The sequence below is a fragment of the Glandiceps talaboti genome, chromosome 20, assembly GCF_964340395.1.
Source record: "Glandiceps talaboti chromosome 20, keGlaTala1.1, whole genome shotgun sequence".
Taxonomy (NCBI): domain Eukaryota; kingdom Metazoa; phylum Hemichordata; class Enteropneusta; family Spengelidae; genus Glandiceps; species Glandiceps talaboti.
The window spans coordinates 9,590,091-9,734,269 of NC_135568.1; the positions used below are offsets into that span (position 1 = coordinate 9,590,091).

The 144,179-nt window shown below is 35.1% G+C and overlaps 4 protein-coding genes across 6 annotated transcripts in view; 2 read left to right on the forward strand and 2 right to left on the reverse strand.

Annotated features, from left to right (window-relative positions):
• Positions 1-4,610: 4,610 nt before the first annotated feature.
• Positions 4,611-67,478, reverse strand: LOC144450793 (uncharacterized). 3 transcript variants are annotated; one of them, XM_078141517.1, is made up of 5 exons: positions 67,363-67,478; positions 66,785-66,875; positions 10,030-10,281; positions 7,643-7,731; positions 4,611-6,232 (listed from the first exon to the last, which is right to left on the reverse strand). In XM_078141517.1, exons 3-5 carry the CDS (start codon positions 10,272-10,274, stop codon positions 6,183-6,185), a joined length of 384 nt encoding a protein of 127 aa, XP_077997643.1. In that variant the 5' UTR covers positions 10,275-10,281; positions 66,785-66,875; positions 67,363-67,478; the 3' UTR covers positions 4,611-6,182. The 3 variants fall into 3 exon arrangements, with proteins under 3 accessions (XP_077997643.1, XP_077997642.1, XP_077997641.1); XM_078141516.1 differs by lacking the exon at positions 67,363-67,478 and having other exon boundaries at positions 66,785-66,988; XM_078141515.1 differs by lacking the exons at positions 66,785-66,875; positions 67,363-67,478 and adding an exon at positions 26,404-26,475.
• A 38,349-nt stretch (positions 67,479-105,827) lies between these two features.
• LOC144450534 (KIF-binding protein-like) lies at positions 105,828-117,742 on the forward strand. The gene is made up of 16 exons (XM_078141179.1): positions 105,828-105,902; positions 107,003-107,120; positions 107,674-107,903; positions 108,027-108,091; positions 108,690-108,813; positions 109,467-109,608; positions 110,180-110,330; positions 111,307-111,619; positions 112,095-112,193; positions 112,972-113,144; positions 113,582-113,662; positions 114,282-114,319; positions 115,135-115,228; positions 116,087-116,143; positions 116,725-116,791; positions 117,668-117,742. Exons 1-16 carry the CDS (start codon positions 105,828-105,830, stop codon positions 117,740-117,742), a joined length of 1,902 nt encoding a protein of 633 aa, XP_077997305.1.
• A 4,917-nt stretch (positions 117,743-122,659) lies between these two features.
• Positions 122,660-134,867, reverse strand: LOC144450817 (lon protease homolog 2, peroxisomal-like). The gene is made up of 18 exons (XM_078141552.1): positions 134,761-134,867; positions 133,450-133,537; positions 132,537-132,735; positions 131,761-131,870; positions 131,001-131,084; positions 130,317-130,552; positions 129,770-129,943; positions 129,238-129,423; positions 128,819-128,966; positions 127,732-127,811; positions 126,924-127,156; positions 126,439-126,701; positions 125,873-125,930; positions 125,125-125,279; positions 124,700-124,836; positions 123,644-123,710; positions 123,170-123,280; positions 122,660-122,836 (listed from the first exon to the last, which is right to left on the reverse strand). The coding sequence occupies exons 1-18, from the start codon at positions 134,865-134,867 to the stop codon at positions 122,723-122,725; spliced, it is 2,550 nt and encodes an 849-aa protein (XP_077997678.1). The 3' UTR covers positions 122,660-122,722.
• Positions 134,868-139,566: 4,699 nt separating this feature from the next.
• LOC144450535 (transmembrane protein 26-like) overlaps positions 139,567-144,179 on the forward strand; it is an 8,682-nt gene continuing 4,069 nt past the window's right edge. The window contains exons 1-2 of the mRNA XM_078141180.1: positions 139,567-139,757; positions 143,884-144,094. Coding sequence (XP_077997306.1) covers positions 139,567-139,757; positions 143,884-144,094 — 402 coding nt within the window. The remainder of the gene's footprint in view (positions 139,758-143,883; positions 144,095-144,179) is intronic.

A 144,179-nucleotide genomic window follows, 5' to 3' on the forward strand; every position in this document is an offset into this window, starting at 1 on the left:
CTGATAGGGCGCACCCACATAAAATGGTAACATTTATCTTGTTATGAACACACATATAAACAGTTTTGTTTCTTTATTTATCTACATTGTTTCATCCGACAGTAGGTTTGATTTGCGCTGACCTTGTTATAAAATAATAAATGTATCATTAATATACTTGCGTGCTAGCTATGTGTATTCTGTTTATGTAGTTGTTAACAAAAGGCGTTGTGTGAGATGTAAAATACGTCGTGCCGACGAACTGAAAATCTAGCGTCTCTCTAGTTTTCTAGTACTTCCATAGCAAGCGCTAAATATTGCCAACTTTATACTTTCAAAAAAAAAACATATGTTCACACGCTACTGAAGGGGTGAATGTCGTAAATACGGAGTGACAAACCCAGTCTTGCTAAAGGAGTTTTGAATCGTTAGCACTGATAGTTCCTTTACCGCTATAAATGGAAAACAATTTATCGAGGTTGCCCCTTTGTAAAATATTTACGTCTTGTTTAATGGATCGTTCTTAATGGACAGGTGCAATTCAAGTAAATACCTACATTAGATATTTAAATGATGTCGACTTTGAAGAGTTTCCGGAATACCAACGGATATGTAACTACAAACGACACTTTATTTAATATTATAACTCTTCGTATGAGTTTTTTTTTTGGATATCAAATAAAAGGCCATACGTTAACTAGAAATGACAAGACCGTGTATGTGTTTTGTATTTTTTTTTTTTGAAAGAGGGAAAATATTGATGAATAATACGTAATTATAACATAGTTAATTGGTATACAAAAGACCGCAGTCTCTCTGACCACATCTCGTTGTGCATACGCAACGACTACTATCAAGATGTGAAGATGCCAGTTAGTCTTAATTATTTTAGTATGCTTTGTATATACTTTGATTTGTTCCATCCAGTATATGTTTTAGTAGTTACAGGCTGCAAACCACAGTATGTGTCGAATTCTGAAACATATTGAAACAGATAATATTGTATTTTCAAGAGTTACATACATCCCTACTAAAAGATTGACTACAACTTAACAGTATTGGCGAGGTCAATAAATAGTTCTTTTTATCAACCGCTGCTGTTAACGTTAATACCCACGGTTGAGTAATAGTAAAGTTCATTCACACCCATCCAACTGCACATGCAATGGGATAGCTTCCCCAGCAGACTGTATTGTCGACGTGGCAAGTGCTCACTGCCTAGAGCCTAGAACCTGCGAACTTGGTACTGACAATTCTGTAATTTTGGCCACGTCTCATTATATGCATGGGAAGTTAATCCATGACGACAAATCAGCACAAGATAAGTTTATCATGTGTTGATAGTCGAGGTTACTTGTACAAAGCGCACGTTTTCGTATACAGCCAACTAGGTCATACCTCACAGTCGACAAATATCAGTGTCGTGTGACTTAGTCGTATGGATTAGGCAACGTGTACAACCAATGAACCTCTAACGATGAGTTTCTATAGCTGAGTTAGCAGGCTGTGTGGGCAGAACGTAATACTTGTCAGGTCGATCCCCTCCTCCCCATTATTTATAGATGATAGTATATTTAGTCATTTTGCTATACATATTAAATCTTCACCAAAACTTGCCACTAGGGTTGTTGAGAAGTGTCTACGTGTTTGAGAGGATTCTTTTTACAGTCATGTATGCCAACGAAGAGAGAAATAGTCTTATAACCAGTCTTCACTTTATAGAGAAGGGTGTTATTTTCGCTTATATATGAGTGATTAACATGACGGTTGTTATCGACACTGTCCTTCTTTTATCTTTTTTTTTTTATAAAAAGCCGCAATGACTCCCTTTAACTTAGAAAATGGACATTTCCCTGTTAAAGATATGAACTCGATTTCCAAGCAAGGGTGTTATCATATCCTCATGCAACTCGATGAAAGATATATATATATATATATATATATATATATATATATATATATATATATATATATATATATATATATATATATATATATATATATATATATATATATATATAACTCGGTGAGTATCAATCTGCTAAGACAGTGCTCTATACCGCAGTGGCAGAGCGTAATAGTTTTGGTAGTACTGGAACTCTTTCTTGGGTGTAACTCGGAGTTTCACGCATATTGCGATCATCAGACACTCTGAGGCCTACTCTCTGGGTGTGCTGTATATATAGAGTGTAGGCAATAGAAATACCATCACCATTGTCTGTGTCGGTGGGTAGGTGTTGTATGTGTGGAGGTGTTGGTTGTTATTGTGTGGGTTATTGGGTGCGGACAAGTAAGTGTTGGCGGGTTGTTATATGTTGGGCTTTGATGTTCCGTTAGTTAACGGGTTTAGTTTAGGTGATAGATGCTCTATTGAAGTTGGACAAATAAAACTTATTCTCGTGTCGGCATTTGGATATCAACTCAGTTCTTTTGTTTAGTGTGGAGCTTTTGTCTGCTTTAATAATAGTTAGTTTGGAAACTGAAAAGAAACAATGAGCCTTTTTCCGTATCCTGGTCCATCAGCAAGAAAGCCCGAGCATACACCAATAAAACAAAGCGGTGCAACCTGTGTTTAACCGAAAAACTAACTATTATTAAAGCAGACAAAAGCTCCACACTAAACAAAAGAACTGAGTTGATATCCAAATGCCGACACGAGAATAAGTTTTATTTGTCCAACTTCAATAGAGCATCTATCACCTAAACTAAACCCGTTAACTAACGGAACATCAAAGCCCAACATATAACAACCCGCCAACACTTACTTGTCCGCACCCAATAACCCACACAATAACAACCAACACCTCCACACATACAACACCTACCCACCGACACAGACAATGGTGATGGTATTTCTATTGCCTACACTCTATATATACAGCACACCCAGAGAGTAGGCCTCAGAGTATATATATATATATATATATATATATATATATATATATATATATATATATATATATATATATATATATATATATTTGAGAAGGTCTAGAGTCCTTTCTGAATGCGTTATTCATATGGAATTATTGGTGTCAGTGTTATGTCAGATATGTCACAATTATCTGTGTCATGTACTTAGCACGTTGCATATTATATGGCCCTACAATCATGCGAACAAATTTCATTTCCAATAGGAAGTAGACACTCTCTTTCTACTTCTGATCATGTGTGGCATTTAAAGTATGTTATTACTCTTGTTCTTTTCCTTCCGATGACTAGCCTTTGAAAAGTGAAATAATCGATGAATCATATATATGCATCGTGCTAACTTGTTCCATTTTCATATCACAAAATGTTGTAAGGTAAACACCATTAGATAAATTGTACGTGACCCATACATGTACGAGATATTTTTTCACGTTAATTCTTCTATATGGTTATCATTTCATTCTTCTTTATTGTTGGGGATGCAAGAAATCGACGGCTCAGTGGTTTTTAATTTAGAATGACTGTGTAGGGTGGTTCAATTCGATGGTTGTTTCGTCATGTAAAGGCTTAATTTCAGTTTCTTAATAAGCTTCGTGACTTTGTCAAAGGTTATTACTGTATCATATGAACCCAAGGGAATCGTCGATAGAGTCCTTTGTACTGTCACAATGACTACTGATACAATATTCCTGTCTAAGAAGAAGTGTACGTGTTATACCTGTGCACTTATTATTCATTGAATAATGCTACACCCACCCTATGTACTTTTCATGTCTAACCTCAATATTGCACTCTTGTATGAACTTTCCATTGTTAACGACACACATTGATAGCACATCTGTGCATAAGTTTTAATGAACTCCTTTGAAGGACCGGCCACGCTGTTAGGCTTGAAGTGTACAAGATATACGACTTGCAATTAAGAACCTTAAACGTTTGCAAGAACTATGCCTAGGAGAAGTCAATCAAATTCTCAGGTAAAACCAAGGACAAAATTAGGGGTCATAGTACAAGTAAATCTTTGAAATAGTTGGCATAGCAAAATTAAGTCATTTAGATTCCGATATGGTTGCCGAATACTTTTATAAATCCACAGGAAATAATTATAATAATATTGCAGATATGTTAAAGAGATGTTGAAACTCGAAAATTCTTTTACATATTTCAAAGGACTGGGAGTAAGCTTTCAAATGACAAAGTTTTGAGAGAACGGAAAAACTCTGGAAAATTTGGCATCGAGGCGCATTTTGCCCTAATATATATCATTTACTTGATTGACATTGGTACCAGATGCGGATTAATAATAATAATAATAATAATAATAATAATAATAATAATAATAATAATAATAATGTTGGTTTTTATATAGCGCTTTCCCACTTTGTGCTCAAAACGCTTTACAATTATTATCCCTGGCACGGATCTATAGCGACACAACTACCCTGTATGCTCCCCCAACGTCCCTGGGAAGCATTCTACCTTACATAAGGAAGCTGGCCATTCCGAGAGAACAGTCATCAAATACAAATATGGTATCGTCGACAGCTCAAGAATCCCAAGTTTTCACATGCTTTGCATTTATACAACATCCTCAAATGTGTTCGTTCTTTAACATACATGAGACAACTGAACAACCTGAATTATAGTGCAATAACAATATCTTTAGGAATCTACAATAGAAACTTTTAATCGACCAATAAACCAAATAAATGACGAAAAGTCACATCAACAAATTGTGTATCAGTCTTCGTAATACATTTAAAGTGTACATTAATAAATCATTTTTTTTTTAGATTTTGAGAGATTGCCAAACTAAATAAAACTATTCAGCTTCCGTTGTTGAAATGACTTGTTGGAACATCAAATAATACATTGCAATGTTTTCAAAGACGAACGAGCTATGAATGACATTTGATACAATGACAAATATATGCCTCCACAGTGAAGAAACATTCACGTTATTTTAAATTGTAGTACCATGAAATGTACGATATATTGGTACGATGCTGGCGTAGAGTGTTTGGTTTTTATAATACTAGAAGCTTATCCAGTCTTTGTATGTTACTCCCGATTTTGTATTTCTAATGATACCCAATTTTTTTTGACATAGGTAGAATTGAATGCTTGACACAATAAATCATTTTCATGGGATTTCAAATATTTTACATTTGGCACTGCACTACATTTTGAAATACAACGGAAATACATCTATGTACACAGTGATCCATGAGATGATCAAACTCTCTGTTTCGTCATGCATACAAAGATTTGTAACGTATTTGTTCACAAATGTCTATCACCCCTTAAATATTACCTACTAAAAATATATGTAGTCAGCATCTGTGGTATATTATAAGCAAACAGGCTTCGCAGTGGTGTCTGGTGGTCTAGATACATGAATATACTGCGCTGGAAACGTAAATATTCCTTGAGAATCTTAATGGGCAGTGTCGTCGACTGTTTTGATTAATTAATTAATTGATTAACTAATTAATTGATTAATTAATTAATTAATTAATGTATTTTTTAAACTTAATGGCCATGCTTTTGTCATTTGAAGAAACTTATTATACATGTAGAATTGCTTGTTATTATTAATTGTTTATATTACGTAACGGAAACCTAGAAATAGTGTGGTATACAGTGATATATCTATTTTCATAAGGCCTATTGAGCTAGCTAGTTTACGGCTACTCTACCGAGTAAAGTTTCTTGTTTTGAGGACATTCGAATAGTTGGGTGCCATAAAAGGATTTGAAAGATATCCCTTCAAACTTGTCAAATCAAATGTAATTGCCAACCAATGTCTTGTGTGTTATTGTTTTTCCATGTTTGTGATGGAAGAATAACACCGTGTGATGGAAGAATAACAATAGGTGGAGAAATCAGCAATTTCATTATATTACCTTCAAATATATTCTATTGGCAGCATCAATGTACATTGTATACCATTAGGCATTACAGAAAATAGTAGAGTTAATAAAATCGGTTCCTCAATACAAGAAATTTTATTCTGGGATTTATGTAATTGTATGGACTCTTTGGAATTGTAAATGATATAAATTGAATTATGAATGCATACCGTTTTCTAGTTTAGGGCAATTACTGCTTGTAGTTTGCAAATAAATAAACCAAATGTCTTGTTCTCATGCGTTAGCTTTGTGCGGATTTCACACTAAATGTTTACGTTTTAACTTATTTTTCAAAACTAATTTAAAAAGTGTACATTTGTGGAAAATAAATGTCTTCTTAGTCTTCCTAAAGTTGCAAGATCAGTCGAGAATGAGAGTTTCAAGTTCCGATTGGCTTATCTTGTCGTCATCTGAAAAGAAAAATGAACATAAAATTGTTACTTCATCTGGGCAGGATAAGAAGCCAAAATGTCACATATACTTATACTTAGGGAAGATATGGCAAAACTGTATCTTTTTAAAATAGCATTTATGCAGTATACTTTAGAAACCTTTACTTTTTATCGTACACTCTTAGACATTGCAGCCTTGTGTTGAGATCATTCTCTTAGTATGTTGTCGACAAGACAGAATTTTTATCAGTAAACCAGGGATGAAACTGAGAATCTGGCAGTGAGAATATGGAACAGGGTGCTATTGAAATTGTAACAATTGCCTGCTATAAGTAGCAACTTACTATACCCCCTCCCCCTAATGATGGCACAAGAATTTTTTTGTCGCCTCATATATTACACGAAAAGAAGGTGATTGTTTAAATATCAGTAACTTGCTACATGTGTCGGATATTGTATTTAGCTATCAGGAACAATTAAGAATTTATGAATGAAGACTTACAATAACACCAGTGTATGACGATCAATTATTATACTAATCTAAGGTATTCATTGTGAAAACATGCTCTGCGAAGTATGATCCTTTACCAAGTACATTAATTTTGTACATGAAAACTCACTCAAAGTTCTCCGACGCTTCATTTAATCACTAAATGGTTCTTTGATAAGTAGTTTGGGGTACTGTCTGTTGCTATCATTCTAGAGCTTATGTTTCATTGTCTCTGATACGAACTGGAACCATATGTCAATGATTTAATGATCTCTAATGGTCGTAGGTTGTCAGTGTCACTGTATATACTTCCTTATAATCTGTACTATCTATAAGCCTGTCATATTAAACAATATTTCACATTACTGCTCACTCTTCTGGGACCAATTTTATAAAACAAAAACAACCACATTTGGAATTACATGGTGCTGCTTACGGGTGAACATTTAAAGAGGCGGTAATGACCTTCACCTCATTGTTTAGGTTTCGAATATGTCGACTTGATATTAGTACTGAAATGTTTTTCTTCGGGAATGTAGTACGTGCATATTCAATCTGATTAAAATCCGATGTAGATGTCGGCTAAGCGTTCATTGTTATTTTACCTCGGTACTTTTGCTTGAACTGACCTTCGTGATATATGTTTACGTTTTCGTCCTGATCGCCCTCTCTAGAGGCGGCAATCAAGACCAACAAGTAAACATGTATCACGACGGTCAATCCAAGCAAAATAACGAAGGTAAAATGGCAATGAACGCTTAGCCGACATCTACATCTGATTTTAATCCGATTTGTGCATATTCAGCTTCTGTATCTTTCCTCATTAGTTGAAAACGCAATAACAATTTCAATCCAGTTGTCAGCCAATTAATTTCGCTGATGATTTCGTTGAACCTTGGTTGGAATCATTTTGATCAGTGGCTAGTATATTGCCTTACCATTTAAGTCAATTACTTTAACGATTTTTCTGATTAACCTGGGTGAGTTTCGAATAAGGTCGACAGTTTCTTCGGCCGTGAGAACATTTCTGAAAAGATAAGAATAAGTTAGTAATGTATCGATTCAGATCTTATTGAGATTTCTGAATTAGTTATAGTGAAAGAGTATTAGGTATAAAAAGACGTTAACATTGTGTAATAACAAGGCATTGGTAATGAATTCACTGTGTGTGTGTGTGTGTGTGTGTGTGTGTGTGTGTGTGCAAGTTCTTGCGCCAATTATGTAACTCGGCACTCTGACAGCTTACAACAACAACAACAACAACAACAACAACAACAACAACAACATCAACAACAACAATTGTTACTACTACTACTACTACTACTAACAAATAATAATAATACCCCCCCCCCAACTGTGTTTACTAACATCTTCTCTACTACAGTGCTGGTAATACAGTTCCTGTGAGTAGTAATTATTATCAAACACTGTGTAAAGGAAATATCTTTGAACAATTTGCCTCCATTTAGCTTTCAAGTGTATCGTGACCTTCGATGTTATCAAATTAATTTGACTTAAGTTTTTGTTCTGGTGTCAAGGGAATTTGTGTTATTTTTTTTTGAGTTTCATTATACTTGACTTCTTTATCCACACTCCATGTCTTAAATCACCCAGGTTGATTGCTTGTATATCAGGGGTCTTATAGATATAATCCTAAAAGGTATGTCGAGATGAGTTACACAGAACGCACTCTATATCTTGAAATATCGATTCTTTTGATCAGTATCATAAAAAGTAAGCTCCACATTATTTTTACACTCCTCCTGCCTATGAAAAATATTTAGAGATTATGCTTTCAGAAGATAACAATACAAAGATTAGCGGCCTTTTTGTTTCATGCATTTTCTTTGAGAAAAGAGGCAGAAAATATCGCTTTAACCATGACATATTATCTGTTGTATGCAAGAACTTCTCAGATTTTGTTTTGGGCCTATGGCCATGTCTACACAATAAATGACCTATATATAGTATTAATAAACAGAACGAACTCTAGCTGTGAATCCAAGCATTTTATTTACACTCTTCAAGTCTATGAAAAAACGAGTAAAACAATTTCCTAATTTTACCTTACAATGTAGTTTTGGAATATGTATCTTTTATCAATAGCGTAATGGTTCACGCAATCTAATTAAAACATGTTGTGGTTAAAGCGGCTAGATGTCTTTATTTACCTCTACTTCCATCGTTTTGTCTCGTTTATTTTGGTTCGGGGTGACTGCAGCCTTCCCACATCTGACCCTGTGTAATAGAAACTCTCCTTTGAATCTCGCGCTTTTGAGCAGCCAATCAGGATGAGCGTTACGTTGGCATGTGCGCACACTGGAGGAATTGAAAGAAAAGGAAACGTACGCACGGAGGATTGCGTTAACTACAAGACGTCTCTCCCAACGATTTTGAAAGAAGTGTGCTGATTGGTTGAAGAAACTTTGTAAGATCTTTGATTTTCAAACGAGATGTTCTATTACACAGGGTCAGATGTGATGGGTAGGCGTCGATCACCTAGAGCAAAACAAAAGTCACAAAACGATGGAAATAGAGGTAAGTAAAGACATCTGGCCGCTTTCACCACACCAGATTGAGGTTCACGCTATTTTTTAAAAACACATTCCATTCAACAAGACGTGTCGATTTTAAGGGGTGAAACACATTTTACAAATCGTCCTTATTACTTTTATAAGCAGCTATCGACAACTATACACATTTAGAAAGACACAGTTATAAAGAAAAAAACAGAGAATTTGTAGTATACTATCTTCTTTGAAAGGATAATGTCATGAGTTGCTCATGTCCGTTGACAGAGAAAACGTGACACAAGATTGAGGGCGCGCTCTAACGTGATAACTATAATTCCGTTCACTTTCCGAGGTGTCCAGATTTATACTAAAAAATATGTTAGATCACAAACCCATATTAGTCGTTAGTGCTTCAAAAAAAGCATAAAAGTATTACATCTACTATTACATCTACTAGAGTGACTACAGAATTTCAATTAGGCAGCATGTTTTTTTTACATCTCACACAATGTTCTTTGGTACGAATTGCAAACAAAATACAGGCACTGATATCGAGAACGCACATGAAATGTAACATTTATCTATCTGTGTGAAAACAAATTATCAGTTTGTGTTTGAATCTTCTCTGTTCAAAGTGAAATAAAATGTATCATTCTATACGGTTGTGCGCTATTAATGTTTTTATTTTGTTTTATGTAAATTGTAACAAAATAAAGTTAAATGCGAGACATAAAACAATTGAAACTCTATAGTCAGTCACTCTGGTTTGGTAGTATTTAAAAAAAAAAAGATTTAAAAAAATATATACTAACTTGCTGTCGGAAAGTGATCTTTCATAGGAGTTTATCTCTTGTGTCTTTGATATTGGTACATAACTTCTTTTACCCGCTGTTAGGATATTTTTGGTAGGATTATCACAGATGAGACTTTGAAATGGACACCGACATCCTTTAGGTATTCGACATCCAACGCCTTGACAGCATGGCGGTTGCGCTGAGATATTGCTCCAAAGAACAGCTACTAACACTGTTAAAAAGATGAGTACAGGAGTACGCATTCTATTTCTGCAGAACGAAGAAGATCATAGAAAAAATATGTTTACTCAATAGTCAAGCTAATTCCTAATGTTCTGTGCGATAAAAACAACAAATTTGAAAGGACAGAGTGAGCTAGATGAAACAAATATATATATATATATATATATATATATATATATATATATATATATATATATATATATATATATATATATATATATATATATATATATATATATATATATATATATATATATTCCGGAAACGGAAATAACAGCCATAATCCAAAATGGCCAACATTTATGCATCTCCACTTCAATGTGTGCGATATCGGCGCAGAGTTAGATTTAGCTTCTTATCAGAATAGATATGAGTTCATTCAGTTATTGAATATTGAATAAGGAGAATTGAAGAATTACATTAAAAATAATTTTTCAGAGATGGACATTAGGTCCCAAATTTCAGATCATGTTATTAGTATCAATTCCAATTCGGCCCTCAATCGGAGAATCGTGACCCTTACATTTGAAATATGGTTTCACTGTTACCTTACTGAATGATATAACACGATTGCGATATATGTGAGACCTACAAATCGTTGGAAGTTTCTATACACGATGTGTATGTTCTAGACAAGTCATATTTCTATATTGAAATTGTTTTTGCTGTTCTTAATTTTCAGTGGAAAGTGAAATCTCAGTATATGCCTTTTTATTTTAAGAGATGGTTTATCATATTTACTGTGTAGAAATTCCACTTAGCGTGTCACTTTAATATCGCAATATATACTTATATCACTACATCACATAACTATAACCGAGAAAATATTTTTGTGTATGACACCTCTAAGTTTTATAAAGTGACCTGTTTAGCTGTTATCGCTAGTTTATCTTCGAGTACAGTTGTATATCTGAAATGTATTTTAGCAAATAATGTTATAACGCCTAGAATAACACAACCTACTATCTTTATCATGTAACGTTTTGGTATTTTTGGTATTTGTATTGGGTACACAAAGATATTGATGTACATGTACATGTACATCCTGTCATTTAACTCTTCAGAATTATTTCAGACACAGACATGAATAGGCAGTGTGAGAGAGACGTATACCTTAGTTAGCATACATTTTATTTGTCTTGAAAATGACATATAACCAAAGACACTGTGATTAAAATAAAGGCATTTTACTGGCCTTCGCATGATAAATTTGGGACCTATATATTTCTATAACGCGGAAATTTCACACGGCCGCGCAATGGACGAGGGATAAAGTCGTAATACGAAACACACAGATGAGTTAAAGAGGGTATTATGTCTCCTGACCCAAAAGCTTAGTCTTCTTGTAAGATAAAGGCATTAGTGGCACCTTATCCTTAGAATATCTTCTTAGCTACCTTACACCCTTGTGATGGTGTTTTTCCTCCATTGAAGAAGATTTACGTGTATATTATCTTTGACTCACATGTATTACAACTATCCATCATGCGTATCTTGTTGATAATTGAACATCCACGTTCAGTCATCACAAATTGACATTAGCTTAATATCCAAGTAAATAGCTCAGGATCTGGGTTCTCAGCCTTTCTTTCAAAGAAAACCCTCATAACTTTACTTTGTCTGATGGTTCGCCAATCTGACATGTGATACTTTTAGATGCGTCATCCTCACAAAGATGACACCGAGAGCTATCCCTAGTATAAAGCAACCCTATTTATTTGAATCCAACGTCAGTTTCACTATTTGGGAATATTTCTTTTCATTATATGCAAATAGTGAATCGTTTAGCTATGTACAATTTGCCATTAGGCCACATCATGCGCTTCGTTCCTGAAAGTTGTGATGCCATTTATTTACCAATTTAGAAATAATTGGGTGAAAAGGAAACTCAGAAATTAGATTAAAATCCGTTGGACATTACAAATTGAGATCAGGATACATGGGGTACATGGTGTTTTTGTGGATAAAAGAGTAGTTCAGATCGTGAAAGAGTACTTAACATATAACTGTGACCATTGTACCAAATATCATCCACAACTGTGCGCCTTACACAAACATGAGACTAAAGACAACTTTTGTGATTAATAGCCCTATGCACAATACATAACAGATTACGAACAGTGTTTGGTAAAACTTTTGTGATAAAATATTTAGATTCATAGCATCCTCCTTTCCTTTTGAAGTCGACTAGGTAAGATCTTGTCTGGATGTAAAATACCCTTAAGGATAGACCTTGTATACATCAAGTATTACCAGTCAGGGTTTGTATCAGATATGTGTTGTCCTTGGGTTCGCATCACGTAGTATATATTACGTTTTACATGCAGATGTCCTTGGCAACTTAAAGTGACCCCATGGATAAGAAATTGTGATATATTTTGTATTTTTAATTAATTAAACTATTTTACTATGTTTTACTACTTGAAAAAATGATATGATATAGCATAGACCAAGCCCTTGTTTATAACTCAATAATATTGCAACATAAGCAATGCTATATATATATTTTTAAACTTGTCTTTTGAAATAAAATAAAGCTTGACCTGACATTTCAAACGCTTCACCACAGGCTGTGTGTACACGAGGTGTATCATTTTCACCCTTGAACGTACGTTTCTCTTCGAAGTGCGATATCAAATGTTTGATATTCCTTCAAGTTTTAATTCCTGTGATGTTCTTTACGAAATGAATTGCACAAGTAGTGGCCTAGGATTGAAATTAATGAACACGCATACACGTTCCCATGACAACGTAAAGCGCAGTATTTGTCTTTCTCATTTCAAATTAATCGGGGTTTTCTAGTATGGTCGTATTTATACAGGAAATGCCCTGATGGGTATTTTTCATAACAAAACCGGTTGATTGCGAATCGGAGACTGAATTTCGTCAGAATATCATCCATGTGTCGTTGATAGCAAACTTTGTTCAATATTATGACCACATCACAGTTGAAAAAGAAATGTCTCTATGTCATGTTGATATTGTTGGGTATATGTGTAGAATATCAGAGAGAAAAATAAGAAACTTTATTTTATTTTATTTTAAAAATCGAATTACACTCTTACCTTTCCTATCTTTTTCTTTTACATATATCAAACACTCTATTTCATGGAGTTTGTGTCCATGCACAAGCCAAGTTATTGCATTAGAACAGAAGATATGGATTTTATACTAAATTTCGTTCTGCGTCACCCGATGTTACATAATTTATACCTGAGGAGGTATAGTTATATTATTTCCCAGTATTTTCCTTCATTCAGCCGGTAAATACTCGTTTGTCACTACTCGTCTAGCGACTGGTAGTGACAAGTCCCCCTCAGGGCACTCGTATTTGAATTTGAAAAACAACGGAGAATAATACCTAATCATAGCATAGGAGTTGATTACTATCAATGCAATCTCAATAATTGTGATCTATTATTGTACTCGCTGTTAGATGAAGTACACATAGAAGCTCTAAATAGGTAACAACGCCAAGGATTCGACACGCATGCGCGTATTATCTTAATATAGCGTTGACAAAAGATTTCTCGTATTTTCTTTAGATTGTCCATTACTGGGGAAGAGTTTGTTGACCTTATAGTCGTAATATATATTGGAAAATTTCGTTTTGTGATTTCTTAAATAATATGACAACTGTACTTAGCTTTTTGTTATTGCTAAAATAAAGAAATGTGAAACAACATGTACCGCAAGTGATTTGTAAATAAGCTGGGTGAAACTGAAAAAGAAATGTAATCACTGCGTCACGTCTAGTCGCATGCATATGGTGCTTTACCATATATTGGAACATCACTATTCATACATGGATTGCTTGTGTTTACTTGCTATTAAATGTAATTATATGTGTTTATTAAGTTTGTTTACAAATCTCATCGGATACGTACATAGTTCCCTGTAATTAACGCGTTACAAACATGAAATATTCTCCTGGAAAGAATAACGTACTTTGAAAATGTTGTTTCACGTTATTCCTTCTACATAGAAATGATGGTGTACTCTTAAAAAGCCAAAATGAATACCCATTTCCATTCATATTACCACTTTAGGCTAAATATTTCGAATGTCACTATAAAAATGACGTTAGTTTATAAACATTGCTTTCCCCACACTGTGCTCAAAGCGCTTTACAATTATTACCCCCTATGCATGGACCTAGCGCAACGGCTCTTTTAAAACGTCTTAACTCTCTGAGGACCACACAATCCATTGCAGCCTCTATTAGCGCAGAGATTTATGCATTCTCGTTGTAACGTCTATCAGGTCCATAACTGTACAGCTAATTTACCGGGGCGGTGCAATCATGGCTCAAATCTTGCCCTAAGACTTCATCCACTTACTGAGTCAAACGGCAACAACAGTAAGGCTCGAACCTTTCAGCCTGCAGAATCCTTGCCAGCCATCCAAAAATTCGACCATCATGATTCCTCAATGGTAAGCTAAAGTAATCAGCACATACTCAGATTATGACTCTAGGAATATGCTATGAAAACAGATATCACTCCCACGTTAAACAAACGTAAGGCGAGGAAATATTTTGACTCTACATGAACAAAATGTTCAGCGAATATTTAGATCGCTACAATATATTCATAAAGACCAGAAAACAGTTCTCTTGAAAGATAATTACACACATAAGTACACCGTTGAACAAACATATCGGGATGCTGTATATACATTTAGAAACAATTGAAAGAAGATGTGGATTGATAGTCGCCATCTTTAATTAGCACCACTCCGCGTTGAGGAAAACGTGATCTATAATCTTATACCAATGTGTACTCAGAGATTAAGCGAACACAAATAGCCCGAACCATCAACTTTCTTTTTCAGATCCTGGACGCACCAAGAGACTTGGTAAATAAGCAAATGTGTGAACTCCCCTTAGTAAATCCGTTCTGACGCCAATACGCAGAGACGGATTAAAAGAGACGAAAAGAACTCTGTTTGTACACCGTTACAAGATTTTTGTGACAGGGGAGTCAAGCAATATAACTGTGACCTGAGTGTACGAGATTAAACTCATCCTCTTGCATCTAAAGCTTGCAGTATTTATTCCAAATTAGTGTATGCTAACAATCTTATATATAAGATATACCTATATATATATATTCAACTGTGCAACCCCTATAGGAAGTAATAGTAAATTCTAGTATGTTTTGAGTAAAACACTTTTGGAGTGTTTTATTTCGTAAGTGAGCAATGGCTTCAGCTATTGAATATAGCGATGTAGGTTATACAGTCCTTTTCAAATTGTCGTTCATCGGCTCTGTTTGAAACCAATATAAGAAGCTACATGTTCTACACTAAGATAACATAACATATGTAGGTTATGCTGTTGCTACACTAGCTGCAACTGGAGTATCATTTTTCGACGAGACAACCAGCAATATATACAATGAAACATTTTAAAGTAGATATAATTAGACATTTTACTTGGTAATTGGATGTCAATTAAAACCAAAAGCAGTACAATAACAGGTTGATGTCACAATCGCGTTTGGAAGCTGATGTTAGGGTACGGACCCAAAAGTATATTTGCGACGTAGCAGTGTATATTACAGAGTGAAATACCGGTAGATCCAATCAAATTTCACCATATAATATGCACTGCTACACACATATATTTAACCTCAGGTGAATCAATACTGTTTAGGGTGTGTGAAATTACGGGTACGTCCTTACAGCTAACAAAACAGTTTCAAAAAATGTCCCAGCTGCAGCTAGTGCAGATTTAAGAATGTCGACAGTTCAGTAAATGTCGTTATTGAAAATAATTAATTTATTGGCGGGGGGGGGGGGGGGTTCAAATTGTTTGAAACAGCTTCTCTGCAGCATATATCACAATACATGAATTAAACTAATTTATGGTGGATTATCTGAGCTAAAATTTAGGAGCGCTGGGTTCGTCTCAACACAAGTTAATTTTCGTATCCACGTTGTATCTTGCTGTAATTTTAAATGGTGACTAAAACTTGCTAAATATTACATCAGATTTCCAAAGTTGTGTAATTGGAAAACTTATTATCAATTTTATTATCAAAATAGCATTAGTAATATTGAATTCTTGCAATATTGAATTTAGCAGGTCGAAGGCTTTGTAATATTTGAACAGATTTTTTATTTTTTACAAAAACAAATCAATTCATCTTCAAAAATACGTCTTGCCGATTGGTACTTTCTTATTCCGTTTCAATCACCTGAAGTATTGTTGTCAAAATCACTACAAAGTAGACATACTTAACAACTCGAGTGACTAAAAATTTCATTTTCAGGTAAACACTTGTGGTAAAGTGTACCCAAGCCAATGGCTTTCTGTTGAAGGTAATCCTATGTACACGGAAAGCACGAAGAGATGATTCAGTGATTGATTGATGGATTAGCTGTAGTATACGGCATCATCAGGTAGTGATAAAGATGTCTTGAAACGATGGGCAAACACAGACTCGTTTTTCTATCATGTCATATATGGTACTGAACTACTTTGAACACAGATGCATTGTAAGACAGCAATAACAATATTGGCGTGGAGTTTCACTTAGGAGACACAATGAATTCTACATGAAGATAATTAACGACTTATAACACCAAGCTAAGAACAGAAGCACTTCACGTACAACATGCTTCACTGCCTAAACACATCGATAAACGATAAAAGCATTCTTTTATAGTGCAGGAGAAACAGACCTACTGACATGATTAGGCATATAACAAAGATTTTTATTCTTCCTGTTTACTTTCGTATTGATAAACATGTCTTTTCCATGATGGCATTTTCTTTGCGCCAAAATCATAATTCTCTGTCGCGCCTCTATTATAATCGCTTATTTTGTGTAATGTTGTCAGCTTTTATATAGAAAAATAGTGTGTTTTGTCAGTGAAACTTCACATCAACTCCTTTTCAGCTGTATGAACGACCTTTCTATGTTGCCATTATGATTCAGAAGGAAGTATAAAGTACATATACACAAATATTTTCATTCGTACGAGTGGCAACGATAGTAACCCCACCCCACCCTCACCCCCGCCAGTAGCAACATCTTTCAATTGACTTTCAATCCACGTGTCGAACCAAATGTGCTAATAAGGCTCTGTTGTTTCTTAGACGAATGTTACAGGTTCTTCATACACAGTTCATAGAGTGTCATTCATAATATGTGTCAGCAGGAATATTTTTAATTTTACCTCATTACAACGCAACTTGTTGTTCAGATTTGGTGAACGGCTACACGAGAGCCACAATGAAATAATTAAGACGTGTATTCTCTCCGAGAATTATTTTTACTCCAGTTTCTGGAAAAACTACCGACTTGTATTGTATAATTAGTTTTTTTCTATAGTATTTTTATTTTTTTGTGGTTGTATGGGACTTTTTTAATGGCCTGAAATAAAGAATATATAATAATTTCACCCATTCGACCACATTAAATTAATAAACGGTTAACATAGATAGAATCATCGACAATAAATCATACATTCGATACTGGTTAAGTAAGTTACAACGGTTATTAAATAGTCACAGTTGTCTGATAAATCTTGGTGTTAGGATCAAACATGTTTCTGTAATGTCACGTGATGATATATAATTGCAGTTTTGGGGCAGCGGTACTCAATTATTAATATATCTCAGTAAAAGCTCCAATAAATACATAGTCATGTAATGTTTTGTCAATTAATATATTAAATATTTTGTTTTTCCATGTACAGTAAGCCGAAAGCCGTTAACATTTAAGACGAGTTTTTGTGGTGGAATACTTCTCAAACGCTAGGCTAACACACCACACTTCTTTCCTGTGTAATATAGACATATAATTTGTACGAATAATGCAAGATACAGCGTTTAGTCCCGTTTGGTAAGAACTTCACTTTTGAGAGTTTTTTTCTGAGCAATGCGTGGTGCACTGATTGCAATGAATGAGCTTAGTGCTCCCGTGTAGTATGAGGACCATGACTAAAACATTGTAATCAGTAATTTAATGAACTTTGCTAAACCAGATTACTACGATTGATGGCTCTTGTAGTGTTTACATCACTTGTTACTATGACAACGACGTAATTGTACGCCAGACATGTCCACTTATGGTCCGTGTAGGAGCGTAACTCTGAACCATTGCACTACGGTGATGAATTGATAGTAAGATTAACATTGAAGACCTTTACTTTATATGTAGATGAAGAGAATCTGGACATGCATGACTCACCCAATACCACTAGCGTGATATGTACACACCGGAATGTGCTCCACCAGGGTACATATGAATATATACATCGGCACTTCTTTGCCAGAGAAGCGTGCCGGATCATTAATTGTAAACGTCGTGCTGGAAAACTATTATACCGACATAACAAACATAAAAACACGGCAGATAAGATTACGTGGGTGCCTCCTTACAGAATACACAACATGAGCTATCAATCAATCCAAATGGCAAAAGTTAAAACATCAGTTCTAAATCTATGGGGTAAGGTAAAGTGTCAGCGGTTCCGATTTGAAAATCTTGGAATTGCAGAAATATCATCTGGCATGGATTTTCTTTTAATAAACTTCATCCGCTTTGTACTGAAAACGTTTATCTTTCGTAAAGCATTCTTTGGTTTTGTCTTTTCGGCAGACGATTAAAAGCAAAATGACCACTCTAGGAAGGCCGGTGTGTGAGGGTTAGAATGATCATGCTATACAAAACATGTTGCAGAATACACAACATTAACAAATTGGCACATCAAAGTACAGAGATGTATGTACAAGGCATAAAATACAAAGTAGAACAAGATTATCTATGCGTGCACAACGCTCAAAGTGAAAGGAACGAGGTACAGGGTAGATATTGATATAAGCAACCAGTCGCAAAGTACAAGATAAACAAATAATGCAAGGTAAGAGGTATCGGATATACGCTATGATGTACAGGGTACGAGGCACTAAAACATACAAGGTGCAAAGTATATGTGAATGGCATAATAATCAATGTACACCGTATATGTACAAGGAGCAGGATAAATATGCAAGGTGCAGGATAAATATGCAAGGTGCAACTTACAGGGTAAAGGAGTATAAGGTGTACGCTTACTTATAATGTATAAGATACACGGTATATATACAAGGTGTGTACAGGGTACAAGGTACAACGTATATGGGTGTGGTGTAATGTATATGTGTAAGGCACAAGGTGTGGGGTATGGGGAACAAGGTATACGTTACTGTGTCACTTAAGGTATACTGGGCTGTATATGTGCGAGGCATATGCTAGGTACAATGTGTACGGTATACTTGCAAAGTACTTTCAAATTGCACCGTCATGAACTGTATGTTACATTGTAATAACTGAGTACAGAAACAGTTCGAGTGTGTAAAAGAAAGGTTTTGTCGAGTGATAAAACCAATCTTTGCGCATGTCATGGGCATACAACATTGAAAGAAAAATTATCAGAAAGTAAATTTTAAGAATACTAACCCCCATTTCAAACGAAGTGGGGAACGCACGGAATATCACCCGTTATGTAACTAGTTCTTTCCGATACAATAACATGAGACGTACACTCAGTTCTAAATCAAATGTCAAATGTACATTTAATCTTTGGATATGAAATGTCATCATACTCATGAATATTTGTTTTAAGATTCAATGACCGGGTTCATGTTTTAGTGTCACTAATAAATTCGTGGTGACAATTTCCTTGGGGTGGGGGGGGGGCACTGCCTTCACTTCAGTATGTAACAGCTTCAGTCATAATTTAGTACTGTCTATTTTGTTTGTACAGATGAGAGAGTTCCCTGAACATTTACAATTATTCGAAGATTTCAAAGAGAAGACGACCAATCGATATCAACTGTCATTTTTTTTTCATGGCAATAAGTCTCTCTATATTTAAATTTCATGCTATGGTAGCTTTACAGCAAATGACCGTTTTAAATGTAAATATAAACCTTGTCAAATCAGGAAAACACAATGTACAGGGTACAAGGATGGACCCTTGTGGGCAAGGAGATTATCTGAACAATCCATAGTGATAACAATGACGACTGAAAAAAGCACGTACGCTTTCCGATGATCGCGTTGACAGCAGTGGAGTCATTCCTGCGGCACGGGTCACTATTATGAAAGCTACATTATCATCATGTGTGATAAATTTTTTTTATATTTGATCGTTATTTTCTTGGGTTTAGGCAAGGGTTGTAGTGCGTTTACCGACATCACACTTATGACTGGTCCGTATTCCAATGGTGACGACAGTGAGTCTTTTTGGGATGTTTTGTGTATGTGCGCCCCCCCCCCACACACATACATAATACATACATACATACATACATACATACATACATACATGCATGCATACATACATACACACACGCATACATACATGCATACATGCATGCATACATACATACATACATACATACATACATACATACATACATACATACAACATACATACATACGCGCTTACTGTGCTTTTTGTTTGGTTTTAAACTGGATACGGATAAGAAGAGGAAAAGGAATACCACATATCTATTTACATATTGACAATATATTGTAATTTGATAGCATTTATAGCTAATGCATTTTAAACTTGGAGACATTCTAGCTGCAGTCTTAGGACTTTGGTGTCCAACTTTAGTAACAACCTATGCATAAAAGATGAATACTGAGAAAAAACAACATAAGCTAGCCTCAGAAGAACGATACTAGATAACAAAACATGATACATGCATATTTATAACCGCTGAGATCCCCTGGTCCAGGTACGCAAAAGACAAAGATTTGCACGACACAAATACTACCGAGATGGAGCGGGGGCAACTGATCGCCTCAACTCCTACATAAGACCCATAAGCCTATGGAATTTGTTCCCACACAGCTTACCACAGAGATATCTTTTTCCAACATCAAGCTACCCAAAAAACCACAATATATATTATAGTTTAACTACTATCCTATCCTACTCTGGGCTGACGTCTAATTAATATAAAATTTATAAACTCTCTCAGTATTAATATAAAAGGTTAATGTGTTACACTCGAAGCTTTAGACCAAAATGTCAAATCTTAATAGATTTGTGAGAAAACAAGTACCATCTAAGGTTATTAAATATTTAGAATCTGGTAATATATCGGTGGATGGCTGGATGACTGGTTGGATGACTAGATGGACATACAGACAGACAGACAGACAGACAGACAGACAGACAGACAGACAGATATATATATATATATATATATATATATATATATATATATATATATATATATATATATATATATATATATATATATATATATATATATATAGATCGAGTTTGTATTCTTAAGATATAGCCTAAGGGCCGAAAACGTCAGTTATGCAAATGATAAGACATAGTGGGCGTATGGTTTCATATTACGTAAGTGCAAGCAAGCAGCCTAATTTGACAATGAAGTAGAACAGTTCGGTCGAATGACTGCTATTTAGTTTGGCGTATATTGCTATTTTAACAAACTACCTGATATTTCAATATTTTCAATATTGATTCGATCTCATTGGCCCATGTGATGTTGCATATTGATGAGTTAGCTGTCATTCTAAATTAAACTTTTATATGAGCATTTGACAACTTGACACAACTACATGTAGTTTGTGACATTCTTACCAAACTATACGTGGGTTTTTCAATATCGATATCTCACGAGATTTGACGTGACCATGTTTGATTTCGTGAATTAAAAAGCTGTCAAACGAATGTATACGCGTTGATGAATATATTGACGTGTGAATGTGTCGTTACCAAGAATCATACTCTCGTATAGATATATTACATTACAGTACCATCGATTTCTACTCTCGTTTTTGAACAGTTAATATTCAGACTGTGGCGCGACTTTTGGGGCCTATCGTAATCGACGTATTTGACTGTATATTATTGATAACAGAGTGTATAATTGTGTCAAGTTTCTGGCAATACTTCAATATAATCATGTGTATCACTCAGGGTTTGTGACCAGGTCCAAGCAGCTGGTGACTAATAACAAACCATTGCTATGGTTCACAATATAATACCCCATTCATCATTTTACCTCTATTAAAGGAAGGCCACAAACAGCATGGAATGCTATATTATCCAATTGTACAACTGTTTTATCAGATCTGAGTGTACGTTTTACTACATCCCAAGTCACGACTCTGAATGGATATAAAAATATCAAAGTTTGCGAGGCATGTATCATTTAACATGTCATATATTATCAGTGATGTTTCTTTAGCTATCTTGATTCTCATCTGTTGGACAGTGAGATGTTTCAAATTGCCATTTTATAGGTTTTACAAAATACGATGGGTACGTAGGAACTAGCAGTTCATGTTTGCATACGATTACAATAACCTGTAATATAATATGGGGGAACAGAATAGCTAGAATAGAATAGAATAGAATAGAATAGAATAGAATAGATCAGGACAGAACAGAACAGAACAGCAAGAATAATGTGCTTTAAAATCTGTCTTGATCGGTGTGTCTAGTAACCAACCAATTAGCTGGAAAATTACCTCAGTAATCAACCTAGAAGTTGAACCGACAAACTGACTAATTATCTGAGTAACCAACAGACCAACCAACCCACCAACCAACCAACCAACCAGACAGTTAACCAACTCATCAACCTTCAAAACAATGGAATACGAAGGCGCAATTGAGCAAATTTACTGAATACAATAAAAGCTTGTTTTTAATATAACAATTACGTATTGGACCGACCGACTGTCTCTGGCTTTCTCGGTTACTGCACGTAGTATGACAACCTACATGAGCAGCTCACAATGGCAACTCATTTGTCTATCAATCCGATCTTGCAATCAATAAATCTCGTTTTCCCTTTTCCGAAAAATAAAAGACACAATATATACCTTTTACACACTAAATAGGCTTACAACATTTCATTCCCGAATTGACATATATGCCACCACGCATATTAAAAAAAAGAAGTAGCCTGCTGTCAAAAATTAATCCTTTTGTAAGTTGTAACAGGAGCAAACTGTATATATGACTTGTAGATCATCAATGCGGTACTAAGATGTTCTACTTATTTTATGCAAACGGTTGTTACAAGTATTCGTAATGCTTAGTTTCACAAAGTTCTAATGTAGTGTGATTTTATCAAATTCACTCCCCAAGGTGGATCCTTCCGTAATGCTATCTACTGTTGAATCCATCAATTTATTAGTGTTTGTCATGGTGACTCTGTTTTGAGATATTAATATTATATGAAATAGTGGTGCACTGAACGGATAAATCAAAGGTTACTCGGTAATCTACGTTGATTTTATGAGCACAATCGACCTGGAAAATAACCAATTGACAAGTCGGAGTAGTATACTAGTAACTAGGTGGTATCTAATCTTGCTTACAGGAACACCTACTTAACATATCTTTAACTCTACCAAACATCAACTTTCAGAAAACATTCGGTTTCCTTGATGATAGCTGTTTTAAATTATAAATTATACATTACTTTCCATGTAATTAATTATTTATGGAAACAACACTGTGTACTTTGCAATCCCTCTGCTGTGGATGTCATTGAGTCTTTATTGCTTACGTCATAATTTCTTTTCTCTATTACATTTTATTCAAATATTGACTGCTGTATTCATCTAAATTGTGGACAGGAATAGCTCCCCGACTGTATCACGTTATCCCCATGTAATTTCATTATGCTAGAGCCACATGTCGTTCTCCGTCTATGAATAAGTCCTGTAATTAATGGGACCAGCCAGCAAAAACTGTCATAAATGCCGTTTAAATGAGATTTATAATGCGAGGGTGTTTGTCTGAGAGAAGTTGTCACTTTGTCACTCTAGATCTCCCACGAATCTCCCATGACTTTGGAAATGCTCCATGGAAACACCGCCCTCGCCCAGCAAATACTCTTTGAACCCAGAACAAAGACAACTAGGTAGGGATTGCGCTTAACATATTAACGGGACAGATGTGTGTGTGTGTGTGTGTGTGTGTGTGTGTGTGTGTGTGTGTGTGTGTACATGTAGAACCCCCTCCATTTATATCACTGTGACATTAAAACATTGTTATTTCCTGACGAGTAGCTGATCTTCCTAGACTACAATTTGTTGTTGATCTTATATTCCTGGCGCCATTGCAACAAGTCCAGATTAACACCTAACCTGAGATTATCCAGTAACTAATAAGGGTTTTAGTTAAGCTACTGAACGTCCATATAACTGTGAGCATTTCGTTCAACATCATACAATTTTAATATTCAAATATTGGAATCTGTGACGATCCTGACCAGTGGGTTGTAACACGTCAGTGAGATGTCATATGGTAATTAATATTGTTAATCAAAGCAGCTTGGAGTGTTGGAGGCTTAACCTTTTGACATTTCTGCTTCGTTCTCTTTGTCTTGCCAGTGTAAGATTACCTTTATTTGTTGCATTTATGCAGCAGACCTCTAGGTCCAAACCAGGGGAAAATTGGAAAAACGCTTTTATGCATTGCCACGGAGGTAGATCTGCTTGTTATGTACGTTAATGCTAACCATAACAATGGCAATACCATATAATATCCAATGCTGAAACCTTCCTTAAATAAAAGAACATTTCTCCATAAACTACATAAGACAAATCGTTACCTGTGGTATCACTAACAAGACAACAAACTTAGCGAAAGAACGAGAATATATTCAATTAAAAGAGCTAACTAAATTAAAACAGTTTGTGTAGCTATATGTTTGCTATATAGTAAGCACTAGCAACAAATATTTGCCTAAAATACAAAGCAAAATATTCAAATTTACTGTTATCAATGTAAAGATATTTCAGGAGAGAAGGAGTAAAAAAGAGACTAGTCAAATAGCCAAACTATGTACTAACAATTCAGCCTCAAATATCATAAGAACACATAATCAAATTGCGAGTAACAGCAATGGTTTTCTTTCTACTTGGCAACAGGTCTGTATAGTAAAAATCTGTATGTTACGGTTATTAGGTGTGTAAACAACGCGATAATGTACTGTTATATTAGCCAAATTTACACAATCGCAAAATGTCTACTTGCAACAGCCGTTTAAAATTGTATCAACACTGAATAATAAACAACGGATTTTCGACCCAACCTACCTAAAGTCCAGCCCTACTTCTATCTGTCATCCATAAAACAGAAGCTATAGGATTACAGCGGGATATCGTGGGCTGACTTCTCCTAGTTCAGTCATGGAATATCAATTTGTAATATCTTCTTCCGTGTCAGATACAAAAACGACCAAATTCGATGACAAAAACGATGTTTCGGTCGATGATTCTTATATTAGATTGTGAAATACTGAACATCTCAACTTTAAGCTGATAAACTTAGTCAAATGTATTATTCTCTTGCGATTTGAGAATTTTATAGTTGTTGTATGAAATGACTGTGTTAAATAACGTAAACGTGACTGGGACTAAATCATATATATCGAGACACATTTAAAGAAATCCGATTTGAAAACCATCAGGATAACGATAAACAGGTCATCTCATCAAACCCATCAAATATGAAAGTAAGATCATTTAATATTGTATTACACTGTAAAAAGGAACTTCCTGCAGTATAATGAAAGTACTATTTCCCTCGTCTCAAACTAGTAATACATTTGCTTTTTCTCTCTTTGTTTATGGAACCAAACTGTCGAACAGGATATTGAAAGATGGAGTTTGACAAGTTCCAGTATGATTAATGATTTTTTAAAAATGATATCCTTCATTTAGCTTTACGGCAAAAGTATAGGGAGAGATGGTCATTCACTGCTCTACGACTCGTAGTCCTCGCAATACGGGCTTAAGTAACGTTTCATGAAGACTGAAAAGACTGTTATTTCAAGAAAATATTTGCGTGATCAATGTTTCTCGGTGAAGGCGTTCCGTTGTGCTTTTTTTTCTCGATGGATTTTATTTGAACTAATACAAAGGCGAGGTCGTAATTTTCGCGGTTAAGAACATGCGTGAGATCTAAAGAGGCGATGGAAAGTTACATAAAAATGAAAACATACAAATACTTTCTAAGTTACCGTCCCTATTCTAACAAATAACCTACGATCGATTATGATTACAGGCAAAAAAATAATAATCAGAATTACGCGTTGAAATTAAATGGGAAAGTATTCCACAACTTATAAAACAAACATACCTTATCATTGTAGTGCATTCAAGTAATGGCTGGCAAATTTACAGCTTCTTTCCCGCCATATTCATTAGAAGATCGATTCGTTACTGGCCCTTCTAACAGTCTGTCTGTGTCCTATGTTTACTTATGTTCATACGTCACAGACTCCATGACAACTGGTCTTATAAAATATGTATATACGGAGAGAATATATGATTAGGATAAAAATAGACATTAATGAAACCCCTCTTTGTGGTTACATATACTTTCAAATTGTACCAATTATATAACAGGCATAGCCAATGAATTAATTTTTATTGTGCATCCCTATTGTAGACCATTCACAATGTAATCGTGATTAGAAAACATATTAACAATTTTACAGTAGCTACTCGGTGTCTTGATAATGTCCAAATGATTACAGGTAGCTACATGCCTAATGTATTTCGTTTCGATTTATCTATCAGTGGAACCCACCCACACAGTATTTCACAAGATAAAGGCTGTGTTATTAAAGGGGAGCGCCACTCCAGCATTTACATAAACTTTGGGTTCATTTAACGATTTTACATCACTTATAAATTTCGCTGGGTTGCCAGAAAACGTCAAATTGAAACGCCCTTTTCACTACTATTGTTCTTTCATTAGTACAGTAGTAGTTTAATCATGGGTCTCAGGAGACATACACATTTATTAGATGAACAAAGCATGTTCATTACTATTAATCTGAAGGAAATGGGCACATCCAATGTTCATTACCCGATCTAATAAGGCAACAGCGTAACACTGAAAGATCAATATAGGTGAAAAGAAGTTATTATATATTTCTTAGTAATCGAACATAAATTTATATAATAGAAATTGTGAAATGGCTTTCCAAAATCCAAAGTTTATGAAAATATCTTTCTTTCCCGGAGTGGAGTGGCCCTCCCTTTTAAAATGATATAATTGTAGATGTTGTGTACCTTAAAGCAGCCATATACATGAGGATTGGGTTTTTATTTTGGATGTTTAACTTATAAAACAATTATATCATGGTTTCCTACTTGAAAAATCAATGTAAACCACTATAGACCAAGGCTGTATTGGTAACACAACACGTGGCAATAAAGCTGTACAAAATATGTGAAAAGTTCGTTATTGTACGTACAATAACAAACATTTGTTTTATTAATCTTCTTCAGTTTATTGAGTTACATACACAGATAGGCAAATTTTGTTTAACAAAAAATGTTTCAAATAGGAAACCATAATAAAATTGTTTTATAAATTAAAAATCCACGTTCTGGGAACACTGTGTGTAACTCAATGTTTTGTGTTGTTCGCACTTCTTTTATTTTGAGTATTATTAATCGAAACATGATGGTGAATCACGTCTAGCTGCTGGCAGAGTTCTAACCTGGTATGCTATATTAAACCAAGCACTACGTGTAACAAGGGTATTACTTTTATGATTAAGACAACCAACAATATCTTGGCTGAATGTTGCTTGATATAAATTATTAGATACTGCACAATTCAATTAGAGGTCTATTGCATATATAAATAGTATAGTGATAAATTGAAATCGTGACTCATTGGGGGCGCTGATTTTTGGGTGCGGACCCAAATTATTAATTTGATTGGATATATTGAAACATACCATGTGTACCGCTATACAAATATATTTACTCACAGGTTATTCAATACTTGCAGGGTGTATATTATGATTAATCCATTATATATAACGAAACACTGCTAGTGATGCTTTAAAGTGTTACAGTACTATAAATAACACAATGTACTATACATTACACAATGCCACGATCTGTTGGATAATATGAATTATCACATAAGCGCGTGCATATCTTCTACTGTGTTACGTCAAACAGGGCAGATCAAAAACGCATACCACCCCTGTTCTACCGAACTTTTTTCTCAACTGTTCGAGTGTTCCTGCTATGCTACGATTAAGTTGTCGTAATAATTATGTACTTTCAAACCGTAAATGCACACAATACTTTACATACATCATTGGGTGGCATGAGTCCGATACGTAGAGGTACTCTTATTTTTATTGAACAGAATTTATTCTATCTAAAAATCATGTAGATTATCGATAACAATTTGTATGTAGCCTGCAGTGTAGTGTAGGCTCTCAGCTGGTACGATTTTCCGTCGAGCTCAAAGCTCCGAACGTAATCCAGAGCTAATATAATTAAAATGTTGGAACAAAAGTCACATTCTGACAACGTTTACCTATGTTTAAAGCTAAATTTGATATAACATGTACATCGCTAGGTTACAACGGATAATTTTGGTCGAGAAACCATTTGCATAGCCATCGGACGCCATTTTTGATACGCGATGAAGAATAAAGTGCGATGAAACGATGCAGCATTCGTAAAATTCGATTCGAAATGGAGGAAAAATGTGGAAAACTTAATTATGTGATAAATATATAATCCCATGAAACCAATGTTAGTTTTACGTCATACTGCACCTCGTATGATTCCGTGGACTACAAATTCTCGCCTACCGGCTCGAATTTGTATTAGTCTACAGAATCATACTCGGAGCAGTATGACGTAAAAACTAACATTTATTTCATTGAATTACATATAAACATCAGTTACCAGGTATTTGTGTATAGTTAGTTATATATACATATATATAGTTATACATACATACATACATACATACATACATACATATGGTACATACATACATAGTAACATACATACATACATACATACATACATACATACATACATACATTCATGCCTACTTTAATTAAAGTGACGGGATCCACACTAGAAAAGTTTGTTCTATCTGAGTAAATAACGTACGTAATTCTACTTTAAGTTGTACGTCATTATTAGTGGCCAGAATATTAGTGGCGTAGAGTTTACGAAAAGTAAATTATAGGATATTAAATTATGTATAATGTTTGTCAGGTTGACACAGAAAATGTAGAAAATGGTTATAATTATCCTCCCACTTCATAGGATAATTTGACATCAATGTGATGCTGTGGATTGGGCTTTAAAGAAGTATTCGTTTTGCTGAAAACAATAATTGTGTCTTAACGGGGAACAACACTCCAGGAAATAAGGGCACATTAATAAACTTGAGTTCTCAAGAATCATTTTAGGATTTAATATCACGTAAATTTCGCGCCATATCCAAGAAACACAATTTTTGTAAGCTGTTTTGTGAAGTGATGCTTCATGGGTTTCACCAGTAATACATATGTATGAGATGTACACTGAATATTCACGACTCCTAAATGCTTATTACCTTCACATGAATATTCATTCATCATCTAGTAATAAGTACGTGCGCTGATACCCATCAGGCAATACTGGACAACTGTAAGAACAATGGAGGTGACAAAAAGTTTCACTTTTGTCACAGACAACTAAAACGCAGATTGGCAACAAGCCTTCTCCCATTGTTCGATCATAGCCTAGGGTAAACATTACTCTATTGCCATGGAAATAACTTTCCAACATGTGAATCTGCCCGAATTCAATATAGTCTTGCATGAATCAACAAACCACACAATACTCATTACCAATCTGTCTTATTAGTTGTCTGTGATTTTGTGTACGTGTTTCTTGGCAATCATAAGAAATTAATGTGGCGCTCTAAATGCTGAAATGACTCTCAAGAACCATGAAAATACCTTTATTTCTCGGGGTTTGCTACTTTAAATTGGAATATGTAACATTCAATTGGTTTCTACTACCAACCTGTAGCTTTCGTATCTGTAATACGTTAAGGCAGTGCAATGACATTGTACATAGCGCGCTCAAGTCTAATCTTTACATCAAATATCTGACAATATCACGTGCACGTCCATTTTAAGGTAAGTGTTCTTTATAATTAAGCAATTTGTTAGCTCTTTAACCAAATCCCACTACCACAGAAAGGAAATGCCAAAATTGGCGCCGTCTGTCTCCTCAGAACCATACCTATCGTGTATGCGATATACAGAACTGACATATCAAAGGACTCGCTAACATTAAATCATACAATTTATAGTGGCACATTAGTCCTAAATGTCGCAACTATGAGAGGAATGATAGAACTAGATGTAAGGTATTTTATTCAGTGAACCGTTATTCTTATTACACAAATAGAGAGAAAAAATACAGACGTCAATGTTGCATGTCATATAAAATATATATCTACTAATCAATTTATTCTGCCCCATTCCAATCGTAAATTCTCGTGATGTAGCGTATTAGTGGTACTTGGTTGTTGCCTCAAAACTTCACATTATGCTTGCAAACTTTCTACTGTTATTGCATACTTACGTAGTTTCATTATTAGCGCTGGCGATCACTGGCTTTAACTATGCTCTGAAGTCTACGAACGTGATTAACGCGATTGACACCATTCTTTTCAATATGAAAATTGCCGAATCTGATTCTTCAAAAAAATGACTATATATATTAATGCTATGTGGGGATTCAAGGTATCATTGTTACCTCTCGGTTTTTAATTAAGTTTTATGTTGGATTTATTAATTTAAACATACTGCTGGAAAAGATTACCTAATACCTTTACTTGTGCAGAAGTCTTTTGTATATTTTTATTGTAAGAAATGGTCATTTTTAAAATATAAATATCTCTTAAAATTGACTTAAAATGTAACAAAAGCCATGCGTTAATGCTGGCTTAAGGTACAGAAGCCCACAGGTGCGAAGCGATGCTGGGTGTGGGCGGCTAAGGGGATAGCAGTGGACTGCCCTGACAGTTCCACAATGATGTGATAGCACACGTGCAACATAGATCTATCACATAGCACCACAGCCCTGTCACATAGCAACACAGCCTTGACACATAGCAACACAGCTCTGTCACATAGCAACATAGCCCTGTCACATAGTCCTTAACATGAACAGAAATCTGTAGTACTGCGTGATGTGTCTTTTGAGTTTTTTCCATGAGCAAATCCCAGCCCAAAATCAAGAAAAGGAAGAAACGTTAAACAAGATAGTGCCAGATAGACAGCAAAACAAGTATAAAGATATCATCCATCTGCACCTCCAAATGAATATCCTATAAGATCATCGACATGTTAATCCAACATCAAGTAATTATTATGCCTCACGACACATGCAGTCAATCTCCTAACCAAGGTTTTCTACTGTATAGTGAAAAAGATCTGAATTTGAGTGACTGCAGCATATATATCATGCCACATGGTTTAATTCAATGCTATTCTGGGCTGATCAAGTACTATTTTATTACCTGATTGTCTGTATTCGTGACGAACGCCACACACTCAATAACGGGATACAAAGAAAAGTTATGAATATAAATTAAGGGCAGTAGACGCTGGTTTGGTTTCTATTGAATATGGTGTCAAAAAGATAGACAATTAGCCATCGTTACAATTAAATGAGCATTTGTCTTTTCGCACCAATAACGATTAAATACCAGAGGTGAATAAATCAACATTCTCATAGCATTTTGTCAAAGCACTTATCCAAAAGGTGTATTAATCGTGGTGTATCAATTTGGTATTTCTTTTTTTCTGAATCTATGACGTAAACATTACGTAATCGGAAACTACTATTGCTACAATGTGACATGGTAAAATAGGTGGGAGGTTTACCACTTGCATATATAAGATTTAAAACAAACAGTATTTGATGGTGGCATTCTCCTCCCCCCATCCCAACATGAATAAGCATCTGTCTGTTTGGCGTATAAAAAGATTGTCAACTCATTCTTGTTTGCTTTCACAACAATTTAGGATAAGGGGTGTTCATTCACTATGCTTTATCAATATACGCTTGCGAGTCAAACTCAAGTCCACTAACAAAGGGGTAATAACATGAGTTGTGTTGGCCTTGGTAGATATATAGTAGTACATTAGAAACAAGGATGTCATATGCTGGACTTTCAACATTTAATGTAGTGCAAACTATATCCTTCGGATCAAAGGTAAAATGCACCTCAGGGACCAAATTTCACTGAAATCATAGTAACTATTATTGAAAGCTCTCAAACCTTGGCCATATGACAATTGCTCGAGGTTCTTTTGAAATAATAAAAGAACTGCTCATGTTCACCATCTTGTGGTTTCAACGATATTAATCGTATTCGATTTTTCCCATACAATTAACACAGTGGCCATGTTCAATTACAGCGTGCTCAATTTTGATATGATTATTGCAACAATTTCAAAAACTTTGTGCCGTGATCACTGAATTGTTTTCTTTATTTAACTAAGGATGGGTTCAAGTTTTCAAAGTAACAGCAAACGTTTAATTCTGTTATCTCCCACACACATACAATGGTAAAGATGGTGTTTTCTCAATGGACTTCAGACTTGGTTTATGCAAATAAACACTAGATTCAAAATATCGAATTCTACGCCAACAAACATTGACTCTGTTGTTTTCATTCATGTTAGCTCGTTGCAATATGTCATTACCACGTGTGATGAGATGAAATGGTAACGATCGACCAGTTACTTTAGAAAAAAGCATTTTGTGAGCACATTGCGTGATTCCTCTTTTATGATTTGATCGATTTTATTACAAACAGTTCTTTCATTCAAAGTCTGTCATGCGTTCAAATATACAGCAAGCAAATCAACAGTTATAGACACCTGTCTATTTCATCACTTGTGTGGCGTTGTACAGCGCGTTACAGGTTACTGTTCACTCTGGCTGATAGAATCACGCAGACACAAAGAAACTACACATTCTACACTTTGAGATAGCGAGATCGCAATTTCTTGTCACATTTTGTCTAAATGAAATAAACCATTTAAATGAATTGCAAATAGACGCACACCCACGGGTACTAATGCTTTGATGTCTGCATTTGATGTCTGCATGATGGCACCTTTTCATTTCATTTAGACAAATTGTAGCAAACTATCATCATTCCATTTTGCTTCTTAAAGTGCAGTATGTACAGTTTCTTGTCAACTTGGTCTTTGTCTGGCTGTGACAATATGTTCTGTAGACTACCCCATCAAGAATCTTACTAGTATAACTACATATTACAGCCTGTAACGACAAACATTGCATTTGCATGCTCATCGAAATAATTGGAAAATGTATATGTTATAATGTACGCAATTGTAGATAGTCTGCTTAAACAATGGTAGCTCAGATAAGTAACAGTAATGTTCAGTCATATGATAAGATGTGGAAATATAAGTAAGAATTTGGTTGAACCAGACAAGTCAACCGTCTTTCAATGTGTCGAACAAACATTAATTCCAATTATAGCTGAGACTTTCCTTGCAATTTCTTTAATATAGAACATTATTGCAACTCATTTTTATTTCAGACTAAAGAGAGAGTGAGATGAATTGTATGTGCAAAATTACATGTATTAGGTTTTCTCTGAAACGAAACTAAAATATATTTGATAAACAGATAATATGGAATGGAAATTAGGGAGAGTTATTATAACAACTAATCAAGTCTTTCCATTTGAAAAAAAATTAAGTATTGTCATTTTCATGAAGTAATTTCACACTATTAGTTCTTACGATTGTACTCTATTCTGTGTGAAAAAAATGCATCTTTTGTAACAAAAAGCTATAATATGGAGTAAGTGGCTGTAACGACCATATTTCCGAGATATTAAGATAAATACTAAACTATACTAACAATGGTGTAATCTAAGCAATTACTACTATTTGGTCGAGTCGTCAATATTATCAACCTTTAGTTGGCAATATATAACTGGTGTAAAAAAAACATTTGCGCGTTTGTTTGGATGAAGTGATCTAAGATATAGTCTAGTTCCTATACGGTATCATTACATTTACGCCTCCACTCACAGTATAGTCAAAGTCGTTACTCTAGACGTCCTGAGATGCATGAGATGCAATTTAAAATTCTCCACAGCCACCCACACAGTCATTAACATCACGTCTTTGTTAATCAATCACAGAATTCTAACCAATAACACAGTCCCTTATAAAGTTAGTGTTTATTGGGACAGTTATGTAATGTCCAAATATGGTATATTTGTCAGTTCAGGATGCTACTTATACACTGTTTACGTCACTATAACAATTGGGGTTCACTGATTGGATGAACAACTTTTTGTGCTGATTGAGGGACGTTTATCAGACGTGGTTTAGTTACAGACCACGTTGGCATCCAGACTAGCTAAGAGAACACTTCACGCAAAGACATTTAGGTACTGACAACAAGATAATGTATGCAAAGACAATAAACCCTAAACAGTCTGAAACAATTATCAATTTTGGTCAATGTAGTTAGAAAGGGGGGGGGGGGTCTGTGGCGTAAGTAAAAGTATTTAGCTTTTATCCTACATTGAACCATTGATCTCGCCCCTTAGTCGTATTGTAAATCAAACTTTCAGTTGATAACTATGAAAGTAAGTCACTTTTGAATATTATAAATTGTGATAGTTCTAATCAGTTAAGAACAGAGTTAAGGAACTGGGATCCAAGATGTTTATACTTTGACAGTCATAGGTGAAAATTGCGGGGGGGGGGGGGGGTTACTGAAATAAAGAACAAGAGAGTGGGCAAACGTCTTTGAGACAAATTTTTAATCCTTGTTTAATTTAAACAGAATCATTTTGGCAAAATGAGGTAAACATTAATCAGTTTTAACAATTTAGCGTCAGAGACTTTTGTAGGTTATATAGATTCACATTTCTACTCCTATCTGACTGAATGTGCTAAGTCGCTACAATGGCGTTATCCCCAGTATATGAATAAATTAATAATAAATAAGAAGAACCTTTCACTTGTTGTGGTATTGCTCAATATGAAGGGGCGTTTAATGAATATTTAATAGCGCAGAGGAACATGTGCAAAATATAGCTTGGGGATGGCATCGGGAAGTACATTTGGAATGAATAATAAATCAAATGTCTGGTCAATCAATATTGTAAATTCAAAGATGGCCAAAAGGACATACGTCTATCCAAAAGGTCAAGTAACCTACAAAACTGAAGAAAGAAAATATTACATAGAAGTTACTAGGATATGATATTAAAGTTTTTGAATTGGTTTTTAGATTTATTTGAAAACTTGGGTGAACGTGTGGAATGAAACAAGCAGTATTCTGCTGATGGTACACTGTACGTCAGTTATCATGAAACAAATAGTCTTTCGGCTCGAATAAAATCTCATTAACACTGCTAGGTGTTATGGTCTGGCTCCCTAATATCTCACTAACATTGCACAAATTATTGTCTTATCCCGACAAATATTGAAATACAACTGTTATAATCTAACCCATTGACATGCATGAAAAAAGTATACATTGGTACAATGTTTATGATATTTCGACGATCTGATATCATATTTATTTCACCAGAAATTATACAAAGGGTACATAACAGAAAAAAAAGAGGAGGGGGGAAGCAATTAGGTCAATAAGCTACAATTTCTGCCATTGTAATTATGTCTTCTGCTTATTTTCATCGTCTGACATTAGAAAAATCCCATCAAGTCATTCAAATATATATATATATATATATATATATATATATATATATATATATATATATATATATATATATATATATATATATATATATATATATATATATATAGTTACAGCGATATGATAACAGTAGCTCATTTGTAAAAAGGTTGAAATGTTGATGGGATTTTTCTAATGTCAGACGATGAAAAAAAGCAGAAGACATAATTACAATGTCGAAATTTGAAAAAAAAACATTGACTACATAACATGACTACATTACAATATGACTGCCAATCTTTATACTATCTTGATTATAGGATGTTTATATATCCATACAACAGAGGTACCTCTATCTCCAACTTGTGTAATCTACCACATCGAACAACAAAAGCTTTAATTTGTGTCTATCATAGTAAATCGAGACCTCGAATGCCAGAGTAGTAATATAAAGGACAATAGATAAAACAACCTGTGTTATTTGATACATGTCACAGCTGAAGTATTTTGGGAATAAGCTGTCAATTTTCTTCTATTTTACTGCATTTTTAAAGTAAATGTGAATATTAAAATCATGATGTATAATATATACATCTGCAAATCAATTCAAAAATTCATAAGAAGTGCATTAATGTCTTCATAAAATGCCTATCAATGTGTAATACACACCTGGGAAAAGTCCATAAAAACACCCTAAGACTGTTGACACGGTTGCTAGGCAATCATGTAGTGTTGGTTTAAATATCTAAGATCACATATTTCATCGTAGTGACAAGAAGTAGACCTAGGAAATTGTTTGTTTATGTGTTTATTTGTTTGTGTTTGTTTGTTTTGATTGTTTGAGCGAATGAGTGAGTGCCTTTGTGAGAGAGAACAGACAGACAGACAGACAGACAGACAGACAGACAGACAGACAGACAGACAGACAAACAGACAGAAACACAGATAGAGGCAGACATGATCTTTTCCTCTTTGTTCTAAAGTAACTGTAACCATCTGACACTAATGGTCATCGTGATTGTATGCTACATACATCATTTTTGACGATTACAACGAAAGATACTGAGATACTGAATGCTCTATTCTAGGTCAGGCGATGCCTCTCCTTTCGTCCGATCAGAGAAGTTCATCTCAATTCAATGACCAGCTTCATTATTAGTTAAAAACCATTCACGAAAATAGCTAACATTAATGAAAGTTGACAAAAGAGGTTGTACAAAGCTTTGCCGTTAAACACTTAAGTTTCTGACGAGTTCGTAGATGATATCACGGTCACAGTACACACAGTCTTTGATAAGTATCTACGACTTGTTCAACTTGTGTTGTGTTTTAGCCAACTTGCCACATTAAACGCAAGGAGAAGTTTTCCGCATATTCAACATCTATCTCAGGTAATATCTTTTTGCTAACGAGTGAACATGTCGCATTAGTGTATCTTAACAACATGCTATTCAATGCTGAGTAGAAGCTTTCATGAGATATGACTTGGATATTGTGTTAAGCTAATGTTAAAGTTAAACCCTAGAGATTTTCTCACTCCCTGTTTCTGTCTCTGTCTGTCTATGTCTATCTCTTTCTTTCTCTATTTCAGCTTCTATGTCTGAGTGTTTCTGTCTCTGTCTATTTCGCTGTCTGTGTCTGTTGGTCCCTCCGAGTCATGTATACATGTCTGTCCCCTGTGTCTCTGTCTATACTTCTGACTGCCTCCGTCTCCGTCTGTACTCGTACTCTGTATGCGTCTATGTGTCTGTCGAGAGGCCCGGCTGCCCCTCTATCTATCTGTCTGTTTCTGTCTGTCTGTCTGTCTGTCTGTCTGTCTCTGTCTCTGTCTCTCCCTCTCTCCCTCTCTGTCTGTCTGTCTGTCTGTCTGTCTGTCTGTCTGTCTGTCTGTCTGTCTCTCTCTCTCTCTGTCTCTGTCTCTCTCTCTCTCTCTCTCTCTCTCTCTCTCTCTCTCTCTCTCTCTCTCTCTCTCTCTCTCTCTCTCATTCATTTACCCAGCACACAACTTCACATAATGCCCAGCTCAAGGGGGCGCTAACTGGCAAGGTGACTTGATACAAACAATCAGACCGATATTTAAAGAAACTGTCATCGATTTCATATCTGTCACGCACATCTTAATCACGATTTACGACCAAAACGTAATTAACATCAGTGTTAGAATTCCCTCTATTTCATAGTATTTCAGTATTTCACCATTTGATCGCCTTTGCACAGACTATAATACAGCGTAATTGTTATCGGGAGGGGGGTATAAACTGCAATTTGCATAGGTATAAATTAAACTATTATTAAAGTACATTTTATGCAAGACACTATTAACATCCAGGCATGGAAAAACCGAAAATCCCACAACTTATTACAAATTAAATATCTCCTGGAGACATGAGAAAACAAAAAATATATAATCTAGGTATCGGTTTGGACTGCAAAAAAAGAGATGTGGGCGCATGATTTACAAAAAGAGTCAACGAGTTTAACGCAGCACGGCGAATTACATAGGTCACATACTATACACATACAACCCATTGTAAGTAAAATCAGACTCCGAACAGATAGAACAGCTGAAAATTGCACAATTAGACACAAGTGCTATGAAAAAGACAGTGTGTAATACCAGCCAGCAGAACGTATTTCATCATTTCATTAACTTGAAATATTTGGGACATAAAATTCTATACCATTTACCTAATAGCTTGTAACACCCAATGACATTATTAATAGGTAAGTGCATGCTTGCAAATCATTTAGCTGTAAAGTCAAAAGAAGTCCAGGTGTGTTTTTATATACGATTCATTAATGGTTGTGTGTACACCTTTTTAAGCCTGGTTAATCCCCATCTAATGCGAGTTCTATCGCGATTTAAACGCTAAAGGCCACAGCTCTCCTGGCATAGAGGTCAAACTGTTAGACTTGTTAAACTTTTCAAATGTAGTGATATGCAATCACGTTTACTAAATAGTACATCATGTTATCAATCTATATCATCAAACCTTTATCTCGTCTGATGATCGCAAAAAGAGCGTGAAACTCCAAGTAATGACTTAAAACTGCACTGATTGAGAGTGTTTGTGTATGTAAAACTTTACACTAAAGGTTCTGTCTATAAATAATGTCGTGAACTATACATTTCTAACCCAAATATTTCAAATTGTATATTTTATATTATAAACTGTATAATTATGAAACATTACAGTTTATGTCACGCTATATAGTCCAAGTTATATAGATATTTAAAGTTAACAATTAACTTAAATTCGATTTCTACTCAAAACCTTTTGCTTGTGAATTCGTCTTTCCGTTCGAATAGTTGTCCCACTTTCAGAGCAACTGCAAGTATAGAAAATCACTAAGCCACTTGCAATAATGTTAACAACGGTTGATTGATCATGTGATACATAACATTACAAGTAATATGTTTGAATACATGTTGTTAATGTATCTTACGGACAATACTCGTCATAGAGAACATTTATATGCGTAGGGATAGAAAGTTGGCAGCAAGCTGCGATGAAAGACTATTACAGGAGCTGTTTGCCTTGCTTGCCTCAGAATACCTATGCAGTATAATGATACAAAACTAAAGTATCAATAACTTATCCGTTGTCTCGGTATACGACATTTAGTGGTTATTACTGTCAATCTATGCACTATTTCATTATTCAAATTATTACATCTGTACCACTGATTACTTGCACCGGTTCGCGCGCATCCTAATCATACTTTCACAGTAGTATGATATGCAGCTGAGCGCGCGATCGGCCCTTCGCATCACGAAATAGTACAATTGCCTAGAGTTGCTTTTACGGAATTTTCAAACACTGTACAGAGCTATTTCGTAGAAACATATGTAACAATAACAAGTACCAACGACACGTGAATGCCAGTATGGGGTACTCTGGGATATTTACACCCGTGCCTGTGGCGTTTACTGCTGTGTTTTCACACGTTATGCCCATGAAGTGTGACAGTAGTGAACACCGCAAGCAGTCATGCGAATACCACAAGTATTGGAACACTTGCACGCGTTCTGGGGTACAGTCATATTATTGAATAATTGTTAATACTGTGGATGATTTATACTTATTTCAAACTTTGAATACGGCATTGAAAATAGAGTTTACATTGTCTCTATTCTGTTTATACATGTTTTTAGATACCATCTATGTCAGTTGAATTTATATATATAAATAAATAAATATATATATATATATATATATATATATATATATATATATATATATATATATATATAAACGTGAATGCTTTGATGATTAATATATTCTATACTTTACCACTGCATCTTGCAAGGGGGGAGCGGAGTAAATCTTTGTATTTTTGTCTAGATTGAAATGGAATGTGTTTCAGTCTCATAGCATTTGATTACCTTAAGCTTGTCACGTGTGTCAGAATGGTGTATAGGTTTCATTCGACTAGAATTCAAATTGTATTAAGCTGGGTAGACCATTATGGGTTGAGTCTGTTCTAGATGTTGCCAACCTACCTTATTTCATGCATTGATTACCTTCGATCGCTCACAATCTTCATTCTATAGTCAACAATATACCATTGCAATTATATAGTCGTATATTGTAGACTCTGTGTCGTTTTATCGTAAATTATGTATCATTGATTTTAATCCTTAAATGTTTACAGCGAGTGTTATTTTATTTTATGTGGTAAGGTGCATTTACCGTCTCAGTTCAGTCGGGAATGGAGTGATTCAATTCAACATTTTTACTCTTTGCGCCATTGTAATACCAAGTGTTAAGTGGTGGGAAATTTGTCTCAAAGGTCACACTTTTCTATGATACACAACATCGTTTCATGCACGTGGCAAATATGCTACCTGGTGATAATTGCGGCTTTTAAGTGTTGGTCAAGTAATTGTTTGCAGTAAAATTGTACCACATCTGCATGTAATTATTTTTCAATTGTCTAACAGAATTAGATAATTTCCCCAATATTATTTTTGATCAAGCAAGAAAATTATGAGTAGCCTAAGGGGCCTTGTAATTACGAGTCATTTTCCTGCTGAATGAAGAACAATGTTGGACAAAAACATGATTAATACCCCCTCAAGAATAATCTATGAAATAATTGGGAAAATAACGGCGATTTAGAATATTTATAACTCATATTTCAAACACCTCAAAAGCAGTTACGTTGGCGTAGATACGTTGTCGCGATTTAGAAGGACCAGCGTATCCATATTTTCTGTTCAAAGGCAATAACTCCGCTTAATGAGCCCTATATCACTAAACGAATATACGGAACGCGGAGATCACAAGCGATTGATTTATACTGCATTGAGTATGTGGAAGAAGTAAAATGACCATTAATAGTCACATTATATATATTGAAAATAGCTATTTTTTAATCTGAATGCCATGATTTTGGGCAGAATGCGTCACAGGGAAGAATTTTAAAGCTCTCCAATTCTCTCCTAAGTGTTCCATACCATATGAAAGCTTATTCTTTGGTCCTTTTGAAATAATAAACTAAATTTAAGGTTCACCCTCTTGTTTCCCAGTAGGTCGAGAATGAGAATGGGATTTTTGAACAAAGAGTCGACAACAGCTTAAACAGTTTTTCCGAGGCACATTTCTCGTTAAATTTATTCAGAAAGAGATGATCTTTGGGCTCGACATGAAACGTCTTAACATTGCTACATTTCACTGGCTGGCTTGACAAATACTTTACTAACATCACTACATCTTATCGTCTGGTTCGACAAAATCACCATTGCCTCATATTATTGTCTGACATGATAAAAATGAAGTACATTTGTTTCATTTTAAAGATCTGTTACAATGTATATGCTTTGTAGACGGTCTGCTACAATAATATCAGCTCGTGCAACAAAAATATAGCAATGCAGGTAATGTATGTAACGCCAGTGATAACAAGGAACAGTGTTAGTAAAATTGCAAATAAAATGTAGGAATTTTAGTAAGATTTGTGTTCAACCGGATGAGGTTTTGTTTGAAGTCCACTGTTTTTCCTTTTACTTTATCGAATAAATGAAGAAGGCGACAATAGTGTTTTACATGATTTTCACAAAACGTATTCAAACTGTGGTTGAATATTGACTATTGAATTGAAAGTTCAAAATACATATTTAAAGTCGTAAATTGCAGTTTTATCACGTATTACTAATAGACAAGACGTATGAAACCTTCTTAAAAGTTAACCTGTTGTTAATGTCCATTACATTAATTCTATTTTGAATTTTATGAAAATACTCCTTCATGGTATACATTTTGCGTGATTACGTCACAGATTATAGTCAATAGTCTCGCCACAATGTCACCGTATTTGGATGATCCATTCTTCTTGTGAGATTTATTCTTACTCAACAATTAGACTACCTCGAAATAAAATGGTGTAGTCATGACAACTTGAAATAAAAAATAACAAATAGCTTCTCGTCAACTATGTTGGGCTAACAGAATGGTCGTATATCGTGACCTATAAAAATGTTAACGTTTTCACTTAGCAGCGCGTGGAAATCGTTAGATGAACACGATAATTGTACGTGTGAATGTTTGTGGCCTTTTACGGAACTGACTTTGAAAGATTTACAGACAGGATATACTTTAACAAGTATGGTGTCCGATAAGTCCTAGTAATGGGCTTAATGTCGTAAAATCTGCTGTTATCGATGTAGACTGTTACATTATCCATTTATTGTGTTAATCGAAAGTTCAGTAAGGAAGAACGGTTATAGCGTCACGCAAGGTGTTAAATGGTAGAAAGATTCGAATCAGCTGCATGAAGAAAAAGCTACTATCTAAGTTTGGTTTTCTTTCTCATTTTGTTGACTTTAATACACTAATTTTGGAGACACAAAGGCTTTTACAATGAAGAGAAAGGACATTCTTGGCACGTGGGCGAATTCAATTCCCTTTCTCAGAAGCTTAATAGCATGGAAAACTCTCAATAGCTCGGCCTATAGAGGATACGAATACGAATAAGATATGTCGTATTGGATACATAAACATATCAATGGCGGGTGTCATATATATGCAAGCTATGCAGCAAAAATCATTTGTTGCCATGACGAAAATCAAAATGTCGAAAATAGTGTTTTTGCATGGGTTGCTTAAGTAAAACCGAGGGACTCTGTGCAATGCAAATAGCCATGTAATATTCAATACAGTAATTACCGCTGTTTCAAAGACCCTGTGTTACCGCTTTGTCATATCTAATGTCAACATAAGATTGAAAAGTAATAACATGTATTCATGGGAAAACCATTTAGAAAATGAAGTTACAGATGTTATTACTAAATCAAAGTCACTTTGTTTGTATGGAAAACAGTATATAAAGCAGCGCACGTATCTAATCACTATATTAGGGCCACTATTTTAATTGAGCTTACTACCTTAAACAGCGGACACGAGATTTACATTTGCCATAAGTGGGAAAGTAGTTAAGGAAATTGAAAGTGAATTTAGCTACATTACACACACGAGAGTCCTACTTTAGAAAGATATTGAGAAGGGGTCTCGGTACTTCAAATAAAATATCTTATAAGAACAATGAACTACCCTCGAGGTCGACATTGCATGGCTTAATATTATAATAAAGGAACGCAAATAGAGATATGATTGACACATGCGATCGATCACATGGCAACCGAACAGGAAGATACGATATAACTCTTAAGTGCAAGTATATACACTCTCATAGATTCCAGTGGTCATTCGCGTTTTGGAAGTATGTGTCTTAATGTACTCGATTCCGTGTGATATTGCATGCCATCCTACATATTGTACATCAGTTTTGTTAGTCCTTGTGTTATGCTTTGATAATTGGAGTAAAGTCATTCACATCTATTAACAGTTTTCAAACAGCGACCGTAAAAATTAAAATGGGAGGGGGGGGGGGGCTAGAAGTCGAATGGAAACAAATCAGAAATATTTGTTCAGCAGAGTTTTCTGTATTGGGGGAGGGGTGCATGGGAATCATACCTTCTCGGGTGTCATAACTATGAACAGTGAATATTATATTATAATTAACTTCAAGTGTAGAAGTGTATGTTTTCTAATGTTGAGTTGAGTGTGTGTGTGTGTGCGTGTGTGTGTGTGTGTGTGTGGGGGGGGGGGGTCCGTGTATATATGAAGTATATGGAACTTGGCCAAATACGTTGAAGTTGTCACAATGACAATGGATACGCGTCATCAAACTCGTTTATTAACTAAGAATCTGTATTGCTTCTATTATATTTGTTTACACAACCGTTTTCGTTCTACAAAGAAATATAATTCTACATAAAAAGTATGTTAAGCATTTTATCTTTATGTAAATAATGTATGTAATTAATCTTGTAATTTATGAATAACATGATTTGAGGTAGCCGTTATTGGTATCCACATACATTTAATTGTTAACTTGCTTCTATTCGTAAACGTGGAAGTATAATTAGCCCTAATATATTAATTCAATTTCTCTTGTCTGTTTAAAATGTTTCTTATTTCCAATAGCAAAACGTTAAGACTCGCTTTTGCAAATGCCAAAATTTGTATATGGTGACAGTTTACATGAAAGATTTGATTTGCCCATATCTGAGATCTAAGAACAAGGGTTCAGTTTAGAACAGGGGTTCAGTTTGTGACATTTGATTGCGAAAATAATAGTCCTGTAAACCTGTTTTAATCATGAGACGTTTCAGGTAAGTGAACCACAGTTTCGTTTCCTGCTGATATGAATAGTCTTGATAAAATCCTGACAAACCATCCAGGTACTCATATATATATAGTTTCAAAAAGGACTGTGTCTTCCAATGAACCACACTCCCCCTCCTTCTATAAATCAATTATGAAACGCTATCCAATGCCCACGGACACGTTGCTAAATCATAATTCATTGTACATGAAATACTACCAACATGAAACCTTTACACACAGAAAAACACTAACCACAATCTTTGACCATGTATGCAAAAGTATCAAATATAGCGAAATCCTATTGCGCTAGGATAAGCAGTTACTGCCCGTTTCAGGTTATATGCGCATTGGCTCTTAGCCTATTTGATACAACCACACAGAAACTAATAATAAGCTTTGCATGCTACACTTTAAGAAAGTATGATCGCAATTTCTTGCTATATGTTTTTTTTCCAAAGGAAATAAACCATTTACAGGCACTGTGACAAGACGCAGACAAGCTGGAGCCAATGGTTTAATGGCTACATTGGATGCATGATGGCACGTTAGTTCATATCATTTAGGGGTTGTCGGAGGCCGAGTGGTTAAACCACTTGCCTCTTACCACTGCGCGCGGTCGGGGTTCGAACCCATTCAGTGTCTGATTGCTGTAAGTAAGAAGGGTGACGTTCAGTTTGACTCTACGGAACAGCGCAGGTGTTCTCCGGGTACTCCGGCTTCCTCCTGCATTAACACTGAACCCATGAGGGATGGCCCCCTCACTGGACTTCTTGGGAGACAATTGTTAATATACTTAAATAACTATCCAGTATAAATAAAGATTATTAGACAAAAAGTAGCAAGAAAATGTATTCATTCAATCTTGCTATCTCATGTGCAGTTTCTACGTACTTGTATCAAACACAGCCAGTACACACTGGCAAGAATGGGGCGGTACAATGTGAGCATCATAGTTAGTCGTTTCCTAGAAACATCTTGATGACAAAAAATCACATATATTTAAATCCATGAATACCAAAATAGCATTAACAAGCAATGTTCAACTCCAACATTTTGTTCTCTGACAACTTTGTTTTAGATTGACGTCTCAGTAGTTACGCTTATCGAGAATTGCAAAACAATGTGTTTATTCTCAATAATACCCAAGGTATGAAGTAAATAATGAAGTAAATATAACCATTATCAATGGACCAACACTGTTCTTAACTAGATAATAATAGCGACATGGTTCTGCAATGTACTTATTTATCCGAGAATCGTGACGGTATTGAGGATGCATCTATACGTTATTCTTGAATGTATGCTGATGTTTGCGTGAATATATGGATAGCTGCTTAAATATAGTATAGATCTATTATGCTTTTCAATCAATTTATATATCAATCAATCAATCAATCAATCAATCAATCAATTAATCAGTCCATCAGTCAGTCAATCAATAAATAAATAAATCAACCAACCAACCACTCACTCACTCACCTTACCAATCAACCAACCAACCAACCAACCAATCAACCAACCAACCAACCAACCAATCAATCAATCAATCAATCAATCAAACAAACAAACAAACAAACAAACAAACAAACAAAATACCAATCAATCAATTACCCAAACAAACAAACAAACAAACAAATAAACAAATAAACAAACAACCAACCAACCAACCAAATAATCAATTAATCGATCAAAACATTTACAAATCGCCTGAATCATGTACACAGTAATGTTCAAAGGTATTGAACAAGTAACCTCATGGTATGTATTTTTTTCTCTATGTTTACACACTGTATTTAATAAGGTTAGGCCTAATAAAAAAATGTTTGATTCCGGTTACCAGACCCTACTTAGTCTTTTACACCGACCATAACATTCTTTTACGTATTCGAGAGAAAAATAATAACATAGTGAACATTGTGAAGTCTCGCAAGACGTTGTGGATACGGGTATTGACATCAAGGTAAGAAGACAATATAAAACTGTTCTTGTAATCTATAATGTCTGTACTGTAAATCTGATGAGAAGACACCAATAACACAGAGACCATATGGAAAACAACGGAAACATAACTACTTGAACAAGACACTCAGATATAAAACAAATTATAAAAATAAAATATAATGAAAATCTACATACCTTACCTATTCTACAATTGAGCGTAATCGGAACCACACAATTTTTTTTATTACGCATTATAGATATGGATTTTTCGTTTCTTTATTGCTATATTTTGGGAAACAATTACTTATGAGCCCAAAGGGGCTGGGCAGATGTTTATTTACTACATATGTTTAATGTACTTGGATTTAAATCTGCATGTCAACTATGCTATCATAATGAGATGTTAAACATTTTGTTGGAAAAATATGATAAATGGGTCTATCTTCTGCATTTCTGCATTAAACACGTCAAGTCTGAGAGACACAGTTCTAACCGCACAATCAAACCAATCCATCATGTTAGATTTAACAAGTCTTTGACCAGACTTCAAATCAGGCTGTACTAATAATGCACGGTGGCCCAATACTCTATTTATTAACAATCACTTTACATGATTTCTCAGCTGGTAAAGATCAGCCGTGATTCCATGTTCGTATTTTTAGTACAATTTCACCGACCTGCAATGCCAAGGGGTCGAATTGCGCAACATCTAAAGTAAAAACTCTAAAAAATTACCTATTTGCATCGTGTTTCTTCTCCAAAGTGAGTAAAATCTCTTCGCTTTCCTATTATCTGTTGTTGATAAATTTTATTAAAAAGTCAAACCCTCCGCAGTATTTTAGCCCCAAGGTGGCTGGAACATGTTGCCTTCTTGTAAATTGAAAAGAGTTTCCTTTTATTTAATGTAACTCTGTGTATCTTTCAGAAATTATGATACTTAGTAATGTATGATGTCATGGAAGCAATATGAAAGCTTACTTAAGATTTTAAAATAGTTTAATCAATGTACAGATAGAAGAAAATGGATTTTCTGTAATGGTGATGACCTGGTATACATTTTACCATTGTTAAAAGTTATAGTGTATTCTTATAATCCAATTTCATGGTAGAATAGCGTCTTGTCCAAATGAATCACTACCATTCATGCCAATATTGGAGAGTAGTTAGCACTGCATTTGTGCAGATGAGTGATTGATGCTCAACATGGAAATGACAGCCTCGTGCAGTTTACCTCATACCCAGCTGGTTATTACAATCTTAACTTTAAGTCTTCAGTTACAGACTTTGAGGTGCCTCTAAACGAGACATCTGATATAGTGTAGGTGGCGGCATTACCCTTTTTATGTTATTAGCGAGAATGCTATGCAAATGTCTCATATTGCTAACAACAATAAATGTAAACTCCGAAAAATGCTTTTTAGAAAGTAAGCGACATTAGGTTTACCGTTAACCTTTTTAGCTGAATGCCCAAATAATTGAGAAGGTGCTAAGAGAATAATGCTATGGTAAGTAGTTCATTGCAAAGTAAGAGCTGTCCCTTCGAGGCTCGCTTCTTTTATTTGATAAAAATGTACCAGACACATAATTTCGTACTCTTGTGGATGAATTCAAATTGAAATGCGCGTAATTAGTGCGTAACAGTCAATGCCCACTGGGATGATAATATGTTCTGTCCTAGATAATGACAACTCATCAATTTGAGAGCAAGATATTTCTGCCGCAAACATGTCGTGACCCTTGAACATTAACAATGAATTGCTGAAATGTAATGGAATGGAGACCGTACTTTCTCTTGTCGATCGTACAGTGGAAGATAAGTTTGTTAATTTAATTTAAATATGAATGTGATTGGTTTGTATAATGACCATCTTTAGTCATTTTGTGTAGCAATCAACTCATTCCTCATGTTCATGAAGTATCTAATAACTGCATTTTAGAAGTGACCTAACTTCTTCGGCAGTAACCATGCCCTTTTTGGCCAATACCCACCCTCTTTTAGGGCAATACTGCCATACAAAGATATATTATAGGTCGAAAGAAAATTAAATACTGTCGATGTGCTTTTGTGCATAAGTCACTTGTTTTGAACACAGGAATATTTCGATCGCCAATAATAACTTTATCATTGTATGGTGCGCTGCAGGGTTCACAAAGGATTTCAAGAATCCGGATTAATACAGAGATTAATGTACATAATCTCTAGGTGTTTAATATCAGATAGTTGTTCCACCAAGGTCATAACATTCATAACTTATATCATCAACACTCCATCTAGCGAAAATGAAAAGGGCTAGTCAGCTGATTATCTGCGCGCGCACAAGACGTAAAACTGCCATCCGTATTGTAAAACTAGAAAACAATAATTTTCATAATATTATTACCACAAAGGCGCTCTACATAGATTTTAAAAATTGCTACAACATACACATGTCATTTTGCAGAAAATATTTCCATCATCTATATAATGTTCAAATAAAAAATACTTTATGGGGTAAAACGTTACATGTTATAGGGGTATACTTATTTTCAACCTTCTATGCAGCTATAAGTCCATATATGTATGTTTTGTAGCAATATTTTACAGGCTCCCAGTCGGCGCGACGACTCTTTCATAATCTGCTTAGTTCGATATTAAAAGCCAGGTCCTGGAACGGAAACAGTATGTACTCATACGAACGCTAAGCTAAACTGATACTTACATAGTATAACTGATGAGACATCTGCGTGTGTGTAAGGGGGTTATACACTGTTTAATACAAGACGCCGAAGCTATTGTCAAGAAAGATTGAAGGTTTGGGATAGAGTTGAGCCTGTTATATTGACAACATTAAATATATATTATTAATGTTCGACTTCGAAAAAACATCATCATTAACGTCATTATTTATTACGGTTTGTTTTCCGGGGTTTTCTAATGGACAACGGATACTTCAGTCTTTAAAGGTTTCACGTGATGCAATGTTTACAACAAAACTAAACAGTTTCAAAATTTAGAATCATAGTTTATTTTTTTAAATGAAAGTTAGAGGTCTACAGTTTCCTTTCTTTCAGTTTCAACAGATGCAAACCATGTTGTCACAAAGTAGCAACAACACAATAAAACCTGTACAGAGCAGCGAATGCAAAATTATGCACTTGTTGTGCTAAACTTCAATCCTGCATTCTTTATCTCATCAAAAACAAAGCCTTTCAAAATGGATTCAACTTGTTGACCAACAGCTTCCTTGTTTTATAGATCATCCCTATCAATGGCGAATGATAAATTAAAAACATTAGCACAACAAGAGCTCCTAGTCCTACCACATTTAGCAATACATCCTCATTATGAATTCACTTCTTGACACAGAAAGCAACTATATATTATATATCTCTTAAGGCAGTCTCTGAATTTTTACACGTCTTCCTAATAGTCTAAACTGAGACTCTCAGAAAAGAACACTGCAGTTTTTTCGTCGTTATTTATTACACAAAGCTGAAGTAATAAAATGTGCAAATCTTAGTGTCACGCTTGCATTTATCCGAAAGGCAATCGACGTCTTTCACGGGATTTGCTTCCGTAACTACATAAAATCTGGAAGATTTAGGACTTTTTAAACTTCTTATCCTGCCAAGTACTATGGAAATTTAGTCAAAATGCAAGTTAATATCAACTAATTCGAACGTAAAGACCACAGGAAAGAAATTGACAAGCCCAAGGTCCGTAATAAATATACATTCTAAGCTGATTTCTCGTCGGGTGGGGTCAGTGCTATGGCGCCGCCATAACACAATTGATAATTCTGTCTCTTTTCGATGTAGTGTATTGAAACCATGAGAACGAGAAAACTGGTTTGAACGATGATAATGCCATATGAATGAACAAACATGCAAAAGATAGCCATTGGTGTATCATTTGCACCTACAGGTGAAACTCTTATTGTGGAGCTTCGTAGATTGTCTTAATAAATCAATCAATAGGAACCTTTAAGTTTTTTTACACAAGTGTACATGGATGTTCTCTTTGCGTGGTCAAATACAAACCTATGATGTGATGACGGACGGTAACATTACTTGTTAAGCCTCCCAATACTATGGTTAGCACGATGGCAACTGATCAATATGAAAATAGCCATTTAATGCAATGGCTTACAAATCAATAATTCATTCAGATTTGACAATAGACTGTGTTAAAATGAAGCGATCAAAAAGTCTCTATTTAAACTTTAATCGAAAAATATAACAACCAATTGTCTGCTGTTCTAGATTTTATTTGACAAGAAATGAATTAATAAGTTTGTCTTAACTTGGACAATGAGGAACTTAATGGAGTTACACTACTCCTAGTTCATTAACTTCCGTTCTTTTGTTGTAATTGTGTTGGCAAATTTTACTATTAATCAGAGGATAATCCAGCACTTTAATATTTAATCGTGTCCTTTCTTAATTCCAGACAGTCCTGTCTTGAGACTTGGCTTCCTTTCTTTGTGTTTCGACTTTCTGATATTTCACACCATAAGAGTTTAGTAATTTAAACTGTGCCATAGGAAACAGCCTATCGCATAACTAGACATCATATATATATGCACACTGTAGGTTGCCGCTAAGCTCTTAACTAAACCGCACGGGAATACACACTTGTATGCCCTGATATGAAAATATGTTGTTTAAGCAAATTTGGTGGGTCAGGTACAGGTCACTTATACATGGGTATTACTCGACGGGTAGGCTGCTTTGGATCCGAATGTTCTGACTGTGTGATACTCAAAGGGTAGCTTGCTTTGGTACCAAACATTCTAACTGTTAATTTAAATGAACCTGTAATTTATTATTCAAGTATCGCGTTGATGTGCTGATATCTTATTGGTGAGGGGCGAGGTTATTTTAACGTAACTTCATTCGATAGTATAATGTTGATTAAGCAGGAAACCACGTTTGTGGTAATTTAACTTTGAAGTTGTCTTTGCATTTTCCCACAAATGGAAACTGTTATGGATACATTAACATATGTTTTAAGAATAAATTGTAAATGTCTGAGCTTTGTAAGTTCCCATGGCAACTGTTATCAGGTGTTTTTAATGGTCTTTATAAGCGAAAGGGGGTTCTGTGTGTATACACGCATTTCAAAATATGGACATTTTGTGAAATATCGGGAATACCTTTATGTCTTGTTTTTCCCCAAGGTAATGTGCTAGCCTGACTGTGAACGTGTTTTAGAATATTTTGATATAAACACAAGTATTGCCATTTCGTCATATTTTGAAACAGGTTCATGGATTTTTTGTTGAATCAAAGCAGAATGTAGGGATATGTGTAGATATAAGAATCAGAAGCACATTATTCCCGATTCCACAATTGTGCTAACGAAAACTACGTTACTAGTATTTGATAATGTACATTATTCAGATAAAAGAATATTTTACACAGTCAGTTGTTTCACAACTTGTTCCAAACGTTATTGTGAATTCGAGGAGTGTGGACATGTAAATGATAGCTCTTGTACATAGGGACTTTCCTTTGAAAAGGAGGAATATTTGTAGTTTGTGGAATGAAGTCAGCAAAGAAACTCAACAAGGACTGGATAATTATATCATCGCTTATGCAGGAACACGTAACACAATCCTCAAATGGACTTACGAATGTGACGCTGGACCGTCATATATGCTAAAAGACACCGATTAACTAAGACTTAAACGTTTTTTGTAATATGATGTGTGTTTTAAATACAGATTTGGCAGTGGAAAGGAGAAATTTATAGTTTCTATTTGAACTATACTGCCATAGACTTAATTAGTAGGCAGGAAAAAAGCATGATTTACATTTTACCCACAGACATAAAAACTTAGTTACTAAGTTTAACTTAGTAAAATCCGAACTCACGGTTTTCGGTTTAACTTCAGAGCTATGAGCGAAGTAATTGCCAGGATATTTTTTTATGAAAAGAACTAAAGGAGAGGGTAGAACAAATGTAAGAGATAAGAAGTAATGGGAGGACTGGAGACTTGTATGGGATACATTTTTATTATATTGATGAGAGAACTTAATGAGAGTCTAAAACAACTGTATTTTTATATCTTAATTGCGTACTTAGGTAAGAATGTAATGAGAGGGCAGGGTAATGTATGGTTTACGTCTTAACCACAGATCTAAGAACAAAGAAGACAGAACAGGAAATGTGTGGTTTATGTTTTGGCTAAAGATGTATGAACTGAGTAGAAAGCAGAAATGAACAATTATGACAATTATGACAATTGAACAACAGAATTGACAATTGGAGTAGTGGGTAAGAGAATGTACATTTTTATGTTTATATTTTATTCACAGATCTACGAACTTAGTCATTAAATGTGAACGGGAGAAATGGATTGTTTATGTATTGCCCACAGGGCTAAGAGGTTTATTAGTGGACAGGACAGGAGACGTGTATGATTTATGTGTAAAGCACAAAACTAAGAACTTTATCACAAAGCTAAATGCGTGGCTGTGTTTGAACCACAGAGATGAGAACTTAGTTAGCGGACAGGGGAAATGCATCGTTCATGATTTAACCACAGAACTAAGAACGTAGTGAGAGAGCAGGAGGAATTATGGTTTATGTTTTACCTACAGGGCTAAAGACTAACTACAGTGCTAAGACGTCAGTGGACAGATGGAAGGCGTGGTTTATACTTTGACCACAGGGCTGAGAACTTAGTCAGTGGGCACGACAAATGTATAGTTCATGTTTTAACCACAAAGAAGAGAAGTTAGTGGGTAGTAGAAAGGAAACCTACAAATGCACAGCAATGAGTGGGAGGGACGATGGCGTCTACAACTGTCGTGGCCAGCTGATTCGTTTGACTATGAGAAGGAGTGGGACTGAACGTACGGAAGCATCGGGTTTCATCCTTGACAAATTAACCAGCATGTAAGGACAGCGTTTGATTCATCCATTGATTAGAAGATAAACATCAAACTCAACTGTAACAACAGATGCTTTGATTATTACTTTGATCTGTGTTTGATCTAGTATGTCTGCATATTTGTTACAGAAGTACGGTTGGTACTCGCCAGATACATTTAATGATCTCGTTACAGACGGATTGCAGACAGTCATTACATTCTAGCAAACAAATGGGGATTTAATTCTTCATAAATTGAATTAGCCAATTATACGTGGGTTTAACTGATAACCCTGGTATGATCAAGTTTATAAATCTCTCTACCTCAATTAAAAACGAATACAGTTCTACGTTAAAAGTTTTGATATTTTTTGTTAGAAGTAGTGAGCAAACCATAGGTTGGAGCAATTGGTCTTATGCATGCAAAGGTAATGGTTCTACCATCTGTAAGCCTCTATTATACGTTATTGACTACGCTGTAGATTTTGATATCATTGTCTAACAGTTTCATGTATACAAATTGTGAATTTTGAAGGCAATTATTTGATCAACATGTCTATTCCCATCCAACAAAATACACGTAAAGTGTATACACCTCACTATTTGTTCATACATGCATAGCGAGTTGTTACATAAGCGAACCAATGGCCGAAAATTTCAGACTTCTTTGGTGTCAAAATAGGGGTTCATGGACATTTAAGTACTTTGCGTGTATCTTAATATGCCATGCTTTAACACATGGCTTCAATGCTGGCAATAGCAAGTGATGATTACGTGTTCCTTAGTAATTAGAATACCACACAGGTGTCTTTTTTTCGCCCTTCTCCATAAAAACGTTTCAATAAGTTTATAATCTTTTAACCTTATACCTTCACTAGAATGGCATATAATAGTACATCTGGAATTTATAAAAACCGATTGATGATTTCCAGACATAGGTATGGACTTTGTGTTAATGAAATAAAACACCTATTTGTAGCATATATTTCATAATAAATTTAAGAATAGCGTATAGAAAGAATAACATACGATAGTAACACATGTCTTTCCGTTGCTGTCTTGGAGAAATTATTGCTTTACGGTAATCTATTTATCATTTACTCCTTCTATTGTGGCTAGTAGTATATGCAATTCCTGAACATTTATGTCTACTAATATTTCATAACTTTGATTTGAATAAAAGAATAAAATTATGTGTTTTCCTTGTAATGTAGATATCTTGTACTATGCAGATGTTTGATGAACTATTTCTTGTGTATCTTACATGCACAAATTACCATTCATGTGGTGAAGACATATTTACACCTGCATGATCTGTTCTATGTTACATGTTTGAATGGTTTTGCAATACTAATAATGCATTTAAAACCAGGGGAACAAAACGGAAACAAGATGAAAATAAGTTGTGGCATTACCTGGGCAGTAAAATGAAAGCATAGTCGACTAAGAGAGATCAACATTACGGTTCCTTCTGTTAACTTCGAGATATATAGAAAAGTGTCGCCTATTCACTTGCTCGGGTGTAATGTAATTGTTTGCATCTCTAGAATGGTTTGCAATATTGCTGATAAAAGGATCAATACAACTGATCAAACATTAAGGTTGCTTTGCCAGAAATGATTTACTCCTTGAAAAATACCTTGTGCTTGGAATTGTGCTTTTGGTTACAGTGATCATAAGATAAGATAAGATATACATTTACCGTCCACTAAAGCATTGACATTTGCTTTGCATGAATCATCAAGGGAAAATAAAAGGAATAGCATGCTATGAACTACTCCAGCTATTCTTAATGTCAATGACTTAAAGTATAATTCAGCTCAAACTTTCTTAAGTTCAAATTGCTCAGGAATGGCCATAAGTAGTGCTACTAGCTTCTACAACTGTTGATTCAGTTTTATGTAATGTATTATCAAAATCGCAAATATTGGGAACAATCACTGAACAATGGTGAGCCTGTGATAAGACAGTGCTCAGAAACGCAATTGTTGTTTGACACAGACATCCCGATATGATCAAGGAAAGAAAGTTTAACAACACTTTTCGATGGTATTCCATCATCTTTTCATACCACCCCTGGTATAAAAAGTGATGGCCGAAACATGGTATATGTTAGCATGATTGTTTTGCCGACAAGTTATAAAACTGTTGGTATTATTGTTATCATGATCCCCAAATATTGTTACAGTTTACACAAGATGTAATACAGTGTCACAATTGATTTTCATTAGAACACAATATTCGGCGGCCATATTGGATTGTCACTTAATTTTCATATCTTTCTGACTTCTGTTTCAAAACTTTGTCTGAGACGCCTGATTTGTTTTCTTGATTTTACGTAAAAGTGGATTGGAGTTTTCCTCAACAAAGTAACACCAAATGTTTAGAAATATAATTGTTGGCCATTATAGCGTTAAGAGTAGCCTATTTCACAGCCTTCTAGCGTGTTAATGTCATGTCGACAAAGACTTTACAAAGTGACGGATTCCGTTAACATGTCAATCAAAAGCTTTCTTACACGTCCGACACGTCGTTCACAGGAACCTGTGAATCCTATACACGTAAACGTTATGGCGTGACATCATCAATCTCTACTTTATGTGAGAATGTCCGATCATTCGACAATTTAAAACAAAAGTTTGACATTTGCTTATAAATAATTTCACGTTGTACATTCGTAACACTGAATTTGATATGGTTAGATATTTTCATAGACAATATTTGTTGGAGATTTTTAATAGGTTTAAACAGTAATTAATAAAGCAGTTTTTTAAAGGGTACTCACAGAATGTGTGACAACATTTTAATCAGAAGTCCACTGAGAAGACAGCAATATGCTGAGAAACCGCACTAAGTATAAATAAAACTATATTTAAACACGTACTGCCTGAGGTAAAGTTTTGAATTTGAAAGGCTTCTCTTCAGACAATGTAATATCAGACGAACAAAAGTTGCCCGTTTTGAACATGCATTATTTAACGACATGAAACGGCAAGTCGATATTTTATAAAGGTCAATTAATATGTAAAAATTGGAACATCCTATTATTTCTCCCTTCATCGATTGGTGTCTGTTGATTGAGACAGTGCACCCTTATTGTTAAGGCTATCTTTGGAATACAAGCCTTGCAAGAGTTGGCGAGAAATGCCTCTGATCAGAACTTTATTAGTGATGGACAATTAAAACTGTCTTTGAAGGTGCCGAAAGGTCCTCTCCGTGTCACACTTTCAACCCGACAAAGAAACAAAAGCGGGGTTCTTATGTACATTCACATGATGATTTTATCAATTTCGTTTTATGTGTCTGTGAAAATTAGTCATATGGGATAGGATGATATGGCTATTACATAAGCAAGCTGACAAGTACATCAAGTACATCCAGATCCTACATTAGAGGCACCAGCTGTTGTTTTATGTCAATGTACGTCAGTTTGATAGTATGATAAGGAGAAGACATTACGGCACCTTCAAAGCTAGTTTCAATTGTCCATCACCAATAAAACGACGTTCTGACAGAAGCATCTCTAGACACCTGCTTTAAGTGTTGAAGTTTCTTTCTTGGTTAGAATAAATTATGAATTTCATTTCCAATACACTTATATGTAGTTGTACTAGTTTTACAACTGTTTGAACTTGGTATGTAATGAATTTTGTTAATATGTGATATGATATGATATGATATGATATGATATAATATGACATGATATGATATTAGATACATATATATATATATATATATATATATATATATATATATATATATATATATATATATATATATATATATATGTCATATCATGTCATCATAACATAGCATACCATTTCATATCATATCATATCATATTATATCATATCATATCATTTCATATCATATCAAATTCTACCAAACTTTGACGTTTGAAAGCTTGCTCCTGCTCCTGTTGACATAATAAAAGGAAATTTTGGGGTTCATGGTCTTATTGTCAAGCAGATCGACAATGTTTGTGATTGAGATAATACAGTATTAAGTGGCCATATTGGATTCTAAAGTGGCTTAATGTTGACTCTAATTTCAAATATTCATATGGTAACTCATTATTAATTTCCGAAGGATGGACGACTACAATGGGCTCTGTTCGTCCGTCATTTATGTGACATTCAATATCCAGTTTCATTCAAACCTAGCACAAAGGTGACATATCATATGGGACATATGCCAGTTACTTTCGTTTGCAAATTTGACCGAGTTAAACATTTACTGTGTGATAAGAAAAAAATATAATATATAGATATTCCGTTAAAGCTGTCTGTGTTAAGACCATGGTCATTTACCATAACTTTGGTATCAAGGGTGTATAACCAAAAGCAAGCCTTTAACTGCATATCGCACTATTTTGTTCACCTTGTGATATTTTCGTGATCAATATCTTTCAAATCATGTCAAAGGTGATACAAAAGAAGAGTCATACACACATGCATCAGGATGCTGCTTATATCACTTCCTTCTGAATGACTGGCTATATTTTGTTTTAAAATCCACCATTTATACAGTTATTCAAGAATAAAAATAACATTCACTTGTCCTGATACTAGTATTTATCCAAATATCATCAGATGTGACCTCTTCTGTCTGTATCTTTATATTAACCTTGAACTTTACCCTCTAAGTCAAAATATAATATAAACATCAATTTCATCTGTTAGTCACAGAAGTAAAGTATTTAAGGGGGGGGGGGGCTGTGTTATATGCAAACTTGTTTTTCTTGAATTTCGTTAAGAATGGTTATTAAGTAACAACATAACAGTGAAATGTGACATGGTACTTTAATGGAGAACGGTTCAATAATGTTATTATAAAGCTTACTGTGAGTTTATAGTGCAAAGGTCAATGGAACATTGACCACACTTGAATTAAGGTCATCTGTAATCATTAAAGAGTGTGTTAATGGTATCAGTCATTGTAGATATGTTCTAAAGATCAACGTCATACTGTATATACCTTTCATAAGGAAAAAGAACATGTCATTTTGTTTTCATCGTCCACCGACAATTGGTCATTAAGGCGATATGGTCAACGGAAACATGACATTTAGCGGAATAATTGTCCTGCTTAGGCCACAAAAGACTGGAACGTTTGGTTATGTAAAGATTAATTGCAATCTGGCAAAGTATACCCCAAATCAATCGAGACTGATTTTTCAAACTGTAAAGTAAATATTTTTAACGCCTTTACCTAAAAATGATTATTATGTCAATACACATTTCATGTCAACTTTAATTGTACAATTTCTCAAACAGTGAATAAAACATAATCAATGTGAACCTGACACTACGTGTGTTTCGTCCACGCCAAGGCAGAGCCTGGCAGCATTATGTAGTAAGGTTAACAGGTGCCTGTCAATATACGTTTGAAAGTCAACACAGAGCTAGCAATATTGGTAATAATGTCAAAGGGAAGCTGTCAATATTTGCGAAAAAGTGTAAGGTGTTGTATATAGCATGTAGAGAAGAATTTCTGATTGCTATTCATTCATGCATTCGCCATTGATGAATTGCCTTTCATAACAGCAGACGAAGATGACTTCACACTACCATATCGATTTTCCCAGTCACGCGCAGGTACATCACATATACACAGAATGCTAATGTACTATAGCTTTCAATAATACCATATTCGCCTTCATTAAGTAATAATCTGTTAGAAAGTCTGCGAATCGGACGGATTATCGCTGTTACCTATCACTTTCAATTTGGTCTATTGCGCCAGAACTTCATCTTCCGTTTTATTTTCCTCAGAAATTTCCCAATAATGAAATTGGCAAATAGCCAGTCATGCACGCTATAGCTGTTGCTAGGCTACCAAAAATCACTCAAACAGATTAGAAAATTTCGAGAGCCATTAAAGGCGCATTAGTGAAAATGAGAAAATGATAGATATTTTAACTACTTGATGAGCACCGCTAATGAAATTAAAAAGGGTGTGAACAAACACAATTTGCGAGTTGAGGTAAGGACGAGGAACAGTCAATTACCCCTGTGGACACGCAATATGGGAGATTTCCTTTAGGGGGAAAGTCTTAATTATAAATTGTGTCTAAAAATCCATGTAAAATGTTTTGAGGATGAAAAATACAAGTATGTCTTGCTGCTTAAATACAAAAGCATTGGGTTATGGTATTCAATGTACATTGCCAAAGTTGGTCAACCGCGACTTAAACAATATGGTGAGACAGTTTTTTGGTGGACTTGTGTCAATATTTTCTCATTCCATCCCCGCCTTGTAATTCATGGATAAAATGTATAACTACTTCATTTTCGTCCACACGACAGAAATCGATACTAAATTCCCATATACATTCCTGCTAACGACAAGTTGTTGAAACCCAGTGGAAATATTCATCAATGCGCCTGACAAAATGACTTATAGTTCACAACCACGGAGCCACACCTAGAAGGCCGTTATTTCTTTTATATGTAGGTGTTACATGCCGTTGGCGTGAGCATGTCAATTGATTCTAGTCTTGTTTTTGCCAAGGTCAAAGTATATACAGTAAGAAGTTCGAAAAAGCTGTGAATTTATTATTGATCATAAACGCACCGATACAATACGTGCGAAAACTAACAAAAAAAGAGTGAAAATTGTTACAAATTTGAGAGGAATTCAGGAAAGGATGGGAAAATGTCAGTACTGCAAAGAACGTTTGGATCGAAGAAAGAAGTAAAATTTCGCCTCATGCATTTATGAAACATAATATCCAGGATTGAGTTTCTTGTGTCATAATCAAGCTATTTTGTAAAACTGTGTACCAGGTGATTTGTATTTGACGGTTGGTATTCACCTAATAACGTTTTATCATTCTATTTGCGAAGATTAAATTTGCAAACGGCGCTGTCAAAATGATACTATGACCCAATTCTCTGTGTGAGTTTGTTAATGTAACTTGAACTTGTACATGGTATTGCTAAAGCTGTCTTGAAGATCTATATAAAGACATAACTATCGATAACTTTATGCTATATATATCTTTTTTAGATCACAGTTTTGGTAGAAACACTGTGGCTATTTTTATGGTGTTAAAATATGTGTATTTCAGCTGAAATTTCTCGTTGCGCAACTGCTTTTAATGTACACATTACAAGGCAGCCTGGAGTAGCCGACGGTGAAATTACAGGAATGGTTTGTAAGTGCTGGCAAAGATTACTCTAGCTATGCGAACACTAATGTGGCTTCGGGACCATGGTACTTCAAATGGAAAGAACTTACACTGATGCTTCATCCTGCAGTAATTGTTATCGAGTACTGAACGGTTAGTTATGAGACACCTTTAGTCATTCAAGATCGACTGATCACGAAGCCTTGCTGTGCTCTTTGTAAGTTTGTACCCGTTTTATGGTCTCCGATTTCAATAGGTCTCCATGAAAGGGTACAATGTGCAGGCAATATCATTGTACACTCCGGCTTTGAACTTTATCATAACGACTGTACGGCATAAAAGCGAAACATATCTTTGTTGACCTGGGAATGAGATGTCCAGGTGCTGAGACTAGTCTCGTCGTTTTAAAGTAAACACAAACGATATTAGTTTATGCTCAACTTTGAAGGTATTTACTTGCAATGTTCTTGTCATGCACGTGAAACTTTACAGTTGAGAATTTGCAAAATGTAAAGTACACGAATCTGGGAAGACTATAAATTTAGTATCATGACTGAAACAGAAGAATTCACATTTTGAAATACTGAGTAAGACTTGGGGAGTGATTTAAACCTCTCCTTGACACCGTGTTTATAACCTAAGGTTTATTTAAAATGAAACCAATCCAAGGTTGAGTACCTGATTTGTCAATGTGTAAAGTGTGCAGACCCTGAAAAGAGACTCAAGCTTATGAAATTTTCACTCAGACTCGGCACTCGGTTATAGTACATGCAGGTGCAAAACTAATTACCCATTTTACATGTAAAAACTTCTGTCCCTATCAATGTCGCTCCGACGGGTGTCTAGGAATATTCCATCGTTGCCTCTGCGTCGTTTAGTTTATTAAAGTGACTTCGTTTCACAAACGGTTAGCCACCATCTACTAAAATGGTACTCTCCATTGAAATAAAACCTTTCATATGCTCGAATGCTCGTTTGTAAACAGCACTGCCTCATTTCAAGCCTAAAAGCATGTCATCTCAGAATAAATTACTAGTTTTAGTATGTCGCTGCTGACGGCTGTTTTGAACTGTTGATTTCAAGCGAGGTTATACTTTATGATAGCTGAATGTATAACAAAGTAAGAATTACTTATGTTTATAGCATGAATCATGTTTGTCTCAGTGTCACTTCAGATAAGAAAACTTATACATGCATCAATCTTTCATAGAAAATTCAAAGTGTTGTAGGATTTTCAAACATTAGGATTTTCACACGTTTTTATCGATGACCGTTATACCCTTGAAACTCGAACTTACACTTTTACAGTTTTAAATACAACTGTCTCCTTTTGTCATGAGTAAACGTTAGATAAACAGAATTTGTAGTAAATTGCTTAAAATGAAGTATTATGATACAAGCAGAATTGACACTAAATTGTTGCAGAAATGGTTGAAACTCAATATACAATATTATGATATCAACAGTGTGATATATTCTTCGTCACTTTTTTGGTCTAATGTTTCTAACTATATCGTCTTTAGAATATCAGCCATCGGCACGATTGATGCGAACTATCATCATTAGGTAATACTGTTAGTATATAAACTGTTGCCTACGCGCTGCCTGTGAGCTCGTTGCGTTGGCCAACTATTAACACCTCTTTGACTCAATAATTATATTCTAATTTACACAAACACGATGATGTCTCGTTTGTACTGACTCCCATGTCGACTTTGTATATACCTAATAACACACGTGTTAGGTAGTGGAGGGTTTTGTTTCCTTTTCCCATTACGATTGTAATAATCCATCACCAATTAACACCAGGCATATATTATCGCGTTCTAGCACAGAGTAATAGGCTTCACTGCAACACATAAATCGTGTTCGGAAAAGAAAACGACAAATCTTCAAATCTACGACCAACCTATTATAAAATCTAACTAGGGAGGCATTGTTTATTCTACTTGATGTCAACATGGAACTTAAACTTTAGAAACACTACACACGTCAATTCATATGTACTGAAAACAAAACTTAATATTTCGTCCCCACCTGTGTAGTGTTTCAAAAGTTTAAGTTCCATGTTGAAACAGTAAACCTACACAGGTTAGCGACTCATTAGTTTGCATCAAACTGTTTGAAGTCAATGTAATTTTGGAAACCATAAAATAATAGTGTCTAACCTAGCTGTGTAAATGAGAACAACAAAGCTTAAATAACATCCTGAATGAAGTTATTAAAACAGTTAATCTTTGTACATTTGACATTGAATTATTAGTTTAAAATCGCAAGTACAAAAGAACTGTCAGATCAAAGCCAAAGGGATAAGAAATTATGGCATCGATACAATAGTTTTATTTCATATACCCGTCCATTCATCACGATAAACTGATATTGCATTGACACGATACAGCCATAACATAATATTAATGATCACCCCTATTTGTGACTTCTAAATTCTGTCAGTCGTTCATTTATTTGCCTCTTTATCACTTTCCAAACTTGTCATTTGGCTGACAGCTGGTTGGACACTTCATCTTGAAACAGAAAATTCAAAGGAACGACCGTTGAAGTCCTGGAAACGCCCCCATCATATAAAAACTAATTATTGAATATCAAATGACATTCGGCATATTTTATATCCATGCTGTTGTATGACAGTTATCATTAACAATGGTAAATGTGTTTTCATTATCTTGCAACTATACTGTGTATATCATACAACAAATGAAACGTACATAAATCTGTCGATATACATCTTTGACAGAATGTATGCTCATTTTGTTCTGACCTAAAGCGATAAAGAGTACCATAAAAACACAACTCCAGGCGAATATGGGAACACAAAAAACACACCCATGAGAACGCACACGTACACACACGCACACTCACGTATAAGTAAACGCAGATATGATACATGTGTTTTGTATGTATGTATGTATGTATGTATGTATGTATGTATGTATGTATGTACACGTATGTATGCACGTATGTATGTATGCACGTATGTATGTATGCACGTATGTATGTATGTATGTGTATGTATGTAACAAAGGTATACAGTAAGATATCCGGAGCTTTTAATGATGACTTGTTGAAATCAAACATTAATTGAAAAGCATCAAATATTGTTAGTTGCTAAGTAAACATTATCTGTGAGTACGTGTGGTAAGATAATCAAGATTTTTTTTAGAATATTCGCAGTGCTTTGGTGAAAAAGGTTCGCATGGGTAGTAAGTGGATTCCAAAATGCATAGCGAAGACACTTAAATGTGAAGAATAGCCTTCTCCGTCAGTCGTCAGACTCGTACCTGTCAGCTGTCCGAAGCGGAAATAAGAAGTCATGTGGTGTAAACTAAAAATCAATAAATTGATCGGTGTAGTTGTATACATAATGCACAGCTGAAAGTTACTCTGGTTATTAAACGCACACGACTTTACATGGTCTAATAAAAATACAATTATGACGAATGTTATTAACGTAAATTATTGGCAGGGAGCACGTCTAACTGCTATTAGTGTTACTTGTGGCGTGCCATCGAAGGTTACGTGAATGCGGTAGCATGGAAACAACACTGTGATTGGAAGTAATAACGTCGTGGAGGTTTTTTTATTTGGGTGGCGGAACTGTGTCCTCAGGCAGATGTAATGAAAAAGCGCCAATGATATGACACACAACAATACACATTTATTATAGGCGAAATATAATTTGAGAATTAGAGTGTTGATACATGTTAACAATGCAATGAACGCCGGATACAACAACTGCAAACTAATATATCAAACAGCAGGTGATCACTAAACGAGCGTGAAATATAGCGAGAGTCATGTACAGGCTCTCTAACAAGTTAAAAACATCAATTCATATTGTTTCCTTACCTAATTGAACAAATCGTACTACACTGTGTGAATTCTGGATTAGAGGAAATTGAACACGATATGACACTTCCTGTGGGCCCTAGAGACAATGATTAACAGTTTCATTTGACAAAGAATCAAAATCTCTCATCAAAGATTCATTGATTTCAGGGTAGTGATACATCACTATAAAGGATTCTACGACAAGCATATCATACATTCTAACCATTAAGTCAGAAATACATAGATAATAGTTGTGATCTTTTAATTGGTTTTCTTCCAATTCACCAACGCGGCTTGCAGTCCCTGAATGAGCCATAAGAAGGCGGTGGGAGTTCTCAGTTAATATATAATATCAACAGCAAAGGAAATTTTAAGTTTCTACAAGCGTTTCAAAAGGATGATGAAAATATGCATGAAGGTGTATTATTCTTTGCGAGACTAGTTGTATTGAGCAAGGACAAGGGAGTTCCCAAACATCTATTTTAATGACTAATGAAAAAATATACCGGGATGTATTCCATTCCTAATGAAATTTTATGGTAGATTCGTTCACAAAATACTCAAAAAGATATTGTTATTTACGACAGTTTGGACTGTTGCTATTAAAATACACTGAACAAATATCTAAAAGTGTCGGTTTTGTTTTAACAGAGTGACTAAATGGCTTTCTATCTGCACCGAGTGGAATGGTTTGAAACGACAAGTGAGAACGAATTAAGATTACTTTGTCATAAATGTTTAATGCGCGGAGCATCAGTTGGGAAATGTATCGTGCAATTATACACACTTCATTGTTGCAAACATGTCAACAGAAGCAGTACTAAGAATACCCCAAAGGTACCATAATACTAATGCAGTTCTCAATATCACTTCGCCATTTAACCCCCATACTAGGTAATAAGCTTTTAGCAGTAGAGTTTAAGCTGCTCCATGCAATCTAACGAACTCTAAATATGACTCTTAAACCACAACGAATTTCAATGTGATGACATTGTTTTATCAACAAAGGGGAAACTACGATCTTGAAATAATAGGTTATAGGAAATATTTAGAATTAGGAGATACAATACTGTACATAAGTTTAATTTTTTTATTATGATAATTTCACCTAAATAAGCGAACTGAAGCGTGTTGTCGTCCAACTGCTACAATAACCAAATATTTTGTTCATGTAAGTTATCCACACATTCAGATATGCATATTAAACAAACAAACAACTAGGGAAACGCTAATTTCGGACATTGTTTAACGCGAATGATTTGTCAACTTAATTACAATTTAAAATAATAGATTTAATCTGGAGAGAAATGTTTTAGATTTTCTTTGTGAAGAATTGTATTTTGTCTTTGCGAATGCCAAACCACAGAAGAGACCATAATTGGCATGCTAGCATATTTTCACAAAGATACACATTTAGTACATATTCTCAGAAATACAAAGCAAAACCACGTTGAAATTGAAAGTACTAATATATGAGTGAAAGTTTCCAAAGGGACCGAATAACCTTGCAGTTTCAGACCCCATCAATGTATAGTGTGATCCTCAGATGTTTCACGGAAAGATGTTAGTGCTACTTGGTTGGGCGATCTCACATATTACTTTAAATTTACAGGTGAATAAAATACAAAATCGGATTATAGATAAGTCAGATTCTGCAGGGGAAACTAAATGCATTTCGAACAGTCATAATTATGTTCTAGGTATAACAGAGATATCTCAGGGCTTTTAAGAACAATTAAGCAGCATTGAAGGGTATTATAAGAAAACCCACCTGCTAATTCCATTGAGAAGATTGGTTCTATTCCTCAAAAATATCTTTAACAGTCAGTCGCAATTGTATCCATTTATAGGGAAATGTTAATCCAGTTTGATTGGAAAGATAATGACGATTACAAACCATCCTGTTATCCTAGTTTGAAAGTTGAGCGCGATCATGTTCATACTTAGTAATATTTTAAATTAGCTCTGACAATTTTGCACAAAATGTGAATAGTATATGATAACTGGTTGCATAGTCAATACAAATCTAATACAGTAATTTTGAAATACATGTTCTTATAAGTACGTTTGTAAACGTGAATAGTGGGAGAATTACGCTGATGGAGTTTAATAACAACACGTTTATGGTATTGGCAGTCTTTACTTCACACTATATTAGATGCAAGGCCATAATACTTATATATCAAAAGTAAAGGTGTTGACCAGGATTGCGTAAACAGTTGCATTATTAAAATCGCAAATTGCGTACTTCACTTATGTGATTCTCTGATATGAACACCTCACATGAATATCTTACAATGTGATCAACCCGAACTGGATAAATTCAGACGTATCAGTGTTAAAATCCGACTCATTTTTCTGTGTCTTTGTGGCATTATTGCAATGATCAACTAATGGTGAAATATTTAGCTTCTCTTTGTATTGAATATAGAACCTCTGGAATCTATTCTAGCAATATTACAGGACAGCATAGTAGTTTATCGATAGTTGATTTCCATGCATTAGAAGTTTTTAAATAAAACTCCTTACCTGGTTTGCACTGCTTTTCCCAACTTCTCTCACAAATAGGATACGTTGCCAAAATTCCTAAGGATCTTCCCCTTCCCTTATTGCTTGGTATCTAGTGAGGTGATATAAAATGGAATACAAGATGTGGTCTTTGTGAATACTATGCCTTTTATCAATGCAGTAATGGTTACACTCAACCTTCTTTTAACGAGGCACCAACCTCCACAGCTCTCTGCTGATGACGTAGTATATATAACTGGTCACGTGATTTGAATTCATCGATTAAACTTCTTGTTCCGCTCATCACATGACAATTCGTGAGTACACCGAACAAACAAACAAAGCAACCTACGTACGTAGGTTTTTTTTTCTGTGTCATCAACCTACTCCGGGGATGAAGCCTACGAGCCACTATCTCCTAATATGGCAAAAAATAATTACAAGTTCATCTGAAGCTGCGCTCGATTGAAAATGTTTCAAATGAAATGAATGTGAATACCAGCAAGGGTATTTCAATGTCCACAGTGCGACTCGTGTATTGTGAGTATCTTTAATATGGTTATGGTATAGGGGAATAAAAGAAACCATTATTTGCTTACAAACACCCCTCTTTGTGTTGTAACTTAACTGAACGACACCATCCCTCGGCTGACATCCGTCGATGAAATTAAGAGACTCGGGCCTTTTATCCAACTAACTATCCATCTGTGTCTTTGCGAATCTCCATGGTTATGTCTCTATCTTTCAACAGAATTGTAATTGATGTAAAAGCCTTGGTTGTAAATGAACAGTAAATTTTTCAACAAAAATCCATTCGTGACGATATATTGAAATCTAACCAATTGTATAGTAAGAAAAAAACGTCACAGTTATTTCCTCTTTTTTAAATGAACTAAAAGATAACGAACGAGATAATGAAAGGTAATGCATATACGGCACAGATTGGTGACAAAGGGGTTTCGTGTGTCAAAATCTAACAGCTAAAACAGTGACTCTAAGACAGAATATTACAACATAACGCATAAAGGTACACGTAATAAAAACGCAGTGCAGAGCAATGTAACGCAATACAATGCTATGTAATGTATCCAACACAGAAAAGAGTTTTCAATACAAAAATTTCAAACTACGTTACTGATTATTTATATCGAAAATAATCGGTCAAAATGGTGAATTTTGAATCATACTAAAAGTACGCAAAAAAGCAGTTGTGTGAGATAGGTCATGGAAAGTTTGAAAATAAAAGCCGTCAGTGTTAGAAGTGCGTGTAGGTATTACTAATAGCTTACGGCGAAGTTTGGTAATTTGAAACGTGATTCTTGGATTTACAGAAACTTAGTGTTCTCATGTATCATATTGTAAGCTGCATTGTAGGGGACAATATAGGCAGAAGAGCTTAGAGTAGCTATTTGACGCCGTACTCTGAGTGGAGATTCAAGTATGTATACTTATAACACTGGTATTGCAAAGATGACGTCGTTGAGGAAAACACATTGACTAATCATACTATTGCAAATAGTCTACGAAGGTAAAGTTTGCTCATAAATAATCATCAATTTCATAGATAAGGAGTGTAAATGACAATATTGTTACAACCCCTTCAAGGAATAACGAGAAATGGTGTTGTCTACATCATTGGGGGTACACGCAGGAGATTTTTTTAAAAAGTTGTTACTATTCGAAAGAATGTTTATGCTTTGTGGATATGGAGCTCTCTCCTAAGGCGGAGACACAGAGCTCATATGTGTAATGTCGTTGTATATAAAGAGAACCAGAATTTTTTCTAGGTCATTGCAGTGTGGAACAAAATTATTCTACCCTGTCTAAATGCTACAGTCATATTCAAATAAACTATTACATTGTAAAAACATGTACAAGGTAATCTTGTGCAATGGTGTAATATGAAGTTAAGCAAATGAAAAATATACTGTATGAGTTGTGGACCTTTCCATCAAGGGTGGTTTTAGCAATGACGGACACGTGCGCCACTACATTAGTTAAAGCTTACATTCAATTTTTTAAAGGACAGTTACCACAAAAAATACAAAAACTATTGACATACTATTATCACGAACATTCATCATGAGGTTTTTTATATGACTATTCTCAACGTATGGAGATTGTTATGTCAGTTCGAATAGGTGTCCAGGATAGGACGCGAAACAGTTGCAACTCAAAGTACAACCCACCAAAAACAAACAGCGAGTACAGTACCATAGATATTAACTGTTTCATAATAATCCATTATGTTCAACTAAAATACAAATATTGCTTAAATATTAGCAATACTAAACTATTTGCATATCGTTGTTAAAATTGCACTGGCTGTAATTGGGATAGCTAGAATTGGCTTGTGTTCAACTTCAGTAGTAGATAAGTGCCTAGAGAATTGCAAATCGTGCCATGCTAATGGCCTAACGAAGTTATACAGAAGCTGTATGGAAAACGTGAACTGTTATAATGGCTTGTCTTACAAAGTTATAAACCGGTTTAGCTATTAACCATAGATCGGTCTAATATATTACTTTAAAGATGACTCGTGCATTTTAAATTCAACATACAGCAGATTACCAATCAATTGAAAAATGTAATGGTGATGATAAAAGTACAGTAGTGTATACTCGTTGTAACAACTGGTGTATTTTGCGAAAATTTCCGATAATGTAAAGGTTATTTTTACTTCCACACCCCGATCACGACTCACTTTTATGGCAATAGAATAAAAACGAGCTGCTTGCCTCTAGCTGACGAAGAAGAATACTTATGCTAGAGATACCCGATCGTACAAATATGGCTGTTTCCGCTAGCTTAAACCGTCGTTTGAGACACGGTTTTATTAAGCATTTTAGAGCACGATATTCTAAAAAGGCTAATTAATTGTAAAGGGCAAGGGCATTCATACCCCCATTGGTTCAAAGAAAATAAGAAATTGCCTTGAGTTTCGTTATATTACATAAAGCTGTTGCAACAAAACTGCATTACACTGTCTGGTGACTCGAGTAAAGAATTCTCATATTATTTTGATTCCCCGCCAGTGTTTTAGTGCCTTCAGAGTTACAGACGCCATGATGATAATGAAAGATCCCAGGAGAACCGAACTCCATGATTTGATTTTGTTGTTCTACACTATGTGCTCTTCCTTTCAAAGTTAATCAAACGTGTGGTCTAAATTCGCTCCATTACACAATTCTTACATTTAATTTTACTTTTTAGAGTGATAGGAGAATGAACCACGACTTGCATGGTGGCAAGACAGAATCGTTCTCATAACTCGATATATTTAAACTGAATATATCGGCAGTCCAGTTTGCAAGTGAAATGGCAACATGCAGTAGTGTGTGACAACCTAAACATACCGTTTGCTCTGTAGATTTAGGCAACGGTCAGTTGATAATTCCTTTGGTGTTGACAACAATGATTTACATCACATGTATTATTCCGCACTTACGTATTCACTTTACGGTTACAAACTCGGCAATGATACGTAAGTGTTACATGCAGTCATCACAAACAGTATATATCATGAAACTGCTTATGGTTTCAATTACATCAACTGAAATGATGACTAATATTAAGAGATGCTGGCTGCAATGAACAATAATTGTCTTAAGATGTGAAAGTTATTGCATGATGCAATATGGTGCTCGCTAAAAGCAACCTATTGAAGGCAATTGTGTATTCACCTATGTCTACAGTGTAAACCCCAATGCTTAGCTTACCGGCGTTGTAAGCACACATTATGATGATTCATTTGTAATTCGACTGACCAGAGTTCAACATTCTATTAATTAACGCCAAATATCTATATAATCAAAATACACCTGTCAATTAATTAAATGGAACTTTCGTTTAATTAAAATGCAACCTGGTGATTAAAATGACTTTCGTTCAACGAAAATGGAACTATCTTTTAAAACCTTTGTTTAATTAGAATGCACTTTGTTTTTAATTAAATATGAACGTTCGTTTACTTGAATTTAAAATTGTTTAAATTCAAGTTCAACTGTACTTTACTTCAAGTTTATCGTTCATATGTCCATTTTAATGTATTAATAAGTAAGAGAGTGGCGTGCGAATCTTGCTAATTAGCTTACATTGAAAGTATATCTAAACAACTTGTTGACAGTGAAGACATTCATAGTTCGATTTATGCTGACCTTCATTGAAGCTACAATAGCTATTCGTGAGAATGTGTGATAAAATTCAAACAAGGTACTTCTTTTTTTAGAACGTTCTGATCTCGCTCATGAGTCACTGTTATCCTAAATAGACGAACAAGCACTTCAAAATTCTCGCGTGCTGACTTTATTTTTAATTTCGGTAACAATAATATTTAATTTCATTTACGTTCCTATATTTATTATTACAACAAAATTTGACTGATTTTAATTAATGTTGACTTTTGGCGACAGAATGATTACAAACATCATAAACTTAACCTTTAACCTTTAATCTATAGTATGTCGTCAATCGTCGTCAATCCGCAAACTACACTTATATACGTTGCAGAAATACATACAAATTCAAGCAAGATTCTGATTCGTATCATTGCATATTCATTTTTTCATACAAAAATATTTTGTCACGTCGTAATCATTAAATTAATTGCATTCAAATAATACTTTGGGGATAGCTTGGTGAGGTGTAAAAGAAATGGTAAGTGGACTAACACAATATGCAAACTGTGTTGTATACATTCAACGTACACTTTCAAAAGACCTGCTACTTTATTTAGAATGGGATATTAAAAATTGAGCAAAGAAAATGTACACAGAAGTACAAGCAAAATTTCCCTATTTTTCATTTTTGAAATATAAAATAGTTTAAAAATTACACGGAAATAGAAGTAACATTTTTACCCCGGATATGAAAGTTAAACAATGTTTAGGGTTGGTGGCTTAGGATACGGTCGGTCGGGGTATCGGAACACAACAATTTTTATGTGGCCTTGTATACTAGTATGTTCTCCATATTTCTTACATCAAGCTTGTGCGGCTACATATTCTTCAATATTAGCCAGACAAGAAATTTCAATTATCACGTCAAATCTCCAATTAAGTTTTCAGTACTAATGGCGTTATTTGGAAATTAGCTAGATCTGGATAATAATAACAATAATAATAATAATAATAATAATAAATCGAATGTATATGCGCCTGTCCTCCGAACAGCTCTAGGCATTGAGCTGTGTGTTTGATACAGCAAATTATTTTCTTTTTAAATTTTCTATACTGAGAAGACTAAAAACTGAGCTGTTCCATTTGTCGACTAACGACCTGAATATGGATAATATTGGTATAACTAGAACTAACATTGAATCAATTATATTAAAAAGTCTTTGTCCTGCATGACATTTTACATTTGAATTCATCTCAATATTTAAATCGATAAAGTATACGCACTAGGAAATTTCTATACAATTTGACCTACAATTAAAGAGGTTTTCACTTAGTTTATTCACGCTTGTAATGCTAATGTGATGGCCAAATACATGGAAAGCAGGTCGAACAAATCGTCGAATACGTCATTACTGGTGACGTATTCACCTGTTCGTCATTCCACCTGTCGTCTCTGACTGAGTTACTTGAAAATTGTCTGGTTTGGTAAATGTTGGATTATTTGGGGAAGTCCCCAATCAGTCTTTACAAGTTACACACGAGAATGACTTAACAAAAGACCAATTGTTGTCGTGAATCGTGCCGTACACTCATCTGCCCGTGTCTGGACCTTTTTATAGACAAATAATGCATGGCATATTTGTATAAAGCTAAACCTGCAGTAAATACCATTCAGCGCCAACTGTGGGTCCCCTTGGCTTCATGTTGTTGTTATTGGTTATTATTGTTATCATTGTTGTTGTTATTATTATTATTATTAGTAGTAGTAGTAGTAGTAGTACATGTAGTAGTAGTAGTAGTAGTAGTAGTAGTAGTAGTAGTAGTAGTAGTAGTAGTATTTGGGGTGTAAAATGTGAAACATGTATTTTAACGCATGTGCGGAGAGGACCAACGTTAATTTATTTTAGCCCCTACAGACAGTGCTCATTTGGAGATTAAATGGCTCCAGATCTAACTCAGTGACTGACATCGACTCTGAATTGCAGTTGGTAAATAGATGGTACGAAGTTGTTGGGTTTTTTTGCTTAAGATGAGAACTATATGTACTGAACAAAGTCAGTGGTCAAGTACAAAATGTAGAATTGCCACATGATTTATTGGGTATGACAGTAATACCAAATGAAACTGCAATAAGCACGAAGCTGTCATAAACCAATGTATTGTTGAATAAAGTGTTATTAGATTAAAATGTGCTAATGGTCTGTCATGAAATAGTGCGAACATTACAAATTTTGTACTTATGCCATTTAATGCATTGAAGAAAAAAGAACTGCTCTTTCAGTAATGGGGGAGTTTTGAATACAGCAATGGCTTTGACAATAACAGTCTTCATAAAGACGTCGTGCGTGTAATCTTGTAAATGGGTGTATGATGGATTGCCATCGAAACATATATACGATACGAGCTAGTCAGGTCATGAGTACGTCGTCCTGCAACCTGCGTAATAATAAATGACACTTCCACATGATTCATAATTGTGGTATTAGAGAGATCTGACCCTGTATTTACACAGTTGACTACCTTATTTGGAGATTTCCAATGATGTGCTCTCTGAAGAACCGGTCTTATATGTGACTTAATGTTAAGCAGTGCTTGGGTATCAGCTTTTACATCAACCTATAAGTTGACTCAATGTTGTCGAACAAAGCAGGTCAGATAGGATATAGTCATATACTTGATATCGGTTTAAATGATCAGTTTGTCGTGTCAATCATTGACATTCCTTTTCCTCTTATCTACACCTTTCGCATTTTCTACCGCCTTTAAGACTCCATTTACGGTGTATGTATGTGTGTATGTATGTATGTATGTATGTATGTATGTATGTATGTATGTATGTATGTATGTATGTATGTGTGTATGTGTGTCTGTGTGTCTGTGTGTGTGTGTGTATGGACGGACATAAGTATGTATGTATGTATGTATGTATGTATGTATGTATGTATGTACGTATGTATGTATGTATGTATGTATGTATAGATGGATGGATGGATGGGTGGATGGCCGGATGGATTCCTATAGCGAGGTAAACTCAAAACCGTTGTGTTTAAAGCGGGATGAAGTGTCTATAGGTAATACATATTTACAAATAACAACCTCCTTCAAAGGGAATATCAGGGGCACAATAGCTGACGATATTCGCCAATTTTCATTTGTATCCAACGAAAATCAATGCTAGCAAAAGACCCTGTATACTTTATATGTCAATCTGTGTATTCCCACTCTTTCAATGTTGTGTTTGACCTTGGCTTTAAAAGACCCACGGGGTGACATTCAATGGCTTTATGTCGAATGTTTTGACAAAATTACACAGTAGAAAGAACACTGTCGAGTACAATATTGGTAACAAAGTGTTGCTTTAACCCATGGGTAAATTATAGTAGTGATTAAGACCTTCCAGTAATGGCTACATTATCTTAATGTGAACTTCACCGTTGAGACAGGTATTGCAGAATTACCGTATCTGTAGTATATATGTACTGTTTCTGAATTAACCGTCTGTAGACTTGGTGAGTTTGTTTGTGTTTTTCGTTGTATATTTGTTTTTGTTTGTTTGTTTGTTTGTTTGTTTATTTGTATGTATGTATGTATGTATGTATGTATGTGTGTGTATGTATGAATGTTTGTATGTATGTATGTATGTATGTATGTATGTATGTATGTATGTATGTATGTATGTATGTATCGTATGTGTGTGTGTATGTATGAATGTATGTATGTATGTATGTATGTATGTATGTATGTATGTATGTATGTATGTATGTATGCATGCTTGCTTGTTTGGTTGGTTGTTTGCTTACTTTTGGTTTGTATGCTTTATTGTTTATTTTACATTTTTAACATGCCACATGATTGAGTGAATAAATGAAGTGAGTGAGTGAGTGAGTGAGTGAGTGAGTGAGTGAGTGGGCGAGTGAGCGGGCGGGCGAGAAAAATGGGTGTCATGTTTTCTTTTCTTTTTACATTTAAACGATTCTGACCATTCATCTATAGATTTCCACTAAATTTGCCTGCAGAAGTTAGGTACTTTCTCTATATTAATAATCCTCTTGTAAACACTAACTTTTGCAGATCTGAACCTTTGAATATAGACATGAAAAAAAGAAAGCTATACTCAATCCAAACCCGGCCTTTGTCTTGCATGAGAATCAGGGCCTTTATGTTACGTTTTCTTATCTTGTATGTACTATATACAAAAACTCATAGTCTATCAGGTATAATGTTATCAGTCGTGACAGAACGTAACAGGTATTGTTTAGACAGAGTACAGATCACAGATAATAGTTCCCAGATGGCATGGGAAAATACCTTTATGATCATAGGGATTAATTTGAATCCCATTACCAATCTGTTATCTATCCAAGGTACTCAAAATAAAATAATTAGATAAAGGCATTGTTGGAGATAATCTGCCTCCGAGTCGTCTCAACAATTTTAGTTTAGCTTTCCTCAAATTAGTACAGTTGCGTAGGCCATTGATAGATATTCATAGTGCAAACTATTCCTGAATGTGCCTTTAGATTTTTAATGTATGCGGTAGAGACAACCTCAGACAATGTTCATGTGTAGCGCCAAGGATATCTAAATCCGCCCAAATCCTGGAACATCATGGCGATTACATCTCACAGCAAACATACATCATATGTCATAAATTTTGAAAGCCATGTCTTAAAGTTGCCATATGGATGAGAAATATGTATACATTTTAGATTTTTAATTAATAAAACAAGTCCACATCTCATCAATATGGCCTCTTTAAATTTAAGTTAGTCTAGTGTAGACTATTTTAGAGATATCTGTAAGATTAGCCATCTATGTTGAAAGTCATTACCAAGTGAATTGATATCATGTGTGTCTGACTATTTATTTTATCTCAATTTTATCTTGTTTTATTCCAAAGAGAAGAGTCTACAATATACGAACAAATTATATTTTTCGACTTTGTTCCGTGTTTTTTTACTCTTCGATTATATCCTACCAAGAGCGTTAATATTTTTCGTACGCCGGTACTGACAGGAGAGGATACGGTTCAAATTGGTACATAGCGATTTGGTAAAGAAAAACAGGATATCATGAGTGTTTGGCAGTACAGTACAGTACATTACAGTACAGAACAGTACAGTACAGTACAGAACAGTACAGTACAGTACAGTACAGTACGGTACAGTACAGAACAGTACAGTACAGTACGGTACAGTACAGTACAGTACAGTACAGTACAGTACAGTACAGTACGGAACAGAACAGTACAGTACAGTACAGTACAGTACAGTGCAGTACAGTATAGAACAGTACAGTACAGTACACTACAGAGCAATACAATACAGTAAAATACAGAACAGTACAATACAGTACAGAACAGTACAATACAGTAAAGTAAAGTACAGAACAGTACATATATATATATATATATGTATATATATATATATATATATATATATATATATATATATATATATATATATATATATATATATATATATATATATCAACATGTACATCAACATCTCCTGACGAGTGATTTACTCACGAAACAGGCTTGTAGAGACGAAAAACCCGACTTGATTTTCTTCTACCCTCAACATATATATATATATATATATATATATATATATATATATATATATATATATATATATATATATATATATATATATATATATATATATATATATATATATATATATATATATATATATATATATATATATACGGTTACAGTACATTACATCATTGACATTGTTCAACGCATTGGGAAATAGTACATGACATTATTGAACACAGAAGTACACGAAGTGATATAATACCGGTCAGTGCAGTACACAACATTTCTCCCAAGGGAGACTCATTGCTCGTGTAGTGTATTAAGGATCAATGTGAGCACTCGTCCCCAAAAGGGTTTCAGACGCTATTTGTATCAATTAGCCTGGGTAGTTATATCTATATTTTAGATCACCCACATTCAACTAAACAAGAGGGATCAATAATCTAAAATTTTAAAAATTTACTTCTGTGTCGTGACCCCTTAACTCTTTTAAAATATAACCTGAATATATACCTTTAACGATGAAGTAAACCTACAAGATTATCAAGCTTACGCGTTCACTTTATTTGATATTCGAATGTCTTTGTGACCTTTGACACGAGAATTAATAACTTATTGAATAACCATTTCAATCGTATTTTGTCATCGCTTTTCCTCCTTCAAACTGTACATTAATACCTACTTTCACCTTCTGATCAAAATCTTGTAACTTTCATGAGCTTATATCCATCGAGTATTACTTCGGCTTACTCTTGCCTTGTCCAGTGCTCGATACATTGTCGTTGTTACTTGAAAATTCCATTTTCTCTCATTAAAGCAACTGAAAGGTTTCAACAAGATCAATCTATGGACAAGTGGTCTGCGCTAATAGTCAAATAGTGGTAGCTTGTCAAGTATTCGATCTGTAGTATACTGCTTTGCATCGTATGCTGATTCGCTATGTATTTTTCTTTACAACAGTATTTGCAATTCGCCACTTGAACTCTCTTAAGATCCTCTCTCTCTATATATATAAAGCAATTAGTATAGTTCAAACTCAACACCTTTTGTATTTCATTTTTCTAATCTTGTAATTTTTACGAATGCTAACCAGCACGTACTCATCTGAATGGCAGTATATACTGTTTGACGTATTTATCTACAGTTAAAGTCCATTGACCATATGGATGAGGATTTGGTCTTTATTCTGACAATTTTATCATGGCTTCCTACTTGTGTTGCCTATTTACTTGGTCGAGGTGTAATTTTATCGATTGCATCACAAAAACTATTTGCAATGTTACTGATAAAAGGATCAATAAAAATGATGACAACTGCTGATAAAACATGAAGGTCTGTCCCCCTGCCTGAAATGGTGTACCCCTTAAAAATAACCTTGTGCTTGGAACTATATGCTTTTGGTTAAAGTGGTCATCAAGGGAATAAAATCATGCTATGAAATATTCCAGTTATTCTTAATTATGATAAAGTAGCATAAATAAGTAGCATTCAATTCAGACGTTCTTGTATTCAAAGGTCTCAGGAATGCCCAAAAGTAGTGCGACTAGCCTTTACAACTGCTGACTTAATGGGGTGTACGACTACATTACTACAAGCGTAACAAATACCGAATAGTGATCAGGTATTGCTCCAAATCGCACTTTTGCCGGTTTAATAACAGACATCCCGTCAAGCTATGCCAGTCAATTTCTTGAAAACCCAAAGAGGTAATAGATATACGTATACTTCTACGAAGCTTATGAAAAATTAATCGAAATCTCTCGTTCGCAAGGATGGGTTTAAATATTAGGATTTTCTTCTCACAATTCCTGCCATCGGCATTACAAAAATGGTGTCACATCTCTATGTTTATATCCAGTGACCAACAACACCTATTGCACTGTACCAGAGTTAAGAGTTAAGTTAAAAGTGTATAAAGTAAAAGGGACAACGTCTGATTTGTACAATTTCTTGATTACATTCAATAGAAATTTCATGGCTTAAAATTAAAAGAAAATGGGATAGTGTCAGTTACCCATCCTTGCATGGGATGATATATATCAATATTTTCTTACTTATATATTTCACATCAGAAAAATTGGAGTACACTTTCACTTAAATGTTGTGGCATTTTATTGGGAGCGTCACCCCTTCATTCTAGCATTTTTTTACTCATTGTACTACACTTATCTCCTTTCTCATTAGCACTAAAGTGAATGATTCCCTAAAGTGTCATTACATAATATCAGTTAAAGATAATAACCAAAACAACTCGATTTTTTACACATGTGAAAAATCACAGGAGACTTTCATTCACTTTCAATCGAATTTTACACGATACTCTTACTAACGAAAGTTGACAATTCTCAAAAAGATGATCGATTGTAACTTACGTACACAACAGAGGAACTACGAAAATCATTTCCAATGCCTACTGTATATACTGTTTGTGATATTTCTATGTGTGTTACTCAATCTCAGTACTCACAAAAAATGTGTTATATCTCAAGAGACTGATTGTACTGCAACCCTGTTGTCAACATCGGTAATTTGTGGAACAGCTTTTAGCCGATGTTTCATTGTTGTCAATGTTTCGAATAGTGTTGAAAATAGGACAGATCATTGCAAGAGTTGACATAGTCGTTCGATACTGTTAGATTGCAAAAATGGCGGTCTTCAATATGTCATCCAATAGGATAACAGAAATCCGGTCACATGTAAAACTATGAATATATTATGACATGTAATAATGGCGACCTCAAGTACATGTACAATGACGGGTTTTTGGAACGTTGTATACTCAGCTTTTACTTCATATAAGAGTAACTTTGACATAAACACTGAATAGAACCATTTAATTAAACTTTCAAAAGGACAATTCGTAATACCTAATTCGTAAATTTATACATTGAATTAAAATGTTGCTGTTTCTCCGAAAAATGGATGCCCAGCAAAACACTGAGCTACTGTGTACTGCAGATCTGACTAAATAAATGTAATGTAACATATTTTAGCTTGACATCACTTAGTAACAACAAAATAATGGTAAAAACTAGCCAAAACAACATTTATCAACATTAAACGAGGAAACGCACTTTCTAACCCACAAATTTGAGAACAGATGTTGTCCAAAGCTCTTAAACTGCAAGAAGTCTGTCGCTGATTGTTCATCAGCAAGCCTCCTTGAACATATATATTAATTTCTTTGGAGTAGTTGCAAATAACAAAAATAAAAAATACAATCTGTTGGTTAACTGTAGACATCTGTCTATGAGCTACAGACATCTGTTAGCAAGCTGAAGAAGTCGTTTTCCCAACCTCAGTGTCTGAACTGCAGAAACATGAGAAGTCTGTTAACAACATTCTGCAGCTTGACAGCTTTCTTAATGTCTGTGATAAGCTGGTTGTAATTTGGAACAGAGCTGAAAAAAAACTGTTTCAGCTTGTAACAGCTCAAAACAGGGCTTTCAGTTTAGCGAGGGACATAATAAAGGAAATTGTTTATTCAGAGAATCAAGTACACAATAACAATAGAAAACAAAGTGCGGTAACATAAAATACCCAGTGTCCAAAGAATTTACTAGAAAATATATAATTTAGTCGAGTGTACAGATGAAGCTGATGGGTTGTACACTTTCACAGCTTTGACGTATGCTTACATGGGTCAAAAATAACATATATCTAAGTCGACGTTCCTTTCATGTTTTATTTTATAATACCATTTAATTGTTGAAAATGAGCTTCTTATCTGTCACAAAGGTTTACACCTCATGAACCACGTCAACGCCTCGTCCTGTAAAGGTCATACACCTTGTCTTGTAACACGTGTTTTAATATATTATAAAATACATGCCACAAAATCGGTGTGTGCATGAGTGTACTGTCAATCTATAATTTAATCTAAGCTGTGCAAGCAAGAGAGTCGTTACGGTAACCGATACAGCCAGTGATGATATGCAGTACAAATGTCTTGCGTTTTAATTGTCAATACGTGAAAGAGTTTGTACTGAAACCGCGGTTTTCTGCCATTTTTAGATTACCATAGTAATGAACAAGTCTGTGCACACATTTTCCCAAAGTTACTAGTCCCTCAATTCGTATGACATATCTGGCTATTTATTGTGATCCCCTATGTACACGTTTCCCCTTGGGGCGCAAAAAGTAACATATATTTCTGTTTGTGGTACAACATTATGGACAACAGTATGGCACAGTAAGGTACAGAAGAAAGAACATACAGGAACATAGCATGGCCAGTAATTTCCCCAAAGATACTAGTTACCCTTTACAGATGATAATATACAGGTAATATTAAGAGTTAGAACAAGCAGGAAAAACAAAAACGTAAATTATGCTAATTTATCTTGATATTTAGCTTTGAAAGACTCAAATTCTCAAAGTACATTGTTTTTCAATTTTCTTTGAAAACAGATCTTTATCATTCTCGTCAATAACAATAAAAGCATGTCATCAGCATGTCTGACTCAACAAAAACCTTGCTATCACGTATTACTACATTTTTTATCGCCTGTCTTGATGACAAAGCTTACTTTGGTAAATTCAAAAGACGGCGCAACAAAATCTTGGTAATGTTATTGCTACATTCCATTGTCTGACCTGAGAACAAGTCTTGCTAACATTGTTATAATTCCTTCGTTTGAAGTAATCAAGATTGTGTAATAGCAGATAGACAACATTGTAACTGTCTGCTAAGAAAAGGGTATCTCTTGCACGGAAATATTTACAGTAATAGTAACATTTTTGTCACTCTAAATGATGAGTTGCAACAACATCAATACGATTTTTGTGGAGACAGACATTAGCAATATATTAAGTACAATGTTGTCCGTTCAGATGATGAAATGTACCAATCGTAGTAAGATTATTTTCAAGACAGTCAATGACATGTAACAATGCCAGATCATACGATTTTTATAACACCACACGAAGCTCTGTACCATGGCACAGTTTTCATCGTATATGACTGTGTTTTGACTTTTGGGTGTTATGTAACGCTTTCATGAGTCTAACCTAGAAAAAAGTAATATAAGAATCCCCCGTGCTCTATTTAGTTTACAACGATAATATAAAGTATAAACCTGTTTATATAATTGCATTAGCGTATACTATTAAAAATCATCAATGCACCTTGAGACATAAATGATAATAACACATAAATTACGACCGAGGTCTTTCATTTTGATCAGTTAATAAAAATAAACCAGGCTCTATTGTTATTCACAATCAATACATTTACATGAGGAAATGAGGAATATGATTGAATACGACAGGGGGCTCGATTTTGTTGGCTGTAATTGTTATCAGTAGGTGGTCAAATTTTCAAAGTAAATTAATTTGGACACGCGACTAATACCTTTGATAAATGAAAGGTGATTTGATTAAATGCTTCAATATGAATTTATAGTCGTAAGTTATGAGGCCACTGTTGTTTAATTTCATCAGACATCGTGCGAAGTTCTGAAAATATAAATAAATTTATGGATACGGAGACTTTGTTAGATGGAAATCAATACATTAAACATCTTAGCATACATTCATTCATTCATTCATTCATTCAGAAACGGTTTTTTTTTTAATAGACTGGGTCACTTTCTTCTGATTGAAACCTCAAAGGGGTCCTACATTGTTTAGACTGTTAGTAGTTATATACTTCGGAGAGAACATTGTGGAGATAAACAGAGTTTTAAAAAAATGCACAGAGGAAGTTACGAGATGAATAGAATACATACTCTAGCCTAGATACTTACTATCCAATGCTATCAAATTTAAATATAACTTGAACAAATCTCTGATACAAGGCCAAACACAAATTGTAGCATTGTGTTGATTAGTTTCACTAAAATATCTCAAAGTTAAAATTTAATTTTAAAAGCAAAAGGACAAAAATGGAAATCTCATTAACACAAAATTTAAAATTCATATTCACAACAATCAAGACCGACACTCGAAATGTAATAATTATTAATATTATTATTATTATTATTATTATTATTAAATGCCGAGTGGTAACTTGAACCTGGCTGAATGTAAGGTCTGTTCCATGTTAAATTTGGGCCACTTTGTTGATTTTGGCTTGTTTTGCATGACACCAGCCTTCCACAAAGTGTACGTTTCTTATCAGTGTTGGGCGTCCTGAGTTACTGGTATGTTTTACGTAGCATGGGACCCATGAGGCCAGGATGAATGTTGTACTTTAAACTGAACGTTGACGTATAACCATGATAACAGGAGAAATAAGAAATGAGAATTAGAACAACTTGCATTGCTCTGATCGGATCCTGATGTTCTATACACCAACCAATATCTGATGAGGAAAATAATTTTCTACCAAAATAAACTTTATTTTATTAAATTCAAAGTAAATTAGGGAATTCCAATACAATCGTCTCTTGTGTAGTGCCCAATCATCCGAATGTGAAGCTGGAGGAAATCGGAGTGCCCAGACAAACCTGAATTGTTCAGTATGGTCAATATTTTAATCAAACCCAGTAGACTCTAGGCGGGTTCAAACCCAGTTGCAATGGTAAGAGGCACACGAGCTAACCACTCGGCCACCGACAACCCCATTCACAATAGTAACTACAGAAAGATTTAAACAAAAAGGTTTTATCTTTAGTACAGTTTAACATGGATACATTTTATACTGAGTCATAGACACCTATAAATTAATAACATCTTCAATGAAAGTGAACACAATAATTTATTATATATTTGAATACATATGTATGATTTGTCATATTCTTGTCTCGGCATATTCATTGGGATATGATTATTTACTGAGAGTAAATATTGAAATAGCGTGTTGTTACAATTAAGATTATTTACATTGTCAATATTACATGTTTACTTTTGATTTCAGAAAAGTGAGGGCGTTGACTCCTGTAACTTCTAAAATGACAACCACGACCAACTAACTACAAGATTTCTGTCGAGCCAGATAATAACGTGTAGCAGCGTTAGTAAGATTGTTGTTACGCCAGCTGGCAAAATGTAGCAGCAATGTGTAAGATTCTTGCATGTCGAATCAGACAAGAATAAGTAGTAATGTTAGTAAATGTTTGTAGCGCCAGACTTAATTAACATGTGACAATGTTCCTTAGATATTTGTCGAGACGATATACTTATGTTGGTAAAATTTTTGTCGTGCAGACAATAAAATGTGGCAATGTAGGTAAGATTATTGTCAAGGCAGATTTGCTTCTACTCAACTAATATCCAACACGGTATATTGTTTGTACCAATATTGCAGACAAATATATCGAACGTGGGGGAAAACGAACTCGAGACAAGCGTTATCCAGAAATGATCTTGAATAGTCCAACTGTTCTTATCAAATGTTACTTCAATTGACAAGCTGATTAATATTAACGTCATTTACATGGGAAAATGTTTACACATTAAATACACTCAGTATTTGCCTTCAGCGAATTACACACAGCACATGTACAATTGTTTTATCTCTGATCGAAACCACTCGTTTCGGATATCAATTTGCAAATATTAGTCTGTGTGTTAATCAGTATGCGAATCACGACACGAAAGTTGTATGTACTTGTGTAACCAAAATAGATCAAGTGCTTTGCTCTCAAAATATAATCACTACATAGCTATAATGGCTAAGTATCACCAAAGTGAGTATGTATAGGACGTCAGTATACATGTATATGTGGATTTCTCTATTTAAAATCTGATATAGCAAAGGATTTTTGCATCAACTGTCTTTCACATTCAAGCTCGAGGTACAGATGATAGACACAATAACGGTGAATAGTGTCATGCCCTAACGCAAGCATACCTCTCCCACGCACACACACACACACACACACACATACATACATACATACATACATACATACATACATACATACATACATACATACATACATACATACATACATATAAATAAACTAGAGAGCTAGTAAATTCTGTTATGGGTTCCAAATGCAAGTAATAACTTAAATCATATACGACATATGCTGCTCAATATATACCGACAAGGGGCATAGTTATTAAAGTGCCGAAGGGTTTAATGTCAATGCTATCACACCCAGAGGCACATTAAGACTTACTATTATATAACTACACACAATTAGTTTGAAGGTTAATGCTGGTACATTTTCCAATTTTGAGTAATCCGAATGCCTAAATGTGTGTAAGGAAGATTAGTATCAGATCATGTAATATTCGCTTACAAAGTGTTAGCTAATTTTACAGCAATTTGGCTATATTCCTGGCAAACCAGTAGTTCGCTGAACCTAAAATATGTCACCTACATAAAGGAAGTCATGAATTTTATAGCAATAAACGATTTTTTGTAAAATTGATACCAGTTTGTTTACATGCGTGGGTTTATTTCATGTGGGGAAATAAACTTTTATGCGAAAACTGTCATAGCGATTGTCATTAGCTGTTTGGTGTAGTTTTTGTTTACTTTTCTGCTAATTTAGATATTGATAGAACCAGCGGAAGAAAATATTTACTAAAGGAAACCTCACAACTGTTTTTGATAGTATATAGTTTGTGTTTCACGACGTTTAGTTTTCTCATCGTTATGACATTACAGTCGTTCGATTTGGTGTCATCGTTTGCATTTTGCCGAGTGTATTATTGTAGAGATCGCACGAACAGGACCTAATGAGATAGATTATGCGCTGACTGACAAGCGACAAAAATATGACTAACAAATTTCCATGAACGTATGACTATATATAGAACCATGCATTTACCAATCTGCAATGAAATGAAACGAAATGAAATGAAATGAAATGTAAAGACCCTATGTAGTTCAGCAAGTTGTTAATTTTTTAAGTATTTAAGATACCAGTATTAGGATAAGTTGTCAAAGACATGAAGGAAGGACACATTTATTGTTATATTTCTAAGGAAAGCCGTTAATCAGAGCTTACATGCACACCGTCGATTGACATAGAATTTACAAATTTAATATTGATGAAATATCATAATCCGATAATTCTTTAAGCTTTTTTGTTACGCAGACATTTCTTCTTAATCCAAGACATCATTATATTTTCATACACCATATTTAACATTTATCAAAAATAAATCTAGAGTCTCGAGCTAGATTGACATTTTAACCAAATGTACCTAGAACAAGATTTAAACTGTTTTACTAAAGGCACCATGTCTGGCAAATACAATATCAGAATAAGTAAATATGAGTTCTGGTTTGTATGCCTCGGTTCCATCAGACCCTTGGATTTCCCTACGGTTTGTAAAGAATTAACACCATTCCTAAAATAAGATGGTTTATACATTATGTCTCCCATCGTTTCAATAAATTATGATTTAAGCAGTAAAACCTGAGAGACCAATATTTTGGTTTGATGGATCCTGGCCCACGTTAGTGTTTGAATATCTCAACCACCGAATCCTAAATCTATGTCTCAGTGATTATCCATCATTATTACAATAATGCCGTAGAAAGGTTTTGTCCCTGCTATTAATGTTTTATTGATGATATCTTCTGAAATGCTCTTACATCTATATATATAATGTATACAGTTATCTACATTGGACTGAGGACAAATCTGTCACTGCATTACTGAAAGTGAAGATTGTTTGCATGGGTATAAATGGTGTTGTTTTATAATTTGTTTGTGTTCATAATTTTAACTATAATGCTGATTATGATGCTTGTTGTGTTTTTTGTTGTTGTCGTTGTTATGGTGGTGGTGTTGGTGGTGATGGAACAGGTGTTGATGGTTGTGGTGGGGTATTGGCGGTGTTGGTACTAGTGGTGGTACTAGTAGTGGTAGTCGGGTAGGCGTGATGATGTCGATTATGTTGGTGGTGTTATTGTCGTTGTTGTTGCTGCTGCTGCTGGTGGTGGTGGTGGTGGTGAGTATGAGTGTGAGATGATGATGATGATGATGATGATGATGATGATGATGACGATGATGATGATTGTGATTAGCTTGTTCAATCACTTACTTGTTTACAATTTTTTTATTTTATTCATCTATTTATCCATCCATCCATCCACTCACTCACTCACTCATTTATTCGTCTGTTCATTCATTTAATTTTGTCTGTATTCATGTCTTTGTTCGTTCAATTGTATATATCTATCTATCTGTATGTATATATATATATATATATATATATATATATATATATATATATATATATATATATACATCTTTCTTTCTAACATCAATAGCATCACTACAGGTATTGTATTTTATTACAATTTACCTTTTTTGGTAATATGTCAAATCACAAATATGTTACAAAATCCTTGAATACTGAAAGTAAATATGCATGTAGTTCACACGAAATCCTAATATAAGGCATATGAACAATTTATTTTAAAACATGACAATAGAAATATCCACGTCGTTATACGGGTGTGAATCCTGCATATTATTTTTACTATTGATCTCAATAGATCAGAGTTCTTTGAGATTCTTGGATCTCAACTCATAATAAGGGTCCTTACAACATGACTAAACTGATAACAGATATTACTAAAAGAAAGGTAACTGACGGTCAATGTATGTTGTTCTATAATTTCCGAGTCTCATCCAGATTCTTTCAGAAATTTCTATCACATACATGTATTCTCATATTGCCCTTATCTGTAAACTTTCTGGAACAGCATCCCAGATTCTTTCAGAAATTTCCATCACATACATGTATTCTCATATTGCCCTTATCTGTAAATTTTCTGGAATAACATCCCAGATTCTTTCAGAAATCTCCATCACATACATGTATTCTCATATTGCCCTTATTTGTAATCTTTCTGGAACAGCATCCCAGATTCTTTCAGAAATCTTCATCACATACATGTATTCTCATATTGCCCTTATTTGTAATCTTTCTGGAACAGCATCCCAGATTCTTTCAGAAATCTTCATCACATACATGTATTCTCATATCGCCCTTATCTGTAAACTTTCTGGAACAGCCGCATAAGAAATGTAATTTCACGATTGATGCAACAGATCCATTCTACTTTCTAAAGATGTCAATTTCAGGGGTGTGAAAAAACGTGGGCATATTGCCAATATATCTATCCCGTTGATTTGTTGGAGCGTTCTTTGTTTGAGTCACGCTAACTAAGGACTCACTTCCGCCTGGTTGTCAGAGGAAGTATTTTAATTTGTGTTGTCCAATGCGTAGGTGTCACTTTTAGGCGAACGAGGGTCGATAAACTTATATATTGGCCATTAGAGGAATTAGATGTTTTAGTTAGTCCTGTAAGAGTACATAAAACGCTAGTTAAAGTTATTGAAGGGCTTTAAAGAAACAATCAATGAAAGGCCTCAATATCCCCGTTCTAATCATGAACGAAGCCGAATAAAATGAAAATATATATGTATAAATATCTGTTACGCTGTTTTTTGTCAAGTGCTTTTTGTCGAAGTGCGTTTCTGGTGTAAACGCATTATTCAGGTTTATTCGAGCAGTCGCAATAAGCCTAACACATTCTCAATAATCACCTAACGAAATGATTGCTAATGTTGTTCATAGAATTTTCTTTGGTTAAACGAAAGTAGGCCACAGGCACTTTTCTTGGAGGTGCCGTACATTTAACAAAAGATTCCCTCCTCCGTCATGGTACCAACCTATATTTATTCCAAATAATTTGATATTAAATCCGGCAATGACCGTTGGCTTTAAAATTTACAATATGCGATGTCGATATATTTTTCTTGATGAATAAGTAATCCTCATATTGTAAGGACAGAGTAAAGTAAAATTTTCGACTGCAACTATTTACTTTATAATATCACAACTCTGATGTAACACATGACAGGATTTAAATATCTCAATTTCGAGATATCATGTACCGAATTTCTTAATAATATCGTCCTATTATGTGACACTGTATAACTTGGTAAGCAATTAGCATTTCTATTAGCACTTTTCATTGATAACATTAACGGTTTTGGGAAGTTTTGTCACTTTGTTCAATATGTCTTGACAATCTATACTGAGATTTAAGTGACATCTTTTATATATAATTCTTGATTAACTAGTACTAGCACTTCACTATGTTATTTTCGTTGATGACGTCAATGATTTTGCTATTTGCGTCATTTGTACGCGTGTATATTGTTATACGTCATTAAATTCGTATTAGCCTGTATACTGACTTGATTCTATTGTAAAATATGACCGACCTTAATTTTTATTTCTAGAATATTCAGCATTTTTATTTGGAATTATTGTAGCTTTCCTGCTTGCAATATGATAAGTAATAATTGTGTTGATCCTTTCCATATTTCATTCAACGTCTACTGTGGCAGAAGTAACAATTACATTCGAACGCGCCCTAATCTGTATGTCCCACTATAATCAACTTAATTAGCATGAAGGTCAAATTCATCTGTACTTTCTCGTTTTGTTAGTAGTATCATATCACGTTTAATCAAATTGCTAAGGAGAATAATAAAGTTTGTAAGGCATTACAGTTAATGTATTTCAGGAGTACAGGGAAATCAGCCCAACGCAAGATTCGACCATAGAGAATTAAAAAAAAGAGAGAAATATTTGAGATATGCTGAATTACTTCAGCATATCTCAAATAATAGTTAGTAGGTAATAAACTGATATCAGTGTAGTGCTTGTCTTTGAAAAAATATGCCAAGAAGTTTATCATATGTGGAGTATTTTGGTGACAAACCTAAAGTTGTTAATAAACTGATGTGTAGAACCTGTATAAAGATTGATTGATGATTGCCAAGGTAATCTGCATGTTATAGATAGTTTTCAGTGGAGACACAACACAACACAACACAACACAACACAACACAACACAACAACAACAGAATTGCACTGATGCATTGATTAACATCTCATTGATCAGAAAAAAAAGATTCTGGAAACACAACATGTTGCACCATATATTTTTGCGTCCTGTATTTCTCAATAAAATCATAAACGTTTTAAGAATAATTGTGGTATTTTATTGTATGTATTTTGCGTCGGTGTCTTGAAACACTCTTGGCAAGACTTGAATTAGGCTACACTAGTACTAGCTCACTATTTTTCCACAAACGGGTAACATCTGGAGATGATGTAGGTATGATAGTCCGTCAATCCGTGCATAGGTATGTGATCATCCAGCCCTATCTCTGACACCATAAACCTATCAATCGTTAGGGTCAAGTGCTTATTTCATGAATGGATTCTGAAGTTGTTTTAATGGTAACGCAATTCAAGTGTTTACAATCACATTATCAGAGAAGAGTTGTCTTGTTAGATACTGACCTTGTCTCAAATATTTGACTACATTTAGTAAATGTCTGTAATTGGGTCATTCAACACTGCTTTATGCTATGCTGTGCTGTGCTGTGCTATGCTGTGCTGTGTTGTGTTGTGTTGTGTTGTGTTTTGTTGACGTGCATTATGCTGCATTGCGTTGCGTTACCTTATGCGATGTCATTTCATGTCATGTCATGTGAATATGTTATTTATTATTGGTTATGAAGTTACATATCGCTAACAAATGGTAAGACCTTCTTTCAGACTCGAATGAACAACCCATTTTCGAATATTAGTGTTAGAAACGAACAAAACTGTTTATACCTGAGAAAAGTTGGCGCTAAGCTTGGAATAAGTCATACAGGCCGAAGACAAGATGCATGCTTATTTCATTGAAAGTCGAGTCTTGGACACACTTAAAGGAAAAGAAGGTCAAGACCAATGTAACACTGAGAGGACAATTAAACTCAATATTTTACCACCACCACCCCCCCCCCCACCCCCACCACCAAATAAAGAGGCTTCCACTTGAATCAGCATCATTAACTTCTATTTAGTACCGGTACAATTTCCGCCCAGCGAGCTTTGTTAGTGTTTTTTTTCCACATACATTTTGATAAGATAAGAAGCTTTAAGCTCTTTTCTTAAAACTGACAATGCCCCCCAACAAAAAATACAAAATACGTGTTAACTTTTAAACTTGCATAAAGAGTGAGCAGATGGAGGGAATCGCTTGTGAGTCACTTAAAGCCCTAAACTTTGAGAATTGAGGATCAATTTGCTTAATCGCTGTTGCTCAATACCTCGTGAAAGCAGCAGATAATACAATTAACTTGCCGGTGGGTAAAAGTGCGAGTTTATCGCTTCATATTTATGAATGTGTCAATAGAGATTTTAATCACCAGTACCTTTTACACAGTCCTATGTGTTCGCACACACCATACTTGATATCCTCACTTGGGAACTTTCATTATAAGCCGCGTCATCAATGGCTGCTGACGTAGGCTATTTAATCAACGAGCTTCCGCCTTGTCTAGCACTTGCCAATGTAAATTACGCATTATCTTTAGTGATTTTCAACGTCAATCAATCACTAGCCGTACATTTACACCGGATATGACCTTCTAGCTAATTAGGTGAGAAATTAATAAAATAAAGAGTGAAGACGAACGAGGCCTTAAGCTAAACCCATGATAACTAACTTTTAGAATCATTTCGGTTGTCATACCAATAATACATGTTAATAAATCAAGGGTCTTTATACTTTTAATTGCATTTCATTATATTAACAACTTTGATTTTGTATATTTGGTAGCCACGCTGCTGTGGAGAAGGCAACCGGTGTGATGAACATTGAAACCATGCGTTATGAATATGTATCTGGGGATATAATTAAAAATGTGAATCAGAAATCGTGACTCACCAACATTGTAAAAAGTGTGTAGATATACAGGCAAGATTTTGATGACTAGGGTAGATGGATAAGTTCATTTGCAAACTGCTGCAAGAAGTCTGTTTGGTTTTGATTTTGATGTCACGAGAAACAAATGACAAGTGTCTGTTCTAAGGGGTAATATCAAATTAAAAATCCTCAAAGCATTAATTTGATTTCTAAAAATAGCATGAAGGGTGAGACATTGAAATGAAGCGAAAACTTTCCCTTTCCCTATCCGGATAGGATTCACAGACAGACAGACAGACAGACAGACAGACAGACAGACAGACAGGAAAGACACACATCATCATCATAATCATAATCATCATCATCATCATCATCATCATCATATATATATACCATGCACATAGTATACGAAACCTATCGACCATTATTAGCAATATTAAAAGAATGATTGTAAATAAATACGTTTCCATAGCATCTGATATTAAAGCTCAGACGTGTGAACCAATATTCCTTGAGTGCGCACCAAGGGCATATAATATTTTTTTAATATAGTTGTGGCTGAACATTAGACAATATCCAATGGCAGTTAGCTTTATAGAAGTACTCTGGTTACAGTAGAAATGTATTGTTATATACCCACAGATTCAGGTATTAAGCAAAGTTGTTAGTCACGAATACTGAGATAATAGGTCCCTAAGTTAATTCGAAATGCTGTGTGAACTGGTAGAAAGCCATTATATTAATTGCAGTTTTTTGTGTAATGTTTCCTGTATTACAACTCGATTTCGCTATCTATTTGATCAGGAACGTCAAATTGCAGGGAAATATCTCTCTCTCTCTCTCTCTCTCTCTCTCTCTCTCTCTCTCTCTCTCTCTCTCTCTCTCTCTCTCTCTCTCTCTCTCTCTCTCTCTCTCTCTCTCTCTCTCTCAGCAGGCTATTGTATCAACAAAAACAGGGTTTTTTGTGTTCTTTTGAACCGTTCCAGTTGCAACTTTAATTTTCAGGGAGAAAAAAAAAGGAACAAAAATATTGGCAAATTTAGATAAATAACCGTGCCAGAGGCTTTAACTTCATGCTCCTATTAAAGGCAAGGACTTTCATTTTTGACTCAAGATTTCCGAATTTATGACGTCATAAGCTTAAACTTACACATAATTGAATTTTGTTGATTGGATTCTTTTTCTGAACTAATACGTGCAGTTTGTTAAAATTCTAAACCATCGCTTTATTAAGAGGAAGTCGTCTGAATGTCTAATCCTTTTTTTCAAATTTATTACTTACTGTCTCACAGGAAATCGTTTATTTTGTGACATTGAAGGTATTATATATATATATATATATATATATATATATATATATATATATATATATATATATATATATATATATACATTTGGCGAATATTTTGTTTTCGTCATTACAGCTGGATTACTATTTCATGAATTTTATTAAGCAATCATGCCATGCCGGCCACATAGCCTTTATTGTGAGAATTGTTATTGTATACACATAATGACGTCACACACATATACACATATAATGACGCCATACAAATGGTGACGTCACACATATAAACACATATAGTAACGTCACAGATATTACAAACATAGTTACGTCATACATCAAATATATAGTATCGCCATAGTGACGTCAGACACATTTACGCAATAGTGATATCACAATAATGCCACCACACATATATGGATATACAGTTGCTTTACACTGTGACAAATAAACACATATAGCGAGTTCATTCATATATAAAAACATACACTTGCTCAGGGAGACCTGGATTTTTCCATTCTTTATTTAAATAAGATATTTTTTTCAAACAAGTGTGTTCTTTTTGGTGAAATTATAACCTGACTGTGTGATTGTTAAAGTATGGTGAACACATAGAGCCCTTGGGAGACTACTAGTAACAAGGAAATATAAATATATAATTGAGGACATTTTCCTTTACTAATCCAAAAAGTAATAAGAACATTTGGGTAATATGGCACAAGAAAATCTCCCAAGAGACTGTGTCAGTCTAATAGAGACATAGAGTAACATCAATCACATGATATTAGACTATATACATATCTTTTATGATGTCACAAAATCATTATCATGGTAGGTCAGGTGTAGAGATATTTTACACCAGATGTAGTGCATTCTCCTTCCCTCCCTCCCTGCCTCTCCCCCTCCTCTCTCTCTCTCTCTCTCTCTCTCTCTCTCTCTCTCTCTCTCTCTCTCTCTCTCTCTCTCTCTCTCTCTCTCTCTCTCTCTCTCCCACCATTTGTTCGTGATGTACAACGGCTCTGCCCTTACAAGTCCCATACATAAGCTGATTTCGCCCACACTTGGTGACTTAGTACACGTATGGATTTCCTGTGGTCCTTGATATTTTCTAAAGCTTAAATATCAGCTCTTGTCCTCTCAGTGAACTTTTCAGACGTCCTTCACTAGCGACATAATTCTCTTGTGTCAATTTATTTTGTGAGCTCTTTATTTGATATAAATTATAAATACAAATTGCGTACGAAATCGGCTGCAATCATGCATATCTTTATCGCTTACTTTTCGTCATAGATATACCGAGGACTTGTCGAAGTATAGGCTTAATGCCTAAGTACAGTTTACGACGAATTTATCCCTTTTCTCCATTACTTCGTCATCACAAATGAACGTTTTGTATCAGATATCTCATTCTTTTACAAACTTATCCTGTGTTTTTCCTTCAAAATTACTCTCGATCATGGATGTCCTGTTGGTAGCTTTTGTCATTGGTGATGTTATATATGTTATATAAGTAACGTACACGCGTAATATGCAATATAGCAGTTTCAAGTTCTTTCAAACAAAAGTGAGAGTAACATATTCAAATTAGGTGATGTTGACCCGATTTTCATCTTACCGTTACAGGGGAAGAATACCTTGTAAATTACCTGTGTTTAATAAACACTTAGATGTTAAAAGACATGAAATGTGTTAACTTCATTCACTATCACTTATCATTACTATGGAGCTGGTATCTATCAGAACTCTGGTAGAAGCGACGTATGTAATCATTCATGTTCCTTTATTTTATTGAGGCATGATACCACTCCCCTGATAGTCAGCAAGTTTAGAAAAGTTTCACAGCTACAGGTTTTTTTTTCATTCCTGGACTATTATGACACTGTTTATTCAAACTGCAATGTCACATTAAAGCTGCAACTAAAACGTTTTTTTTTTAAACTTGTGTGTTAGAAATTGTAACTTACTCATAATACCGTACACCCTGAACCATGCGAACAGCGTTGAATCACCTGTGGGTAAATAAATGTATAATTTAATATGCTATACACATATACCATGGTAAAGTAATCCCATGAAATTGATTTCTTGGTCCGCACCCAAAATGTAGCGTCCCAATGCAATCAACATGTTGCTCTACTATGGATAGGTACAATTAAAATAAGACGTGCAGTGTCTATTGGCATTTTAACCATTTTTACCTCCCGTAAGGGTACGGGAGGTATTAAAATAGGAATGTCTGTCTGTGTGTCTGTCTGTCCGTCCGTCTGTCTGTCTGTCTGTCTGTCTGTCTGTCTGTCTGTGTCTGTGTGTCTGTGTCATCATTTTCTAAAATTCGGCTGGCTCAATTGTAATGAAATTTGGAATATATAATCTTTAGGGTAATAGCTAGTCCTAATTAGGTTTTGAGCCAGATCGGTTAATGTTTAATTAGAAAAATTTGCATATTAATGAAATCAAATAATTAAGCAATATCTTAAGACTCCATACTACAATTTCAATAAAAATTAGTATATTCATCAAACATAAGAAAATACATTTGTTCATGTACTTTAAACTGTTAAGACAATATGAATCACCTGCCCAAATTAGCGGGTCGAGCAGACCAAATCCGAAACGTTTGGTGAGTATACAAATACTATATATTTTTTAGATCTTCCCTTTGGCTCTAGTGTCTACATTTCAATTGAGTTATACCTTTACGAAGTTCAATTCCGTGAGAGAATGCAATGAAGACAAATGCGTATGCATGAAGTGTAATATGGCAAGATGGCGTCCATGATTTGAACATGTCGACTGTATTATATTGTAGGTAGCGTTTGCTGTGATTTTCGGGCTTCTTCTTCTGTGTTTGTGACATTGAATTCGGCGTGAACCAAATCCTACAATTCCTACAATGTACACGCAAATAGAAGCGATCCACATCTGAATTGCAAAGTTGAGTGGGTTTTCAGCTAAATTACGCCTTACTTGTCAAATTTGAATATAACACACCGTATGCAAAACGTTTCACCACTTTCGTGTGCCGTCTTGGAGAGTTTAGAAACTACGAAATATTATCATTACTTATACACGTGATTGGTTACTTATTAATAGACTTGATTATAAAAGGTCTCCATCAATAGCACGGCCATTCCGATGAAGCATCTTCCTTCCTGGCCGAAGCGATAAATAAATACACCACATCGCTGGACCCATGTCACCATTTCATCTCACTCAAACTGAAACCTTTTTTTTCAGCTTCGTTACTGGATCGAACACATTACGTGAACTTACAGTTCACGTCATGCTCTTCAAAGATTCATTTGAGGTTAACCATGGTTCACACGTACACATCGTTCAGAAATAAAAATTATCATGGTGTCAGTTCATAGTTCTCCTCAGCAACACAAATTTGTTTATACGTTACCATAGTTTTTTTTAAAGTTTAATCTTAATAATTGGTGGTTCCCTTACGGAGGCGCTCAGTTTACATCTGGTTAATGTATTGTTGGCTGTCGGATAAAAATATGATACTCCAGTTATACTTCAGTTTGTACAGTTTACAACGTACAATTAATCTCGCTGCCCACATCCAATACGCGTTCCAAAACAATCTGAACAAGTTACTTCTGCCAAAATCGCTCTTGATTGGCCAACCACCCAAGAGTGCCACAACCACAATTTCAATCCCTTGCAATTGCCAAACAGTGAGTTAATTTACTAACAAAGTACCATCAAACCTTTCTGACCCGAACTTATAACAACTACTGATACCGTTCAACAACACAACACAACACAACACAACACAACACAACACAACACAACACAACACAACACAACACAACGCAACGCAACACAACGCAACGCAACGCAACGCAACGCAACGCAACACAACACAACACAACACAACAAAACACAACACAACACAACACAACACGGGACGAGACGAGACGACATCACACCACACCACACAACACAACACAACACAACACAACACAACACAACACAACACAATGACAAATTCCACATTCCAAAAGTCCACTCTCAATCCTTCAGATACAGGCATCCACCATCGCAAATACTGTAGTCAGTCGAACGAATGCTTTATCGCAACTATTCTTAATATTGTACTTTAAGCTTATTTCCAGTTTGTTGATGTTGTTTTATGTTTTGTTTCTGGTTTTGTGGGTGTGTTTTTGTACTTTATCTTTAATTGTATCTATAAGTTTATTTGATTTGTATCTGTCTGATGTATCTTTAATTTATTTTATGTAATTTTACCCCACTGCATGATAAATCATTATAACCACATAATAAATATTAAAAAGCCTCGGTACACCCATATTCATTGTCCTTTCCGTAGACGGAGCTGTCTCAAAGAAAACATCGAGGAATTGTGTCAGTGTTATCGTTTACATTGCTGGTGTAATAATATTTATCTTATATATGTACCATATCAATAATACCTTTATCATTTACTGTAGCACTATGGTGAACATTGGCATTATCTGTAAATATCTGAAAAGGGTAAAGGTTATGATGTTACCAGTAATGGTTGCTAACTTCATGTTTCACTAACGGCTTTTAAAGAAACTATTTTCTCCGAAGTAGGTATGTTGATCTTACTTTCACTAGAAGATATGGATATCTTGCATTTTGTAACACACCTTGAAATGCAATAAACTAATACACTATTTGAACAGTGACTGGGCACCGGGTTTTAGGTGTAACACCCCCCCCCCACCCCCACCCCTCAACCCAACCAACACTACCACCACCATCCTCGCCACCCACCCACCCCTGCCTACCTTAGCTGCTGACCACAGACATGGATATTGCCATTCCCTATGATAACCATCAATTTATTCTCCTACTAACCACTCTACATACAACAATAAAATATCTTTACAGAACATCGATTTTTCCATGGCATTGACAACCAATGGCAGCCAGGCTTTCTAATAGATGAGCGTCTTCGACTTCGTCATGAAGTAAGCGCCTCTTTTTCAAACAAAGACACCTCTTTTTTTCAAGTAAAACGTTTCCTTTTCAAATAAAGATATAAACGTAAATCCAAGATACGAAGAGAGAAGAATTGTTAGGTTGAACTAAAAATTTGTTCTCGTATGTCTTTGTCATGCGCAGTGATCTGTCAACAGAACCTATGATTTACTGGATGAAAGTACAACACATGTATTGATAACCCTAATAAAATATTTATTACGGTAAAAAGATGATGTCTTTAATATCATCTCCTTATGGGAAAATGTGATAAGAAAGGGAATTGGCAAAGTAATGTCTTCCCTATGGACAAATTCTGCCAATAACAAAATACATATTGTTATGTGAAAATTGGTATTTTTGATAATTTATAGTTTTACGTCTAGCTTTTAAATATTGTGCTAGTTAAATGTATAGGAAGTAGGGTTATATTTATCAGCCATGACAAAAAAAAGTCAAGTAATAAGTAAATGTTCCCAGTAGATATTTCTTCATAAAGTAAAATAGTCACACTGATCTGTCAATTTCCGAAAGCTGTTCAACGTATAAATAGCAAGCTCAGTTTTAATATATTTTCAAAATATCATTTGTTGGGAACTATAATTTATCTGCACAGATGAGTGTTCAACATAATTCATGTTGGACCTATTTATTGGAACCGGCTGTGTCATCTTGCGTCAATGCCAAACTCGGTTATGTTTGTCATTGTGAGTCGTCTCAGAAAGATATCCGGTCATCTTGTCTATTCAATAACCAATAATCTCATATAATTAACATATACAGAACACATAATGCATGATGAATCAACGTATTCTTGATTTTGTGCTTTATCAAAGTGCAATTTACACTCAAGGCCAGATTTATACGCAGAGACACGCACATATCCAAGTAGATTTGTCTAGACAGACAGACAGACAGACAGACGGACGGACGGACGGACGGACGGACGGACGGACGGACGGACGGACGGACAGACAGACAGACAGACAGACAGACAGACAGACAGACAGACAGACAGACAGACATGGGAGGGATGGAGGGAGGGAGGGCGGGAGACAAAGAAAAACAAACTGAGGCAACGACAGACATAGAGTCGCACCATAACAGATATATAGGGATACATAGTAACAGCGACAAGATAGACCAGACGACAGACAGACAGACAGACAGACAGACAGACAGACAGACAGACAGACAGACAGACAGATGGACGGACGGACGGACGGACGCACGGACATGCAGGCAGGCAGGCAGACAGACAGACAGACAGACAGACAGACAGACGGACGGACGGACATGCAGGCAGACAGACAGACAGACAGACAGACAGACAGACAGACATGGGGGGAGAGAGGGAGGGAGGGCCGGCGGGAGACAAAGAAAAACAAACTGAGGCAACGACAGACATAGAGTCGCACAAAAACAGATATATAGGGATACATAGTAACAGCGACAAGATAGACCAGACGACAGACAGACAGACAGACAGACAGACAGACAGACAGACAGACAGACAGACAGACAGACAGACAGACAGACAGACAGACAGATGGGTAGTATATTCACTCTCACTCAATTGACAATGATGCACGTCATATACATACACTCTTTGGAACATATACCTACATACTGAATATAAGTTGTTGTTTTTAACAAGATTCATTTTTACCATACTTCCGTATCTCCTTACCTTACAACATGCAAGCAATAATGTCCTGAATGAAAATAAATGAAGTGGATGAAACAGATAGCTACTGTAATGTCATTTGCATTCTGTTGACGCAATGCCTCTTACAATTTCACATTAGGAGACCACAACAAGCGTAATAAGCATTTTGTGAAAACGTTACTAAAGCGTTCATATCGTGTTATATGTGTAATGACGTCATTATGAAGGAGGACCGGGGGACTCCTCCATTGCCACAATGTTTGCCTTGTAATATTAGTTTCGAAGTAATATTAATGGTTTATTCCCCCAAAGATAAGACAAATGTTGTTATCGAACAACCTTGATGGGGATTACACAACCTCTTTCAAGTTTAAGAAAATACATTTATCGTCTTCGAGTACACCTTGACTACTTTCTTTTTTCACTAGAATATAGTAATAAAATAGTTGATTTGGGATAATGCATAGGCCTAGGGACATTGCCGTTGTTATATGAATTCATTAATCACTGTGGACGGAGGTTCACCCATCAGTGTCCATGTGAAACACATTTAACGCAAATGATAACAAATGAGTGAATATCGAATTAGTTAATGGAACGCGCAGATACAAGCATTTTTCAAACATTCGACAGTTTGAATTACGAGTATATCTGATAATACCACATTTAACACTGAAGAGAATGTCAGCTGTCTACGGATGGTTCCAATATGATACAATAATGACATGCTGTTACTTCAACTATAATAACTTTCATACCAATCTAAATCATAACTGATACATGTTTGAGAGCAGGGGAACCTTAATCACAGATTGCTTAGTTTTATGACTGGTGGTTGGTTGTTTTTAACTGTATCACTGTTCGATGTGATCGTAGACATGTTTGTCTTTGATTTGATAGTTCATGGTTTGGTGCTCTGGACTGTCATGACATGTCGTCCACTGAGGGCGTCCTTCATGAGGGGGGTTGTTCCCCAAAATATGTCTGACCCCGGAAGATCGTTTCACCATGCACAGCAGCAGTACACTTTACAATAGGTCTTAATATGTTATTTCTTTCATTAACATGTTGTGTCCTTTGAATGAATTATTCCCTTTTACGACACCCTATACGATGTTTGTAAATGTGTGGCATTATTATTGCCTCTCATTACATACGTATACCACGATCTCTTTGTGACAAGTTGTTCATATATCCTAACAATATGTTATGGAATGTTAAACGGGATATACAGATCTAGTATGACATTTTGCTAGTGGAAAAATAGATACACTAAAACGTCAGGGGCACGAAAACGTGAATGTCCTTGCTCGGGTCCTATACAATTAGCTTGAAACACAGTCTTTGAATGCAATCGTGAACTGAAGTTTTTCGTTTTAATATATGAGTCGGTCGGTCGGTTAAAACTTTTTATTACAAAGTGTACGAAAAAGTGTATGTGTACATGAAACAGCAGAGACTTGTATTACAGTTTTATTGCCTCTTTATGTGTACATGAAATGCCAGGGGAACTGAAAATTTGTTTGTGAATGTAAAGTGCCCATAACACTGTTCTAATAATCAAACCATTGTGTGTAGTACAAGTACTTCGAATAGGTTGTCCCAGTGTTATTAATCCAATTCAGTATTTATTTTCCCCACTTGTAACAGGTTCCATTCGTCCATGGTCTGATGTCTGAAGTTGTATACAGTCAGTGGTGGTGTGATTTTATTCTAATGTTGCCGTAGAGGGTGTAGATTTTTTCTCTAGATTGAAGAAATATAGGGTTGAGATCGGGTCATGATAAACATAGCATTAACTAAAGCGGCCCTCAGCTTACGGTCATTCTCTATATACATGCTATTATTGATCAATATTTTGACAACTTCTATTCAAATAACAGAATGAAAACAAATAAAAATGAATGAAACCGACGGACGTAACCACTTAAACTATCTATTAAGATGCCATTTCTCGGCGATGTATCACAAAACAAGAACGATTTGTAAAAGGCGGCTGTCAGTACAACCATACTTTATCATCATAACTCATCGAGAATAGTCTAACATTAAAACAACCGATATAGGAATAAAAAGAGCGCTGTTTATTCAAAATATTATATAATATGAGAAAGGGTGTCATCGGAATTACTTTCCTTTTAATAGCCTAACTTCGTTCCATCCTCACACACAAAAGGTTAGCGTGGGCATTACACTTAGCTGGTTGTGATTATATGGGGATGGGCTAGCGTTTATCTTGTACGCGCGCACACCGACATCCTTAGAGTAGATTAGCAAATTAACCTGTGAAAAATCTTATACTACGTTTCATGTTTCTATTTGACGATTGTATAAATTAATATCAATGTATTTAGTGAAAATCTGTTGAGTACAATGACAAATAGAAATATGGCCTAATTATAAGGACACAAGACTTTTTTTATTTGAACTCTATCTCTCTATTGTTATATACCCACAGATTGAGGTATTAAGCAAAGTTGTTCGTCACGAATACTGAGATAATAGGTCTCGAAGTTAATTCGAGGTGCTAACTGTGTCAACTGGTAGAAAGCCATTATATTAACTGCATTTTCGCATTATATTTGATCAGGAATGTCACATTGCAGGGAAATCAATGTTTTTGGTTTGTTTGTTCTGTTCTCTCTCTCTCTCTCTCTCTCTCTCTCTCTCTCTCTCTCTCTCTCTCTCTCTCTCTCTCTCTCTCTCTCTCTCTCTCTCTCTCTCTCTCTCTCTCTCTCTCTCTCTCTCTCTCTCTCTCTCTCTCTCTCTCTCTCTCTCTCTCTCTCTCTCTCTCTCTCTCTCTCTCTCTCTCTCATGTGCCGACATTCAGCACATCAGAATCAATATAGTAAGAAAATAATTATCGCCTGTATCCCTAATGTACGCTTTTAAAAAATAGATCTTTTGATATAATGTTAGCATCGTTTGTCCCAGACGGACGCTTTTATGGTAATTTCAACCTGATTTGTAACTATATATATCTAACTCAATTCGATTTCGCACAGGAGTTGTGACAACAATTTAGATTTATTGATAATAAAATGTTGGTCATAAAATAGTTGTATTTTCAATTTTTCCTAAGAGCCTAAAAAAATTGTAATAAATGTTAGGTTTTTTCACTTGAGCAATGTAAAGAAAACAAACAAGATAAGAAATAATTCGCGAAATAGTAAGAGGTGTATATCTACCAACAAAAACAAGATGTATTGGCAAAAAACTAAATCTCACGCGATGTGAAGAAATTTCTAACATTCAATTTGAATAATCAATGGCAAAACAACTCTTAGAATCAACCTGTCACGTTTGAACCGTTCGTTATGCTTCAGGTCAATGCAAAGTTTCAAGTTCAAAGATCAAACAAACACATTGCCGTTAATGTTTCCGTGGATCACAATCTGGCAAATACGTCGTGAGGGATCTACTCCCGGATGTATCATAGAATACGTTATGCCGTTCTAATTTTAACAGAAGATGACATCATTGCTGCACTAATGTATGCATCAACGTCAGAAATGTTTCCTCTAATACAGGACACGGTACATCAAACATAGATGTATTTGGTAGATTTGAGTTCACACTGTATGTTGTTCGTGTCATATATCATAACCACCTCAGATTTGACATGAGAAATTTCCAAAGCAAGTAAACTAAAATCATTAACGTTTCTCTTGCATATTAAATCGTGTAAAACAGTAATACAAAGCGCGACCACGGAAGATATCACTGGTGGTGGGAATGCAGGGAAACTGAAGTTGCCTCAGTGTTTCACTCATGTCGACATGACATTTTTACACACATACTACTTGGACAACTTCAAATGCAAATTAAACAATTATAGAGGTGTCGAGCACAGTTGGGGTGTACAGCCAAACAATACACACATCATGTTGGTTATTAGTAAGAAAGTAATTAAACAATTAAAATTAAAACCATGACGGAGATCTAGAGTCCATGTGTAATCTTTTCAGCAGAACACTGTTTCTCCAGTGATGCTTACTGTAAATCTTGAAACTTTTGCTAAAGACCTATTTTCGCTTATTTCGCTAGAAAAGAAAAACGCAAACTAGTAACTACAATGCCTTCTTGTACATGAACACAATGTACCAGTCTGGTAATAAGTAAACACTGAACTAGCTGTAGACTGTAAAATCGAAATTGGAAAATGAATTTGATAGTATTTACAAACGGTATGTCTTGCTACTTTCTGACCACCATTTTATCTGAATTCAAAGTAAATACAATTGGGTAAGTATACTCTAACTTAGAGAAGAGAGTGCGTAGGAGTCCATTTTCCCGTCAAGCACAGCCATACATTGAACCGGTGATTGAAGTGGGAAGCCTGATAAACTGAGGAACAGGGCCGAAAGGTGTAAGAAAGTACGCCCTCATAGCTACGGCGATTCTTACCTTTCGTTATGTATGTATGTATGTATGTATGTATGTATGTATGTATGTATGTATGTATGTATGTATGTATGTATGTATGTATTCACTTTGTTACTGTCTTATAACTATCAATTTGTGTTTAATATCATGTTTGTTTATACTCCTATATACCATGCTGAAATGTACAGTATATATTTTTTGGAAAATCTACAAAGTATCGTAGTATCCTGGAAGTTAGACTCTCTTACAGTCCTCGGAGTTTCGTATCGCTAAAAGGGTTTGTTTTTTTATTGTGCTCGAATATCATTGTACTGTGTGCCCTCATCGGTCACATAGGGCTAACCATTCGTTGACAGTACTTGACTTTGTACTCTGTTTTGTTTTGTTTTGTATATTCATCGAGTTACTTATTACTTTGTGTTTTATGTACTTTTTAAAGATATTTTTATGGCTCCATGAAAAACAGCTACTACTTTGTAGAAAGCTGATTGGATTCCAGTGAAGAATAAGAATAAGAATAAGACGGGTTACTGGGAAGCCCGGGCTTCGCTATAACACGGAGCCAATAACTATAGACTGATGGATTAGACGTTGAGGGCGCAGATGCAACCGAGATGCAACCCCATCATTTGGATCATCACTCCTCTGTTCTCTAATTTAATTTGTTTAAATAAATTTGTGCTAAAATATTAACCAAATCATACCAAACTCTCTCCATTATTCTTACATTCATATTGACACTTTAATTTATTTTAACATCTACACCAATATTATTAACAATATCATTCAGTAATATACTATTGTCAGTCAAACATTCACGCAATAAATAATGTCTTCACTCACCTTCTCATCTTGTCTGTCTGTACAGAGGCATTTCGCATTGTATTCATAGTTTGGCAACTGATGGGAAAAATCATCCTGAGTCAGTAAATAAATCTCATACACCAAACTTTCAGACAGAATAGACAGAAAGTAAGACGCCAAGTTTGTTAATATTTCGCTACACTGTATCAAACTTATAACCACGTGTTGACTTGTATGAACCAGGTCAACGTCACACACGAGTAGCAAATGTGACACAATTGTATAATCCATGCTTTAACTTGAAATGAAGTTGGTAGCTGGACGAGTGATTTGCCCGGGCCGGGGTGATAGACCCGAGCTTTAGGTGCAAAAGTTTGTCGCTACCTACCACCACCAGTACTAGACTGATTATAGGTGTAATAATATAGGCCAATAGCCTACAAAAACAAGGTCAGACCTAATACATCCATGGCCAGACTAAGATCATGAGATATATGAGTTACAATGTAACATTTTGTCTTTCGCGGGGAAATTCAATTACCGGACCGGATGTCTGCCAACACTAAGGTTATGAGAATTACACAACGCAACTTTTACATTGAATTTTACGGAGACTATGAGACAACCGGTGGTTTGGCTATGGGTGGACTCTACATATAATTGAAAGAGAAACAATTATGCTATGTTTGCAGCGATCAATGATTTGTCTGTGCGATACTTCAAAAGTTGAGGTCACAAGTTGTGAGAAACGCGTGACGCGCGGATTGTCTCTTGGACTTGTGTACAAGAAAGATACAGACGTCATTTTGCCTCGCGGCTTCTTCGGACGGTATCTATTCCATAATTTACGTTTACAATTCTAAAAAAAAAAAAAACGTTAATAATTTCGAAAAAAGAGTAATGGGAAATCAATAACTTACTCGTTTCCTTCCCGGCAAACTCTCCTATTCGTACTCTGTGTTTGCTGCCATGATGTGCAGTGGTGGTCGTTTGAAAATATCTGGTTTGGAAAATCCGTAGGTGCTATATCTTGATCACCGTCGCTTGAAGAAGTTTGAAGAATCTTTAACAAGACATCATATCCATCTAGTCTGAGAAATCTGTGTTGGCTGCACAGAATGTTACTTGGAAGTTGGAATTGGACCCTGCCAATAATATCACTCACTGTCGTTTCGTCTTCACTTGTTTTGCCCATTCGTTACATAGAGGTCTTACATGTAATACTTAGGGAAACTGTAGAAAGTGGCGTTGTTATCGTTTGTATTGTTGCAACCGGCGGCGATTCCTCGTTTCCCCATGTTGACGAGTTTAATCATAGCTACCTCAGGCCCCGGGCCTCTGGTGACTTCCCATTGTTTATAATTTCACTCTATGACGTCACGCAACTGCGTCGCCTCCGTTGGATCGGAAATACCCGATTACACTCGAAGTAAATCCGAAGGAGTGCGACTGAAAACAGTCATTTTTTTTAGGATTGCGGTCGGATTTTTGAATATTTCATATCAGAATATCTTACATGGGCTCATTATCTTTCAAAAAGTGAAATTTAACGTGAATATTTAAAACCAACTTCGCGCATATCCAATTTTACAACAAATACCTCATTTACTGTCCCTTGGACGAGGCTGCAAGGTTAGACAAAATGGCGACCTCCATGGTTTGGGACGCGCTGAAAGAAGAATGTACACAATACGAGAAAGCTATGAAATTAATAGAAGTAAGTCTTTGAATCAGAAAGTGTGTCATCAAAGTTTAATCGCAATGTCAACCAGCTAGCAAGATCACCTAAATTTCTTATGTAACACACAGTATATGATCGTTACGGTGTTGTTTTTGTCATGGAAACGTCAGCTAAAGTTTTACTCGACATGTACACTCGGGTCTTCGGACCAGGCAGTGGAGTCATACCGACCAAATGTAGTTGACTCCGTAGTCCGTACGAAACTCAAGTCCGAATTCCTTGGACTAGAGCGGTCTGTGACTTTCGGTGACTGAATACGGTACTTCAGAAACCATGATAGTATAATTGTATTGAAATTAGAATATGCAAGCTTGTGCGTACATGTAGTCATTTCCAAACGCGCCTGCTTGTTGCAGAATAGTTGCTGACAATGTATTCTTTCACCAATTACACGTAGCAGGAATAAATATACATGCCAGTGAGAATGAAAAGAGAACAGTTAGCTTTGAGTCTCGTCAAGTAACTCAACCATGCACATCGATACATTTGTCAGCATAGCAAGAGAACTTTGGCTCCTATAGGAATGTTGTGTTGCAACTTGCATACATAGATCTCCGCTCAATCATTCATGGTTTTGTTTTGACGATGGTGACAGCTTTTAACGTCCTTGGGTCTCGTGTATTACTGCTCTCTCTTTCACACACACACACACACACATTATATATATATGTATTTATTATTATTAATAATTATTTATTGTCCCATAAATACAAGCCAAAAAGTAATGACAAAAAAATCAATAGAGAATATCTCTCCAATGCCTGACTGGAGAGAATCAGGGTACAAACATACATACATACATACATACATACATACATACATACATACATACATACATACATACATACATACATGCATGCATGCATACATACATACATACATACATACATACATACATACATACATAAACGTCATAAACATATATATAGAAAAATTATTTGTAAGCACACATGACGTGATTATAATATAGAACAGATATATACAGTACTAAAGTATTTTTTAACACTGCATTATAGAGATGGAGTCACTGTATATGAAATCCTGTGAATTCATTTTCTTCATTTCATCTTTTATAGGAATCCAAAAATGATCCTGAAACAGAACCATATAAGTCTAAATATGCAGCCAGGGAGATTTTAGAGGAATTGAAAACAAAGATACAGTCATATGTGAATGACAATGAACAAAATGAAGGTAACACTACTAGTGTACATTATGCTTATCATGTACATGTACATGTACTACATGTAGAAGTGTGATTATTACAAATTTACATACTGTCATGTGACTTAAACCTGCTCTACCTGTAACTGGAGTATAATTCTGTCATACAAGTTACAACCAGCAGTATATTCACTGAAAAGTGTCTATCCTTTTCCTCCCAACTTGTACTTAGTTGTGTACAAACAGAATTGTCATACTTTCCCCATTTTTTTCTTGAATGATGCTCAGGCAGTTACAATTAATTATTCTCCAAATATTTATTCATTCAACCAGAAAATGCTCCTGCATGAAATAAGTGTTTTGTTAATTAATACATTGTACTCATCTCTGACTGATAGTGGCAGTGCCCCTTATGTCGTTTGTATATGTACATGTATGTTCTACACTGAATGAAAAAAGTATGGGGGACTTCTTCTACAGATTGGTGATGGTGGATGGGTTAAAATGACTCATTCCTGATGGATATCCAAACATATTGACTGCCACTCATAATTTGACAAGCCATGCATTTTACCATCCTCAGATTCCTGCACACAATTCATAGTGAATGCTCTGGAGTATCAACTTGGTGTTAATTACATGGAGACAGAAGAAACGTCATCAGGAGAAGAACATTTCAGTAAAGTGTTATCAGCCTTAGAGAATGACAAGTTAAATGAAATGGGTGTCAGTATTGTCCTCAGTACATACAATCAATTGGGTATATTATGGTCAGCAAGGAATGACTACCAAAAAGCACTTCATTATTTACAGGTTAGTGATCTATTCGGTTTTGCATTGTGGTGTAAATACCAATAGTACTAGTAGGCACTTGTACTGATGTGAATAATCATGCATACTTCTGTAGTAACTGATACAGTTTTTGTTTTTCTACAGGAATCTGAAAGACTTTACAAACAGTTTATGCATGAAGTAGGCAAGGCTCCTCACACTATTCATGAGTAAGTTCAAGTTTGTGTTTCTTTTGAAAGCAATGATTTTTTTAGTACAACCTGCAAGAAAATACCACTGGACCTTGTCTAATTCCTGTTTACCATGAGCAAGTGAACATTTATTTATGTTTAACTAAAACACTAAACTCCCATAGGTGGCATCACAAATGATGCTTATTTCATTATAGCTAAATTTCACACTTCTTGAACCTTTGCCAAAACAGTGCTGAGGCAGTTATATCAATTGATGTCAGCTTTTACAGGCATAAAATAATACTTTTAATAGACAAGGGGGGCAACACCACGAACATAGATGAGGGGACATGATCTTTGCGATTACATCATCGCCATTATGCCAACAGTGACCAAGCGGTAAAGCCAGCAAACAAACAGTTTGACAAAGCCTGTCGACCTGAACAGCTGAAACGTTACTCATAAGTAATAAGAACCCTTGGTCATGATACAAGATCTTTTCAGTATGTTTTACCAACCTGACAAATGTATTTAATGATAGAATAATATTGATTTTTCATTTTTTCAAGATCAGAAACCTTCATCTATTTTAGTAGATAGTTAATCATTGTATTTGTGTTTCCTTTATTGGTAGATTATTTCATCAAGAAGAAAATAGTCTTACAGAGCATGAAAGACAAACACAGTTTGAAGAGATACACACACTGACATTATATTATCTGGCACAGATCCATGGTAAACTGGACCACAAAGACTTGGTAAGAAACTTTCAGGGGAAAGGATACCTTACGAATTCACTATGTTGTAATAAAAATGTGGATGTTGAAAGAGATAAAATGTGTTGGTTTCATTCACTTTTACTATCAGTACAGAGCTGTCATCATTCAGAACTGCGGTGGAAGTGATGCACTGGCCTTGATAGGAAACTTTCGTTAAATGTGTTGTCAACTGCTTGTATTAGTATTCAATTACTATTATATGGAGGTGTGTGTGCCAAAATAACGTTCACTATTGTGTTCTAAACTTTACTCCCCCCCCCCCCCATGGCCATCTGATAATTGTTTTAGACAGCATGTCAATCAATTTCAAATCAGTATGTAGTACCATGAATATAAAGCGAATCTGTAGTGAAAAAAATGGTCTTTTATTGACACTTTAATTTATTGTAGTGTCATGCATTTACTATATATGTAGTGAAACATTTTCCATCAATTTGACAACTTATTTTAGAAATATTTTTATTCAGGGGTACAAAACAGATTACATTTAGCAAAATTCTTTTTGCGAGATGAGAACTAAAATAGTTCAACCCCCTCCCCCACCCCCATCCTCAAAATAAAAGAATTGTTTTTTTTATCCTACATTTAACTATTGATCTCGCCCCTTACTGAGTTTGTTTTCTGTTGTTTAGTCTGCCATCTACTGCTACACAACGTTAAAACGACAGTTAGAAACCAAACAGTATGATCCCGTTGACTGGGCAACAAATTGTGCAACATTGTCACAGTTTTATCTGACGGCAGATAATTACCGTCAATCAAGACATTGTCTAGGTAAGTTAAATGAAATTTAATAACTCTACTTGAGCAAGTGAAAAGTCATCAGGGATCTTTAGAATGTTCATTCTGGAATCTGGTAGGTTCTAGCCTTATCACTACCACTGTTTCTGATTGGCTGAAAATCAGTTGACTTTAATTAAACCACCATTGTGCCCCAATCAAACAAACTGTTATAAATGGAGTCTGCAAGGAGAAGATCAATTCCCAGCAGATAGTGCAAAGAAGCTTGACGTACATAAATGCCAAGATTTAGCATAGAAGATATGAAATGCAGTCATGGAACAAATCAAGTCTACTCCTCAAGACTGAACTATTTCAAAGCAAGGCTGTAAACCCATCTGTGTAGCAAAACATAAAGTGTGGTCTAACCTTTAAGTGTTGCAGAAATGAACAGTGTTGTGGAGTTTGATTCTGTATAAATTTGATTGATTGACTGATTGATTGATTGATTGATTGATTGATTATTACAAATGCAAGTTGGACATATCAAGATTAATTGATCAATCAAAACTGTCATCACCTCATTTCACATATAGTTTAACGTAAATGTATTCATACATTGCAGCAAGTTCAAGTCACATATTTCAGGAGGCGCTAGATAAACATCATGAGAGAGATGCAAGTGAAGAGGAGGAGGAAGACCCCATTCCATGGAGGAAAGCTGACATAGCAAGATGTTGGACAAAATATTGTATTGTCTTACTACAAGCATCAAAGTTCGTACTATTATATATTACTCTTAGTGAAATACTAAATTTTCACTTCGTTGTTTATATTTTGGTGTGGTTTTGTGTTAGGATAAAATTCCTTGAAAATACTTTTTATTCATAGATTCTATGCACACCTTCCTAAATAGGTGAAAATTAGGTCCAGGCATTGTCATAAACCACAGGCCTATTTATGGCACCATCCAAAAAGGCTTTATATTTTGTTGCATCAGGTGAAATGTGTGCTCTGGCTTGTGAGAATGGATCCAGGAAATACAGCTAATGTCGATTTTCAGTGATAATCAAATCCCTTGAAAATGTTGTATTTGACTATTGCAGGATATGTTGTAGTCTTGAGTCAATACTGTTCTGTTCTACACTATAGCATGGCTATTTGTAGCTTTGAATCCATGCTGTCCTGTTCTACAGTATAGCATGGAATCCATACTGTCCTGTTCTACAGTATAGCATGGCTATTTGTAGCCTGGAATCCATACTGTCCTGTTCTACAGTATAGCATTGCTATTTGTAGCCTGGAATCCATACTGTCCTGTTCTACAGTATAGCATGGTTATTGTAGCTTGGAATCCATACTGTCCTGTTTTACAGTATAGCATGGCTATTTGTAGCCTGGAATCCATACTGTCCTGTTCTACATTATAGCATGGCTATATGTAGCCCGGAATCCATACTGTCCTGTTCTACAGTATAGCATGGCTATTTGTAGCCTGGAATCCATACTGTCCTGTTCTACAGTATAGCATGGCTATTTGTAGCCTGGAATCCGCACTGTTCCATGTGCTGTATACTATAGATGTCCAAATTAAACTATCCACTAAGTTCCTGGAAAGAGTACTTTTGTCCCAGTAGTAATAAAAAACAGAGATGCGACTTGCAGACATGCACTTTAACTTGCAACCTTAGAAAAGTTAGATTCAAACATTTGAGTTTAAATTTAATCATTTTATTGTTTTCATCCGTGCAGAGAGTACATGCTGAGAGATGATGATGAGGAAGACATTCAAAGACGAGAAGAACTCCTTCAAGAATGTGAAGATGAACGCCAAGGAGCATGTAGTCATAGTGATAATAGTAAGCCAGATGATGACCTAAATAAAGAGGAGAAAGTGGAGGAGAAGGAGGAGGAAAAATCATCTCAAAATGTTGAGACAGCGTCAGATCCTGCAAATGTAGAGACAGTGACCGATCTTAATAAATGTGAGCTGAGGTTTGAATCTTTAGAATTAACTGCTGTAGAAAACCAAGTCACTGACAAATTAGTCAAGAATTTCCAAGAGGTGAGTTTAAGGTGATATAAATTATGTCATGTATACTAGAAATGATGGAAATAGTGATTTTTTTTTCAAGGGAATTCAGAGTACTAGACTATCACTTCTGGTCCAAAAGCTTCTTCTGAAGACTAATAAGTTAGTGTCTATTAGGGGCAGTTACATAATGTCCAAATATGGAACATTTGTCAAATCAGGATGCTACTTATACATTGTTTACATCATTCTAACAGTTGGGGGTTTACTCAATTGCATGAACAACGTTTGGTTCATGATTTCTTATAGAGCTAGAGAGTGTGAAGAGAAATTTTGAGATTCGGAGCCACGGATACTGTACAGAGTACATGATCTTTTGTCTTTCTGATTACTAGAATATGGTGTTTATTAAAATCTAAATTGGACAGTTTCAGCACTTTTAGCAAACAATATATCTTAATGATACCCTCACTAGCATGTGTTATCAGATGTTTTTGTTGTTTTCTAGGCAAGACAGGTTTTCCTGGCTGGTCAGAAGTGGATCTTGGAATCCAAAGAATATTATGTCATTGATGGCTTTGTTACTGATCAAATCAGTATTATACAGGTTAGTTAACTCAGATATTGTGTATCTGAAGTATTTCCCTTTCTTCTAAGTGTATTACTCCTAGGTGAGAGGTACTCGTAAGATAAATTGTAGACAATGGCAAAACCCAGGTTCTAAAACACCAACCCTCTTCTGGGATATTTTTAATGCAAATGGGACCTATAAGTATGCTAAACATAAACAAATAGTATTATTTGGCTGTTGGTGTGCTATGCATAGTACCTGGGAATACAACGATCTATATATTTACAAAAGCCATATTAGACACTCGACAGGTACAGTTTGTTTGATTCTTTGAAGGCAATGTTATATTTTACTCATGAATTGCAGACATTTCATAAATGCAGGAAGGGTAACCACTTCATTGGCCCCATGTTTAAGAATTTTTCAGATTGAACAGTGAATCCATTTTACAGAATTTTTCATTAAAAAAGTAACCCTTTTAGGCAGGATATCCCTATACAACTCCCATCCCCCACAATCACTCCGACCCTCCCCACACTCCCACCCTTGTTTATAATCTGTCCAAAGGTACATGTTATATGAATGTATCTGTTCTGGAGTGTCTTATCTTCATTGATGATGCTTAGTTTAATGCTACCAAACAACACACGTTTTCCCCGGGTACTTCGGTTTCCTCCTGCTTTAAACACTAGGGCACTTGAGCACTGCACAAGTGGCGACCATATTTGAATTTCCGAATTTAATTTGGGATTGATAAAGGTTCCATTAAGTATACATTATTATAATAATTATAATATATGTCTTCTTCGTACAGGATCACAGCCAACTTTTCAAGCTTTTAGCATTTTTTGAAAGTGACACAGACAGACGATGTAAAATGCATAAAAGACGAGTTGATATACTTCAAAATATCCTAGAAGACTTGAATCCACAACACTTCTTGCAGTATTGTCGACAATTACAATTTGAGATCGCTGAAGCCTACAGGTGAGGTATTACTTTTAATATTTGCAATCTTCTCAAGCCATACACACCGAGTCACACTCTACGTTCTTACAAACAAGAATCTGCTTGAATAGCGTTGACTTTGCTTGTATGAAGAGAGCTAAGGAAAGAATTCAATGCTCAGCTAAAATTAGATAAACAAAATTTGTATTCACTGTGTTACTATACAGTGATTTTGAAATTTATTTTGACAACTATGATATAGGAAACCAACAAAGGTGTATAATAGAGTGGTAATGTCTGATGTATAGTTCCCACTGTATGCAAATTGAGGTCACTATGGGGAAACTAGAAAATACCATGTGACATGATCTTAGCCAATCACAACTGATTGTAAGAAAGCAACATGGTAAAAATATTGTGAATCGTATAAGTCCCTGTATAGCTAATTTGTTGTGACATTTTCTTCTCACTATCAGTGAAATGGTGGATTTGAAGATTATATTAACAGAAGAACAAGACAGAATCACACCACATGCTATCAGTAAAATTAATAGCTTGTAAGTACATATACGTGTATTTGTATATTACAGACAGATGTAACTTAGTGTTCATTGTGAGGAGAGTAAAGAATGTATCACAGTGACAATGTGTTTTTGTAGAAATGGATAAGTATAAACTAACAGCTACTGTGTACCACATGTTGATCACAAAAGCTTTGTTTCACTTCCAAATGTGTACTGTCTTGTTGCTTTAATTTAGTTGATTATTCTAGTACACTCTTATGTTTTTCTCTTCTTTAGTTATACACACATGCACACACACATGCATGCATACATACATACATACATACATACATACATACATACATACATACATACATACATACACACATACATACACACATACATACACACATACATACATACATACATACATACACACATGCATGCATACATACATACATACATACATACATACATACATACATACATACATACACACATACATACACACATACATACACACATACATACATACATACATGCATACATGCATGCATACATACATACATACATACATACATACATACATACATACATACACTGTACATTCAAACATGCTCATATTGCACACAAAATTACAGGAAGTACATGTAATGATTTTATTTCATTTCAGGATTGGTCAGAGTATAAAGACATATCAAATGTTTATTGGTAAGTGAATAATAGTATGATATAATCATCTCTGTGCTCTAGCCAAATTATTATTTCCTGTGGAAACTTTGTGATTAGCAAATGGTTCAAGTTCCCAGCTTGAAATCTGCAAATTGTGAGTTTGAGCGTTGCTGCTGTACAATTTGGTTCTGACTGGCTAAAGTCTTTGAAAAAGAGTTGATCTTCGAGTATGCCTTAGTTAACCCAGCTGTATAATTGGGGACCTGGTAGGATAGAGGTTACTATATGAATGCTTTAATCCTATGTGATTACCGAGGCTGCAATGGATTGTATGTTCCCCAGGGAGTTGAGGAAGTGTAAAGGGCCGTTGTGCTGGTATAGATCCGAGCCAGGAGTAATAATTGTAAAGTGTTTTGAGCACAGTGTGAGAAAGCACAATATAATAATACTAAATTGAACAATTATTAACATTATTTTATAAACTTAAAACATGGCTTACTCCAAAATGAAGAGATGAGAGGTGTTGTTGATTCAAGAGGTGATTTATATTAGATGGTTTGGAGTTAATCAAAATTGGTTTGAATTCCCGGTACCTGAAATAAAATATTACTGTCTATGCACACTATAAAAATACGAACATTTGATTTCTTGGTCGACACCATAACTTCTGCTTCATGCACTTCACATGCATTACATGTAGGTGCGCATGAAAATAAGTCAACCTTCTTGTTCTATTTTGACCCTCTAGCATGAGGTGAATAACTCTCTCAGGTACCAAAAATTATGGGTATTGGGTAAACTTTGCAGTAACAGCTTCTTTTGGTGTGAATAAAATGCAAAATCTTTGTTTTCAGATTCTTTAAGAAGTCCAGATGGTCAAATGCCAGAGAAGATGGAGGAAGACTTGGTTAGACCAGTATTGGTTGCCCACTTCTGTATGGGAAGACTGTGAGTTTATTTACAATTTATTTGTTCATTTGATTGATTAAAATGAGTCTTAAGGGTGGCTGTTGTTATTCCTGTGTTTCTCATCAACACACCTACCTGAATAGTCAGTTAACGAAACAAGAAATTAAAAAAAAAAGAGTAAAATGTTTACATGTTGGTTGACACCATCACTTCAACTACATGTGCTACACATACATTACTATACAAATCTAGGTGTGCATGAGACCTGCTGGTTATATTTGATCTGCTAGCTGGGTAAAATGCCATTACATGTACCAAGAATTTCTTGGTTGAAACCATAACTTCAACTCTGTATTCTTCACATGCATTACTATAGGCATGAGAATAAGCCAACCTTCACGTTATATTTTGACCCTCTAGCATGAGGAAAAGTGTTATTACAGGTACTATAAAAGAGTTGTGAACCCCAGTAACAGAGGAAAGAAATCCTGTAAAACTTGCACAGACCATAACTCCAGTGAAATAGCCGGAGCATTCACACAGATTATTACCCTCCATAAGGGAAGGTTATGCAATGCTTTTGTCTGTTAGTCTGTCTGTGTGTCTGTGTATATATATGTCTGTGGACACAATTTCTCAAAAACGCCTATCAGTTCTAACTAAACTTGCTACACATCTAACAAAACAATAGAATGGCATGGGTTTGTCTTTATGGAAGGCATTCATCAGTTTGTCCTTACAGAAGGCATTCATCAGTTTGTCCTTATGGAAGGCATTCATCAGTTTATCCTTACAGAAGGCATTCATCAGTTTGTCCTTATGGAAGGCATTCAGTTTACATTGGTAAATACTTACATGTGCTGCCCTTACCAAGAATCTTACCTTTTTTTCGCATAGACATTCTAAATATATCGTGGCTGATGTCAGGAAGAAATTAGAAAACATCCAAGACAGGTAAGATACATGCATGCCAATATTGCTGATGCTGTATTTTCTATGACTGACACTAATTCTATTGAAACTATGGAGTCTGAAGTAAAGTGTTGTCCATGACGAATTCTTTACATTAGCAGTTCAAGTGCAACTTTCCCGACTTGGTGAGCCAGTAAGTCGGGTGTCATAAAAATTGTTTGCATCTCTAAAGCTATTTGCAATGTCACTGATAATGGGTCAGTAAAACTGATAACAACTGATATGACATTAGGGGCTTCACACTTAGATATTGAGCTTAGCTTTGCCTGATATGTTATGTAATAGTGCTTTATCACATTTGTAAATATTGCCAACAAACATTATTCTGTGATAAGAAAGATAAGAAACCCCACTTCCGTAGCTAATGGCTTGATTCTGTAATGCTTACTCATAGTATTGCTACATTTTATAGTCTGGCTCAACAGAAATCGTACCTAACATTGCTTTCATTTTCATAAAACGGCTTCAAAATGGAAAACATGTTGTTTATTTTTTATGCAACTTCTACAACTAGGGTAGGGTCAAATGATTTGCATTCACACTTTCTTTTGTATGTTTTACAGCTTGGAAAGATATCAGTTTCTCGTAGAGTATTGTGATAAGTATCCAGAAAGTCTTGCTGAAGTCAAGGTTAGTATTTGTCCTCTGAGTAGTCTGTTTATCCAATACCTTTGTAATCCAAAGTTTTCTACACCAGATCTGTGTCTCAGTCAGAGCAATGCATTCTGGGAAATATTTCACATCCGATATGACATGCTCAACAATCAACTATCTGGCCTTCATTTCTGGTACCTTTTTCCTTTACCCCCCAGGGACTGTCAAAACGTCTATTCAAACTTGAAGGGAAAAGGTGGATTTTTAAATCCAATACTATTTGGCTGATTCACATACTTTATATTTCATGTGTGATTCAGTTACTGTACAAAATGTAGTGTTAGTGTAGGTGCCTAGGTATTAAAATATGTCTTCTGTATTTCCCTGAGGAGAACGAAACTGTGGTAGGAATACTAGGACATGTAAGAAACGGACTTTCAAAATTGATTGTTGCAATGTGTTGTGATAGATGAAAGACTTTCATGGTCCTATAACCCTTACCACCATAATAAGCATATACACTTAGTAGTGGTGAGAGCAGGTGGTTGGACTTTGAAATATGTTTTGTATTCTCCTCAAGAGAGTGAGCAGTGGATATTTTAATGAAATATCATTAGTTAAAGCACAGCATTTGTCTATGTGCACCTTGGGTCTCATGCTACAGAAACCTACCCAGTATACATTGTATAGGGATGCTCAAACAAAATTTAGTTTCAGAGCAGAAGTTTGATGATTTACTAAAAAAAGACTTTTTTCCCAGGTGAACCTTCTTCATGTCTTTTTTAAAAGTTTTTATCCAAAGTGAATTCGAAATTCAAATATGGTCACCACTTGTGTAGAGCCCAGGTGTCCTTGTGTTAAAGCAAACTGTAAGTTTTCTAACTGGAGAATGGTTTTCTCTTTTCATTTCAGGCTGAGTATGAGATTTGTAAAGAAATGGTTACATTACTGCCTCTCAAGATGGAACAGATCAAAGCAACATCATGATAACAGATGATAACCAATAATATCCAATGATAATGGATGATAACCAGTGATAACTGCTGATAACCAATGATAACAGATGATAACAGATGATAGCCAGTGATAACAAATGATAGTGATAACCAATGATAATAGATGATGACCAGTGATAACTGCTGATAACCAATGATAACAGATGATAACCAATGATAGCCAGTGATAACAAATGATAACCAGTGATAACCAATGATAATAGATGATGACAGTAATAATAGATGGTAACCAGTGATAACAGTGATATCAGATGATAACCAATGATAACCAGTGATAACAAATAATAACTAGTGATAAGGCCTAATAATAAACAATGGTTGGGTTTCATTAACCTACCTTATATTTTCTTTGCCAAAGCTCACCTTTTTTTGAAAAAATATTAATCAGAGAAAGATATTTTCAAACACTAACACAAAAGCTGAAATAAAGGTTGGATGATTTCTAAAAGAAGATTTTTTAAACTCCAGTTAAGTATGAAACTTATGTGAATTTTTTAAACTCCAGTTAAGTATGAAACTTATGTGAAAAATTATGTGAAATAGAGTATTTTATCATTTTTTGAAATGTATTTAATTGGAACTACCGCATTTTTTTATTTGGCCAAAAGGAATGAGATGACTGTGCTATTTAGTATTTGGCCTGGCAATTTAACGTGATGAAAATATTTGACTTTGTTTCAACCATTTATGAGAACATTCAGTGAGACATAACCCACTTGTCTCGTTAATAAGTACGTTGACTAACTGCTTTTATCTTCAAATATTACTATGGAAAACTAAGATCAATATAAACTAAAACTGTCATTATTGCGTGTGATAGATTACAGTGTGTGATAGTGGTGCCTTGGTTATGTGGATATAATCACCATGTAATAAAGATAGTGTAAACAATGAATGGGATTGAATGTGCCATCACATGAGAAAACTTGCTATCAGAGACACCACCCTACTGTGAGTGTAATTACATCTGTTTCAATGTCCATTGATAGCTTATGTCAGCATGTTACAAAAATAATTTAGTTTGTATCACTTAGTGTTGGCTTGTCAATATGTGAGTTGCCATAGTTGTATGTCAGTGTTGACTTGTTTCCAGTGAAGTGTTACTCACAAGAGAAATGTTGTGATTATGCTGTCAGTTGCATATCCATGATATATCTGCATGTTTATTATAGAATATGCATATTCAGGATATGTTGCCATAGTTATGTAATGTGCATGCAATTGCATGGTTATGTCATTTGCATATTGATGATACTTTGTATGTCATGCAATTTGCATATTGATACTTTGTATAATTATATCATTTGCATATTCATGGTATATTTAAAAATGATCGTGTCATTTGCATACTGATGATACTTTGTATCATTAAGTCATCTGCATACAGATGATACATTTCAGTGGTCATATCATTTGCATATTGATGATACTTTGTATAGTTATGACATTTGCATATGAATGATACATTGTATGGTTGCTATTTGCATATGGACGATACTCTGTATGGAAAGTTATCAGTATTTCAGTGACACATTGTAGAACTCCTTGTGATAATTATGACAGAAATGACGAACCGAGCCTTTACAGTCTTCCAAAGTATTGTAGATTTCATTGAATATTACAGTGCCAGCAATCTAAGCATGGCATTTGCTCTGTAGGCAGACAAATTTTAAGTCTACATAATTGAATAAAGAAACTACAGTTTCTTCAATGATAATTGTGAATTATAGGGAAAAAAAACACTTTGATTTTTTTGTCTTTGATGTTTAACACACAGAATTACATCTGGCAGTAATGTCCAGCCTTTCATTACTTATTGTACTCCTTTGGGTTAAGGCTGTACTAGCAGCAACTGGGACATTTTTTGAAATTGTGTTTTTAGCTCCAAAGGGACAGTTTTAGAGATACCAGAATGTACATACAACCTGTTCCATGTTAAGTGTTCACTGGATACATCCACACAGAAACCAATAACACTTTAAGATAGCAAGATTTAATGATACAGTGTCTTGCAACATTTCGTGTATATGAAATGAACTTGCCACTCTGCAGACTCAAATACAGACATCAAAGCATTGGTGCTTGCATGTTTGCTTCTAGTTGCAGGATGTTTAAATGATCTTTTTTCATTTAGACAAAATGTAGCAAGGAATGGAAATCTTGCTATCTGAAAGTGTAGAATGAGTCTGCAGATTCTTATCGGTTTCTGTGTGATTGTATCAAAGTCAGTGAACACTGAATGGGCTCTATGAAAGGGGCGAATGTTATCACCTTTTACTGTTATGTGGTTAACGTCAAAGACGAACTTAATAGGGTGTAAGTATTCTATCATTTTTAGTCTGCATGCGAACTTGTAATTTTACATTTTATTTATTTTTTCTTATTTTATTTCTTTATAGCTGATGAATAGCTAGCTGTTGTAAATGTTAACGTAAAAATGTACAGAAAGTTAATAAAATTTAAGCAAGCAAACTGATTTTTTAAGTATTGTGTGTTCTTTACGGCTGTGATTAGAATTTACAGGGGGGAGGGGAATGGGGGGAAAGGTATGAAGAAATTTGGTTGGGCCTCAAAAACTTTAACCTCAAAAGGGGCGGCTGTGAAATTTTTTTTTTGTAAATGTACTGACGGAGACACTAGTTAAAATGAGATCCTTTTGGTAGACCAATTGAGGTAATAGCTATACTACTTGGTATTATTAGATGCACACAATATTTAATGAGTATTTACCTGAAGGAAATAACCTCTTGAGAGTCATGAACAGGTAACATACAACGACCAGGGTATAAAATCCATATTTTCTGTTCAAAGACAATAACTTGGCTTGTGCATGATATCCTGCATAGGAATCCATTGAAATACCTTCAAGTCCCTATCATATTTACAGAACACAATACAAAGGCTTTGTAATCAATATTAAAATGTTTTACAATTTATTGACAAAATAATTATTTAAATTTACATAATACATAAATTTTACAAAAATGCCACCACAAAATCAATTCCTCAAAGTGTATGCTTTGAAATTCACATTTCTTTTTTTCTTTGAAGTATTAAATGGCATATTAATTAACATCTTTGGCAGTATAGTTAAATATTCAATTTATACAGTTATGTATAATTAATACAGAAATAATCATTTCCATTTTCTGTCATTTAATTCAAATATTTAGAACTGAATCAGAGCACTATGAATGCAACACTACTGATAACTTGGATGTTCTTCTATTGCAACAGTTGTTGTCATGGTTATTTATTTGTTATCTTCACAATTGAAAAGTTTTATATAATACTGTACACATAGATATTTTGAGGAGAATTTATCTGTTCATCTCGTTCTCGAAGACTAATATTTGCACACAATGGAGCCCTGATGATCGCACTATTACACGACAGTTCACGTAAGGTCAGGTTGTGGTTGTTAGTTTGCTATTCCTTTCCTCATTGTTATGTACTTCTGTTCAGGTCATCTTCATTAAAGTTCATTTGTATTGACATTGGTTTTCTCTACTGCCGATAGTCTTCTGACGAACATTGCCCTTTTTAGCTGTAAATCAGAACAGTAGCATTCCAGTACAGACTACAGTATTAGAAAATAGAAGGATCAGAATTGAATGTTTAGCCTGCTTGTTGGTCTTTGGTTTTCTCTACTACTTCCCATTAGGTTATGTTCTTCCCTAAGAATATTTTTTTCTAATTTTTTTCACCAATGCTTGCAATGTTTTCTGCTGCACTTTCACTCATTTTGTTCATGAAAGTATTGCTGCAGAGAGCAACCACTTGTGAAAATGCCCCGAGTATCCATGCTGGCATTTCCACATGACTCCAGGGTTAATTCATATTACTCCCCACATTTGACCTGATTAGGTTTTCAATAGTCAAGACTCCTTTAATCACTGGTGTGTTGATATATCTAATGACACTGAGGAACATCCAAATATTTCCTTTTTTAAATTTCCACTGTATTTTCAAATCCATCTTTGAGATGTCATGATGTCAGATGATCAAAATAATTTCTTCTAATGCACTCAAAAGTCTGTAAATATACTTCAGAAAGAGTACTACTATATGAATTTCTAATATCATATCAAACTATACGGATCTGATGTGGACTTCTGGTCGCCACATCACAGAATCTAAACAGTCAATTTTCCGGTTCCTAGATTCATTGCGTGAGATGGCATTGCTTCTGTACCCAGGGTACACTCAGGTGACAACCATCGCCCTTTGCAGAATGTAGAAACCCCCATGCACATATAGAATACGTGGTGATGTATAGGGACGCACTTGATACATCTCGGAACCAGCAACAATCAATACCAAACTCAATTCATTGTAACGATAGAAAATACATGGTATGTGGTTTAACTAAAACATATAATTCCTATATATATTATAATTGATTTTGTTTTTTCCATGGCGGATTATCAAAAGTGATTGATCTCATCTAGGTTTGTAGCCATTGCAACTAAGACCAATTTTACCTAATCTGAATTTGTAGCCACAGAAACAAATGATGGTGTCTTTAACAAACTTCTAGCCATAGCAACTGAAAACACTTTTACCTACCCAAAATGTGTAGCCATGGAAATAAATTATGGTTGTCTAACAAATGTGTAGCCATGGCAACTGCAAAGTGTTACCTAATCCAAATTTTAGACATAGAAACTGCTGATGGTTGTTTAATATAAACAACAATGTGTAGCCATGGAAACTGGTGATAGTTCAACCTAATCCACATTATGTAGTCATGGAACTACTGATGGCTGTCAACACCAAATTTTCCTCATGAAACGAGTGATAATTTAACATTATCCAATATTGTTGCCATGGAAACTACTGATAGTTGGCTACAACAGCATGAAAACTAAATTTGTAGTCATGGAAACTATTCATCACATTTGTAGCCATGGATATAGATGACATCACAACACCACATCATTTCATTATGTTATAGTTTGCTAGGCACAGTTGTGTTTACTATGTTTTCCATTGGAAATCCTCCCTCTAAGGCAGCTTGAAGTACGTCCTCTAAACGGTTCGCAAATATGAAATCTAGATCTCCCTGAAATGAATAGTACAAAATGATCAGTATAATCAAGGTTATGGAGGTAAAGGGTAAAACCAGTTGCTATGACAACACAGAAACTCTATTATTCTAATATTTGACCTGGATCTGTCTGTTCATGGCAGTAATATTAATTCATATTCACCGATAAAGAATTTCACAATAGTACTTTTGAGTTAGCAGAAAAGCATAATACATATCTACAGCAGAAGTAAAAAAATGTTTCTCTTTGACAAGGTTTAAATGACATATGCGGGGATGAAGTGGATAAACTATTGATAATTGTCAGCTGACTGTCATGTGATAGTCAGGTGACTGACTGTCACTCACCTTCACATTATTAGGTATTTCAATCAGATCTTTTTCATTTCTCTTTGGAAGGATAACTCTCTTCAAACCAGCTCTATGAGCAGCTAACACTTTGTCCTTAATACCTCCAACCTGAAAAGGTGATGTCAAGCATACAGAGGGAGTTATTTTCAACAACAACAAATCTGTAAGTTGTTTGTATTTCCAAAATTTGATTGAATAACTCACTGACTAACTAACTAACTGAGTGACTAACTGACTGACTGAATGAATGAATGAATGAATGAATGGATGATTGATTTATTGATTGTTTGATTGATCAATTGACTGAGTGAATGATTGACTGACTGATTGACTCATATATTAGTGCACACAAATTTGTACTGATACAGATATTTTCCTTCATTTGGGTAAGGCCATAGATCAAATATATGTAGTTGTACTTGTACTATATATGCAAATGACACTTCACATAGAGATAAAAATCATAGTTACCGGCAGTACAAGTCCTCTGAGAGTTACTTCTCCTGTCATGGCTGTATCAGAACGTACACATTGACCACTAAAAACATAACAAGAAGTTGAGAGTTAAACATTGACCACTAAAAAAAGTCATTCTTGACAAATATAATGATGGACTGATAAAATTAATGAGAAGACATAATTACCACAGGCAAGTAATATACCATAACTCTGTGTTGTTATTCTCTTTTTCAAACATGTCCATTGCATTATTATAACTTTTTCATATCTATGGCATTCATGGTCACATGAACAAACATAGAGGTGATGTTATACACGTATTGCCTAGCTATGAAAGCACTAGTAGACCTCTGTTACCCAAAGGGCTATTATGTAGCAAATATTTCCCGAGGCTGAACACCAAGGGAAATAGTCGCTACATAACAGCATGAGGGGTAATATGAAATCTACTAGTGCCCGAATAAGGCCAGGCAATAAGTATTTTATAACAAATTACATTCTCTGCCTATAATCTTTCCATAGTCAAAATACATCACTGGTAGGACTCCTGTACTACAGGAACTGTAATAGTACCCTAGGGAAAATAAAAAACAAATATTGCCCTCTGTATGCAAATTGAAATCACTATGGGTCACTAGTCATACCATGTGACATGATATAAGCCAATCACTGAAAGCTGTATAAAAACAATATGTTATGACAGGTAATAATACTACTCTAATATTCATATATTGTAATAAGTGGAACAAAACACATTCGTCAAGTTCCCCTATACTGTACAACTACAGCTTGGCCATAAAGGGAGCCCTACATCCTTGCATACAATCTCTACTTAAGACAGAGACAATGAAAATACATTGTCTTTCATCTAAGGTCTATGAAATTATCTACCTCTGTAAGTGATTGTTGGTACTATATTTGAGAGTATTCTGTAAGAGGGAGCTTTACTAGATTGAGAGATACATCATGTCACTCCGCCCTCACCGACCCACTCTATCTAAAGGGGTTGACTGATGTGTGAGAGCACCTGTCATGGTGTACCTTACACAGACTATACTAGTGCATTACCTGAACATAGAAACAAGAACAGTGACCACAGTAACTCCAGCTGACGGTCCATCTTTGTTGATAGCTCCAGCAGGGAAATGAATGTGTATATCCGTATTCTCCATCAGGTCTGTACCAGCTGACACGTTTATACCACACTATTAGACGTAAGATGCAAATATGATGTTATCTATCTTTTCCACACTGTCCTAAAAGTGTTTTACAATTTATACATGGACTAATAATGGCACAACGGTCCTTTATACATCTTCACCTCCGTATGGGAGTATACAGACTATTGTAGCCTCTACTGGCACATAGATTAAAGCATTCATATAGTAACTCTATCCTATGGGTCCCCATTTCTACAGCTGGGTTGATCGACATTGTATTCGTTCAAATCTTAGCAAATCTCAGCAGCAAGTACTTATATAACAAGTACTTACCTGTGCAGCATGACTGCGTACCCAGTTCAGTGCAATGGTAGCCGATTCCTTCATCACATCACCTAACTGACCTGTCAATGTCAGCTGTCCATCCCCATCCATCTTAGTGGCCTCAACAAACATAATTTCACCACCAACTGCTGTCCATGCCAACCCTACATTCAAAGACAGGAACATAGAATAGAATGTCTCAAAAACTTTCACTAGTACTATAGTCATTGCAGACTAACTTCCGCAATAATTCAATGACATTAATGAAAATTTCTAACCACAGAATCACAAAACATCTTGGAAGTGAGTCCCAAAGTTTATTTAACATCTCATCAGTGTTGTCAGGGCGTACTACAGTGGGTTATTGTCACATGTCTTGGAAGCGATACATGAAAAGAACTTGACAGAGACAACTGGGATCACAATGCCAGCATCTCTTCAAGTGTGCATCTTCATAGACATGTGACAAATTGCCCATTGTGGTGCACCCTGATGATGCTGACAAGACATTGGCGACAATTTGAGATTCACTTTCAAGAAATTTGTTTACTCTGTGAGAGGACACTGTCATAAGTAACTATGAATCCAGAACCCATGAACATTTATTCAAATGTTATCTTTTCTCATTTCTGCAGTATATGAGTATGACAACATCTTCAATTTGCATCCAGTTTCACACTTCAGGAATTTTTTTAAGTAAATTGATCTAAAATTGAAAAATTGACAATTGAAAATTGATAATCTCACAACACCTTACCTACTGCTACTCCAGGCTGGCCAAGTCTTTCACGCATTTCATTCTCAAATATAGGAGGCTATAATGAAAATAAATAGACATGATGTTACACTTGTAGTATTGCATCTGAGTACAAAATAGAACTGCATATGTTTATGGTTAGATAGATAGCACAACATTTTCTATCTGCTAAACTTACTTACGTATTCTCATCCTGGTGGAAATAAGTTTGCGTTTATCATAATGGTTCTTATATGTTATCTTATGTGGTTCTGAGGTGCAAAAATGATATCTATGATTGATGGATGGATGGAGGAGTAGAGATACAGACAGTAAAGCTGAAATGTAACTGCTATGCTTGGTAGTTAGACTTATCCACATGTTTAAGTTTTCTATTGATTACAGACTACTGCCTTATAAACTTATTAGTCTAGATACAACGTTTAGTTGTCTGTGTGTCCAAAACAACTGATAATATTAAGCACAGGACAGGCAGGCAGGCAGAGGAACTGACAGACAGACAAACAAACAGACAGACAGACAGACAGACAGACAGACAGACAGACAGATATTACTAATATACTTACCCCTAGTATATCTTGTATAGCATGGTTGTCAAGAACAATGGGCATTTCTGGTGGGTCTAGTGTAGAAGTAGCTGCAATAGATCCCTTTGATACATCACTGGTGATGACATCATCTTTCTGATCAGTTGCTGGGTCATTCTCAGATGAACTTTGGACTATTTGTCTACCATTTCTTTCAGCTACCTTGACAGCTACTGCTCTGCACAATGCACCAATCTTTCTCTCTAAGGCCCTGACGCCAGCTTCACGTGTGTACCTGGAAACTAGAAAATTGTGATCATCATATAGATTTTATACTTATAAGGATGTGGCATTTTATTTGTACTGATGGGACACTACATTTTTAACACACATATTAGTGTGTGGTGCCTCAAATTTTAGAAACCTGGAGTTGAAATCTGTCTATCTACTATAAACTGACTCCTTAACTTACTGGTAGTTTTGACAACATCCTCAGGAAACTGTAAAGAGACTCCTTAACTTACTGATTGTTTTGATAGCATCCTCAGGAAACTGTAAATGTTCTTCACTCAGTCCATGATCCTTCAGTTGTTTTGGTATGAGATGTCTGATTGCAATGTGTCCCTTCTCTTCCTGTGTATACCCTGCTACTGTAATCACCTCCATCCTATCTATCAAAGCAGGTGGTATGGTTGCCATGGTGTTTGCTGTTGCTATGAACAACACTTGAGACAGGTCAAATGGTACATTGAGATAGCTTTTACTAGTTAAGGATCTTGGTTTAATTCTCCTTTCTTTTCATCACAAAATTTTGATGAAGTAAGGTAATCGTAATTTGACATCCCTTATATAAGCAATTTTCATCATCATGTACATTTTGACTAGGTTAGGGTGTACACACACTGTTTAAACTATAAGCCTTTCTGTATACACCGCTTCGTGCCATGTTCATGTGCTGACTCAATTTAAAGATGATGATTTCAGTTCTATGTATGTTGTTTGTTCAACTGTTTATATAGTGCACTGCTGAGGCAAATATCTTACTTTGACAATGGGTCATTATCATAACATTTGAATACATTAACTGTCAATCAATATAAATCATTATTAATTAGCCACACATCTTGCATTGGATGCTTTAACAATTTTACACCAATTTTGATAAAAAGGTGATAAAATCTGTATAAGTTGCTCATGTATTTTTGTAAGAGTTTCACTCAATGTTATTTTTTTGTGTGTTCAAAAGGCCATAAGTTACTAATTTCCATCTCTTTTCCACATCAAGGATGTGACACCTTTTAACAAACACACATTTTTTCTATGAAAGGATACTGGTCTACAAATGAGTTATTTTGTTCTGGGTCCAATACTTCTAACAATGCTGCAGCTGGGTCTCCCTGTACTCCTTTACTCTGTATAAGAAAACAAAGACAGAGAAATGAAGATGCAACACAAAGCTAAGTACAGAATCAACATGTACATATATCCCATAATATATGTCACATTTGTGCAAGGATTCAATGAAATTGAACATTGCATGGCAGAGAAATGATGTATTATTGACGGATGGACTGATGGAACCCATTGTAACAGTTCCCCTTGGGGGAAGGCAGGTGGGGGGGGGACTAACAAAATATATGAATAATTAAGTAATGGATGTTACCAATTTTTCAGTTTAACTGCTGTAAACTGTTGTACAAATTCAGAACAACAGTTGCAAAAAACATTGTGTTTGTGTTTTCCATTTGCGATGTGCTTTGGTTAGCTTGTTAGAAAATTTGTGTTCGGTTTCATTTGGAAAATTGTAGCTAGTGAAAACAAATTAATTAAGTGTAAAGTTTTTGTAACTACCTAATAAGCCCTATCCAGTTCACGCACTGAGTCCTTATATTTTGTTGAATCCTGTTTTTATACTGTCCATATATTTTTATTGGTACTGATCTTTTGGTCAATGTTGTTCCTAGACCTGTTCTCTGTTATTTAGATTAGATTAGATTAGATTACTTTATTGACCAGTACCACTATAACATCGAAAAGGAATATGTCTTGGTGTTGCTAAAACGATGAACAGCACATGACAAATACAGCATGATACACATATATACAGTACATACAGTACAATAATACAATACGATAAAATACTGTACAATAAGGTATAAATATATAATAATCACAACTCTTATGATAAAAGGAATTGAACCATTCTGATAGGATAGTAAAATGACTCAGGAGGAGTTTTGTGAAGTGATTGCTCTCGGATAAAAACTATTCTTACAATTTCGCATTGTTTTTACATGTAGAAAAACACAGTAAATTTGATTTACTAATCAAAAATCCATAATAATGCCAATTTCTCTTCCATATTGCCATCTTAACGAAAACACAAGCTCTCAAATTAACAACAAGAATGATGACTCACCAGTTTGTCAATTTCATCCAGGAGGAAGACAGGATTATTGCTACCAACGGTTTTCAAACCGTTAATAATTCTACCTGGCATAGCTCCGATATAGGTACGACGATGTCCCCTAATATCAGACTGATCGCAAGTACCACCAAGGGAAATCCTACCAAAATAAAATATTGAGATAATTACTTTAAAGGCAAATGTTAAGATTTAGGTTAGAATTGAGGCAAATGTAAACTTTTGCCATGACAACTAGAAACGGTGATTTTTTTTTGAAATCATGCAATTGTACTCAACTATCATGACCCTCACTTCGGCTTCACACTTCTCTTCAAGCATCACTCCTAGTGCCCAAATTATAAAACATTTTGTTTTTCTCATAATGGGACGACAATGTTTGCAAGCATCAAGTACATAGAATATGCACTCACCTGTGGAACTCTCTGCCCAGTGTCTTTGCAATCGATCTTCCTACACTGGTCTTACCAACACCTGGTGGTCCAACAAAACAAAGTATTGGTCCTTTTAGCGTGTTCTTCAGCTGTCTTACTGCTAGGTATTCAATCACACGTTTCTTGAGTTTATCTAAGCCATAGTGATCAACATCCAAGTCAATCCTACAAGAGATAAGAACACAATCATATAAAAACTTCAAGTCGCAACAATCAAACAACCTGGAACAGATATTTTCTTATACAACAAACGCACACTTCATACCGCTAAGAAAGATATACACTTTAATGTCAAACAAGTCTTCAATATTTGAGACATAGCCCCCCAACATCAACGATCTGTTAACTGGTGTCTAAATTAAGGTCCTATTGTGAGCTAACAATCTACATACAAATATAGCATCATAGATATTTTTCTTTGATAGATGGAAAGTATTGGTGACCTAAGGGTTTTGTCACTACTCATCTTTTGACTTGCGGTGACAAGGCCCCTTAGGTCACTCATGTTTACCTTGCTTGTGAAATATCCAGGATATCTTTAGAAGACTTTGACCATGGTAATTCTGCCATCAGTTCCAAGTAGTTCCTGGTTAGACTGTAATCTGGTAAGGCAGATGGCATCTTCTTAAGACGTTTTAATTCTTTCTTGGTTGCCTTCTCAGCATGTTCTGGTAAATTTGCTGCCCTAAAACAAAAGTATAGAGAAATGACATCTACACAAGTACTTTAATATAGTATGTGCCATAGAAATAGAAAGATTTGTGACATGATCATAAACACATTGCCATCTATCATGGAGTGCACTAGACAGCAGTTCAAAACTCTCACCTTTTCAAAATATTTTGACATGTGTATTTGTTAAAATATTTGTACTCACAAATCTTATCTTTTGATATTACTTTGACAAATTGTTCAAGAAATCTCAGTTATCAAAAATCAAGAAAAAAATCTGGGGTTAGAATAAAAATTTTTGTAAATGATGTCAAAATTAAGCCATTTTAGAACACAATATGGCCGTCAAATTGTATCGGCACAGGAATTATAATACTTAGACATACTTGATTTTTTGTTCCAAATCAGCGATCTCATCTCCATCCTGATCTTCATCATCTGAAGTCATTGTACCAAATCTTTTGGGTTTTCTGAACAAAATTGGTCTGCCACGTTCCTTAAAGGGAATGATTGCCCGATTTTTGCTCCTTGCATTGTTCAAAAGTTTTAGACCTTCAATTTGTCTAACAAGCAATGGTAGGGTCTTCTTAAATCTTTCATTTAGGTCAACTGCATCCAAGATCTGTAAGACAATGATATTTACTATTTGTGAATATTGAATTGATCTCCCTGGTGACATTTTCAGTCATTGAGGAAAATGACATTGTGGATGAAAACTTTGGGGAAGATGCCATATACCAAGCTATGACATTGCGTAGCAATGAACTTCTGTCAGGGAAAGGGCTCACTTGGTGCCAAAATGTGCCATGCATACTGCTGGATCCCACATGCTTGGAGCTCATATGCAAACCCACTGCTGGGATTTGTGCTAGTCACATTAAACTTTTCAGATCTGCCATAGAGGGTGTTATTTTCTATTTTTGATTTAATTTCATAAAGATACGGAAGGTGTAATCATCAGAAAGTGGGAAATATATTAATAGGGCCATAATAATGGTAAGGATTAATCGTTACCATCTAATTCCCTTGGTTGAAATAAAACAAAATAAAATGGAATAATGCCAACTTACCTGTAATTTCTCATTGGATGTTGCTTTGACAATAGAGGCAAATATATCAGGTAAATTCTGGGTTGGTAAACTGTCTAACATTTTCTGTAAGTAACAACAATAAATAATTGTAATAACAATAAGATAACCTGTCAGTCTGTCTGTCTGTCTGTATCTATGAATGTATATATGTATGTATGTATGTATGTATGTATGTATGTATGTATGTATGTATGTATGTATGAAAGTATGTATGTATGTATGTATGTGTGTGTATGTGTATGTACATGTATGTATGTATGTATGTATGTATGAATGTATGTATGTATGTATGTATGTATGTATGAAAGTATGTATGTATGTATGTATGTGTGTGTGTGTATGTATGTATGTATGTATGTATGTATGTGTGTGTATAGTATGTGTATGTATGTATGTATGTATGTATGTATGTATGTATGTGTGAAAGTATGTATGTATGTATGTGTGTGTGTGTGTGTGTGTGTGTGTGTGTGTGTGTATGTATAATGCATGTACTATGAGAATTTATGTATGTGTACTCACACTAAAACTTTGATATACTGGTAACACAAATTCCAAGGTGACAACTGTGTCCTTATGGCTGTAGTTCCTCATACATAAATCACATGAAAAGTTTCAACTCACATTAGTCTTTAACAACACATAACAAAGATGAATTCAAATGACACTAACACTAGTACTCTGTAGCATGGACTTTCCCTTCATACAATTTTGCGATATTTCCACAGAACAAACTTACCTTGAGTTTGGCAACAATAGGTACCGTTATATCTAACATATCTATCAGTTTATTGGCTTGCTCCTTGAAGTTATCAGCTAGGGCAGCAAGGGTTTCATCTTGTATGTCATCTAAATAAGAAAATTTCAAGGATACAAAAAATCAGAAAATGTGAAAAAGCATTTTCATAAATGCTAAAATAAGTTTGCGAGAATGAACGTTCATAGGCTTTGCATTCATACTCATTAATAAAAATTTCTACTCACAGCTAGTCATAACTTTCTTGGATGTTGTATGCTTTCAAGAAATTTTGACTCTAAGAGTAGAAATTTTCAATCATGACAAATATGAATTTATGTATGTTAATTAATGTGAAATCACTGATAGTAATCATACTAAAACATTTAATTTAGAAATGGCTCATTTAAAGGTAGAATGCATCCAATTTCCTGACAAACAGTTTCCCTGAAAATTTTAAAATCTCTCCAAACTTTGCCATATTAAAATGTGTTCCTGGTCCTTTTAAAGTTATGAAATAAATGTAAGGATTAATTAACATAATTTTGCTTTCAAGGAATTTGACAATCTCATTTTATGTTCCACACAGTGTCGGTCATATTGGATTCATTTTGCTATCATTTTGACCTCTCTTCCAAAAACGTTTATGGTAACCCCTCACCTTTTCCTTGATTTTTACTACAAGTATGAGTTAGGGTTTTCGTGAACAAAGTAACAGCAAAAACTCAATTTTTCTATCTCAAAGGAACATAATTTATTGTTGCCATAATCCAACCTACCTAGATCTTCACCAGGTAGTTTATCTAATTGTTCTACCAGTCCAATAGGATAAGGCACGTCTTGTAATAACCTTTCCAATTTGAAACGACAAAGTCCAGTCAGTAGTAGCGTGTATGCTGGTTTTGGCCAATTAGTACCTGTTACCTGTACCACTACAGCTGAAGTACCAACTGGATGCAGAGTATTCAAATCTTCATCCTAGGTGAAAGAGGAGAAAACAGTGTGTAAATGAAATCATTATATTTTTTTAGCTTCATACAGCCTCTCAAGAAAGCTGGGGTCATGATGGTAGAACAGTAAGACTGGCCAGCTTGGAATCTGCAGATTGCAGGTTCAAGCCCCATCACAGCCATTTGTTTCTGAACGGCTAAAGTCCTTGGGCAAGATATGAACTACCGGTACGATTGTGTCCCAGTCAACCCAGCTGTATGAGAACCTGATAGTACATGTATAGTGGTTGCAATGTGAATGCTTTATTCCCATGTGCTTATAGAGGCTGCCAGGGAATGCATGCTCCCAAGGGAATTTAAGTGTAAAGGGTCAGTCTGCCACTACATATCCTTACCAGGGGTATATAACCATAATAATTGTAAAACACTTAGAGCATAGAATACGAAAGTACTACATAAAAACTAACACTATCATTATCATCAGTATTATTGGCATGGCAACCATGATACTCAACATAAAATTAGTAGACATCTGTTGTTGTAGGTTGTTTGCTAAATACTGTTTATGTCTGAAAAGGGTTAAGGATTTTCTCTTTCCTAGATGAGTTCTATCAACCCCCCAACCCCTCTCCTGCTTTGAACCCCCAAAACTTGAAACAAGGTAACTTGCTCATCAATGGTTGGACGCCAATTTCCACATCCATACATAACATTAACCAAATCATTGTTTATCACTCCTTACCTTTGAACCATCTTCTTTTGTAATAACACCAATAATAGTGCTGCTCAGTGTATTAGACCTCAACAGGTGAGTCTTCACCATTTGCATACTTTGAAATAAATTACAAACAAACAAACATGTCAGTCAAAACGAAATTTGCATATTCGTACATAAAAAAACATACATGTCAATAAAATACACTATTTGCATATCGTGAAATTATTAGATAATTACAATATATTCATAACTTGAAATGAAAAAATGTCAATAATAAAAAGAACTTATTTGCTACTTAAGAATAACAAACAATAAACACTTATCAATCAAACTATTAGTTGCATTCTTTTTAATTTTCATTCAATGATTTCATATATTATTTGAGATAATACATTCATGTATATGCTCAGGAATATACTAAATTATGTCTACCATTAGACCTGTGGTCACGATTGTTGTTGTTCAATGTTTTAACTTTTTAGTTGTTTTTAAGTTGTTGTTGTTGTTGTTGTTGTTGTTGCTGTTGCTGCTGGGTTTTGTTGTTGTTGTTGCTGCTGCTGCTGTTGTTGTTGTTGTTGTTGTTGTTGTTACATCTTTGTTATTGTTTCTGTTACATGCAGATGAATTTTAATACTTTGAACATACACGAGAATACCACATTACCATGTTAAATAATTCTGCCCCGATGTGCATTACAAAAGTCGGGCTGCTGATTCAGAACGTTCGCGAACAATAATATATGGGGAACGAACTTTGTGTGTACTTTAACCCTGACTACATAATCAGCGCTGCGATGGTTATGAAACGTGTTTTGTGATTGCTTTGTAAAACTCTCAATATATTCTAACAGTGTGATAATGTACAAGGTTATACTACATATCCATATTCATAATTATGTGGCTATTTCCATAACTAATTGGCGAAATTTTCGCGTAGATCCACAAACGTGTGATGCGAGTTTTAAATCTACTAGACGAGTAGATAACACGGGGCAGATAACATTGCCATGGTCTGGCACAGTCCCATGCCACAGTCTGGCATTCTCTAGTTTGGATCTGTTCGAAAGTTCCATGTCAAAAAATGCACTCGTCAACAAATATTGCTTTTTGTATCGAAAGCAATGATTGCAGGGTCCTGTTTTAAATGGATATACCACAAACTGTTCAATTTCAATATTGTAAACACTGCACGAACTTGTGCATTTTGAGCTCAGCTGAGTGATCATGATGATCCCTGGAAGTCGAATTCAAAGTTTGTTGTGATGACTATGTGCCCCGCCCCTTTCCAATCTAACACTGAATGTCTAAAATTTCAAATGAATATTAAAGTACTCACTTCTTAGGAGATTGCACTGGTATCCTCATAGATGATCCTGGCAGCAATACGCCGTCAGAAATCAACAAGAGAGGAAGACGCCGGGGTATCGTAATGCGGGACGCCATTTTGTATTGTTGATAATAATGTGACATGTGAGCGTTAGAGGGCGCAGTATCTTACGGTTGCAAATAAGTGAATTCCATCCACTTCACCTAGCTCAGGTGCTGCCAGCAAAGCTGTTTGCACAAAAAATCTGTTTGAACAAGAAATTACAGTGTATTGGTCATTGAGAGAGGAAAAAGACTGGCAAAACTAGACTACCAACAGTCGTTTTGACTTTTTTTGTTACTTGAATTTAAACTGTTTTTGGTGAGGCACTCTATATATACTATTACGAAATGTCAGGGGGGGGGTAATTGAAAAAAAATGCTGTTATTACAAGGGGCGGTTACAAATGTACTGAATGTTTCTCAAGGTTAGAGGAAAATTATATTATTCAAAGACTGACACTTTTTTATGTTTCTATAAGCTTAAATGCGTGTTCAGCGCTGCTTAAAATAATACAACAAAATTGATACTTTGGCAAATGGACATGGACCAGGTATGAACACTTGGATGATCTGTGCTACAATTTTTGGGTGCATCCCACATATTGTTGCTGTTTGCTTCAACTTGATATCGTAGACAAAAGGCACATACTGAACCTGAGGGTTAACGCTGTATGGAGATTTTATAATTATTCATTTTAGGCACACATCATCGTGAGTTTGATACTAGGTGCTTTATGTAGGTGGGTATTCAGGGACATGGGACAACCTCAGACATTACGTGTATATCTATCTCGTAAGCTAGCTGAAACTGGAACGGGTTTTTTAAAATCTGTCTTGTCAGATATAATGACTTAAATTATAATATTGTACACCATTGAATAATATTGAATCACTTGTGAATAAATGCATTTAATGTAGCAGTACGTATACACATAGTATGATGCAATATATCCAATCAAATTAATTTTAGGGCGCGCCCAAAAAAATCCGCATCTCCAATGAATCACGGCTTCATTTTATTACTATACTACTAGTACTTTTAAGATAGCCCTCTAATTTACATGTACACTGTCTAATTAGGCCCATTGGTATTTGAAAAAAAATCAGTGAATATGTTGTTAGTTGTCTGATTGGGAAAAAAATATACCCCAGTTAAAGTTAGTGAAGATTTAAACAGCCTGTTTTGGTTTTTAACAGACCTAGTTCATATTTTTTGACATAAAAAGAATTAAAGTCGACGTCGTGTTATTTTATCATAACATGGGAAGGATAATAACTGAGATTTAAGGAACGGGAACCTCGGCTAAATGATTTTGAACAAAAGTTCAATAAATTTTATTATTTATTCTGCGCAAACATAGCATAATCCCATCTTATGAATTCAAGATTTAAGAATATTGAACATTGAATAAGGCACATTCATGAACCGATAACACAGTTCAGTTGTTAATAATGAAAAGAAGCCACGTCAGACCAAAGTAAATAGAGGTGGCGATAATTGCAATACAATTACACTCGTCGCCTGAATGGTGAGTGATTTTTAATACATATCAAATTTTGTATTGCACTGAACGTGTCAAAAATATGACAGGCGGTGATTTGATTTTCAGATTTAATCGAAAAACGTGCTTTACTTACACACATGCGCATTTGAACCAGGACGAAGTGTAATTGAAAAGTCATTGACGCCCTAGATCAAATAGGGTTTATTGTATAATACACGTTTAAAATTGCGATTTAATAATACTTATTGGTTCCATTGTATATGACTGGTAATGAGGCGATTACACTCTCAAATGAGTATCGCGTGTCACTTTTCAGTCGCCAGAGGTTCATTCCTTCGTTTGGAGCACGTTTTATCCAATCAAAATGTTTTGAAGACAAAAATCTTGACACAGTTGAACTTCATCTTTGACCTGGCTCTTTATACAATTATTGATAATACGCGATTACATTGATATTAAAATATCTGTTTAACGTTTGTAAATAATAAACTTAAAAAAATCTATCAACTTAAAACACCCCCTACACATACATACATACATACATACATACATACATACATACATACATACATACATACATACATACATATATACATACAAAATAAAAATAAACATACTACAACTAGACGCAGACACGCAGGCGCCAATATTTTCATATCTGCATATGATGTCTGCGTGGTGACATGATAGTTCATTTCATTAAGACAAAATGTTCCAAGAAACTGTGTTCATTCAATCTTACAACCTTAAAGTTTAGCTTAGCATGCACGGTTTCTTATTCCTTTCTGCGTGGTTGTATTATACAGCGTTGGTGAACACTAACATGGGAGAGCCCCTTTATATCGCAATAAGTTGTCAATTATTAGTTAGCGACATAACGGTAATTATACTTTCTTATAATAAATCACCACACATTAGCATATTTCATTTTCATATGTTTACTTTTAATTTCGTGTCATATTGCAAAACCTTTGTTAGATGCCATTGTCTTACAAGTTTTTCATGCCTCCATCGATCAGCAGTGCTATTTTGACGAGGAAATTTTGCGTAATTATCTCGTGTTTATTTTACCATAGACGATTTTATATATTGTGCTTTCAAGGCCATTCTTTGACACGTTGTAGTTCTCTCTCCCAATTACAGACAGACATAAGCTACAAATCATGGCAGAAGTATGTCATTATTAATATTTTCCATTTAATATTTTTACCTAGCCATGTTGAGATTTTTTTTCTTTTTGCTACTTTATTTTATTTTATCTCATTTTTAATTAATTTTTCAGGAGCAAGTCCCGTCTATACGCGAGCCTCCTTAAAAACAAAGAAAAACTACATAAAATTACTTAAAGCACAATACTGAACCTCACTGGAGACAAGTTTGCCTTTGTGGGTTATCCATGTGGGTTAACAATTTGTACCAGTTTTAAATTGTGTGTTGGTTCTGTCGAGCTTGTTGTTTTACTGAAATATAAAAAAAAATACGAAATACGTTCACTGAAGCTATTAACAGTAAACATCTAAATGTGTAACAAAGATTGAACAGATCTGACTAAGAAATAAGAACCTGACAAGCCTTCTAAAAGTAATTAAATTAGAGTCGATATCAATCTGCTGATTCAAATTCTATTAAGTGTAGTATACAGTAAATTTCACAATACTGTTCAGCTTTTCTGTTTGATACAACCACACAGAAACCAACAAGAAACTGCATATGCCACACTTCAATAGCAAAATCGCATTGCTGAATGAAATAAACAATTTAAATGTATTGCAACGCCATGCAGACATTCGGGCGCCAATGTATTTTTTAGTATCAAACACCCAATGAAAGGCAACGGCGTGTAATAAGTCCTTGAGGTTTTCATTTGATGTATGTATGGTGGCAAGTGTAGTTCATTTCCCTTAGACAAAATGTAGCAAGAAATTATACTTGCTATCTGAAAGTATGGCATGTCCAGTTTGTTATTGGTTTCTGCATGGTTGTATCATTGCAAACAGAGAAAATCTCAACGTGTTGAGAAATTCGCTGTACACCTTCGCAAAGCAGAATATTTGAAATAAGACTGATTTTAAAATTTGTAGTTCCAAAAACATATACTTGTCTAGTATTCTTTCGCAGTACGTTAAAATTCAAATTCATATACTCCAGGTCAAGGTCAAGTCCAAGGACTTCTCTCGTACAACTGACATAGCATTAATAAAGATAATAATGATACTATAGATTTTTATATAGAGCCTATCCACACTATGCTAAAATTGGTTTACGATGACTACCCTAGTTGGCACGGACCTATAACAGCACAATGATCATTATACTTCCTCAACTTCCTGCTGGGAAGTGTACACTCCGTTGCACTCTCAGTAAGCGCACAGGAATAAAACATATTCATATGACAACCTCTCTCCAATCAGGTCCCCAATTATACAACTGGAGCAAAATCGTGGTTCAAATATTGTACAAGGACTTTTAACCATTCACAAAACAAACAGCATCGGCGAAGAAGGTCGAAACGGCAACATGCAGATTATAAGCCTGCCACTCTAATAACGATTCGACCGCTGTGACTCAGGCGTCTTGTTTATATTAGTGAAGTAAATACGTAAGTGTTAAACGGTCGCCTGGTGGCATTTGAGACAAATATTTATACTATAAAACTGCACTTTATTTTATAGGTAGGTTGATGCAGTATATCCAGTCTTTGTCTAATGGTTGGGTTTCCTGTGAATTAATTTTGATGAGAAAACGTATTTATTTGCCGAGGTTCACACCAAGAATATACTTCTTAATATTTTTTCTGGAGATCGCTTTCATTTGATATAGTACATTAGGTCTTCGTCTAATGTAATGGTTGGATTTGCTGTAAAACCATTTGATGAAAAATATAGTTATTATTTGCTGAATTCTACTCCTGGAAGAATAAACCTATTTAGAATCTTTGTCCCAGCAAGTGGGAGTTTGATCTGACAATTGATATCAATGCTAACGCAAATACAAATATATTTCCCATCCACCCCTGCTGTATATTGTTACCTTACCGCTCCAGTACAGTGATCTATCTGTAGGAGCGTTGTCCTTTGGAGTTCATAAGTTACACCCGTCTATAACATTTGATTTGTATGTTTTTTAACCCCGACTGGCGTTCCACATGATTTAATTTGTTTACATCGTATATACATGATGATAGGTGAACACCCAGTACCTTTTAGAACGTATACTTGATGTACGAGTTACAAGTATAGTGCGACCAAATAGCCGGGAGTGGAATCGCAATGGCGTTCTTTGGTGTTCTTAAGGCGATCATCACTCGGTTGATGTTTTCCGTGCATGGATTTGTCTCGGTTTGGAGGGTAGCGGACGTAAAAGGAGACCCCTTGTACTGGTTGCTTCTGATGTCAATAATTGGACTTTTATTTGAAACAATTATTACGTTGAAACTACGCAAGGGCCAAGAATGGAAATGGTAAGTTTTTTGACAGATAAGTAATATTTTTTTGTTTAAATTTCCAAAATTGGTTTTAAAGAAATTGAAGGTGATCCTAATACAGTGAATACAGTGATCATTTGGGTGATATTGAAATGTTCATGCATACAAATCTGTCGATGTTCAAGACGAATGAAACGAATGTTACTAACGTCAGGTTTCCAACTGTGTTAAATGTCAAGGAATAACAAGCAGAATGAAGTATGCTTTGCATTAGTAGTTTTGCTGATGAGTAATTTATGGGCGAAAAAATAATAACGCTAGAAGCAAAACAATTGAAACTTGCATGAAACAAGGAAAGCGCGCCAATTGTTATCGGTCGTCAGAATTGTACATGTATAGATCACAAATCTTCCGACACGGTCGTTGTCGCTCAATAACTTTGATGACTTTCCATTCTCGCACGAATATGTCACCTACTCCTGGTTCTTATAACCTATATTTCACGTATGATCAGCTGTTTTCTGTTTGATATTTTATTCAACAATATTCTGGGACTTTTTGTAAGTAGGCAAAATCGTATGGACACAGGGTACCTGTAGATTTCTGACACTTTTTAATGTAAATATGTGTTTATTTAAAAAGAACTCAATTTACCGGGCGCGGTTAACTATTTGACATTGTTTACTTTCTCTCTTTTACATTCATCATTTCGATCGGACAGATCTGACACGACGGATATCCGCATCCACTATCAACATTCATGATTGAATCGATATTTATATATATATATATATATATATATATATATATATATATATATATATATATATATATATATATATATATATATATATATATATATATATATATAATGAAACATAGATCAGTATCAATTTGATTTTTATCTAAAATCATCGATAAAGACGAACGCGTTACATCCTTTCTAAAAAATATTGTAATCCACCGAAAAATTTGAAAAAAGTGACATTTTAAGTTTAAAATATTTTGGCGGGAAAAAAATCGCCACGAAAAGGTAAGAGTCAAGCTGAAATATTAGTCTATTTGCATACTCATTTACATGTACTTTGTTCATTTAGAACCTATCGACATTTAACGCAGATAATTTAGTCACTGCATGGAAAGGTGTTGTCGGCAGCGTTTGAAATATTACCGCGTACAGGTCAATATATTGAAGTGGCTTGCTCATTTCCACGTTGACAAATTTTACAAAAGAGTTCTTTAGTTCAGTAGATCCGACCCCAGCTATGATATCATATAAGCGTGGGCCACATTATTATGAACTAATGAAGCCTACTTTCATTGTCCAACCGCTGCGCACTGAAATTATCCTGTAATCAACTTTTGGCGGGAAGTGACAAAGATTATAGTCTTGATGCTTAAGTTGGCAATAAACCCGACGGCGTCATGAAGTATTAAAAGCCTATCAAATTGATACAAAATGAGAAATTTCCGCATTCAACCACCATAAAGGGGTGTTATTATTGAACATAGGCCATATTAATTTAGTCATTTGTTTCGAGTATAGAAAGCAGATTATCGTTTTTATTGAATATCGCCATACAAATTTAATTATTTGTTTCGAGTATCGAAAACAAAATTCTGTCCATAAACCTTTTATGATTGTTTACTTGTTTGTTTGTTTGTTTGTTTGTTTGTTTTTTGTTGTTGTTTTTAAAAAAGAAATCGTACGTTGTGGTCAACCGAAAACAGTCTTCCTTGCAAGAGAACTTTCAATTTTACAAGTGTGCATGTCCTGTTTTGAAATTCAAGAATTTTCTTTTTCTTTATATTATTCATTGCGGCATCAATCTGCTGCCGTGTGGCCGATACAAGATAATAATAAATATAATAATCCATAACAGACTGTAGACCCTTACCCATACTTACCTATGTGTGTGTGTGTGTATGTGTGTGTGTATGTGCGTGTGTGTGCGCGCGTGTGTGCATGCGTCACGGTGTGTGACTGTGAGTGTGTATGTGGAGGAGGGGGGGGGGCGGTCTTTCCCTCCAAAACACGAGTGTACCTCGGTCCCAGTCTGTGTATAACATGTGAGAATTCTGATAGTTGGTATGACATCCCCATGCTTCATCTTACTCAATTGTTGTATTCCGAAATGTCTCAGTGTTTCCTTTGGCAATAATAATGATTCATGAAAACTCAGATACGAAAATATCCATATCTGACTAGAGGATGGGCCAGGTGGGTTTAATACTCAGTACAATTTACAGAAAAAAGTGCTGAAGTACGTTACAAAGATATAACTTCAATGTTTTACATTTACGTTGAAACAAAACAAAACAACATTTACGAATTATGAATTGTAAAGGCTGTTGGATCTGGTTTTTGGGATATAGTCAATTCTAAGAGTGGTAGCAGGTAAAAATGATAAAAATAGGCGGAAACTAATATATCCTCCCTACCCGCCATAGGAACATTTTGAAATTTTAGGACCAAAAGTGTGCGCTCTGGTGCTATATCATTGACGTGCTAGGCTGATTAAAAATACGGACTTACAAATATTTCTTAGTGAAAACATAGAGAAAAATGTGAGTGTATTTGACAATATACGGTAATTGTGCAAGCCATATCACACAGTGTAGTATTGAAACCGTATAACAGTGGAGGCATGTACTCTAGTTTCGGAACAGGGTACCCACGGGGTCAGATTTCTATGGAAAGGTGAAGCTGTTCCCATTAAACTATGTCGAGTTGAAACATTTATACAATGTACTGTACTCAGTCTAACAACCAATACAAAATACACCCTACCGCCTTTTAAAACAACGGTAACGTTAACTAACGTATGCATGGGGAGTGCCATGATACTTGTTTGCATGTTAAATCCGAGCATCCAGGTCTGATTACGAAGTATGGAAATATCCCTTGCCCATCCCACCCCATCCCACCTCTCTGGCTACGTGCGCCTCTGCCTCTTTAGATACATCTGTATTTACCAGTCTTTTTCTGTCTGAGTGTCTGTCAAGATCAGTTTTTGTCGTTGTTTGTTCGTCCAGCTCTGTCTCTCTTGTCCATCCCTGCCCCTGCTCCTCAGTCTCTGCATCTATGTCAGTCTCTCTCTGCCTGTCTCTCTGTCTCTCTGCCTCTGTCTCTCTGCCTCTGTCTCTGTCTCTGTCTGTCTGTCTCTCTCTCGTGTCTGTCTGTCTGTCTGTCTGTCGAGCGACCTCTGTCTCTCCCTCTCTCTCTCTCTCTCTCTCCCTCTCTCTCTCTCTCTCTCTCTCTCTCTCTCTCTCTCTCTCTCTCTCTCTCTCTCTCTCTCTCTCTCTCTCTCGATCTCCCTCCCTCACTCCCCCCCCTCCCTCCCTCCCATTCCCTGTTTTTGGTTGCGGGGCTTCGTACAATCATACTATGATTCGCAAAATTGTCAGTAGTATACAGAACTACAAGTAGAAAGAGGTGCCGACCTTACACCGTCTCTTTAATGATTTAAGTGTACCTGCAAGTCTAACTAACATTTATTAATTAATATCCATGGTTGGTCACATGATCGTCAGCCATGTCATAAAGTAGACTCCGCCCTCTCGTGATCACCAGTTTTGAATTGCCGCTCATAAATCTGCTACAAACAAGATAAATGTTATCGTTTATCAATTCCACACGAATAACATATATACGGTATAAATATGTACAGGTGGAGGTGGGTTCCGACTGTGATAATTTATGCAAGTACAGTCACACGCCCTCGTGCACCGATTCTAGGATATTCCCACCTCCGTTTTCTTCCCGAGAAATAATCTATGACAAGATCACTACCTAGAACCAATATATTCATAAGTGGTTTTAATGTTGTTATAAATAGGGCAGACGTTATATAGCACATACAATAGCCTGGCTTGTCTCTGTTTGTACACACAATTTTAAAATTTAACGTTAGCCATCGGTTCAGTTTCTCCTCGGACCACGTGCACTATAGGCTTTCTCACAAAATACTTCCACGTATGATATTCCTATTTATTTATTTATTTATTTGTTTATTTATTTATTTATTTACAATATCACATTTGTCATTTATTTATTTATTTATTTATTTATTTATTTATTTATTTATTTATTTATTTATTTATTTATTTATTTATTTATTTACAATATCACATTTGTCCTTCTTTTGCTCCTGTTGTACAGGTTCTGTCCGAGTGTCTTGTTTTACTTAGGCAGTGTTGTACCGAGTCTGTGGATATTACAAGTAGAACTGCACAACGACCGAGAAGAGAGAAAGAGAGAGCTGGAACTAGAAGCCATTGCTAGAGGCAATACTAGTTGTGCTGTATTGATGACATCTGATGCCGAATCACCATCCGAAGCAGGGGAGAGTCTATCAGAGATAATTGCCGGTGTAGGTATTTTATTTTACTGGTAATTGCTTATATGGCTATAAGATTATTATTCAATGGCGTTGCTTGAGGCATTTTAACGCCAAC

What these genes read in the sequence shown, in the direction of transcription:
- LOC144450793 (XM_078141515.1), bottom strand. An exon ending in AGATCACTTTCCGACAGCAA is followed by an intron (nt 7,732 to 10,029) that starts GTTAGTATATAT and finishes TTATCTTTTCAG; the next exon opens with AAATGTTCTCACGGCCGAAG. An exon ending in TAAAGTAATTGACTTAAATG is followed by an intron (nt 6,233 to 7,642) that starts GTAAGGCAATAT and finishes TTTTCTTTTCAG; the next exon opens with ATGACGACAAGATAAGCCAA.
- LOC144450534 (XM_078141179.1), top strand. Translation starts at nt 105,828, where the DNA reads ATGGCGACCTCCATGGTTTGGGACGCGCTGAAAGAAGAATGTACACAA. An exon ending in GCTCCTCACACTATTCATGA is followed by an intron (nt 108,092 to 108,689) that starts GTAAGTTCAAGT and finishes CTTTATTGGTAG; the next exon opens with ATTATTTCATCAAGAAGAAA. An exon ending in AAAGTCTTGCTGAAGTCAAG is followed by an intron (nt 116,792 to 117,667) that starts GTTAGTATTTGT and finishes TTTTCATTTCAG; the next exon opens with GCTGAGTATGAGATTTGTAA.
- LOC144450817 (XM_078141552.1), bottom strand. Translation starts at nt 134,867, where the DNA reads ATGGCGTCCCGCATTACGATACCCCGGCGTCTTCCTCTCTTGTTGATT. An exon ending in GATTTGGAACAAAAAATCAA is followed by an intron (nt 129,944 to 130,316) that starts GTATGTCTAAGT and finishes CTTTTGTTTTAG; the next exon opens with GGCAGCAAATTTACCAGAAC. An exon ending in TGGATGAAATTGACAAACTG is followed by an intron (nt 127,812 to 128,818) that starts GTGAGTCATCAT and finishes TTTCTTATACAG; the next exon opens with AGTAAAGGAGTACAGGGAGA.